Genomic DNA, 112,681 nt, shown 5'->3' on the forward strand with positions numbered 1-112,681 from the left:
GAGAACACACTGCCATCTGCCTGCTCCTCGTGGAGGCTGCCGGGCACACCAAAGCATGCGCAGCAGGAACTGCAGGCAACACAGGACTCCAGTGTCAGAGGGAAATAAGAAAGGAGCCGGGGACAAGTCTGGGATAGAGGGCATGGATAGCAAGGAGGCTTCCCACCGACGTCACTGCAGGTTTCAGCAAACAGCACAGAGCTAGGGTCAAAGCAGCAGCACCATTTCAAACAAGACCTTATTTTCTACTTGGGTCACGCCACAGGAAGGCAGGGAATATCTAAGGAAATACATGCAACTGAAGTAACTGGGAAACAGTAAGATTTCACAAATAAAACAATCAGCATTTATTGTTGTATTACAAAACACTTCATATTTTGGCAATATTTTACAGTTTATCCTTTTCCTTCTTAGGGCCTGTTGAAAAGGTATGGAGGGGGGAAGAAAAGAGGAGAATGTTGAAGTCAAGATTAAATTTCAATGTCTTGCTTAAAAAAAATCCTCCCAAACCACCCCAGTCCCTCCCACCAAAATAAAAATCTAGTTTCACTCAAATTCACTATCCAAAGAGGCCATGGGTGAAGCGGCAGGCAAAACTCACTATCAAACGCATCAAGAAGACAAACAAAACATTCACAGTGGTCTTCAGTAGGGTCTGTTGCGTTGATCATTTCTGAAATCGTTTCTGAAAGGGAAATAAAGAGTTATAAGGAAACCCTTAAGCAAACAACAAATAGTCCCTTCAGTCAAACATCTCGACACCTTTAAAAGCGCTCACACACCACACTCGACAGCAAACTGACTTGTTCTCTCCAGAAGCTCCTACCTGTAGTTCACGTCTCCATAGCACAGTTGGGCGGGCACACACAAACACACATGAACACCACTCTCTTCTCACCATCCCTATCAATTCCACAGTCTGCATGCTATGCAACCAAGCGAGGGCAAAGGAAGCACTTACCTTCCTCCCATTTTACCACCATAGCCACCCCCCCGGTCACCGCCTCTGCCACCACGCCCTCGGTATCCTCTTTCTCCACCATAGCCACCTCTCCCACGAAAATCTGGAGGGAAGCACAAACCGACACATCAGGCAGGTTTTTCAAAAAGCTGCAGAAGTCATTAACACTTCTAACACTCCAGCAGAGATGCAGTTCTCTTTACACACCTCCTGATGGACGCGAATCTTCTGGTCTGGGCTCACCACACTGGTTGCAGGAATTCCTGCGAGCGAAGTTCATGTTACCACAGCCCCTATAAAAGACAAGGATTCCCCAGACTTAGCTGCTAAGAAACTCAGAGAGCATCTCTGAAACACCACTGCCCAATTAAAATGACACTTACGGGTTAGGACAAACCCAATCACCATTTTTGGGTTCCCCACTTCTACCCTGGAAGCCCCCACCTCTTCCATATCCACCTCGTGAACCTGTAGACAAAATTATAATCAGAATAAAGGAGGGAAAGCGTCTACGACCTATACACGAGAAATATTTATTAAGGACTGTCACTGGCTTCAGAACCCAAGCGACAGACAGATTTTCAGGTGGAAAAAAGAGGAAGTGTTTAATGTAAATACAAATAATTTGTAAAAAACAAATCTCAACAGCATTGCACGTCCTGACGTTAACGTATCTGCATAGCTGAAATACACGTGCTCACAGGGACAGATTTATAACTCAGGCAGACGGGGAAAAATAAGGATAGCAAGTGGTGGCCAGAAAAATTTGCTCCACCGTGTATTTTTTATAAATTCTTTTTCAGCAATAAAAAGAAACTTGAACCATTTGAACTGCCAATGGGTAAATATAAACCCACTATGTGCATTAATAAAATTTCATCAAGATTTAACAACGTATAATATCAATCATGTATGGCCAGATTTAGTCAGAACAAAAATTTAACGCAAAAAAAAAAAAAATGTCTGGATTAATGCCAGGATGCATCTGACAAGCACAGGGACAACATAGTTCTTGTTTTCTGCATCAAAAAACAGGGACTTTTGTACCAATTGAGGTTCTTGAAGAATCATTTATCAACCTACAAAACTGCTTAAGAACTAAAATTTGTTGACAGCCACTGCACAAAGCATGTTTCCTGTAAAATGGTAATTAATATCTAGTGGACAACTGACAAAACTGTATTATGCAGAGAATCAAGGGGATGAACGTGTTTAATTAAAGGACTCAGACATCCAACTGCTGCTCAAAGTCAGTAGCATTGAATAATTTACCCTGCTCAACACCACCTGGAAACATCAGCGTATCTCAAGGCTTTGCTGTAGGAAGCAAATCCTCACTGGGAATTCACACTCACATATGTGGAACCTGCACAGTCCCAACATCATTGTTACACCATCTCTTTAAAAGCAATGCTGACACATCATCTGGAGACTTCCCAGTTCAAGAGGAAAGCATGAATTCTGCGCTATGCAAAAGAGATTACGGATTCCAGTTTACCTAACTTCATTGAATCCGTATTACTCCCTTTCATGGCAGAATCCCAAAGGCCCATACACTGGGCCAATCACTGCTTCAAAGTCCACTTCTCTTTTATAAACCAATAATAGTTAAACAGTCAAAAAACATTAATCTATGCAAATACAAGGGTTCTACAAATTTTAGTCCCCACCTCGACGTCCACCACCTCCACCTCCTCTCATGAACTCAGGCCTTCTAGTTGCAAAAGAAACTTTGATAACATTGCCATTGAATTCTTTTCCTGTGGAAAGACAGAAAGTGAGAGAAAAGGTCACTACAGCTCCCACCAACACAGCGACAAGTTCAGAAGAACAGAAGTGATTTGCACATACAGACTGAACACAAAGCTCTTAAGACACAGGGACTCTGAAGTTAAATCTCTTATTTTTGAAAACATTGGTCCAAATGTGAGATGGCAAACACTGAGGTACTTGCCAGATGCTCCATAAACCCACAGATATTTATCTTAACTTAAATGTGACCTGTAAGTTGTAATTTAACTAGACACCTAAGAACATTTAAAAGACTTCTGGCCACATTCATGGATACGTAGTTTGGATGTTGGAACTGTCTGTTCTTTATGTTCTTCCTTCAAGTCAGGCAACAGGGCTTTTGTATGATTCAACAGCCACCACGAAAACAAAATATTCCCAAGTAAGTGAAAAGCATTAGCTTTTTAACTATGAGGTCTCAGTTATTCATGGATACAAAGTTTATCACAAACAAACAGGACTGCATGTATGCCTAATATAGTCATATTTGCTCTACCCTCCTGAACAAAAGTCAATTTGCATTTTATTAGCAAAATATAGACCACCAAATAGCACGCCACACACGATCATTTCACAGCAGATGCAGAGCATGCCCTTTTGTTTCTGCCCAATATTACTAAAATTCTGTGAACACACAAGGTCCCAGGAACAGGTGCTTCCCCTGCCTCCTCGCCCCCAAGTTTACTACTACAAAGGAGTATCACTGTATTAAAGAGTATCACTGTATTTCATGCATGGAATCTGCAGAGTTTTATACCAATGTATTTCTGGGATCGGCTCTCTTCCTCCACTGAAGCCATAATTTAAAAAAGCTTGTTCTTCACTGCATATATACAAACCACTTAGCACAAGACGGCCACAACCACTGCCCAACTCTAAAAACACTACCACAACCACAATAATGTCAGTACTAACACTGCAGGAAATCCCCCCATTACTAAATGGGACACAAACACCATCTCTCATTTTGTGCAGGGATGACTGGGGTACAGCAGCAAACCCGAACGGTTTCATTACGCATTTTTGGTCTTAATCACTGGCTGCTGTTCAGTGAGGTCACTGATTTGCTTCTTCCACCACTTGTCAGATTCACACATAACCAAAAGAACAGTTACTCTCACCCACCGTCAAACCAGTCAATCGCTGCTTTAGCAGAAGGAGGGTCATCAAAAGATACCGTTGCTTCTCCCTTTGGTTTGCCAGTATCCTTATCTGTATAAAGATTTATCATAGGTTTGCCAGTCTTTTTGTTGGTCTGAAAAGAAAGGTCGTACATTTGGCATAGGAGAAATACCAGTAAAGCCAGTTCATAGCATCAACTGTAACAGCTAAGCATCATTAGAAAGAAGATTCTACAGGAACAGACACTTTTGACTGAAGAATACTGACCGGCTGTTCTCCATGAGGTAATGATGGGCCCAGTTTTTACAAAAATTGAGGTCAAGTGCAGGAAGCCTTAATTTAGAATTGCAGAAGCAGAAGAAAGCCATAGAACACAGAAGAACACTTCTTGAAGTATGAGAGTAGTACAATGGGTAGAGTGTCAGCGTTAAGGGTTATAAAGACTAAAGAAGAGATATGAACCATTCTAAATGTCACTAAAAAAGCTGCTAGTGCTGCCAGCTTACAAATGAGCTGTCATCTGGGAACCCAGATAAAAATATTGTCTACAACTGCTGGGGAGTCAGAGCGAGCACCTGCCTTGAACGATACCAGTACATTTCCCACACACTAGCTCCCCGAGTTCTCTTCTTGCCAAGGATTTCTCATTTCACATACCTTTATAATACCAATTTGTTTGAAATAGTCTGCCACTTGATCTGTTGAAACATCCTCTCCAAGTCCTTGCACGAAGATAGTGTTGTTATCAGAGTTGTCAGACTCTGAATCTACAAAACAATAAGCTACATTTACCACGCGTTTTTGTGGCAGCAACAGAAGCAACATTTTAAGCTCAGGTCTATACCGCCCAGTAGCACCCCTTAAGTACCCCTTAAATCCCAAAGACATCTTGTGTGAAAATAAAAGATGAGCAGAGAGCATAATTTTGAAGTCAACACCATCAACTTCAAAAATGCACGTGCAGCACCTTCAGATGCTGCAGCACGTCAGAGATCAAATATATTCAACAGCTGACTAGTTGTCTGCCACACACGCAACCTGTCCACGTGGCTAGGACATGCAAAACCATCAAAGGAGTACAGGTTTGAAACAACACAAGTTTAGCAGTGAAAGCAGCTGCTTAGCTCAAGCAGATTCAAAGTTCCTCAGAAAATTCTTACTTGCTGCATGAAAAGACATCCAAAAATTCACATGCACTTTAATAAAATATGTTTCTTTTAAGGAAGACAAGCTTTAGCTAAATTTATTTTGAGCCATGGGAATTGCAGCCATATCCATCTTTCTAGACACACATTTTAAAAGCAATGACCTAAGAGCTACGATCCACTCCCACCCACTGCTTGTTTTCTTACCAGCATCTGATCTCGGTCCATAATCCCTTTGACCTATGAAATGAGTTTAAAAAAAAAACAAAAAGAAAAAAAACAAAGACTATTTTTAGCAAAACATTTGCAAGTGACTTTTTTAGACACAAGAAAATATTTAAAGCATGTATGTAATGCATCTAAGATCTAAAGCATTAACCAGAGTTTTAGAGAATATTTAGATTAAAACGTTCAACAGAAGGTGTCTGTAGGACGTTAACATGTTCTTTAACTTGCAGCATGTGACAGTTGCCACACTGATGCTATGCTGGTGTTATCTTGCAAACGCTGGTTGTCAGATCACCAAGCAGTTTACCACCTTTTTTTTTTTTTTTTTTTTAAACCTCTGGTACCTTTCTAAGAAGCATTTGTAACAAAAATTAAAAAAAGAAAAGAAAAATAAAATCCGGTGAACGTCACTGTCTCCACAAATTCTTTCATGCAATTTGACAAAGTAGAGATCCAGTTCATGGCTAAAAGTTTGGCTATTAAAACTCATGAACACACCAGCCTCACCAAAAATGCTACAAAGCTTCTACTGGATAGTAACAAGATATTGGTGGCTTTTAGATTTATAAAGAATTTCCACTGAAACATTTTTGGATACTCGGCACTTACCACCGTAATTTTTGAAGCCACCACGGTCACCACCACTGCAGAGGAAAAATTGAAGAAATGATTTCTTCCTTAAGTCTCTACGTGCTGAGCCCAAGGCTCAATCTACAGTTAACTGATGACAAGTTGAGAGTTACTGTCTAGCAGCTCAAGCACCATGGCTACCTTCTCCTCACTACTCATTCATGTGCAAAGATTCAATTACACCAAAGCCAACAATCTCACAGGGGTGCACTGGAGAAGAGAAGCCCTAAAGAGTATTTTACACTAACCCATACATGACTTTGTTTTCAACACTTTCTCCCATCCCAGAAGCCAAAATGACTGCTATTAAACCCAGGGTTTTAAAACAGAAACATTATTTCCGTGAAGGTTAATGGGCTTTAATTGTAGATGTAATTGCTACTTTGGAATAATTAGTACTTTCCTAGAAGTAATATGAGCTAAAGTTAATTAACCTCCATTGCTATGCGTTTATATGCGGGGGACAAATAGCAGCATCAGCCATTCTCTGAGAAAGGGTCTGTGGGATCTACTGTGCTACCAGTGTGTGCATGTGAGCTTCAAAAGCAGAGGACGTGGAGTTTTATTTCATTCACTCTGAAACCTGTGGCACAAAATGTAGACCAAGTTAAGAGATGACACACATCAATTTTCAAAGCTTAGAAGGGGATTTTAAACAGGACGTTACACCTCCAACCACGTGCACGAAAATAAACTCTCGCTCTTTTCAATGTCATGTTTCTACTAGCAGGACTTTTCAGAACAGCATTTTTAATTGCATCCATGTAATGAACACGATATAATCAATATGCAAAGCCTTCAGGAAAAATACAACCACCGGAATTTTTTTAGAAAGTCAATAAGCACACGTCAGAAAGCTGTCTCACACTGCCAGGGACAACTGCCCCCTCGCCCTCCTCTGCACGGGGACAACTGCCACCTCAACGTTAGGCAGGTCCACCTCATGCTGCCAACCTCCACGCCGGGCAGCCGAGACCGAGCCAGGGGCAGTGTGAGGTCGAAGCCTGATGCAGAGGGCTGTCTCCGGACTCTGGAGCTACCGTGCCAGCACCAGCAGCCTCTTCACCAATGTGCTTGCGAATGAGGAGTCACTCCAGGTTTGAATTCAATCTATCCGCCAACGTCAGAGTCCAAACATGGGACACAGCACCCCAGCAAAAGGCAATGAAACAAAATTAGGGAGTAACTTCTCTGGCACGCTGGGCATCCGTTCTCTGTTACAGTAAATGCAGAGTCATGAGTGTACTGAAAGAATGGACGGGACTTAAGTTCTGCTTACTTAACACTCATGAGAGAAAATGGGTCCAAAGGGAGGGACAAAAAAGAAATTAGGTTTCAACACGTTATCAAAACTGGATTTAGAGAGATATTCTTTGACACGTGACTGACATTCTGTGACAGTACAAATAAGGACTATTAGATGCTTGTCACGACAGACTATCACACTTTATTGGCACTTTTCTTAAAATAAATGTGCGCTGCAGATTTTAAATTGCTTCTCCACAGAAAAAAAAAAAAATCTCAATGCTAGACTGCAGTGTCATTTACTCGTAAGTAATTCATTCTGCTCACTAAAGAGGTAAAATGAATGAATCCTATATGTAACATCTGAGCTGGTCTTTATTCAAGGCTGGCTGTTTTCAAGGACTGACAATAAAAACACAACAGTGATCATAAAATTTATTGTAAATACCTTTCTGCCACCTCCAATTCACTTCAGCTAAAAAAAAAACTTCATTATGACACAACAATTTTCAGCAGGATGCCTGCTTTTCTAGAATTTTAACTCAGAAATAACAAGAGTGAATATATCAACCATGGAAACATTATCAAAGTTTTCCAACCCTAGATTACGGTCCCAATTAATCAGGACAGCATGATGCAGAACATGTATGTTTTCTGATTTGAAAGCATACAGCAGCAGACACATGAATTAGAAAACCCAACAATCTAAAAACATACAGAAAACAAGTTTGTGATCAACACACCCGGGATTCTACAGGAAGTGAGCATTTTGCAACAATGCTGGGGTAAAAACGTGTGCACCACCATTCTGAGAAGCAATAGAGTTGGATATATAAAATACAAAGGAAGTCACAGTCAAATACCTAATTTCTAACTTTATGATACAGTAATTCTGCATCCCGCACTAAAAACTGCCATCCACAATTTTTAACTAGTTTTTTAATTAATGTCTGTAGAAATATGGTTTTGCCCAAGTATGCCTCAGGATGTCACCTTCTGCTTAGTCTCACAAGACCAACCCAACCAAAATCTGCATGAATTCAGTGACAGATACCTTTGATGATAGATTAATGCTTTCCTCCATTTCTAAGTCCCATTTCATACGTGATTTACAAAGCTGTAGTGTGCTACCCTCCTGACATTGCTGGGCAAAGGTACCTAAGATCCCCAGGAGGCACGTGCATATGCTGCAGCACACGAAGTCAAACACAGAAACTGGTTGCAAGCAGCTGACGCCACAGTCTCAGCTCTACTCCGCTCACTAAGACCCAAAATTCAAGTCTCAGTATCAGCAGCTGGATTAGCCCCCACAGTGCTGTCATACAACATGTGGAAAATACAACTGCAGTGTTTCACAGTCTATTGCTTTAACAGTCTTGCACACAGACCAAATAGATGGTGGCCAGGTGGAGTTTGGGGTGTTAACATCCTACGTTAGGTTCATGAACAGGTAGCTAAAATTCAGCAAGGCCACCAATAAAGATAACAAAATAAAAGAGACTGAACTGCAAGCAGCCAGATCGTGTATACGGCATCATTCATAGTGACAAAAACTTCCTGCTACAAAAGAAACACCATCAGATGTTCTTTTCTCCTCTATTCAGTCATATATTTAAACATCACCTACTTGAGTGTAAATGGAGTTCATCTGGACATTGCTTACTTCAGCTGGGAATAACTCCTTAAATCAAAGGCACAGTTACATGCAGAGCTGAACATCACAGATACAAGAAATATACTTTTAAAAAGTGATCAGATATTGGCAGAGGTAGCACTAAGAATTCAGGAACCAAATTTCAGCCTCCAACATGCATCTATGTCTCACCAAGCACGTGGGATTAAACGTAGGAATGTATTTTTAGAAACAAAAAAGGAATGCTTAGTGCACCAACAAAGTCACTGACAGATGGTCTTTTTTTTTCTGCCTAAATTTATTGCCTCTGTTCATGTTTTTCCAAAGTCTATATAAGGCTAAGCTCAAGCATATACATTACAAGTCAAAAATATTAATTTTGAACACAAACCACACTGTTGTAAAAAACATTTGCACTAAGTTGTAGTTTCTTTATATCACAATAAGCTAATTTCCACTCATAACAGCTAAAATAGCAATTAAGCTGCAGAGGTCACTTTTTTTATAGTACATCAACATCAAACCTCACGAGAGGTGGGAAAAAAATAATCTATGCTGAGCGAGGTTAGGATTCCTATGACAAATCCTACCCCAATGGCAAATCCTTTTCTAAACTGCAGCCACGTAGCTCCACCAGCATGGACTGCACGAGCAGCTTCAAAGGCAAAGCTTCTCCCATTTAATCCACAGACTCTCCAAGAAGGGCAGTGGGACAGGTCTGGCAACTGGACAGCCAGAACGGCTTTGCCAAGATGCCTGAAAACAAACCTGCTTTGTATTGCTACTGGATTTCCCACCTACACGCTCAGCCAGAACAATTCAGTCCCACAACCACAACGAGCAGTTAATTCCTTACCTTTCAGACAAGGACTCTAACAAAAAGGTGACTTACTCTACAAGGAAACTTGGAAGAGTTACTTAGGGTAAAACTCCACATTCTCAAGACCCGGTGTACCTGCTTTCTAACCAAAGGAACTCGAAGATGAGACTCTTCTACTCTGGGTTTTAAAAAAAGGAAAGATTTTGCTTCTAAGCGAAATACAAATAAGTGAGATCATCAATTTTTCAAGCTTCAGAATGAAAGGGTGGACAAATTCTACTAAAATCTCCAAAGGTGTAATTCAAGGCCATTAAAAAAAATGTGAGGAATAATTTTGAAACCCAAAGTTACTAAGATTAAAAAGTGAACATCTGATGCATAAGAGAATTATTGTTCTCTATTGTAATCGTATCAGTTAGGGAATCTGAACAGTAATTTTTCAAAAGATATTTTCTCAGTGCTGCATGACTTTGCACAGGCACAAAAGAAAAACAAGAGCTGAAAGCATTTACTACAGCACGTATTCAAGTCATTCCAGCTTTCGGAATAACAATCCACACCTTAACATTACCAACTATGTTTGTAAGTACTTGTACAAAGGTTATTCGAAGACATGAAAGCTCTCAAAATTTAAAAATGCTAATACAATTTTGCCCCAAGTATTCCAGAATAAGTTTTTGCACTTGCAGGCTGCTCTCAGACATCTAGCACGCAGGCCAAGTTTATACAGGCAAACGTGACTGGCAAAAAACCTTGCAGGAGAACTGCTGCTGCAGCCAAAGTCACTGCACGACAAGCACAGGACAGCAGCAGGCCAGGGATGATCCCTGAAAACAGGCTGCACCCACGGCCCCGCAGCACGGAGCAGACTGGGCGACACGGCTGCACGAACACCAACAGTGGGTGATGGACACAGCTGCACGAACACCAACAGTGGGTGATGGACACAGCTGCACGAACACCAACAGTGGGTGATGATGCTCGCACCGATGAACAGCAAGCTCTCCCTGCATCTAAACGCCAGCCAAGACAAAATTTTTATTACTAGCTAAGACAGAAGAGATTCATTCGCTGTGATCTATTAATTTTTTTTTTTATAATGTCAAGGAATAATATTTTGTGTGTGTGTTGATAGAACTAATTTACACGTTATTTTCTACTTGCTGGAAAAAAAAAAATCAAAGCCTCTGTTGTTACAGCAGCACACGTATCTGCGCAGACAAGATTTTTAGATAATATTATTTCCTGCTGGCTATGGAATTTTGATAATTCAGTGTTAAGCATTAAAATGTGATGGAAGTAAAAAACTGAAAACGGTAACTAGTTGCTGGAGACAGACTTGACATTCCTACACAAGCTGCTTTTAGGGGGGAAATAAAAAAAAAGAAACCCAAGGACGTAAAACCAAAAAACTACTCTGAAACCTCACATTTCCACAGAACTAAACATGACTTCCTACCTTATTAGAAGTTATTTTCCCCTTGATTATACAGTCTGTGATTTATTTTAACCTTTTACACTCTTCTAATACACATGACTTTGGTATAATATGTACGTCAGAAGCAGAATCCCTCATCATTACACAGAAAGACTGAATAAACTTATAGGACACTGTAGCTTCAGAAAAATTTCACTGCAAATGGCATCAAAGACTGCACCACTTCACAGAAGTGGACAGACTTGCTAATAAATCCCTTCCCACTTTCATCTATTTCCCCCCACTTCTCCATTCACCTCCACTCTTCTCCTTCTTTTGGCTTTCGAGCCCACTGAAGTGGTAATATCTACACTGATGTGTGAACGAAATTTTTCTTACGTTTTGGAAAAATATGGGAAGAGGCTTTATTTTCATAGACATTAATTTAACTTACTTCAGCTTGCAAAGACAGAAGTTTGTTTCAAAGTGATAAAATCTACCAAAAGGATGTTTTTTGAAGCTCACATTCATTCCTCTTATTGGAAAGGGCTCAGCTATAAAGAATTCTTTAAAACCCAGATTTTATCACAGCAATATGGAAAACCCTGATCCGCACAGAAAAGCTGATTTTTTTAAATTGTTTAGTTTTAACTGAAAATGAACTTAGAAATTATTTTGCTAGTTAGGTTTTTATTGTATAAAACCTCAAACTGTAACATAAAATAACTATTAATACGCTTTTTTAATTGTGCTCCCACACCTAATTAGAAGAAATAGGGTCCACCTACATCACCGAAACAGCAAGTCATGAAATACAACTCGGGACCACCCTAGAAGCAGGCAAACTTTAAACATGGTTTTAACATAAATACTCCAAAAAGTAACAACTCTGAACACACTGTTGGGTTATTTTATTTAAATTAGATCATTTCAGACAAGCACCACTGTATAATCGGAGCTCTTCATCTGGAGCTCTGGTAATAACCCAGAACCCTGCAGTCTGTTAAAGGACAAGTGGTGCTGACAAGCAACATTTCCAAACTTCAGCGTTCTTACTTCTCATCAGTGAGCCCTCTACACCCCAACCATCTCACAGAAGTACACAAAGGGAAGCCAACTGTGGTTGGTAAGTCTGGTAAGAAATAATTATGTCATCTGGATTCATTCAATAGGAATTAAAGCAAAGGTCCCAGTGGCTCAGACCTACGCATGGAATCATCTGCAAGCACAAAACTAAATATGCACATACATTTTCTTGACAGTAACAGGGCCTGAGGCAAAGGCAGAAGGTGTAACAGTACTGTCAGTTTTTAATATCTACCTAAAATACACTTAATCAGACTGACAGCTAAACTAATAACAAAAACTGTATTTTAATAGAAGTTTAAAACTGTAAAAAACAGTAAAGAACATGTAATGTTGTTGCTAAATTATTTCTAAATTATTTAGGATGCAGAAAGATAACTACCTGGTCAACCTTAGTGTAATGATTTGCCATTGTGAAGTCAAAATGCTTCCCTGCTATAACATTAGCTACCTTAGCTATGAATTTTATAAAACTGCCTCAATCTCTGTCTTTTGGTTTTCTTGTCATTGAAAACAAGTCTTTACAGGTTTTAAAATATCTTATTGCAAGGGATGGGCTCAGGCAGTTCTGTACTGCAACTCATGTAAATAAAACGCAGCTATGTGTAATAACAGTTAAATGCTTGGTCTCAATCTATCTGCTTTTCCTAGGCAGAACGCATTTCTGTGCAGTGCAGAAAGGTTTAATTTTAGAAACCTTCCATTTTTGGAAATCTAAATCTGAACCACATTAGGAATAGGCATATAGTAAACAAAAATTTATAAAACCAGCTAAATAATAAGAAACAAGGGCAAGGAACTGCAGGCACTGGAATGAGGTCACTTACCTATATCCAGACATATGACCTCTTCCATCCATGTCATATCCCCCTCTACCTCCTCCCTGTGACCCGCCATAGCCTCTATTATCTTCTCCATACCTACTCTTTTCACGACGATCATCTGGAGGAATGAGTAAAACAAAACAAAACATGAGTAAACTGTAGTGCAAACTGCAGTGCAGTGAAAATTCCCACCCTACTTCACCCCCCCCCGGCCAAGTCTGCCATTAAAATCTGGAAAGCATCAACTCCTAAATCTCTTACATTATCTATGCCACAAGCAGAACAAAGTTTGATTTTGTTCCAGTTATTTCCCTTGGCTTCCAGGGCCGCAGGGGACCTCAGAATGTAAACACTCTGTACCTTAATTACACTCAATTTTCCAAACATTAAACACAATCTAAACCACACTTTCCATTCTCCTTCCCTACAGCCTTCCCCGTTTGCAAAAGACATCACTGAAGACAGAACAAGGATAAAGAGTGTGGGTTGTGCCACTTGTGTGAAGTTACTGCAAAATAAGGGTTAAACTTCTGATTTCCTTCTATCTCAGAATTCATCTATGCAGCGTAAAGCTGGACCGTGAAGCGCAAAAGCTCTTTGTGACTGATCAAGACATGTCACTCTCACACAGGAAGAGGGTTCAAAATGGAAGAAAATTCCATCCAGAATTTGCAGAACTCAGGGACATGGACTCTGCAAGGTGGCCTCCAACAAATGCAAATGTGGGATCATACACCCAGTCACAGTTGGGGTTTGACCTTGGTGATTTAAGTCTGTTCTTGATGAGCTGGGAAACGCCGATAAAGAGGAAGAATGATGATAAAAAGGAAAAGGGAGTGCGAGCAGCTGGCATGGGGAGTGTGAGAAGCTGGCATTCAGCTTAGCAGATAGACATCTCTGGTATCACATCTACAGAGTCCGTGCACTAACCCGTCGCGTGCAAACGCGTTTCGGGGCCCCAACAGTTTCTCATCTCTGCATCGTGTTTTGAAAGTCATAACAAACAATACATTCCCCAGGAACATCAACACGGAAAAAGAGCTTTAACTATTCATTGAATCAGCTGCCTGTGGAAGGAAACCCACTATTTCACAGCGTTTCTGCTCAATTTTATTAGCCAATACTGAATTCAACCTGTGAATTTTACCTTGGCTGTTGTGGCTATAGCTTCCCTTCTGAGACTGGTAGGACTGCTGAGAATGGCCATACGAGCTTTGGTGCTGGTTATAGCCTGACTTTTGGTCGTAAGAGCTCTGCTGGCCATAGCCCGACTGCTGGTCATATGAGCCCTGGTGGCCATAGCCCGACTGCTGGTCATACGAGCTTGACTGCTGGTCATAAGAGTCTTGGTTTTGTCCATAGCTTGACTGCTGGTCATAAGAGCTTTGGTGCTGACCATAGTTTGACTTTTGTTCATAAGAGCCTCTTCCACTTAAAATAAACAGAATTTCTATTAATAGCTAAACATTCACAGAATAGAGAGCAAAATAACGGCTGAAAATTCATGATATTGCTAAAATTTCCTAGTCACAGTTACCTCCCAGTCATTGTTGGCATACGGATATGAAAATACTCTTATGTTTCATCTCTGTTGGGATACATCTGGCTTCCAGTAAAAGCAAGGCAGAAAACTGTATGTTACCATCGCTTCCGAGACACCCTCCGTTTCCACTGAGCAGCAGCACTGCCCCGACACATCCCAGCACAGCGCTTGCTTTCTCCCCTCTCCCCAGTGGCATGACAGTGCCTGATGGAGAGATAGCCCATGACCTGCAACCTGCCAAATCCTTCCCTACAGAACTGTGGCGAAGACACTCGCTGCTCATGTTGTATTGAGCACCTGATCCTTCCACCTAGCAAAAAAAAAACAAAACAACAACCCACCTAAAATAAAAATTTTGCTTTCACTGAATTGCAATTTATCTTTTTCGGAGCATTCTACCATTTTGCCAAGAACTTTTCTGACTCTTGTGATGTTCTCTAACCTACTTGCAGTTCTTCCCACGTCGGTGCCATCTACATATAGTATCCCACCAGCTTCTGTCAGAAACACTGACCAGTTCCACATCCAGAATACTCCAACTCAATCCAGCTACACATTCTAAGAGGGAGTCTTAACCACTCTCTGACTACTAACAACTTTACAGCAACCACAAGGACAGCCCACCCACCCCAGAACTTCCCTAGGCTACTTCAGCGTCCAAGATAGAAACAAAAGTATTTTGAAAACCTGGATGCACAAGAGAACTGTTGTTCCAGTTGGGTCATCCTTTCATAGCAATGTGTTATTTATTTATGAGAAATAAATTGCATCCAGGTAACACTGGCTGTTACTCGTACCTTTGTTTTCCCCCAGGTACTTAGTTGCAGCTTAACTGAACTATTTTTTCAGTAATTGAAATTAATCACTGCCCTCTGCCACCCTTTCTCCTCTTCCTCTTCCCTGCTTCCACCCCTTTTCCAAAAGATGAGGCACTACATTTGCCACTCTCCAGTCTCTGGCAATCTTACTTACTAGCCAAAATGGCTCAGAAAAACAAATAAAAAGGATCTAAGAGCCTACAGAAAGTTTCCACCAGCTTTTCAAAGCACTCTAAGATAAAGTCTATTAGGTCCAACCAATCTCAAAACATCCCATCTGTGTAAATACCATCTGACCTGCTCCCTCCCAGTTCTAGCCCAGATCTTACCTTTAACATAACTAATCCCAGTGGCAAAGAGACGGCCAAGATTTTTGTAAATACCTTCACTTCAAAAAAAAAGTCAGCTCTACTTTAGCCTTTCCACCAGCACCAACAAAGGAAGCATCCTTGGGAGCATCCACTATTTGCTGGTTTTCCTTCCTTCCCTCTCTTAGGACGCGACAGCTACAATTCTGTTGCCATCCTCTTCAAAGTTGCTCTAATTTAATTTCTCAGTTTCTCCTCACTTGTGATAGCCATACATGGCAAAGTTTTCCTCCAATGTCTTTTTCTCATTTTCTTGGTCAAAACTAACTTGTTGGGGAATCTATGCCTTCCTGCATTTTTTTTCCCTACTAGATGTCTAGAGTTAAAAAACCACATTATTACTTAGACCTGTGCCTTTGTACAGCTGTAATAAATGCTCAGAAAGCAAAGCAAAGCAAACCAAAACTTAACCATGTTCCTGCCAGCGTTAGGGATGTGAAAAAGACACAGTGACAGCACCTTAATCTGCTGACAGATTAAGACCTTGCTTGTTTATATTAAAATGTTTTGTAACAATAACTAAAAAAACAGAAACCAAGCACAGGTTTGCTGAAGTCCGCATCGTTTTATCAGTTTGCAAGAAAATACACAAATACCTGGACCTTGGACACAAGAATGAGGTTTACCACACGACCGTGTATTTTAAAGAGGTCACATGATACTCAATAATTAAGATTTAATGCAAGCAGTAACCTTGGCACATATACATTAAGCTTGTAAATTAGATAACAAAGGTATTCTAGCGGCCTTGCAAGTTGTTATGGGAAGTTGGGTTGTATTTTCCAACATACTTCAAAAGTATCATTAATCCTCCTGAAACTGATTTGAGTACAACATCACCCAACAAGTAAAACACATTTATAAGAGTGTGAAGTACTGAATAAGTGTGCAGCGTGCATACACACATATATTTAAGTTATTGAGGATAAAAAAAATCATGTTGTGAGAATCCTATTTAGGTGGAAAAAGAAAAGATATTTCTTAAATGGTATTTCTGAATCCTTTCCTCTTCTTTCATCACAAAAAGGCATTCCAAGTCAGATAAGAAGTTTGCAAATCTAAGAACAGCTAAGAATTTCCTTGTTAACAGCTTACTTGAAGTTAATAAAGAGTACTGTAAGCTTATACAAAAGAACGTGACTCAAACATTCTTTTTCTTCATCAAAATACTCTCCAAGTCCATTCTTCATTGTAGTCACCATCCAAAGACTTCCTAAAGTGTACCTCCCCATACAAGTTGACTTCAAAACACCTGCGTCCATCCTTCTTACATAAAGAAGTACTCTTCCCTTACTTGCTGTTCTTTCAGGCATTAAAAATGTCTTAAGAATGTGGATTTTCAGAGGTTTATCTTTTTTTTTAGCCATGATAGCAAAAAATCTGTTATAGCTTTAGTTAAGAACGCACAACCGCTACATAGTACTTCAAATAGACACTGTTGATCTCTGCTTCCTTACCCTCTAGACGACCCTTTCTGCTGCCCCTGACTGCCATAAGACTGCTGGTTGTATGAGCTCTGATTCTGATTTTCATAACTGGATTCATCATCGTATCCCTGGGAATCTTGTCCATAACCTGGAAACCAAGGAAGAAAGTTTTTAGTAAATATTCCCCTTTTAATTGCTGCCAATGAATGTAACAAGCTAGCCAAACCTGTTTGATTTTGTCCATAGTTCCCATGATAGCTTCCATAGTTCTGTCCGTAGGATGAATTGTCTCCGCTCTGCCCATAACCAGAATATCCCTGCAATTCAAAGAACGTACTCAAGTGAGTGCAACTTCCACAGCAGGTAATTACAGTGTCCCTTCTCTAGACACAACTGCAAACGGCCCAGATGTGGTCATCCAGAAACAATAATTACTACTCAAGGAACATCTGCTTTGAAAGACACGATGTTTTTTTCAACTCACCTGTCCTTGTCCATAATTCTGACTGCTCTGACTGCCGTAGGACGAATAGCTGTAAGAGAAAAACGCGTTTAGTAAATGCTCACAGTGCCCTCCATGTAAGCTGGAAAGTAAAGGTAGTTCTGGTGTTATTTTAAGGGTTTTTTTCATTCCAAAACAGGTGTTTAACCCGAGTACTGCAGTTGTACGCATAACAGAAACGCATCAATACACTAATGTTACTGCAGCTGACTGTCGGAAACCAGAGGAGCTTATTTTAATTTCTGCTCTGTTTCAAGTGTAAATTTAAAGGACAGGAAAGTTTGGCTTACTGTCATTTGACAGAAAACTTTATCATATGAAACTAAGGCATTTTAAGTTTTTCAGTCTATTCTTACAAAGTTAATTTTATTTGAATCAGCTACTGTCCATTTGGTATTTGTTGGAATATTCAACAAAAACATCATCACCAAAAAGCACACTAGGTTTATACTGTACTCACTCGGTATTCTGCCACTTTTGAAGTGGAGAACCGACAGCAGAACCATGTGCTGAAACTCACACCACACTCAGGTACAAACTCAAACTCAGGGCCACTCGCATAGAACCTCGTGGCTCTCATCAGCACAGTATTAGCCATCATTCTCAGACTTCCACCGATTAAAACACCACCCGCCCGAAAAACTTGCAGCTATATTATGAACTGGCTTTTAAATTTCACAATTACCAACAGTTATTAGAGGGTTTTAGCAAAAATTTCCCTCCAACAGAAAGATAAAAAGGAAGAATAAAATTTTACATCTGTACGGCCCATCATCTTCACCCCTGTACAGCCTTTAACTAAAATCTCGGTGAACAGCTTAAAGCACTAATATGAAAAATAGTTCTCTATATTCAGGACATTTTAAAAGTTCTTACTATTAAAAGATGTCATTCCAATTCAAACCTGCTTATTGTCTTCCCTTCAGGAATATATTTATTTCCTGTTTTATAAGACATCTTAATAAGAGTCCAGGGCAGCAAGTGTTCTGCACCTGTAACTCCAAAAACATATTGATGCTACATCATGCCCAAAGAGTCAAACATCATGCTGGGAATCCTAAACGGCCTTCTATTTTGTGGATTTAATTGCTAACAGCAAAAAAACCCCCATACATACCTCTGCTGGCCCCCAGACTGACTGTAACTTCCAGAATCTAGAAGGAGAAACAAGTCATATTGAGACCTTCCAATTAACATTTTATTCCTCTACTTACTGTAAGAGGAAGAAATTCGGGGAGAGGTGGAAAGGTTCAAGCCCACTGGATAAAGCAGCTACTTTCCCTGTGGAATGAGACAGCTTCCTCTTTATTAACAAGAAAGAAAATGCTCAGAGAACCGAAGCACAGGGTGTGGGGACGTGACACAGGTATAGCCACTTTGAACTCTCCTTCTGAAGGACCTGAATTCCATTTCCAAGGAATATTCGGGACTGCACAACCCCCTCTAATGGCCATTGAACACAGCAGCTCAATTATTCAAGTGAAGCCCAGTTACATCAGTCCTGATGAACCCCTTTTTAAGGCACCTTAAGAAAGCTCTGCCTAGCAAACGGGCAGAGCCACAGGCACAATTTGGAGTCGTAAAATCAGTGATGGAGGAACATGACATTTCCCTTCACCGATAGCTCAAACCATGCAAGAATTAATTCATTTACGCACAAGTTGTCCAGAAAGGTATTATGAACATGATTTCCAACTAATGTAAACATCAGTTATCAAGGAAATTTATTCTTGAAATACATTGGAAGAATGTGGATTTCAAAATATGACCTCGACTTTAAAAAAAAAAACAAACAAAAAATAATTCACTGAAACGGTTTGACTTGGATTTAAAGGAGAACATCTAATTTGTAAAAGTTCTCAACTTGATGAAAAACTCTGCTGCCTGCTAGCTGGAATTCAGCTGATGGGCAGCGTGCTTCGTCTTTACTGCATGAGCTTATCACACTGTTTTATCTTGTGAATTGCGCAACGATGCATTTCCTTGTCTTCTGCAAAACTGCACATTTTTCTGTGTTAAAACCTCGTGCTACACTGGGGAAAGATTCCGCTCCCCGAGCCAGCTGCACGGAACACACGTGCCTTGCTCCATCGGCCCCAGACCCTTCACAATCCGGATGGTCACGAGCAGCATCACCTCTCAGAGGTGCCCACGCGCCCCGCACTCTGCACCCTGCCGACAGACTGTCCACCTCGCTGTTCTGCACAGGAGTCGCAATTCCTCTTGGCATTTTTGCTTGAAATTCCCACCTTCTCGTCAAAAACCAAACCATTTCTTCCTTTCTCTGCCAGCCCCACGGGAACTGTCTCTCTGGTAACAGCCCTGCAATTTTCCTTTCCTTTCACATCACTCCAGGAACTTGGACAAGTCTCGTGGTGCCGTGGTCTAACAACAACTATTGAGAACTTCTCTCTTTGCGTTCCCGATGCCTGTCCTTCCCCCGCTCACTCTCTCTAACCTCTACACCTAGAGCTGATCAAAAAGCTGAAACCAAGAGTGAATTTCGATGCAGGGTAAATGTCATAAACCATAAACTACTATAATCATTTTCCAATCAAAACACACACCAAATTGCTCCAAGTCTGCTCATTCTCTCTCTCATCTGGTTGTAAATCCCGCCCTGCCAGGACTTACTCCCACACTTAAGCACAAACATATATACTTTCAAGACGAGGACATCATCTAGGCTACTCAGACGTGAAGCAGTATTTTAAATGGTAAAATACCTCCTCGAAGCAAAACAAAACATCAAATCTCATATTCTGTAAGAGTAACGTCTACCAAAAGCTGAGAGGAGATGGAATAATGTTTCATTTCACACATTCTATAAAGTGGTTTCACTCAGATGTGAAACATTCTCCTCATTTTGCACTGCTGCACAAACATTTCACTGCCTTTTCATAACAAAGAACATTAAAAAAAAAATTGCAATCAAACTTGTTTTTAACAAGATGAAGGTGTAATCTTAGATTCATAGATTTCATAGATAGATTCATAGATTTCTAGGTTGGAAAAGACCTTGTAGATCATCGAGTCCAACCATCCCTAATCCCCATTAAACCATATCCTCAAGTAGATCATCCACCCTATCTTAAACTATTTCAATTTAAATGACCACAAAGATCACTATTAAATGGGTAACCGCATGTTAAAACCACAGTTTCACTCTAAAATTTCTATGTCATTAATACTGCTAATTAAAGCAAAGAATATTAATGGTTGCATCAGAAAGAATTCTTGAGTTAGGATGTAATTAGCTAAAAATTGACAGATTACTTTCATCTCCATAGCTTCTCCCTTATGAACTGCTGGCAAACCACAAAATTTTGGAAAAAAGTTTGAAAGCAACCAGACAAGGAGCCTATAAAATATGAATACGCAGAATCAGAGAAACTTCCTTTATCAACATATTTTTCTACATCCTTTGTTGAACTGCTTAGTCTACAGATTTCTGATCGATTTATTTTGGTGGGCTCAATGGGGATAAGTCTGTAAATGTTTTTTGGAGACAATAAAGTTTATTCTGGAAATTCCTGGATATGTAGACATTTTTTATGAGTGTTTAAAATACTCATGGAAAAATTTCTTCTGAATGAAGTGGGGTATGGCAGACCAGTCACCTTGCACTGCCCAGGAAGCGTTCTCCTCTTAAGACAGAAGAATCTGTTGTAAATGTTGGAAAAGCAAAGTTCTCACCCAAAGTAATTCACACAAAGAAGCAGCATCGCTTCTGCAGTATTCTGAACCGAAAACGAACGTCGCGTTTGAGCATCACCGTAGAGTAAAACCAGAGGAGATGCTCAGGTCTGGGAAGAACGAGTTTTTTAGTTCACTGCTCAACTTTGCTCATTTAGTAGAAGTCTTCGTGGTCTAACTCACTACACAGCACCTTTGGACATGTTTTCTTCTTGCATTAACGGAGTCCTTCCACACACCCTGCTTTGCTTTCACCCTCCATCATTCATAGACATGAGCGGCTCAAGCCTAACAAAACACGGCTCACTCCGCAGAGCGCTCGCAGCCTCGGCACTCCTGCTCCCGTTCCGGGGTACACCACCTACCCACAGCTTCACGGCGTCACCCCTGCTGGGGGGACCGAAACACTTTCACTCCAACGGGATACAGAAACGGCAACAGGACGCGTTTGCAGCAGCCCCAGGAGAAGCTGGGCTGTGTCGAGCCAGCTGGGACAGTGACGTGCTGTCTCCATACTCCACCAAAGGCCTCCCATGGGAAAAGGCCTCCAACCAGGGCATTGCTGAGCCCACCCCAGCGGCTGTGAAGCTACTCCCTTCACTGCGCCCCCTCAGTGGGGGCTACCAGAGCAGAACACAGCAGATCCAGCAGGCACTGGGACACAAAGGTGGGTCCCACGCTGGGGAGCAGGGAGGGCATGTCTCATGGAGGAGGAGGGAGGAGCACGACCTGTGGGAGGGGGCGCTGACATTCCACTGGGGGTGCTGAGCCAAGGGGGGAGCACACAAACCATGCTGCGGGAGCGGTGCGACCCAAGGGCAGGTCCGTACCTCACACCGCGGGGGGACACACGACCCAAAAGGGGGGCCCGCACGGGGGAAGGGCTATGGGGCAGCAGGGGGGAGGCTGAGATCTCACAGGGGGGTACAGGACCCCCCAGGAGCCGCAAGGGGGAAGGGGATGTGACCCAAAAGCGGGCTCACATCTCACGGGGGGCCCGGGCCCAACCCGGGGTGCCGGTGACCCCCACGGGATCCCGCCCCCAGCGCCCCCGCCTCACTGCGACGCGGGGGGGGGCGTGGCCGGAGCGACCCCGCCCCCCGCCACAAAGGGGCGGGGCCTGGGCGGCCGCGCAGCGGGGTCTCTCGGGGAGGGGGCGTGGTTTGGTGGAAGGGGGCGTGGCCCGCGGGGGGCCATCAGCAGGGGCGTGGCTCCCCTCCCCCTCCCCGTGCACCGCGAGCGCGGAGCGGGCGGTAACGGGGGGTGGGGGCCGCGCCTACCCCCTACCGCGGCCGCGGCCTTTTCCCCCTGCGCCACATGGCGCCCGCCCGCCCTCCCGCGCCCACCCGCTCGGCGGCGGGAAGCAGAGCCGCCACCGAGGCGCCCTCCGCCCGCCGGGCCCGGAAGCACCTACCCGAAGCCATGGCGGCGAAGGCGGCGGCAGCCGGTAACGGGCGGAGGGAGAGGGAGGGGGGAGGAGAGAGACCGAGAGCCGCGCCGGCCGCGCGCACACTGAGCACCCGCAGCTCGCGCGGACTGCGGGGCCGGGCAGCCAATCGGCGCGCGCCGCGCCTCCCACCCGCGCGGGGGGAGACGGGCCGTACCAAAGCGCCGCGGCCGCGGGGGCGCGGGGGGCGGCGCTGTGCGGGGAGCCCGCGATCGCTCAAAAGCTGCAATTAGTTTAATTAATAAACTCCCGCGGCGCAGTCGCGGTGCCGAGGGGGAGCCGGGGCGTTCGCCGGGCTTCCCGCACCCCGCGGCGCAGGGGCCGGGGAGCAGCGGCCGCTCCGCCCCGGCCGCCCCGCTCACCTTCCCCCGCGCGGGGCGGCGGGTCGGTTCCCTCTCGGCGCCCCGGTTGTGCGGCGCCATTTGCGTGTTCCAGGCTTTCCCGAGGAGAATTCGCCGCGCTAAACTTCCCAGCAGCCGGGGGGGCGGGGAGGGGGAGTCCTTACTGCGCTTCGGGTGTGCACAGCAGGAAAAGCAGCGAGATGCTGAGATGGAGGTAAAGAAAATTCCCCAAAACCAGGTCCTAAGGAATGAAAAACCGAGTTTGCCAGGGCGTCTGGCTCGTAAAACCCCAAATGTTGACTTGGAGAATGGCTTCCTAGGAAAAGGGACCGTGATCCTGGGAGCCACATCTGTGAAATGAGACGTTGCTCCAGAAAGGAAGATGAATGAGGAACGACCTGCAGCAACACCAAAGCAGCGTTGACTATTTCATCTGATCGGTGTTTAGCAGTCATATTTCTTGTTTCAGACCAAGCTACGTTCTTGCGAGAGCTGGAGGGGGAAAGTTAGCGACAGTTTGCACGTGCGTCAGCCAGGGAGGCAGCACGGGCTGCGAGGATTTACCCTGGCTTGGTTTTCCCTAAAGGCAGTGAAGAGCGTTCTCTGATCTCAGCTCAGCGGGTCGAGCAGTTCTGCAAACAAGTTGGGCTGTTTCCTTCCCCCAGGGCATAGCAGCGGGCGGTAAATCCCACTGCCACAGCCTGAAAGAAGTTTCTGCCAAACAAGCAGTGACTAGATGGATTAATTAAAAAAAGAGGTTGAGCTCTCTCCTTGTCTTTTGGTTTCTCCTTGGAAAACTTCATCTCCTTCAGCCATGACGTCTTCTCCCATGCCACTAGCCTTCCTCTGCCACAACGTGGGCCCTCTCACAAAGGCTGACTTTGCCACATGCTGTCGGGGTCAGGGCAGATCCCAAACAACACAGAGAGCCTCTCAGTGCCTCTCATCAGTGCCAAATGGCAGTAACTGAGACAGCATGCCAAGCTCACATGTCTGTTTGCTGCTGATGGATCTGTGCTGTTCTCTGCTTTTGCTTTCAAAAAACTTGGAAGCTAGGGTGGGGAAAAGATGTCAGCCCCTCAACAATCTGCTCATCCCCCTCGGCTGGAAGAGATCCCAGCTGCTTCATACTCTTTCGCCACTCTGAAAACTCAGAGATGGTGGGGAAGATGTATTTCTTCTGAGCCTTCCAATGTAGGTGAGACCTCATGGTTCTCTCATTAGATGTGAGCCAGCAGCCAGCAACTAGGGTCTTCTCTGGAGGAGCAGATGGTGGCAGGGGAACACTTCCGCCACGTAGCTGTTCATGACAAGTGGATGCGGGTCCAAGCACCAGGAACTGGGCAAATAGGAGCCGCATCCTCTGCTCACTGCTGGGGCCTCCCTCTACCCTTGGAGCAAAGCCTCCGTTTCGGCCTGCTTTTCACTTTTTTCTTGCACGTCCCTCTCCTTACGCAGAGACTTCTCAGGGCAGGGGGCTCCCACACCGGGCACTCCTCCACCTGCCACTTCCCTTCGGGCAGTGGTGTGTTCAGGTGGCGTGTGCACAATACTGTAGACAAACAGCAAAGCTGACACCGTTTTGGGAGGTTCAGCCCCATTTGTAAAGCACTGCCATGATGTAAGAGGCCCGTCTTTGGGCAACCCCTTCATTTGTGCCAGTGTGGGTGGGCAGATGTTCCGCCCACGTCCATCTGTCGCACCTGAAGGGAAATGGTTGGCCCTTCCAAGCAGTCGGATACCGCGACAAGGGCGGATGGTGGTGTCCGGGGCCCTCCTGGCTCAGTGGGGCCTCCTGCGCTGTGGGGCAGCTGCGTGTGGCGGCGGTGGCCATGACCCGCCCTGGGCCGGGCTTCCGGGCACAGCTCGCACCTCGCCCCGGGATGTTCTTCCCTTCTGGAAAGGGGAAAAACAAGAATAATAAAAAAATTTTACAAAGGAGGGGAAAAAAACCCCGAAACCCCCTCCCGCCTGTCTCCATGGTAACGGGGGCGCCGCAGCGCCTCGCGTTGCCGCGGCAACGCTGCAGGCCTTCCGCCGGCGGCCGGAAGTGGGGCGGCGCGCGGCAGCATGGCGGCGCGCGTGCCGGCCGCCGCTGCTCTCACGTTGCTGCTGTCGCTCGGCGCCTCCGCGCCCGGGTTGCTGCGGGGCGCGCCCGCCGCCCGCTCCGCCGCCGCGCTGCGGCCCGCCGCCCTGCGCGCGGGGGAAGGTGAGCGGCGCCGCCGGGGCGGAGCGGCCGCTGCCCCTCCGCCGCCCGCCCGGCCCCTCCGCCGCCCCAGCCCCTTGCCCCACCCCCGCCGGTCCCCCATTCCGGGCCTTCCGCAGATCCCCCTTCCCCATGTCCTGCCCCGAACCCCTCGGTCGCTCCTCAGTCCCCATTTTTGGGCACTTCCCTTACGGCCCCCGCCCCTGCTGCTCCCTCCGTGCGCGCCCCTCTGAGCCTTCCGCGGCAGCCGCGCTGTGCCCCCCGCTCCCCCCTCTCTTGGCATTCCCCTGGCATCCATCTCAGCCCCCTGTATCGGGCTGCTCCCCCCGCAGCCCCCGTCTCTGGCCCTTGGCACTATGCAGAGGGGAGGTATGCTGCTAGGAGCTTGAGGGATTTGCTTCCCTCGGTCCCTCTGGTGTTCCCAGAAGGATTTTTGTCACACTTTTTAATTCCCACGTTCCCGCTTGCTCCCGTGCAGTGATTTCTTTCAGCAGTCCGGCGCTCTGAGCTGATGGGTGAACTCGGCCACCTCCTCCCGTGTCTCAGGGGGTACAGCCAGGCTGCACGGGGCTACACTCCCAGCTGCTGTTTTTCTGGCTGGACTGAGGTTGATGGGAGGGAGATGGAGAACTCTGCCCCAGTCTTCACCGAGCGCCCAGGAGAACTGCTAACCAGAGAGCCTGGGAGCACTTCTGAGGTCTGATAATGTCTAGGCTTTTTTTTTTTTTCTTGTGAGAAAAATCAGCCTTCTAGGAGTTGAAGAAGTGTTGATCTTTTGAGCAAAATTGTAGTTACAGCAACAGTCATTTTTATGTCTCTTGCCTTCTCTTTTAATGAGACTGAAATTTACTACAGACCCTGTTGCTTTTTTCCAGGCAGCTTCCCAGGAAGCAGCAAGAGTCAGTCCATATGTCTGCGATGCCCAAGACAGCACTTGTTTTACCTCTGTTTGGTTATTTATGCCTGGTTTTAAGGGCCTCTAGTTCCTTCTTTTCTACCCCAGGGTGGAAATGAATGCTGTTAATTAATCCTGCAGGCTCACTCTCCCTCTGCTCAAGCATGTCATTGTAGTGGTTTCAAACAAATGAATCGTTCCCTCTGCCTCTCTGACGTGTTGGTGTGCTCAGTTCACAGGCTGCTTACCTACATCTTTGTCTATGAAGACCTGATCTCCTTGGCCTGCGGTGCCGTTATCATCTGGTACTTTGCCGGCAGCTTTGAGAAGAACGTTGGCACTGTGAAGCACTGCTTCCTCACCCTCGCGTTTGCCATCCTCTCCGCCCTCCTGTACCTCTTACTCGGGACCATTGTCTCAAGGGTGTCAGAGGTGGAAGATGCCAAAGGATTCATGCCAGTAGCTTTTGCTACCTTGGGTGTGTCCACCACCCGCTCGCAGATGAAGAGGACTCTGATTTTCGGGGTTAGACTTCCAGTGGTGCTGGTGCCATGGCTTATGCTCTGCATAGCATGGTTTATCCCCGGCTCTTCTCTCTTGAGTAACCTCTGTGGGCTCCTCGCTGGGGAAGCCTGTATCCTTTCCCAGTGCAAAGCTCTGAACCAGAGTGGGATTGCTGCTTTGTGAGGGGGAGGATATGCTGCGGTTCTCATTGCCGAGATGTGCTGGCTTTATGGTGTTTCCTGGGCTCTTGCAGCCCTGAGGAAAAGGGTAGGGTGCAGGTAGATGAGAAGCTCAACATGAGTGGGCACCGTGCTCTGGCAGCCCAGAAAGCCAACCGTGTCCTGGGCTGCATGCAAAGAAGTGTGGCCAGCAGGTTGAGGGAGGGGATTCTGCCCCTCTGCTCTGCTCTCGTGAGAGGCCCCCCCTGCAGTGCTGCATTCAGCTCTGGGGTCCCCAACACAAGAAGGACATGGAGCTGCTGGAGCGAGTGCAGAGGAGGCCACGAAGATGATCCGAGGGCTGGAGCACCTCTGCTATGGAGACAGGCTGAGAGAGTTGGGGCTGTTCAGCCTGGAGAAGAGAAGGCTCCGGGGAGACCTTCCAGTCCCTAAAGGGGCTACAGGAAAGGTGGAGAGGGGCTTTGGACACGGGTGTGTAGTGATAGGACACGGGGCAATGGCTTTAAACTGAAAGAGGGGAGATTTAGATCAGATCTAAGGAAGAAATTTTTTACATTGAGGGTGGCGAGGCACTGGAACAGGCTGCCCAGAGAAGCTGTGGCTGCCCCATCCCTGGAAGTGTTCAAGGCCAGGTTGGATGAGGCTTTGGGCAACCTGGTGTAGTGGAGGGTTTCCCTGCCCATGGCAGGGGGGTGAAACTGGATGATCTTTGAGGTCCCTTCCCACCCAAACCGTTCTGTGATTCTATGATTAAACTCTCACCGTCTTTGCTGGCCCTCCCGACACACAGCTCTGCATTTGTTTTTCACCTCGCGCTTCCACTTCCACTGTGGCTGTATGCGTGCAGAGAACACGGAGCTGAGAAGGTCTGTGAAGACAGCGCTGGGTAGAACTGGGAGAACGCTCCACCGAAAGCGGTTTGTGGCCGGGTGGGATTGTGCATGGCTCTGTTAGAAAGGAGCGTGTTTTGTCTGCCATTCTCCTTAATGTGCTGCCAACTTCAGATGGTCTTGGCTACTGTTTCTGCTTGGATTTTCCAGAGTCGGCGGCCACTAAGCTGGACCGGGTGTTCCCTTTCAGTCTGCTAAAGAGGATTCCAGGACTGAAATATATCCCAGGGTCCTTAGCAGAGCGAAGAGCTTTCAAAAGCAGCAAGTAAGTACAGGAGTTCCTGTGAAAAATTGGGGAACTTGGGGAGGCGTTGGATCACTTTGTTGGTATCCTGGGTGTTAAGGGGAACATGCTGCCCCAGTGATGTCACACTGATGACATTACTGTGACTGATGTGTTGTCACGCATTATCTCCATCAGGTCTTTCAGTGAAAGCTAAATTGAGGTGAAAGACCTCTCATTTGCTGCAAGGGCAGTGTGTACATGTGTGAAGGTATTGCAGCTGAGCTGACATGCCAGGTTGCAGTTCTGCCCTGACATTAGGGTTTCTGGCCTTTGTTCCGGGCTGTATTGCTCCCTCAGGTGTGATCTTTATCTTTCTTTGCCCCACCTTGCCTCCCAGGAATGCTGGGAATCGAGTCCTGTCAAATCTGTGCAGCAGAGCGTTCTAAGTGAACGATGTCACTGACGAAGTTCAGTAGACCTTTCGATGCGTGTTTTCAGTGTCAAGGCAAGAGTGCTTTGCAGAAAATAAACCTTCGGGCCTGTGGCTGATGCTCAGGAATGGTTTTAAATGTATATATATTACAAGCCATGAGAACTCACTTGTATTTTAAGCTTGAAGTCCAAGTCAAATTTTTCCCTGTTCTGAGATGTCATTTCAGTTTCACAGAGGAAGGATGGTTTTCTGTTAAGGCTTAAATTCTATGTGTTGTTTAAGCCATCAGCTCACTGTAAAGCCTTCTCTGAAGTGGAAGCATTCCCAAGTGTTTGCATCTGCCCTCACCCCTGGGGAAAGCATAAAAGAAACTCTTGCCTGCAGCAGGAGTGATGCCCAGATCCATCGGGGCACTCAGCCGTGTGAGGGGTGCAGGGGAGGCCAGGCAGGTCCAGCAGCTTTGGGTTTTTGCTCCCTTCCTTCTGTGCAAGTGCTGCTTTTGGGAGGACAGGCTGTCTCGGGGCATGCTGAGCGGTGTCTGCCTCAGCCTAAGCTCTGCCCAAACCTGCTTGCTTTAGGTGAAATGACGTAAATGGGCTGTTCTGGCTCAAAGGTGTTTACATAAACATTTGATTGTCAAGCAGGGCGTGGGAAGGTGTTTCTAGGATGTTTCCATTTCTGCAGCTAAATTTGCATGTGTCTGTCTTAGAAGTTCCATATGTGCTTCTGGGGCTAAATTTTTATTATTTTAATTCTTATTCTCAAGTAAGAGCTCTTGATGGTTTGGGTTTTCTTGAGTTTTGGTTTTGTTTTTTTCTTTAATTTTCATAAGACTTAAGGCATCAACTTGCCACCGGATGGGAGACGGTTTTAGGAGGTCCAGGCTTTGGCATCATGTTTGTGTCCTCAAAGAAAACAAAAGAAAAACCAAACAAAAAACAAATCTACACCTCACATAAAAAAAAAAAATAAAAAAAATCCACGTCCAAAAACCCCAGCATGAGCCAGTCTCTTAATCTTGCTGGGAATCTGGCAGTCATGGTCTTCATGAGTATGCTCAGCACGCATGTCAGTTTTGTGCGTGGGCTGAGCAGTACTCCTGAAGTCCCAGAGGCTTTGGCTTCTGGGCAGATTGCCTCTCTCTTGATCCGTTTGATGGGATGAGTCATGCCTTCTGTTGGCAAAGGCTGTTTCTAGACCTGGCTTCTGAATGATTAATGTCATTTGTGACTCTCTCCTTCCCTTTTTGTTCTTTACCATGGACTCTTCCTCACACCAAAGGCCTTTATGGGCTTCTTGATAAACACCACTTGGCAGCTGTGACATCTCCTGATTAATAACTTAGCAGATGTGTCGTTTGGTGGAAGGCAGCGAGGACGCATACAGAAGTGTTAAAGCATGTCGCAGTTCGGCTTGCACAAAGAGACTTGGGCCAAGAGCCGCGCTCGTTCCGTGGGTGTGGAATTGGTGTGGGTTGGGAGCGGGAGCTTCTCTCCAGGGAGGCCAGTAAACCCATTTTTATTCAAGTGCTGCTTATAATAAGAGCTACTCTTGTTGTAGTGAATCTCCCTGATGGATTGCAGTGACCTTTCTGAGCACTGGTCAGCAGGAAATCTGCCCGCAGGGCACTTCCAGCGTTAATTAGGCAATGCCAGTTCTGAACACAGTGTGACTTGCTGTTTTCTTCCTGCCCAGGATTAACCCTGCGACAGGCACTTACCCCACCCAAAGCTATTACTGCTCTTCGCCTCCAGCTCTTCCTGCTTTCCAGATGCAGCACCCGAATGCCCAAAGCGAAGGGTTTCAACACAGCTGTGCTCCGGGATGTAGCCATGCTCTGGGACACGAGGGATCTCAGCACAGCCATGCTGCAGGATACAGCCTCACTTCTTCCCCCCACCAAGCCAGAGGTGCCTTCAGAGAGTGTCACGTGCAGGTCCTCGCTGGAGCCTCGCCTGGGCAGTGCTGCCAGCCGGGCGAGTTCTCCCCCCTGCAGCACATCTGCCCTACTGATCCTCAGACATCTGTGGGTGTGGACCCCCCAGCTGGGCTTCAGCAAGCAGCAGGATATCCAGCAGCCACAGCAGCTCCTGTTGCAGCTGAATTTTCGAGAGTCCAGGTGTACTGATCCTCCAGAAAGCAGGAGGGCTTTCATACTGGGGCAGGACCATTGTGTGATGCTCACACAGCAGTGCGTTGCTGACAGGTATCTGGGGGGACTGTTGGAAAGGGTTGGTAGCTCCAGTGTAGGCCATTCCCCTGCTCCCTGGCACAGGCTACTTCAATTATATTTCATTTGTAATTATTTTTTAATTTTTGATATTGCTGAGGGATGGGGACTGAATCACCTCTGAGTGCGTCTCATCCTTTTGGAGTCTTTTTTTCATCACTGTTTAGCAGCTGCCTTTTCCCACACTGCCACTAGAGTTACGGTGCATCAGCTCCCTGACTGAGGGTAGGAACCTAATTGTTGAATCCCTGGACTAATCTGGGGTTTAACCAGGCTGCAGCGATAAGGACGTGTCCTGTCTACACTGAGGCTCTTAGTCTCCTGTCTTATGATGTAGCCAAGACCCAGAAGAGGTTGAAACCTTAGTTTGTAGCTCAGTTTGAGTGGAAGAGGACAGATATCTGTTCGACTAGTGACTTCTCCACTGAGAGCAGGCCTTGAAGGGGGCTTGTTAAAAACCAGGGTTGGGGCAAGAGGACAGAATACCCTTTTCTGCCCCCCAAAACACAGCTTTAAAATGCTGAAGGGCTTTCTTAGCTGCAGTCTGTGCGTGCATCAGCATGTTGCCTTTGTTATCTGATCGCGCTGCACCGGCTCAGCCTGTGCTGCCAGTGTTTGTCGACAAGGCAGCCTCAGGTGCCTGCAAAGTGCTGGAAGACTCTTGAATGAGGGATTCCAATTGAAAGCCAACCGTGTCCTGGGCTGCATCAAAAGTGTGGCCAGCAGGTTGAGGGAGGGGATTCTGCCCCTCTGCTCTGCTCTCGTGAGAGCCCCCCTGGAATACTGCGTTCAGCTCTGGAGTCCCCAGCACAGGAAGAGGACATGGAGCTGTTGGAGCGGGCCCAGAGGAGGCCACGAAGATGATCCAAGGGCTGGAGCACCTCTGCTATGGAGACAGGCTGAGAGAGTTGGGGCTGTTCAGCCTGGAGAAGAGAAGGCTCCGGGGTGATCTTATAGCAGCCTTCCAGTACCTAAAGGGACTACAAGAACGCTGGAGAGGGGCTTTTTACAAGGACGTGTAGTGACAGGACAAGGGGCAATGGCTTTAAACTGAAAGACAGGAGATTTCAATGGGATCTAAGGAAGAAATTTTTCACTCGGAGGGTGGCAAGGCACTGGAACAGGCTGCCTAGAGAAGCTGTGGCTGCCCCATCCCTGGAAGTGTTCAAGGCCAGGTTGGATGAGGCTTTGGGCAACCTGGTGTAGTGGAAGGTGTTCCTGCCCATGGCAGGGGTTGGAACTGGATGATCTTTGAGGTCCCTTCCCACCCAAACTGTTCTGTGATTCTATGATTCCATTTGTGGAAGAAATGTACATCAATCCAAGGAGCTGGGAGGGACTTTAAAAGTGGCTTAGAAGAATTAACTGGAATGTAGCAATTCCACCGGGGGTGTTCACACTGCTCTGCTTTAAATGTCTCACCCACCAATATTAGCACAATCTCTCTCTGTTTTCTTCAGAGCTCATGGGAAGGTGAGTGGGAGAGGGGAGTTTTCAGCAAGGGATTCAGAGCAGGATGCAGTGCTCGGTGCCTGGGGCAGTAACGAAGGAGTTTGGTTGAGTTGGTGGGGCTTGAGCTTTATTTCTAGCTGTGTAGCTGCCCAGGAAGAATCTGCTGTCTCTGTGTCTGTAAATCAGCTAGGATCTCGGCTATTGCCCTTGACTCTTCGCTTAGAGCTTTGTTGGGCTCCAAAAAAACAAAAAAAGGGCTCCATGAAGCACAAAGTGCCGTTACTGCTGTTGGAGATGTTCTTGCAGTGCCTAACCTGTCCCCAGAAACTGCAATAGCCGCGGGCTCTTCGTGCTGCCACTGCGCCGGGGTCACGGGCAGCGATGGCAGCTGCGTGCTCCACAGCACCTTCCTGCCTCTTCCCTTTTTCCCTCTTCAGTGTCCGAAGAAGCCCTGTGCTGCTGCACAGCTGCTTCTCCAGCAGCCCCTCTGGGATGACCACCGCAGTTACACACGGCCTCGCAGGGGCTCGCTTGGGGGAAGACCCACGGGAATGCTGGGGACTTATCCTGGATGCACATTAGGAAGAAGCTCTGCCTGCAAAGGTGGGCACCCTGGACAGGGGCTTTCTGTGGGAAGATGCAGCAGTTTCGGAACCAGCCTGGAGCTGGTGGCCAGCTCCGTCTCATCCCTGATTGTTTCACTCCTCCATGGGGTCATAAATGAACTTGGCTTCACGGTCCTGTTCTTCCTGCTGACAGCAATCGCGTTGTTGCATGTTTGGTGTGGAGCAACAAGAGGGTAAGGTGCTTGTCTAGAACTTAAAAGCATGTTTGCAATACCAGGAAAGAAATGCTAGAGAGAACTTTGAGATGTCGATACTCTGCTCTCATTAGTGCCTTGATTTTCCTTCTTGTGAGATCTTCACCTGGAAACCTGAGAATTTTAGCACTGTTTTTTCCAGAAACGTGCAGAATGCTGATGAGGACTGATGGCAGTTGCAAATCATAGAATCATAGAATCGTTAGGGCTGGAAGGGACCTTCAAAGGTCATCTAGTCCAACCCCCCTGCAAGGAACAGGGATGTCTCCAACTAGATCAGGTTGCTCAGGGCCTCATCCAACCTGGCCTTGAACGTCTAATGTTGTATACCTCCAAATCGTAAGCTTGAAAAACAATCTGAAAGACAAACTACTATGTCTCTGGCTTTGATTCCAAGTGGGGAGCTGGAGCGTGGCCCTGCAGGTGGTGGCCGGTGCGGGGCAGGCTGCGGGCATCTGGTGGGCTCTAGCGGTGGGGCAGGCTGGTGAGGAAGGATGCGCACTGGGGAAGAGCAGTACTGCGCGTTGGAAAACGCACGTGAGCCTGGAAACTGGTTATTTTTCCTTTCCAGCTCAGTATCAGTCGATCTGGTAAGAGACTTGCTCTCCTGGCAGAGCCCTCAAAGGGATGGCGTGTTTCCAGTGAGCGGTTTCACGGCTTTACAGTGGGAAAGGAAGCCCTGGCCTGAAGTCACCGCAGCGTGGCTGCCGGCAGTGAGAACAGCCCCACGCCTGGCTGGCGTGGGGAACAAGCAGCAAACCTCCTTCCAGGAGGTAAGGCGGGCCCCTTGGCCCTGGCAGCGGGGGACGTGCCCACGTGCAAGGCAGCAGGTACCAGCCACTAACCTTTCCATGCTGGGACAAGGCAACTGCCACAGCCTTGCGGGTCAGCCCTGGGCATGGGACGTGGTGAGATGAGTACAAAACCATGGTTTGGGACAGGGATTCCTTCTGCTTCCAGCTCTTTTGTGAGCTTCTTGCTGACCTTGGCAGATCACTTGGTCTCTCTGATCTCTACAGCTTCCATCATGTCCCTGAAACTGTTCTGAGTTCAGCTGCACAACTGCCATGGTGCCTGCCTGTCACTGGCGATGTGTTGGACCTGTGCTCAGTGGCCTTCAGGGCCTCCAGATGGATGTCTGCACAGATGAGGGCTGCTTTCTAGCGAGGTCTGTTCCCTGACTTTCCTGGGGGCAGCTGTTTCACAGTGAAACGCTGTCATGTAAATCAGCCAAGGACGTTCTGCTTCTCTGGCAGTGGAGTCCAAGCAAGTCCCAGGTCCCCAGGGCTGGTGGCAAACCGACCTCCTCACCGAGGGAAGGGAAATTGCTGAGAGGGAGGGAAGGGGTTGGGATGAGACATTTGCAAATGTGTCTGAAAGCTGAAAGGAGGAATTAAATTGGTAAGAGAGGGAGGTAAAAATCATCATCTCGTGGGTTTTGGCATCTGTCTAAGCTCACAGCAACGTTACTGATCGCATGTTGCAATACCAGGTCGTTTCCTTGGAGGGGAGACAGAGAATCAAAGTTACTAAAGCAGGGGGAGGAAAAAGGAAAAAAAAAAAGAAAGGGGAAAAAAAAAAATCAATAAACCCCCAGTTCAGCCTGGGATGGCTGCCCCTGGAGAACATGCTGTCCCTGAGGGTTTGTTATTTTATGACTCTGGTGGGTTCCCAGTAAAGCTGCCACTTCTTTGAAGGTCAGGATTGCTGCAGCCCCGGGGTAGGGTGTGCAGCGACTCTGGAAAGCCTCTTGGGTTGCCCCTGCATGCCAGGGTGGCCACTGCAGGGTGATGAGATTTTTGGGGACGGGCGCTGGGAGCTGAGCTGGCTGTTCCCCGGTGCTCAGGGCAACGGTCCTGCCGTGGCATGGATGCTTCAGGAGAGCCCAGCTCCTTCCCCTCAGCTCTTCCACATCCACCGTGCTACAAGAGAGAAGGAGTCAGAGGGTACACGGGGAAGCAGAACCGACCCTGAGCTACATCACCCCCCTGGCAGGGAGCAAGCGGGGTCCTGCAGCGTGGGGAGGCCAGGCAGGAGACACCGATGCCAAAAGGAGAGTGGGTCTGTGTTTCTTTGCTTTGCTGTTGCTCATTCGTTTGGTGCAAAGCAAGTGCAGATGGTTATCCTGCACCGGGACCAGGTTAGCCATGCCAGGGCCAGGGCACTGCCAGACACACTGCCGTGGCTGCTCACTGGGTCTTGGCTTGTTTCCTGGCACCGCGGACGTTCTGCGGCCAAAAGCTCAGCCCCAGCCTGTGCTGAGGATGGAGGAGAGCGGGAGAGGTGCGAGCTCATGTGCTGGCCTCGCGGGGGGGGGGAAGAAACACGTGTGGAGGCAAAGCACCGACCGAGCAGGGCCCTGCGGGCTGGCCAGGCTGGGCTCCCCTCTCCGTCCCAGGCGGATGAGAGCCCAGCCCTGCTGGGCACAGAACGGGGTGGGCTGTGCCACGATGCCTGGCCCCGCGCACTCGGGGCTGACCCCAAACCACGGACCAGCCCTGTCCTGATGCAGGTGCCTCCCAGCTCTGTGATCCTTAACCCGCAGCCGTTCGCCCCGCGGGGGACTGTCACAGACCGCAGTCACCCTGGGGCGCTTCTGCAGGGTCGATCCCAGGGCCGGGGCGGGTGGCAGCAGTGCCTGGGCAGCCCCCCCCAAGCCCCCGAGCCCAGTGCTTGGATGCTTGGATGTCATGAAAGGGGGTATCCCAGCAGCCCTGGCCACCGCTGCCCCGGAGCCAGTGCTTTTCCAGGCAGGTCCTCTCCCTCCACCCCTCAGGTGCCTCCTGGGCTCAGCTCGGCCGGCGCAGACTTTGCACCTTCCCCGAGGGTTTTATTGACTCTGAAGCGAGTGTCAACACTGTGATAAGGGCAGGACCATGACCTCAGCCGTGCCAGCGCCTGGCAGGCCGAGGGAGGGGAACCAGCCCCGGGGTGACCCTGTGCGCCATGCCCACGTGTGGCCACGGGGCTGCTCAGTGGGGCGTCGGGCAAGCTCTGCTCCTGGCTTTGGCCAGGCTGGGCTTAGCGGAGTCACAAAAACTGAGATAGGAGAGCACCAGTCCCGCTGCGCCTGCGGGAGCGGGGGGCTGGGGTCCGGGCTGGGAAACCTCTCATGCTGGGATTGCTGAGTGTGTTTCCCCAGTGGCGGCAGCATGGGTGTTACGAGAAAGGCCCCCCCAAAACATCCGAATCATCCGGTTTGCGGCTAAATCAGGAGCGTTCGCTTGCTCTGGCCGCCAGCTAGCCTGGCGGAGCGGCTCCTCATTTCCCCGGCGCTCCCTGGCCCCACAGGGGCTCCGCTCTGGGCAGTGGCCGGGGGGGCTGAGGGGTGTCCCCCCCCCCCCGTGCACCCCGGCACCAAGTCCCGCCGCAGCTGGGGGTGCTCGGTCTGCGCGTCCCGGCTCAGACAGGGCCTGTGTCCGCAGCCGCTCTGCACCCTGACCCGAAATCCCGACCCCAGTGCGAACCCAAAGCCTGACCTTCACCTTGACCCTAGTGCTGGCCCCAACCCTGACCCCACCTTGACCCCTGATGCCCTGCTAACACCCCCCTGTCACCTCTGACCCCTACCCCCTGACCCGCACCCTTGACGGCACCACGCCCTGATCCTGACCCCTCCCCTGCACCCCCATCTTACCCCGACCTCTGGCACCCGTGACCGCTCCATGACCCCTACCTTGACCTTTGACCCCCGCGCTCCCTGTCCCTTTAAGACGCCGCAGCACCGGGCGCGGCGTGGCCGTACCAACTGCGCCGCCGCAGAGGGGGGGGCGGGCGCGCTCACAGCCCATTGGCGGGCGGCGGGGGCGGAGCGTGTCCCTCCCCGCGCGTGCGCCCGAGTGGTGCGGTCCGCCGCACGCACGGGCCGCGCCAGGGCTGCGGGCGCCGCCAGCGTCGGACGGGCCGGGGCGGTGGGTGCTGGGGGGGCCGCGGCGTGTGGGGCCGGGGGCGGCTGTCGGGGCCGGTCGGGGCCCTGTGGCTGGTGGGGGGCCGTGCCCGGGGGGTGCCCTGTGGCTGGGGGGGGCCGGGCTCGGACACCTGGGTCTTCCGTGGTGGAGAAGGGGGGGCCGGCGTCCCCTGGTAGGGGGGCTGGGGTGAGCGGGCACCTCTGTTATGGGGGACACGCTAGTGTGACTGGGAGGGCTGGGATGACTAGAGAGCCCTGTTGTGTGGGGAGACTGGTGTGACTGGGCCCCTTGTTACTGGGGGACCGGTGTGACTAGCATCTCCTGTATGGGGGGGCTGGCCCGAATGGGCCCCCTGTTATTGGGGGTGTAGGAGAGCGGCCTTATCGTGCCTGGCTGCCCAGGGGCTGTGGGGCAGGGGGGTTGCCGTGGGTCTGAGAGCCAGTGCTGGGGGCCCTTCCTGACCCCCACGCCGGCCCCTGCCGAGCCTCCTGGCAGGCCCTGGGCCAGCAGCCTGGGAGCGGGGTGCCCTGGGGTGAGGCCCACCCTGCCTCGCCTCCGCAGCGTGCCAAAGGGTGCTTTGTGCTTACCCTGTCCCAGGCCGTGGCTGCCTAAAAGCTTTCGCTGAACGTATTTTTCTGGTCCTCCTCTGCAGAATGTTGTTCCCAGAATCTAGCTGACACCTCTGCTGCACGCTGGGCTGGTTTGCTCTTGTCCCACCTATTTCTCTTTGATAAGTTTTGAGGTGTTGGAGGACTGTTTATCCCTGACTTTTCCTGATGGAATTGCTTTGGAGAGTGAAGTTATTCCCTTAGGGAATGTGCTTGTCATTAAGTAATGGAAAACTCCTTGTTTGGGAATATTGAAGCTGGAGGGGGTGAAGACACCTGGGTTGTGTTGTTGGGAATTAGTCATTGGCATGGAATTGATTCTTGGGAAGTCATCTTATTTGCCGGAGTAACCACAGCTGGTGCAGCCTGGGGCGTGCTTTGGTCTGCCAGTGTTTAGACCATGGGTTAGCTTGGGTTAGCTTCCAAAGTGTGAAAAGAAGTAGTGGTGCTTGGTGGAATTTGTATAGGGAAGAGGGATCCCTGAGGTTTTCTGCCTGATCTGAATGAGTTTAAAAAACTGAAATGGGTTTGTACTTTTACACCTCTTTTTGTAAAGCAGAAACATATATCCGGTTGGGAAGCTGGAAAAGTAGAAGAAAGGATCAAGTCTCTGTTTATAAATTCTGGAAGTTGGTGGGGACATCCCCCTGCTGTAGGGCTTTATGCTTCTTGTGGGCCATAGTGAGGAGCTGCGGGATTTAGTTTTGCTGTTGATAGCCAGCAGAGTTGTGCTTAGTGGGGTGCACTGGTGCGCGCATCCCTTTGCTAGATAAAAGGGAATGTGTTTTCTTTCAGTATTCGTGCAGTTCTCTGAGCAATCCTGGTGAGCCGTTGTGCATATGCAAAGCAAACTTGCAGATTATCTGCTGCAGATGAGGAGATGAGTGTTTCGTCAGGGAAGGGCTGGTGAGCCAGACCCCACCTGGAGAATCTGACCTTGTCCCAGTGCAGCTCTTGTTTTTCCTTCAGATGCGTTGTCTGCTGGTTGGTTGCACTGCAGCAGAGCGTGCCTGGCATAGGGCATCTGGTTTCGGAGGGTCCTCTGTTGCACGTGGACGTGATGGTGCACGAGAGCTGTATTTGCAAAACACTTTCCTGTAAAGCAGAAAGGATATTGGTGCTACAGGAAAAAAGCGTGACACAACTGAGCACTTTCTGTTAATCTGGTGTAAAAGCCGTGGAGAATAAGATGAAGAGTGGGCGGGAAGGAGGAGGTAGTGTCACGCAGCTGGCTTAATCCTTTGTTAATTACTTGTGCTTTAATTGTGACAGACTAAAACCTCTTGCTTTGTTGTCGCTTTGCCTCCTGTTCCGTCAGTAATCTCTGGGGTGGTACCTCCTGGGTAGCCAGGGTTGAGCAAGTAAGTGCCTTCTGCAACTTTTATTGTTTCTTCCAGAGCAGCTGGAGGAGTTTGACGGGGCCGTACGACCAAAACTCCTTGTCCGGAGGGAGGCTTTCCCCACTGCTCGCCACCATTGTGCTGGAGCGCGCTCCCATCGACACGTGCTTGCAGAACCGTTGGTCCAAGGTAACCTCTTTCTGGGAGCATCCGTGGGCGCTCCCAGCAAGTTGGGTGTGGGGAGGGCAGCTGGCAGTGAGAACTGGCAGGCCAGGAGCTGGGAGCCAGGCTTTCTCTACCCGGTTCATCCGCTGCAGTAGCAGCGCATGGAAGCCTATCTGGACTGAAATCTCATTTTATCTTTACTCTCTCCTTCGGCTGTTGCGACGCAGCCAAGATAACGTGTGTGCTCATTCCTGAAAGACTAGGGAACAGGCTTTCCTGCTCGGGTCTGTGCTCCTGCCATCTCCTCCCCATCCCTTTCCTCTGATATAAAAGAAAGCCACCTGGCAGTTACCTCCGCTGACACTGGACTTTGTTCTGTTTCCTGATGTGGGCTCTCGTACCAGTCGTGTTTTTAGAAGTAGAACTTGCATAAGTTGCTTTCTCAATGTGATCATTTAATCCGAGCGGTGAGATTACCTTATGCACGCTGTTGATGAGAGTGAGTCAGAGCCCTGCAGCGACAGGTGTGCCTGTGCCAAGATTGGTTTTAACAGAGTTTGAGATTTCATATATCAGAACAAATAATTACAGGCTGCTTGTAATCTCTTGTTGCTTCTCCCCAGCTGAACATTTAAGCCAATTGTGTGCTGCTGATCGTTCACCGAATCCAGAAAGAGTGAGAGAGGAGCGCTTGTATCTCTGATGGCTTCTTTAGGGCTACAAGTCCAAAGAGTGGCCGAGTTTGATCTACGGTGGCAGGTTATTGTAGGATTCTTGCTTAGTTACCAGCCACTTCTGGGCCTCCAGTCATTCCTTTGCAAGGAATAAAGTAGAGTTACTGATTAATTTTCCTTTCCGTTCTTGTTGTATGGAGTAGGAGATGAGGAGGTTCGGAGTTAAAGATGGGGTTGAATTTTTCTCTGTGGAAAATCTGGCTCTGGCAGTGCATGTGCAAGTCTGCTGAGAAGGCTTAGTAACTGCCTGCGGGAGCTGGTGGGTCCATCTTTGCAGTGCTGGCAGGTACGCTGGTCTTGCTGCAGGGTTGCTTGTGAAATGCATCTATTGACTTGCTTTCACGGGTCATTGCTACTGTCTCTGGGTTCCTGCTAACTCCAAGCTTTGGAGGAGCAAGCTGATCAAATGCCTGCAAGGATAGTTGCAAGCCCTGGTTGTGTAACAGAGCTGTATGCATAACCACCGGAGGTAAGAGGAGCAGCTGACGTTGTGAAGGAAAAGAAAAATCCTGTGTCAGGTATCTTCTGTTTAGGTTGACTGTACTGGGAGCGGGGGCGTGGAGTTGGAGAGCTGCAGTTTTTGCAAGTCAGGATCAGCCTTTCAGCCTGTGGCACCGCTTATTCCCTGACTTGTCTGTTGTCCTCTGGCCTCGTGTCCCTTTCAGCATGGAAATACCCACTTTGGGCACAGAGCCGATGTTCTGGGGTCTGCTGGTGCACACGACTGTGTGATTGCAGGGGGCTGGGCTGGGTAGTGGCCTGTATTTCACAAGTGTTCAAAAAAAAGTAAAATACAGCTCAGATAGCCTCAGCCAGAGCAGGCAGGGAGGTTCACAGGGTTACTGCACACCCTTTTCATGGGGCAGTCAGATGTGAAGCCTGGGTCTGGGACCGGGAGGACAGCTCTCTTGCTGAGTTTCCGCGTGGTGTAAGGATCATGCAGCAACACCTCCTTCCCTTACAGCAGCGCAGGAGACAGGCATGTAATGTCTGAAAAGCTCTCCTATCCTCAGAAGAAAGCTACCTTAGAAATACAGAATGTCCTGGTTCTGTACAAACAGTACTTGGTTTTCCTTAAATAAATAAGTCCCCAAACATACTGATCGGAGGTCTTTACAGTTCCTAAACCTTTGCAGGATCTATTTACCCACGTGCCTCTGATGCTGTTCCAGCTGTTAGTTTCAAAAGAAACCTCTCAAATGAGAACAGCATTAGAGGATTTTGCTGTCCACATTCTTCCTGGTGGAACAGGTCGATGTCTGTGGCTACCAACCCTGTCCATAATGCTCCCCTCCCTGCAGTGGCTGCAGGCAAAGTCACAGTTTATCACAGGAACCCTCAACAAACGCAGGCAGGGGGTAAGCAGGAGGATAGTTTTCGCTGAACTTCCACCTGTGGCAGCGTTGGGTACAACAGTTACAGAAGAGGCTGCTGAAAAAATAACCATATTCCCCTCTTGATCTGAAAAAAACATCTTCAGCAGGACCTGAAGCATGCAAAATACATGCCTGAATGGGTTGCTCCTGAGATTTTGCAGCATAGCCCTCTGAGCATTGGTTTGACTGAGTAGTGCCCTTGGTAGTTGGCAAAAGGATGGTCTAAAACTCCTGCAGTCTTGTCGCAGCTCCCAAGTAGTGGTGGTTGGGACCCCTATCCCACTTTCAAACGATGCCTGAAGCTCTGTGTGCTGATTTTTTTGCCCCTCCCTGGGAAGGGAGGCTGGGGAGCAGTGTTGGTTAGCAACAGGTTCAGTTTACCTGCTGTTCTCAGGTTTTGTTTATCCTGTAATCCTGGATGCTTGTTTTTCTGTGCTGGCTCATGTTAATGTGTGTGAAGGAAGGTTTCAGGTGCCTGAGCTGGTGAGGTGCCCCACATCGTTATTGAGAGGTCGAGAGACAGGCTTTTATCTGGTGAAAGGAAGCGTGCAAATTCGGTAATGCTGGGTTACCTTCTTTTAAGGCAACTTGGCAAGTTTGAGTTCATTTTTGTGTTGGGTAATGCTTTCAGTCCTTTGGTTCCGCGTACTGGGCTTACTGCATGGCCCCACCTTGGTGCACCCCTAGGGTAGAGTTGCTTTCTGCCTCCTAAAACCGTTCCTCTTGCTGTCGTTCTCTTGCTTTTGCAGCTGCTCTGCTGTCCTTGAATAAGAACTATTGGCCAGAAAAAAAAACGAGTGTGACAGTGGAAGCTCAAATATGCAGTATTTCAAGCTCCAGACTGACTGATGCACACTCCACATCTGTCTCGTGCCTAAAATAGAAGTTCTGCCGACGTCTGAGCCGGTGTGTCAAGGTCTGCCTAGAAGAGACCTTGCCCAGTGAGAATAATTTGTTCTGTTTCACCAAAAAAACAGCTTTGAGTTGGGGGTGTGTTTCTTACCCCTGCTCGAGGTGCAGCCCAGTCCTCTGTTTAGGCTGGGGTTTCCGATCTAAAAGTGGAAGTGCCGAGAGGCCTGTGGGGAGTCACTTTCCCAGGATTGTGTGAGAAGGAGCCTGCTGCTTTCCGCCGTTCTTCACTGCGCTGGTGGTGGTTAATGGGAAGTTGTGGGATGTGCTGGGATTTTTTTTTTTTAAATACGTGGGAAAAGTGGTACAGAAGTGCTAGGTGTAGTAAGCCTTTGTGCGCAGTGAAAGCCAGACGTTGTTGTCGTGGGTACTGGTGACAGTCAGCCCTGGCTCACCGCTCGGCATCGCCGCCATGAGCAGGGCACGCCTGTGGCTTGCCGTGTGCGGTGGCCACCCTGTTTCACCACGAGCACCAACACGTGCTCGAGCTGAGGCTGATGGGGCGAGGAAGCCATGAGGTTGCCCACCACATGCCTTCTTTCCTCAGTGCAGCCTCCAGCAGCCCAGGAACTCATCTGCAGGGTGATCCCACCCGAAGCAGGACGCCTGTGCAGACCAGACCAAGCATGGCCTCTGATCTGGCCAGGCCAACGACCTCTTACTGAGGAGAAACACCATCTCTGTGTGGCACAGCTGCAGAGAAAAGGCTAATCCAGGGGCTGTTGAAGGCAGTGTTAAAAAACCTGGATCTGAGTGCCAACTTCAGTGGTCCTCTTTTGGTTTGGAAGGGACCGCTTTTCTTGCCAGGTCTCCTTTTAGTAAAAAGGAAGGGAAAAAGAGCTAATTTGAGACTCGCCGAGGCCAGTAACTGGCACAGGCTGATGTAAACAGAATTTCTTATTCTAATCGCTTGCGTTCATACCTGAAGAGGAATGAGGGAAGATCTATTTTTGCCCCAAGGTTCTCCTGACCTCATACCACACACTAGCACGCAGGAGAGTCTTCACTGCAGTGGGATTCAGAAGAGACCTGGCGCAGGAACCTGGGCAGAAATGCCATCTACACTCCAGCCCTGCTCTCTTTGCTGCTGCCCCTTCTCTTTCCTTGTGGGATCGTGTCCGTGGGGCTCCTCTTCCTGACACATGGCAGTAACCCGCCTGTCTTGTATCTTTAGTGGGTGGAAGAAGAAAACCCTTTGCTGGTGACGAGGCTGCATTCCTCTTTGTAAGCCAGTCCCTCCCTTCTCCGCGGCCGCGTGGAGCAACGGGGGCTTGCTGCAGGTCCCTCTCGCTGCTGCTGTCTGCACGAGCTCTCAGCAAGCTTTGCAGGTGCCCTGGGAATAGGGACCTGTGAGAGGGCTGCCGAGTGGTTTTCTTTTTTCCTCCCAGGTGTTTTAGTTGGTTTTCAAGTTAGTTTCTCTTTATTTTGCTGTTGTTTCTAAAGCTCAGGCTGCAGGTGAGTGCAGTACAAAGAGAAGGAGTTTCCATTTGCTTTGGCTGCTCGTTTCCACCCTGTGTCTCCCCTCTGTCCTGAAGCTGTCTTTTGGGGCTGTGCCATGATGCCAGTGGACATAACTGATCTCTGGTTTAAAACTGTGGTTCGTTTTTTTTAAGGCTTCTTCTTGAGGCCAGTCATGTCCCTGATCCATGATGTGCCATGGTCCCATGCAGGGATGGTCAGCACAAGAGAAAGGGTGATCCATAGGACAGGCCAGGCACGTGGTGGGGAGGAGGGTCTGGTCATGGACACTCAGGTGCACCTAGGGAATTCAAGCTGGTCCCTCTGGGTGAGTGAGATGGCTGCGGGAGATCTCATGGTACTGCTGACATCCCCAGCCATGCAGAGCTTCTGGTGCTAGAAATCCTGGCAGCTGTGTTTCCGCTTCGTTCACTGATGCAATGCATGTGCTGAGTCAGTGACATGAGGGTGGTCATCATGTGGCTGCAGAGGGCAAGAAAAGTGCTCTGCCAAGTCGGCTCTGCCAGCAGTGCCCCTCTGTGCCCTTCCATGGTGTGGCTGTGCGGGGCTTTTACTGGGAGTCTGAACTGGAGAAAGCCAGCCTGAAAGAACCAGTGGCTTTTTGAGTGTTGCTGTTAGGTGTGCTGGTGACGTGCATGGATTCCCGTTTACAAGAAACCAGAAAGCATCCTTCGGTAAGCGTCCTTGCTGCATGTGAACGGGGCGGCTAGCACGGAGGAACTGGGCATTCCAGGGCTCGTGTTGGCAGTGGGATGGCATTGCCGCGAGATGCGTGGCAGCAAGCTCCTTCCTGCAGGCATGGTTTGACTTCAGACCGGCTGCCTGGTGTCCCTGCTGGCGCTTAGCTGGGACAGCCGGGACTTGGCTGCGGGCTGGGGACGGCTCGGCCGCCTGCGCCCTGCTGAGCTGCCTTTGTACGGTGCCCGGTGCCGGTCCGAGGGTCGAGCGGGTGCTGGCTGATGGCATTGCGTGCGTTTATGTCCCTCGATTCCTCCTTTGACTCGGTCATCACAGGTTTTTGAGTGCACGTATTGCAAAATAGAGCTTCTGCCTGCAGCTCCTGTGCTTATCTGCAGGTGTCCAAAGGGTGCTGCTGCTGTTCGGGGAAAACTGGCTGTTCTAGTAAGCTCAGGGGCATGGGAGGTGGGGGTGCAGCCTCTGTGCTGCCCCGTACCAGGGCATGCAGAGTCCATAGGGCACCGCGAGACTCGTGCCTATCGCCACATGGGTATGCAGGGGTTGTGGGGAGCCCTTCTGCTGTGTTCAGCTGAACTCGGTGCCTTCTTGGTGCTACAATCTGCCGGAGCCTGGGGATGGGGTTATCAGAGGTGGGAGCAGTGAGCCGCCCAGGGCTGTGCTTGGTCAGCAGTCTTCCTTCCCCTTTCCCTCTCTTGTGAGCAGGGCTGACACCACGGGTCATGATGTGCTTATGATGGCACAGGGCTTAGTCATTCATTTTGGGAGCAAGAGTCGCAGGCTGCAGTCCTGGTCTGGGACCGGGGAGCCAAATTGTCCTGAGGTACTTGAAACTCATCACAAGTTCAACTTCAGCTCATCACTACTTCAACTCAAAGAGCCAACCTACTGCCCAAATCGCCAACTGAGCTTCAGAGACAAGGCTTTTTGGTCACTATAATGCGACTCGTGGAAACATCCTTGTGTTTGGCAGAAAGGGAGGCCTCCCAGCCACGTTTCAGGACCATGATGCTGTGCCTGCCAGTTGGAGTTGGGGACTCCAGTGTGCTTTTGGGGGCATTTGCTGCACCATCTCCTAATGCTGTGTGCAACAGAGGGGGAGGAATAGATCTCTTCGGGTTGCTGACCACTTGGCTTTTAGGGCACTCCCTATCCCGTCTTGTTTGTTGTAACACTCTTTTTATTTCTATTTTAATATTTTTAATGCTATGATGTGATAGCACCTTTAGTCCACGTGGAAATCGTGGAGAATTTGAGGATGCCTGGCACTGACAGTGCTTCCAGTCTTTTGCTTGAGAGGTGCATGAGAAGCAGGAATGCAGTTTTCAATATGAGAAGGAAGCGCATCTGTTTGGCAGCATGGAGATGTGCGGAGAGGGTCCCTGGTGATTTGAAAGATTGCAAGCTGCTGTGTATCAAGCAAATTCCTGGGTTTAGAGGCTGCATTCAGGGTCTGAAAAGCTGTGCTAAAATGTAGTGTCTCTTGACTGCAATCTTTCAAAATGTTGTGACTTTTCTGCCTGACGTAGATGCCTCACATCTCAGCTGAGACTGAGTGCTTTACACCAGATACTGTGTGCATAAAGGATCTGGGAACTGGAGCCATGATTTAAAGACCAAAAAAAAAAAAAGAGAGAAAGAAAAAAGGGGAAATAGAAGTCTGTCTTATCTTGATTGAAGCTATATATAATAAACATTGGGGATAAAATAACTACCTTTGGAACTGGTGTCAGGGGTGCTTTTAGTTCTGCACCACAAATTTATTTTCTTTTCCCCTTTAACAACCTGATCTGATTCTATCAGGGTCCTTCCAGAGGCTGCAGGATTTCCAGGATAGCTAAATTCCAAGTAAGAGTCAGGTTTCTTTTCACCAGAAGCTAGAAAAGGACACGTATTTGAAAAGGAATTACTGTGAACTGGGTGAGACTGAGATAAATTGAGGAATAATCTTCCTGTGCTAGGTGAAGGGAGTTAAATAAGTAGTTCCTGAGTTATGACAACCCTTTAAAAAAAGAAGTATGAGTTCTAATTTCACATCCTTTGCCTTTCTCTTGATACATCTAAGCAAACCTTTTCCTAAGAGTGGGGAGCAGAAACAAAAACCTGTGGCTAAGATACAGGACTTGAATAACTAGATGTCCAGGACCAGATGGAGCCCAGCATCAAAATTAAAGCAGTTCCATCACTCCATCAAAGTTCTGTCACTAGAGAACGAATGTGATTCTTTCCAGGGTTGGAGGTCAGTATATAACCTTTATGCTGTGTAGACTTGTGAATGAAGAGAGGAGACCAAACCCAGGCTCTGGTCCGTACGCCAGACCCATAAGCCTCCAGAAATGGTGCTCTTCCCTCTGGCTTTTGGTGTGGGGAGTGAGCGGGTGGTCTGGCTGCTGCTGCAGCTGAGGCTTCCCCTTTGAAGTGCTGGAGAGCTGCAGTGTGGTGAAGGCCAGGAGATAGTCCAGCTTCCTCCCCCATGTCTGTCCACGTTGCGTTCCTGGGAGCTTCCTTCCTGAGGATGCCTCTTTCCAAGGCGTTGCTACTTGGAAGAGCTGACCACCTCGAGGCTTCAAAAAGCAAAACCCCTCGCAGCTGCTGCTTGCCCCCTCTGCTCTGGGAGGCCAGAATCTCTGCTGCTTTGGGCATGACAATGGACTGCTGCTGGAGAGTAGCCCTCACCTTGCTAATTAGCCCAGAAACTCATTCTCTCGCCCTGTATAAGGCAGATGGCAAATATCCATGTCTGAGCTGCATGGAGCTGGAAGGGAATTACTGTGAGGCCAGGTGTACACAGCCTGTGTGTGTTCCGCGGTGAGCTGGCTGCGGCTCACCAAAGACGTGTCCAGCTTGAAAGTCTCCTCCATGTGCAGTTTGTTACAAGGGATGCTGCTGTGCTCTGTGCAAGGAGGCTTTCCTAGGGCTTGGCTGCTGCGAGCGCTGGATTTGGTGCTCAGAAGGGAAGGGGTGCAGCTCCTGCCCAAAACCAGCTTAGCGTGATCTCCATCAGCCTTGGGTTTTTTATGTGACTTCCTCTGAGCAAAGGTTTGCCATTACCTTACGTGCCATGGGAAAGGACTTGTGAAGGCAATAAACCAGCAATGTTTTGCCCTCCACCAGCGCGTTCTCTTGGTGTCAGTTGCCAGACCTGCTCCTCGGTGATTTACTGGAACCCAACACGGAGGAGGAGGGGACCCTGCTGGGAACTGTGCACTGTTGGCAACTAAGCTCCAGTTGCGGAGGCTTTAACTTAACAGTTTAGTCTACAGTTGTACAGAAATAACATCCAGCTCTTGCTTGGCTCAGAGATCCAGTGATGGAGAGCGTGTCAGCAAGGGAGGGAGGACAAGGTGACCTGCCTGATGAAGAGGAATGGGCAATTTGCTTGTCTGCAGTTGCATCACTAACATTTTTCTTCCACCCCCCTGCTTCATGTCATCTCTGGGAACCTAATGTTCTGCAGAAGTGTTTTAGTGCCCTTTGTAGTACGGTCACTTGCCAAGTTCTCCACTGAATTAAACTTCTTGTGGAGCTGAGAGCTGGTTGTGCTGCAGAAATCCCAGGAGCCCACCCATGATCACTGCCAGGTGGCTGTGGACTCCCTACACTCCGCAGGGCTGCCTCTATAGCTGGTGGCCCGTGGCAGAGCACCGTGTGCTCTCCAGAGCTGGACTTGCCCTTGGTGGGATAACAACACGGGGTTCTTATTTGCCGAATGCATTAGCATAACCTTAAACTTGAGTCAGTTTTATTCCTTAACCCAGGCACAATTTGGAGTCCACTGCTTCTCTTTTTCCCCCTAAGAAAAGGCGTGTAGGAGCTTTTTCTCTGGCAGGCACAGGTTTGCAGAACAGCTTAACTCTCCCCTTGTGGCTCAGCCACGGGATGTCTTCTCTTTCTGGTGTCAGCCGCATGGCTCTGAGTCACTTTTCTGTGTGCAAGTTCAAATGTCCATAGTGCCCTGGGTTGGCAGGATGCCCAAGTACAAGAAGATAGTCACTTTGCCCTTATGAATCAAGTTTTGAGTTAATTATCTGTTTGCTTGGACAGAGGGTGTCCTTGCGTGTTGGGAAGATAATCTTGTGATCTGGACCAGGGTCAGAGGAGTTCAGAGCTTTGGCAGAGCAGTGGGAGGGAGGGAGCGATGGGTGGCTCCCCAGGATGAGGTCAGGGGCCATAGGCCTAGTCGGGGATGTGAGGGCTGGGTCCTCATCCTCTTGCTACCATGAACTCTGGGTATGGCCATGGGCAAGTCACAGGTCACTTAAACTTGGCCTTGGCAAGTGGAAAGGAGTAATTCAAGGAGGTGGAAGTTAAAGTGGAGAAGATAGTAGAGGGGACTGGGAAGCCAGAGGCCCAAAAAGAGGTGGATGGTAAATCAGAAGTATTCATCATTTGTGCTGCAACAACCTAACGTGGGGATGCTAACAGAAGTCCCATGCCACAGTCCTGCTCTGCGGTTTAGAAGGGCAGCAGTAGGTCGGGGGCGTTGTATCACCTTGTGGAAGGGGGGGAGAAAGCCCCAGATCTGTGGGGTCTTCCCCTGCTAACACACGAGCTCTGTGGCGAGTAAGGGCTTTAGTAGAGGCTGGCTGTTGAGTTTTGCTGGGGCCTTAGTAGGTGCCAGGTTGGGGTCCCGGGGTGGAATGGGGGGCGGCTGCTCTGATGGTGCCGGCAGAGGGAGAGCAGAAATCAGTTGTGATGGATCAGCATGGATACAGTGGGAAGGGAACAGGTTGGTGGGACAGTGGGATACCTTGGGACACAAAAGGATCTCGCAGTGTGGTGGTGTAAAGCCTCTCTTCAAAGAATTGTTGGGCTGCCTTGTGCTCCTAGGGCTAAATGTGTAGTGGAAAAGCATTCTCTGAATGGCCCTTAATGCTCTGCTGGTCTTGTGTAGCACTGTGTGACTGGTGTTCCTTTGTTTTTCCTTGCTTGCAGTGCCTCTGACTGTCATGGGCGATGCCGGCATGGGACTGAACGTCTCTCCTCCTGACAACACTGCTCAGCAGGACTCTCTCTTCAGCATGACGGATGTGTTTCTCATCTCGCTCATCACCGGGGTTTTTACTTACTGGTTCTTCTTCCGCAAGAAAAAAGGAGGAAGTCCCAGAACTCCCCAAAATGCCATCAGTGTAAGTAACAACTCAGGCAGCATGGAGTGAGTGTGGTTTTCTGTCTTGCTTTTGTCTTCGGAGGCTGTGTGGGAAGCTCAGCTGGATTCTGGGAGGTCCCCAGGTGAGTGGACTTACACCTGAAGTGCCTATCCCTCCCCTCATGTTTCTTCTGAGCTGCAGGTTCACCTTGCAAAGCAGAAATCCCCATGGAAGAGCCAGGCTGTGGTGCTGCCTTACCCCACTGCGTGGCCCAAATCAGTAATTCGCCTTTCCCGAGCACAGCAGGAAAAGGCAAGGCGGAAAAGCCCCTGGCTGTACTTCAGAACTCCTGAGGGTTGCTTTGGCTGGTCTGTGTTTTCTGATAAACGTCTTAATTGAGTGAATCTGGAGAAAGGTGGACTTGCTCTTAAGCAGATTTCCTAGCAGAAATCTTATCTGGTTTTAGCTGTGAAAAGAAGAAATAGTCTTGGGGAGCTGGAAGATAGTTCCTGGGCATGAGCTGCTTGGCAGCTCTTGTGAAACTTGCTGGACTTTGATGCCAGGTTACTGCAGCAGCAGGAGACTGGATTTGGAGAGGGAGAGGTCCTTGTTCCACCCTGTCTTCGGCAAAGGGCTTAGGTCCAGGAGCAAGCTGTGTTGGTGGAGGTCTGGGTGCATGTAGTTCTTTGTTGCATGCTGAACTTAACATCAGTTTTCTGCTGGGCTTTTTAGCTCATTCCATCTGTTTCCTTCTGGAGCATCATTAGAGGAGTAAAGAGGTTTGAAACCCGTTGCAGCAGAGACCATAGGTGCTGATGTCGTGCAATACCTTTCCCTTCAGTCTCCTGCAATATGTTCCCTTGCCTGGGTGCAGTTTGCCCCAGAGAGAAGCCCAGACTCAGCCTTAGCCCAGCTCTTTGCTTTCCAATATTAAGCCACCACGCAACAAAGGTGAATCTTCTGGCTTTGCAATACCAGCTGCAAATTCCCTGCAGGCCTCCTGAGTCCTCCGTGGTTGGTTGTGAGCCCATGCTGCGAGGAGGGGCAACGCGACAGCTGGCTGCTCGCAGTAGGGCCAGCATTTAACACACAGTTGCACCAGTGAGGCGTCCTGCATGAAGCAGGTTTCTCCCCTTGGTGCTTGGCAGGTGCTGCTCTGGCAAGAAATAGTTCTCAGTCCTTTGTTTCCAGCGTTACAGCCTGGCGTGGAAGGGCGCTGTGGCAGGACCTGTCCGTAGGCTGCTCAGATGAGATTTGGTGATAAGCCAAGGCATTTCAGCAGGACATTGATGCTTCTGTTACCCTGTGTGTAAAAGCCAAATCAAAGACAGCAAGTGGTCTTGGGTCTGTTATCTCACACCCGTGTGTCTGCCTTAGTGGGTTATGCTGCTTTCAGTTTTCAGGGCTCATCGTCGAGTGTTTGTGTTGTAATTCAGGTTGTAATTGAAACGGGGCGGGTTTGGTCTTGTTGTTTCTGCTTTGATCAGATCGTGACCCTCTCCTTGGTGGCAGAGCCCTCTGCTTGAAGGCAAGCCTGGGATGCCAGGTCTGTTGTGAAGTCTCTGGGTAATGGGAAGAGCAGCACACAGCTCAGAGCAAGCCCTAGAGCAGGCTTGGTGTTGCGGAAGGATGGAAAGTACGTTCTGTGGCTGGGAGGGGTTTAAAAGGAAGAAATGTCCCCGGCAGCAGTACCTTGTGCAGACAGGTGCATGCAAGGCTGGTAACAACCCGGCTGGCTATCTGTGCCTGCTTGGCCTTATCTTGGGAGTTTGGTTTGTTGGATCAGTCGGATGCTTTCCCTCTTGTGCCTGCGAGAGAGGGCTGTGTGTGTCTGCATGCAGCTGCCTCTGGAGATGGTAACAAGAATGGCTGCATTGCGAGGAGAGCCGAGCTGGCCAGAGAAATGGCCCTGTCAGTCTGAAATTTGATCCTGACACAGCGCAGGTGCTTCCAGTGCTCGCTGGCCTTGTGGCTGTTTCCATCCACCACCCATCACCTGCAGCTCTTCCAGAGCCGGCGGTGACCTTGCAGAGAAGTCACTGCAGAGGGGCTTGCTGACCACCCCAGGTGTGTGTTACCACCTTGTCCTGCTGCAGGACCTCAGCACGTGAGCTTCCATCCGAGACTGGCTGGAGGTTTTGGCTTTGAGCTGACTCACGGGCATATTGCCTGTGTTTCCTCTGTGGAAAACGCCTCGTGCTGCCTGCTCCGTCTACATGGGAGGCAGCAACTCCTGTTTGTAAGAGCTGTGGAAGAGCAGCACCTCCCGTCACTGAAGAGATGAGGTTGCTCAGGACCTTGTCTGACACAATTGCATTTGGAAAAGTCACAGCAAGGCAGGCGAAGAACATGAGGAGGTTTTGAAGTTGTTTTTCCCCATACATTAAGCCCGACCCTGCCGTTGCCAGCTGCAGCCCTGCTGTGGTCGCCGTAAGCTGGTCTGAAGACAGCGTGGACCCGTAAGCCAAGGCTGTGGCTGGTGGCACATTCATCCTCCGGGACGGAGACAGCAACTTCCTGCAGCTTTGCAGCTTTGTTTTATGGGACACCTCGATCTGGGAGGGAAAGGAGTGGGGTAAAGAGGCCTTGGATTTCCTTCCCTCCTGTTATCCTTGGGGTGGAGTTTCCTTTCTGATGAACAAGCAAATCGGCAAGATACAGGATCACACTGGCAGCTGCTGCCCGTGGCTGGCTAGAAGGCAAGCTGGTCTGTGGGCAAGCAGGGAAGCTGACCTGACCTGTGAAGGCAGAGAGCCCTCGGTGGGGCTGCTGTAAGAGCTGTGGAAGAGCAGCACCTCCCGTTTGAAGCAGAGAGTCTTGACCTTAAGAGGTGTTGCTGTTCTTCAGCGAGTTCTCTGCAGCTCTGCCTCAACTCACCAAACTGTCCTCAGCTGCTTTATCTGATGGTATTGGGTGGCTGTTTCTGTCACTTCGGCCCCCAACTTTGGCTCCCAGCTTCAGCCTCGGGAGACTGGAGGACGACAGTGCTGATCAGCAATTCAGACACGTCACGACGGCTGCTGCTTTAACAGGTGTGCTTGCAGCGTGGCAGAGTCTCTGAGCAGAGTCTCTGTCCTGAACACAGGGCCTGGCACCTCGGTGCCCTCCTGGGGGTTTTTTTGGGAGCCACCACTGAGCAGCACACCTCGATCAGCAGGGTCTGTGAAGGACACGCTGCCACCGCTGCCCTTGGCTGTGCAAGAACAGATGCATGGTCAGCATTCCCTGTTCTGGATGGCACCCGGGCTGGGTTCACTCTGAATGGTTCCACTGACCTGCCTGGCTTGGGAACAGTTGTGGTCTTGCCCTGAAGATGTGTCCCTGGGTTCAAGTAGTGCTCAGGTGCTTGCTGATCCCTTACCCTTGCAGCCAGGCGGAGCTGTTCTCCCTGCCGAAGCCCCCAGACAAGGGGCAGAGCCCAACCTGCGCAGTCGTTGCTTGCATGCAAGATGTCCTGAGCCTGTGTGGTGTAACACGTGTGTGGGGCAGGCTGGGATGCTGCTGTCTGAGGATCCCTTGTGTCTTGACCATTTTCAGCCTTAATTGAAACCAGCAGGGCAGCCTTCCCCACAGCCTGCTCTGCAGATGTCGTTAGGGACAGCGGCTCTCCATCGCCACGCAGCCGTGACCACCGCGCTTCCTCGCAAGGGCGTTGCTGGGGAATGCACTAATTTAGTTTTATTCTTTTTCTCCGCCTCCTCTGCATGTTTCTCAATCGCAGTTTTCTTTCCTTTCTCGTGTCCCTGCTCTGGAGTTGTGCAGACTGTCACCCTGGGGAGACGCAGGCAAGACAGCAATTGGTACTCTGGGTGTCACCCCCTCCCTTTTCCCTGTCTTTAACATTGTTAGGGGCAGAAATTGGCTTATCTCTATTCTGCAGCTATAGAGAAATCCATTCCCTGGTGCTTGTGGGGCTTCCTGTGGCAGGAACTGCTCCAACTCCTTAGCCTGATTAGCTCTCTTTGCTGCCTGCGTGTGTGTGAGAGAGAGACCGACCATCTCTAATTTAATTTAATAGGATCCTGAGGAGAACAAACTCCTTTGAGCTACCTCCGTCATGGCACTGCCATAGTTACCCGTAGCGTTGCTTACGCAGTGTCTGGAATCGTTTCATTCAGCTACAACGTAGACTTCTTTTTTTTTTTTTAAAAAAAAAAAGAATATATGTAAAAGCAGCTGTGATATAAACAGTTTCCAAGGTAACAAGGCTGGGGGAGGGTTTTGTGTCCCGTCCCCCTGCTCCATGCGGATGGGAGAGGGACGTGTGCTGCAGAGGATCCTGGGAGGTTTCATTCTCCACTCCTAATTCCTTTCTGCCACTGCTGCCAGATGTTGCAGTTTCTCAGGACTGCGCGGATCCACTCACTAACTTCCAAAGCCCCACCACGAGGATCTGAGCGGACAGGACCACTCCTGATATGACCTGTGCCGGGACCTTTTGTGCTGACTCTCTTCTCCTTAACAAAAGGCTGCCGCTTGGCTTTAATGCCCAGGAGGAGCAGAATGGAGAGGCCTGTGTGCGTGTTGCTCCAGAGCTAAGTTAGATCCGTCCCCCCACACCTCCCCTCGCAGACAGACGCGCTGCCCTGCGACTCTTTGTCTGCCTCTTCCCTGCCCCGACCATGGGCTGCGCCTACTCGGCCCCGCGAGAAGAGGCGGCCGTGGCGAGGTGAGTTGTTCTGCCCGATGGGCAGGTGGGATCACGCTGGCTCGGAGTTGTTCCTGCCACCCCAAGGGTGGGTGGAGTGGGGTGCCTCTCCCTGCTGGGGCAGGAGGAGGAAGGGGAGAGGCTCTGCTCGGAGGCAGGCTGCTCCAGAGGAGACCTTGCTGCCGGTGCTCGATGTCTTTGCAACATCCAGGCTGTGCTCTCACTTCTGGATGGACATGTGTTTTTGGGAAGAAAGCCACAGGCATGGGAGCTTCCTGAAGGAGAGATGTTCAGTCGAGACGGAGACTTTGGTATCGTTGCTGAGCTGTTGCGAACTTCCTCCCTGCTCCTTTTTCCTCCTGAAATCAAAGTGACAGAGAGCCCCTGGGAGTCGCTTGCGCTGCGGGCTCTCCCCAAGGGTGGGCAATCTGTACAAGCTAAAGACTCGCTCCGACAATGGGGTTAATCCTCTTTCTTCCACCCGTCGCTACTTCTGACTCGTAGTGGCTACCCTGAGCTGTCCAAGCTGGAAGAGCAGTTGTTGCCGAAAACGCGCTTTCTTTTCTCGGTTTTTCTGCCTGAGCAGTGAAAATGAGTGTCATTTCAGTCTTCGGTGTCTGTGCATTTTTGCAGCTCAGATTTTCAAGCCTGATGAAGCAATTTCAGAGAGCCAGACTTATTTCTTCTGTGTCTGAGCCACAGACTCTTCTCCACCACAACGCTTCAGTGCAGGGTTGCCTCCTTTGAAAACAGATGAGCTCCGTGTGCTACACCCTTTTCTTTTCCAAAGGAAGCTTGCTGAAAGGATCTGAAACTTTTTTTTCCTCTTTTAAAAGTGTTTGGTTTAGCAGTTGACCCAACAGCTATTTTAATTGGATCTCATTTGCTGAGGGCAGTAAGCCAAAGAGGTTCGTCAGCGAGCCAGAAGCTAAGTGAGAGCTGAGTCCTGTGAGCGGGCAGGGTGGCAGCTCTCCCGAGCCCCCGTCCCGGCGGTAGCACGGGCAGGGTTCTGGAGCTGCTTTCTCCAAGATGCTTGGGTATCCCTGCTCCCAACAGGGGACTAATGACAACATGGGGAGATTGCTAACTGTTGAGAAAGCGAAGTGGGGCACACGAAGCAGCTCCCTCCTGGGAGCACAGCTGCCTGGGGCAGCTTTTTTGGGTAGGGTTCACTGGCCTTCAGCGTGTGCTGTCTGGGACTGTCAGTGCTGTCAGGCCCGGTTGTGGAGCTCCTTGATACCTTTGGGTAGCAAGGGGTGCTTGAAGGCGTGCTTTACTGATCATCCCCCACCCTGCCGCTCTGTGTGTGTGTGTGTGCTCTGCAAATGTCTCAGAACATCCGCAGAGGTCCCTCCCTCTGGGCTGCAGAGTTTAGGAAACTGTTAGTGAGCTCTGCACATTCTCACATGGGCCGGAGCCAAAACCATTTGTTTTTTGCCTGGAGGCTTCTCTCTTCCCACAGGAGACCCAGCCTTGCATTCTTCCATTGTGAAAGAGAAATGGGAACGGGTCCCACGTTCCTCTGCCCTGCTACCAAAGCTCCAGTGGGGAAGACAGCAAGTGAGGTCCTGGCACTTGTCTTCCTGCCTTGAAAAGACCCCGACACTTAACCTGACTGTAGCCAGAGCCAGCTCTGCTTGTGGGGCTCCCAGGGTCCCCAGGGCTGGGTTGCTCTCACCCTGTGACACTGAAAGCCCATGCTTAGGGTAGCAAAGCTCTTCTGACTCCCTGCCTGAGATGAGGGCAGCTGTAGTGGTGTGAATGTCTGCCTTGATGTTTCCAGTGCTCCTGTGGTCTGTCCCTCTCCCGAGCTCCACGCAATAATGCAAACGCCCTCTGAGCTGGAGATCTGCGCTGGGAATGGAAACCCTGGTGTGGGAATGAGCCCCGTGGGACGTCGGTGGGCAGCGGTTGCCTTGCCAGAGGCTCTGTGGGCCTGATCAGCTGCATCTGTCTGGTCCACTGCATCTGTCTCCAGCTCTGGGACTCATGTCTGGCGTGCTGTTTGGAGGTCAGAACAGCTGGGGTTTAGCCCTGTCTGACTTCAGGCTTGGGGAGTCTGCCCTGAGGGCATGGCTCAGGACCTGTCCACCATGGAGGGAGAAGCAGGGAGCTCTCCATTCCCTTCTCTTCCACTGTGACTTGGCCTCTGAGATTTATCTGGAGACTTACTCTTGCGTCATAGCTCTGAGATCCTTGTAACCTGCTCAGCTGTGAAACCTCTGAGCAGTTGGTAGAGTAAAGGTTTCCTGATAGCCAGGGTTGAGTTCCTGAGCTCTGCCTGTGGGAGGATTTACTGATGGAGGTGAGACAGGGCGTCAGCTTTTCCTTTCTGCTCTGAGAGTCCCTGGTCCATGGCTGTGTGCAGAGAAGTCCTGCAGCCGAGCAATGGGCATCCCTGGGACAGGGTAAATAAGAGTGGTTGATGGGGAATCTCACCGCTTTGGGCAGCCTTCCCAAGATCTGATATGGTTTGAGGGCAGCTTTTCCCCATGTGCTCATTCCTGACCCTACAGAATGAACGTGCCCATCTGAAAGGAGGTTCCTCCTGTCTTTCAGAGCAGCTCCAGTGAGAGACAGCAGCTTCATTGAGAAGATGAAGAAGACGGTAAGTTTCTTGCTCTGACTATGTGGGGTGCTGGGAAGGTGGGGGAGCTTTTGTCCTTCCCAGTTTCCTCTGGAGACTGTCTGACTGTCAGCAGAGGGGACTGGTTTGGATACAGACACGTGTCTGCTGCAAAGAGCATCCAGAAGAAGGCTGTGTGGGCAGGCAGGAGTAGGTCTCAGTCTATGCCTGAGAGTTGCTCTTAGAAAACTAAAGTGATGATTTGGTGCAAAAGAAAGTGTGATACAAGATCAAAGTCAGGAGGGAAATGTCAGAGGCTTTGAAGTCATTGGCTGGCAGTCATTTATCTGCGTGGTTGGTTCCCAAACTGGCTCACTCTGGAATGGGAGTTGTTGTACACAGACCTGGCAGCTTTTGACTCTGTGCTGGACTGAAAGCAAGAGGAAGCAGAGGAAGATGCAAGGGCTGGATGTATTTTCCATTTGACTTCCAAGTAGCTGGCTTGCAGCAGAGCAGGAGCTCCGGTGCTCAGGCACTATCCCAAAGCTTAGGCAAGTCTGCTTTCTCATCCAGGGAGCTCCCTGTTTCCAGGAGTCGCGCTGCAGCCTTGAGGCTGAGGATAAATCCTGAGGGTTTATTCTTTGCTTAGGGTTTTAGTCCGACCCGAGTCACCTCTCTAAGACTGACAAGACGGTCAGTCTGACAGCTTAGCCTCGAGTTTTCTGCTGCAAACCCGGCGTAGCCCCGTACAAGTGCAGGCTCCTATTTGCCTTTAGGTTGTGGTCCAGGGCTCCTGATCCCAGGCGTTTCCTTTGTCTCTGACAAGATGCTTCCTCCATGCGTTTGCCAAATGAGTAATCACCATTTAACAGGGATTTCTTTTTCTCTCCAGGGGCGAAATATAGTGGTTTTCTATGGTTCCCAGACGGGTACAGCGGAGGAGTTTGCCAATCGCCTCGCCAAAGATGCTCATCGCTATGGCCTCCGGGGCATGGCAGCGGATCCAGAGGAGTATGACTTGGTAATTTAGCCATGAACAGCCTCAGGACAGGCAACATCCTTTAGCGTCCCCTAAAAAAAACCAACAAACTCACACCAGAAAGAGCCTGGCCAAGGGATAGGTGCCCTTTATAGTAGTGTCATTTAGGGGAGGAAAGGAAATCACATTGGCCTGAGAGATGGGCTTGGTCCTTGCCACTCTACAAATTTGGGGTGAGCTCTGCAACATGACTGAAAGAGGAAGGTAACCTGGAGTGTTTGAGAGTCGTCTGTTGGCAGCATGAAACTTGCCCCATGTTCCTTCTGCAGTCTTGCACAGAGGCATTGGCACTGTGGTGTTCTCCAGAGCGAATGACGATCCTCGTCCGTAAAGCCTTGTATGGAAATCCCATCGCTTTTCTGGTGGGGCAGAAGTATTGATTTACAGTCCAGTGAGGGTGGTTAGCTTTACTTCCCCTGATGTTTATGATGGGTTTGGCCTTTCCAAACCCCTTTTGTAATCAGCTGGTTTACATTACATGGTGCTGCTCTGCACACCAGAGGTGGCTGCATTGTACAAATGGGCTTGCCCAGTAACCACGTTGTGGGATCCTTGAGGGTTTACTCTCTTCCTTTGGTTGTAGTCGGACCTGAGTCGCCTCTCTGAGATTGACAAGTCCTTAGCTGTGTTCTGCATGGCCACTTACGGCGAGGGTGATCCCACAGATAATGCCCAAGACTTCTACGACTGGCTACAGGAGACTGACGCTGACTTGTCGGGTCTCCGATTTGCAGTAAGTGGCTCACTTCCAGTTCGTGCTGCATTTAGGCAGGAAAGTCAAAAGCCTCCAGTCTGCCTGCACATGGCTTGGGTAAAGGCACAACGGGATGTCTGTGCCTTGCACGCCTGTGTTGGATGCGGTCCCTGTTGTCGTCTTCTCCAGGCTTTGTGGACACTTGGAAACAGCTGTCTGGGGGTTTTAAATGCAGATGTCAGAGTGCTCTCTCTCCTTCCTGCATCACAAGGGTTCGCTGGTCATGTCTTGCCACAGACAGCCCAGCAGATATTGAGTACAAGGTCTGTAAATAAGTTACAGGCTGCTGCTGCTGTTCAGGAGCTAACTGAGCAGCCCTGAGCCAGATCTTCTCCCACAAATTAAATCACTCAGAGGAGCGTGTAGCTCTTCCTGTGCTGAGCTGAATAATTGGCTGAGATACAGCCACCTCACCTAAACCCCGGCCAAATTCATTAAGCAACATAATAACTGCAAATGAGCAGAAAACTCACTGCTGAAGTCAATGTTAAGCTGCTCTGTGTAAAGCAGTGAGCAAACGTTTGCTGAGCAGTTTGTGGGAGGCAAGGGACAACAGCTGGTCTCCAGGTGGTCCAGGCGTGGTCCCTCGAGGAGATGAGTTGATGCAGGCAGCTCTTGCATGTTCATCCTCTCAACATGCCTGAAGCCTGGCTCGGAGGAGGTGGTGGTGCCTACTGACCAGGCACTCTCCAGCCGTAGATTCTTACTCAAGGTCCACAAATAGCTGATGGGGAGCTGGGAGAAGTTTTGCTGGCTGGATGGGAGGAATCCAGTCTGTGTTTCTCCACACTTAATCAATGTTCCCTTCCAGGTCTTTGGGCTGGGGAACAAGACTTACGAGCACTTCAATGCCATGGGAAAGTATGTGGACAAGAGACTAGAGGAGCTTGGAGCCCAACGCATCTTTGAACTTGGGCTGGGAGATGACGATGGCAAGTGAGTAGCTTGGCTTGAAGGCTGGTCAGAACTGGCTAACGCATCATGGAACAGACCTTGGCAGGGAGTTGGCTCTATTGCTAAGACAGGAATAAACTCCATAGGACTAGCTGTGGGAGCTGACATGTCTCTGTGTGTCTGTCTGCTCCCTCTCCCACAATCAGATCCCTATACACTTAGAGCATCCTAGGGGATCCTGTGTCTGGGAAGTGCCACATCAGCTTTAAATGGCCATAGTTGTGTACTCAGGAGGCTTTGCAGCCTCCTCTGCCTTTGCCCTGCTGCAGTTCCCTTGCTAACCCAGCCTGCATGGACAAGCTCACCCATCCCTGTGGAGGAGACAAACTCCATCTCCTTGTGAACTTTGTGGTAAAACGCAGCAATTTTTCAACTTAGATGATTTTTTTTTTTTTTTTACCTCTTTATGCTCACCTGAGCACCCTGTGGGTAGCAGCTTAACCTGGGAAACTACATCAACCTGTGGCTTTGCCTCTAAGGGCTGCAAGATCTGATGAGAGGAATGTGCTGTGTGGGGGAGGCTCTGCGCCCAGAAAAATAAGCATTGCCATGGTGGAATCTGTCTCTTGGGAAGGTGACCTGATGCTTGGAGTCAGCGAAGGGAAACTGAGTTGGTTAAAGACAGAGTCTGAATAACAAAGCAGATCTGGTGAAGGGAGGGGTGGCTGGTGTAGCAACAGTTCACTTCCTCCCACACACTTACTGCTCCGAAGATGCTCTCCTGGTGATCTGTGGGCATGTGGAGGTACCAAAACTGCCTGGGTCCAAGGGCAAATGCCTTTTCCCATCGTGAAGGAGGAAGACCATAGGGGTCTCAGATGGCTTCTCTGGGAACGTCCCTTTGCTCCTCCCTTGGGCAGGGTTATTGAATCTCTGTTTTGCCCTGGCTAGCCTGGAAGAAGACTTCATCACTTGGAGAGAACAGTTCTGGCCAGCAGTGTGTGAGCACTTCGGGGTGGAGGCTACAGGAGAAGAGTCCAGGTGGGTGTGGGAGCAGGTTCTTTTGGGTGCCAGAGAGATTGACCACCTCTGACTGGTGGCTGTGCTGTCAGCCCTGACCTGCTGTCCCCTTTCCCGCGTGCTTCTTCCTCTTCCATACTTGAGAGGGCACGTGTGAAGTAAGGCGGTGAGCGAGGTTGTTTGGACTGAGCCTGTCCTGGTGCGAATTTGAACCCAGCTCTGGATTTCTGTTCTGGATGGGTGACATGATGGGTTGGATTCCTTTGTGAATGGTGTTGCTGGGTTGTGATGCTCCCAGTGAAGCTGATATTTCCTCTTGGTTTGCGCTTTCTGTGTGGTCTGCCTGCTCCCTAATGCCTCAAGAGGGGCAGAGGCCTGGAAGTGGCTTTTGTGTGAACTGCAGCAAATCCAGGTGATGGTTCCAACTGCACCTTGTGATTTCCAGTTTGACTTTTTTCTCTCCCCCTTCCTCCTCCAGCATCCGCCAGTATGAGTTGGTGGTGCACACAGACGTGAACATGAACAAAGTCTACACCGGGGAGATGGGTCGTCTCAAGAGCTACGAGAACCAGAAGCCGTAAGTGCCAGTCCACCCTGGGCGAGGTGTTCCAGGCTTTGGCTGATGGAGTCTGTCGTTTCTAACAACACGTGCTGTGTGAGCAGTGTCATTTCTGCAACGCAGCCACCTGGCAAACGTCTGCCCAAGAGGAATGGGCTCAGGTCTCCACTGGGACTCTCTGGGATTCCCCAGTTAATGAATCATTAGCCTTTGAGAAGGTGACAGCATTCACGTGCACTGTTTGGCTGGTACCTTTGCAGCATCTGTCTTGAGGTCACTCGGAGCCTTTCCTCACCCAGGGTAGCTAATGCGTGATGATTGCTTGCAGTTTTGCCTTGGGGAGCTTAGCTGTATTAATTATTTCCAACCTGAAATGTCTCTTTGAGATGTGACATTCCCTGCAGTCTGCTTTTGCATTGCTTGTTCTTAATGGAACAGAAGCTGTTGACCTCTGGGCTGTGCTTAGAAGAAAAATGATCTGTTTTCTGAGCCAGCGTGGGTGGCAGCAGGATCATGATTTGGTTTGTGCTTTGAAACATGAGCCAGGCCAGCCCTGTGCTGAAATCATGAGAACCTGCTCCGGAGGCAGAGGGAACGTGCCTGCATACAAGCAGCGCTGTGAGCCTGCAGGAGAGTAACCCAGAGGGTCTTTGTCTTTCCTTCCAGACCATTTGATGCCAAGAACCCCTTCCTGGCCCAGGTTACGGAGAACCGCAAGCTGAACGAGGGTGGAGAGCGACACCTGATGCACCTGGAGCTGGATATCTCCAATTCCAAAATCCGGTAGCTTCCCATGGGAGACTGGTCTTCTGTTTTGGCAGGAGCGGTCTGCATTAGAAGCAAAGAATGAGGATGAGGCACGGGCCTCGTCCGACACTTCAGAAGGAGACCTTGTTCTTGTAATTACTTAACACTGCCCCTCTGGGCTTCTGTGCCACACATCAGGTACCCCAGCTCTGTGCTGTGCCTGGCCGTGCCAGCTGCCTGTCTGTGCCCCTCCAGAGCTGGCTGCACATACCCGTCCTACCCGAGCAGTCCCAGCTGCAGGAGTTGTTTAGGGGTCACCCAAATGATGAGGGGGCAGATAAGCTACAAGAGAGGGGAGAGTTGGGGATGGCTCGTGCCTGGGTTTGCTTGGCTTAGAAGTACGAGCACAGGGGGATTAAAGCCCCGTTCTTAAAATCCCTCTTGCTGGCTTGAATTCCTCTGTGCGTGCTTGTGAGAAGGCCACAAATCCAGGTGACTTAACGTCAGAAAATACTGCAGAGGTTTTGAGCAGCTTTGCTTCTTGCCTGTCAGGGACCTGGCCTGTCCTTGCTGGAAGTCTGGCCTTGTTCAAGTCTCAGGCAAAACTGCTCTTATCTTGGACGTTCCCTGTAGAAGACCTGGTTTTAAAGCCATTATTCCACAATTGTCCTTTCTGCTATGACTCCTGGCTCTTCGGAGTCCGTGATCGTGAGGGCACTGTGTAGCAGCTCAGATCTCGGTGGTGTCCTACTGCCCCTTGCACCAGCCCACCTGTCTTCTAGCTGAGCATCTCAGGCTTGGGGTGGAAGAGATGCCAGTGCTGGTGTTTCATCTGCTCTCCTCTTGCTCTCATGCCAGGTATGAGTCTGGGGACCATGTGGCGGTGTACCCAGCCAATGACTCCTCTCTGGTCAATCAGATTGGCGAGATCCTGGGCACGGATCTGGATACAGTCATGTCTCTAAACAACTTGGATGGTGAGTATGGATCACCCCTGAGCATCAGCAGTTTTCCTTCAGCCATGGCCTCTGTCCTTCCCACCAGAGCAGGAGCCAGATCACCTTCGGGTCCCGTACGGCACCTCCAGGCAAACAGAGATGTCTCGTGGCTGCTCTGAATGCCGTGCCATTTTAGCAGCAGTGGCACAGAGCCCGCTTGCTGGGAGCCAGCTGAAGTGGGTCAGTTGTGAAACGCACGGGCACGGTGCACCCGTTCAACAAGAAATTATGCAACAGCACACTCCTAATGACAGAGCATCAGCCTGCCAGAGCATCCCTGTGCCACAGCAGCCCTGGAGCTCAATGGGGGCCTTCGTGTCTGAGATGCTGTTATTCAGAGCTTGGAGGAGGCACAGGCTTGGGGACTGAACTGCCAGGAGGGAGCACTTGTGCCAAGCTTTTCTTGGGCAGTGTTCCCAGCAGAGCTGGCCTCTGGCAGGAGGGAGATGGCAGCTGCTGCCCATCTCGCTCCTGAAGCGCTGCAGCCTGGCCTGAGGCGTCAGAGGTGCTGGTCCAGAAGCCCAAGAGCTGGCTCCTGGTTTCCAGAGAGCAAGCAGCTTTACTGCACCGCTGGAGCCTGTGGCCCCTCGCGTGGTGTCCCAGGCTGGGCGGCCTCACGCTGCCGTTCCTGTCCCTTATGGACCTCTTAATTTGCTGAACTGGGTGGCTCCAGGCTCGGCTGCTGGTGCTTGTCTTTGCCAAGGGGGCTCTCAGCACAGCTGCCCGTGGCTGAGGGAGACAAAGGACACTTTTTGAGGCCAGATCTAAGGAGGTGTAAGTGCGTGAGGCCGAATTGTCCATGCTGAACAGCCTCCTGCTTGGTCTGAGAGTGTGCTGGGTGCCTCTGCGCATGGATATCTCGGAGCAGGGAGCCCCATTGGGAAGCATGACGTGGGTGTTGTGTGGTGGTTTTGTGGGGTTTTTTTTTGCTGATAAACTGTCAGGCAGCACCTGTGAGACACAAATGGGCTGCTGGGAGATGTAGCTACCAGAGAGGGAGCTGCCCTGTGCTGGAGCTGGTTCATCCCTAGGGCTGCTCTCTCCTCACTAATGCCTGTTGCCCTGCTCTTGTCTCCAGCTCTCGTACACTGTATGTAGCTGCCAGCACAAAATCTCTAACATAAATGTGCGGTTGCTGATTTTTAATTTTTTTTTTCCTCTCCTCTTCTCTCCTCCAGAGGAATCCAATAAGAAACATCCCTTCCCCTGCCCCACGTCCTACCGTACAGCCCTGACATACTACCTGGACATCACCAACCCGCCCCGCACCAACGTCCTCTACGAGCTGGCCCAGTACGCCACGGACGCTGGCGAGCAGGAGCGCCTCCGCAAAATGGCATCGTCTGCTGCCGAGGGGAAGGTGGGAGCTGTGGCTTTCCCAGCAAAGCTGCAGGGTGGAACTGGGTCCAGGGGGGATCCCCAAAAAGGGATCCAGGACTGTTGGGCACCACGTGCAGAGAGCTGAGGGAGTGCTTGCCAGCATTGTAGGGAAGCCATCACGCATGTGCCGTCCTTGCCCGCAGGCTCTCTACCTCAGCTGGGTGGTGGAGGCCCGGAGGAACATCCTGGCCATCCTGCAGGACATGCCCTCGCTGCGCCCCCCCATCGACCACTTGTGTGAGCTCCTGCCCCGCCTGCAGGCCCGCTACTACTCCATCGCTTCCTCCTCCAAGGTGAGCGTGCTTCCAGCAGGGACTGAGGCTGCTGAGATTGCTTCAGCTGCAGCTCCGCAGTGCCACCATCCCTGCTCCGAGCACATGGGCAATTTGCCCTGGTGACCACAGAGGTTCATGGAATGGTTTGGGTTGGAAGGGACCTCAATGACCATCTAGTTCCAACCCCCCTGCCATGGGCAGGCACACCCTCCACTACACCAGGTTGCTCAAAGCCTCATCCAGCCTGGCCTTGAACACTTCCAGGGATAGGGCAGCCGTAGCTTCTCTGGGCAACCTGTGCCAGTGCCTCACCACCCTCAGAGGGAAGAATTTCTTCCTTAGAGCTAATGGAAATCTCCCCTCTTTCAACTGAAATCCATCACCCCTTGTCCTGTCACTACACGCCCTTGTGAAAATTCCCTTTCCAGCTTTCTGGTAGACCCCTTTAGGTACTGGAAGGCTGCTAGAAGATCTCCCCGGAGCCTTCTCTTCTCCAGTCAGATTCACTCTTTACTTTGTGCCTGAAGCCCTGAGGTTGTTGGCAGTACTGAGGGAAGCTCAGCACTCCTGTGATGAGTCAGAAACCAGACAGAAGCCCCATGCGGGGTGTGCTTGGAGGCTCGAACTGCCAGGAATGGAGTAGCTGTCCCAATGTTAATACTGGGTTAAACTTCTGCCCATCCCTGAGTGCCAGGGACTGAGCTGTGGGGTTGCCCAGGACCTCAGGTGGGGCTCCCTCTCTTGCCTGGTGCTCACATCCTTTCCCTGCAGGTTCACCCCAACGCCATCCACATCTGTGCTGTGATGGTGGAGTACGAGACCAAGACAGGACGCCTGAACAAAGGGGTGGCCACCAACTGGCTCAAGAACAAAGTGCCCAACAAGAATGGGAGCAACTCCCTGGTGCCCATGTATGTCAGGAAGTCGCAGTTCCGACTGCCCTTCAAACTCAGCACGCCTGTCATCATGATCGGACCAGGGACAGGCATAGCCCCTTTCATCGGCTTCATCCAGGAGCGGGCCTGGCTGAAGCAGCAAGGTGAGTGCCCAGGAACTTCCCTGGGGACTGGAGCTGCTGCAGAACGATGCTCTGTGGGGCCAGTCAATGCCTCCAAGGTGCAGCTGGTGTTGCTTGCATCACTGACGGGTCTAGCAAAACGCAGAGGCAGTGGAGCAGGGTGAACAGCAGCAAAGTGTTTGCCCAGCACGAGGATGCTCTGTTCTCCTTTCTTGGCCACAGAGGACAATTAGGGGCAGATAGACCTGAGCCACTTCTCTGACCTCTGCCACCATGTCTCTGAATAACCCCAGTCAAATCACTTAGAAATGAGTCTGAAGCACATGGGTGCTTCTGGGGGTCAGTCCTGAGCTTCCCCTCACAAACAGAAGCAGTGACATGTCCTGCCAGCCCAGGGGCGGCAGAGCAAAGGGCGGGTGGGGAGGGCATGGTTGGGGGCTGCGGGGCCAGCTGATGGGTGCCGTGTGACTGCAGGCAAAGAAGTGGGCGAGACGGTGCTTTATTATGGCTGCCGCCGTGAGCATGAGGACTACCTGTACCGTGAGGAGCTGGCCCGCTTCCATCAGGAGGGAGTCCTCACCCAGCTCAACGTTGCCTTCTCCAGGGACCAGGCTGAGAAGGTACCGCTCTAGTCCCCCAGCCACTCACTCACACTGCCCATCATCGCTGCCAGCTGTGGCAGTGGGGGAAGAAAAGCCCCTGAGGGCTGGAGACCCCCAGCGTGGGAGTCCCGTCGCTGCTGGGGAAGGCCCATGGCAGCCATAGGAATGCCCAGCTTCTCCACTGTCTTGTGGAGCCATGGGCATGGGCTTGGCTTCCCCACCCTCACCATGGCCTGTGGCATGGGGGTTTCTGCCCCTCTGCTCACCCTCTCCTTGTTTCCTGCCAGGTTTATGTTCAGCACTTAATGAAGAAGAACAAGGAGAGCATCTGGAAGATGGTTAATGAGGGGAACGCTCATATCTACGTGTGCGGGTAAGTCCGGTGGCAGGGAAGGGACTTTGGGAAAACGTTCCTATTCTCAGGAAAGTAAGTGTGACTCAGTTGCCCCACTTGTGCGTGACAAGCCCTGGGAGGGTTACACTGTCCTTGTTCTGGAGGAGGGTGGGAGTGAGCCAACGGGCCGCGTTTGGGTGCTCGGGGGTGATCGGGCTGATGCGTTACCGCCTTGCTCATGGTCGTCTTCCTTCCAGCGACGCTCGCAACATGGCCCGGGACGTGCAGAACACCTTCTACGAGATCGTGGCTGAGTTGGGGGACATGAGCCAGCCCCAGGCCGTGGACTATGTAAAGAAACTGATGACGAAGGGCCGGTACTCCTTGGATGTCTGGAGCTAAAAGTGGGGCTGGCGGGGCTGGGGAGAGAACGGGTGCCCAGGTGTGGGCCCGTGGGAGGTGGAAAGTGCCTGTTTGCCCACTGCTGCTGCGGGTGACAGCGTCGTCCACGGCCCACAGCTACCCCAGTGTCACTCCCAACCCCTCCTGGGCTGCAGCAGGCCCCCAGGGTGGGCTGTGTACCCTGGGGGCAGAAGGGGTTGAGAGGGGCAGGGGGGTAGCTCAGGCTGTTGTCCAGGAGCCGTAGTGCCCCTGGTACCCTAGGGAGCACCTCATGGCACCTGCGTTTGCCTTGAGGTCAGGGACACAGCTGATGTGGGGCAGGAGGGATGGATGGTACCAGGGGAGCTCTGGGGTCCTTCCCTGAACATGAGTGTTGCCTTATCCCCTGGGGCTGGAGTCCCCCTGGCCTGCCAGCACGGGCAGCCTGGGCACAGCAGAGGGGTGGAGGAGCTGGCAGCCACCTGTGCTGCAGGTTTGGTGTGAGGGCACAGCATGGGGCAGTACTCTGCCCTCGCCTCCCTCCCACCCTGTTGGGCCATCTCCAGACTAGAGACGTGGGGCTGGCAGCCAGCTCTGGGCACAGAGCTGCCCCATGCCACCAGGACCCCGCAGGCACCCCGCGCCTTTCTCCCACTGCCCGCCTTTGCTCCAGCACACAGCAGGGAGGGGATGGCTCCTCTCCCCTCTGGAAGAGACCCAGCCTTGAGGGAAAGGGGTCTTGGCCCACAGGGGCCTTACTTGCTCCCTGGGCTCCTGCAGCTGGCAGCTCCTCTGTGCCCAGCCCCTCCCTCCTGCTGTGTCCGGTCATTTTTTAAATACTGTTTTTATTTTAGCATCTTTGTGATTTAATCATGGGGGAAAAAAAAGACTTTCAAGCTGTCCAATGACTGTAAATTATTTAAATACATTTGCCATTGGAATAAAAATCCTGTTTCTGTAGTTTGCTTCCAGCCCTCTTGCTGCTCAGCCAGAGGGAAGAGGGAGGTGGAGGAATGATGGGGGGAAACATGGGTTTAGGCTGAGCTGGAGCTGGGGGCAGCCCCTGCCCTGGGGTGCTGTGCCAGCAGCAGGGGGTGGATGGCTCTGGGCTGAAGCACAGCTGTGCTACACGTGCTGTTTGGTTCCCAACACTTGAGGAATTTCTGGCAGCAGTACAGGGCTTCTCTTCCCCTGGTCCGCAGGGACCCAGAAGTGCTGCTGGGCCCCGCTTTGGGCAGCCAAAGCTCTGGCCACAGCCCGTGGCATTGGGGCTGTGGCCGGGGGTTGCTGCAGGAGGGAGCTGGCAGCACTGCCCTCCCATCCCCATCACACCAGGCAGCCGGAGATGGTTTTTCTCTCCTCCTGAGACCTTGTGTCAGGGGACCACTGCCAGGTGAGCCAAACCAGCAGAGAGTGGAAGCTGTTCTGAGACCACCCTGGCAACTCGAGGCAGCACCTTCCCTTTATTTTCCCATGTGCATCCTCCGGAGGTGCTGCCTGCGCAGCTCCAGCATGAAGCCTGGTTCGGGCTCAGGGTGCTCCCACCCCAGCCCCCTCCACCTGGGAGGCACGGGAGGAACCAGGTACGACACATCCCAGCACCCAGCCTGTGTGCACGGCTTCCAGCTGCCCTGGAAATCCAAGGGGGCTGCTGGGGCAGCCAGGGAAGCACTTGCTTGCAGCCGATGGGATGTGGGGGGCTCTTTCCCTCTGCCTTCCACACCCCGGGCTGCCCCGGCTCTGCAGGGCTCGGGAGAGAAGGCCTCATGCCTTGCCCACCCTAGGAGCTGGCATGAGGCACCCATCAGCCCCATGCCCTGCCTTGTCCCAGGGAGCTGATGCAAGCTGGGCAACCCCCTGCCTGCAGCGGGGTGGGGGCACTAGCAGAGCTGGGCTCAACCCAGGAGAACCATCCCAGAAAATGTCTTCAAGGCAAAGGGAAGGGGAGCAGCTGCCGCGGGCACCCTGCTTTCCTGGAGGAGGATGGCACCCAGGAGGGGGGTTGCGGGGTGCTCCTGCCTCCTGGCGAGCAACTCGGTCACGGATCCAGCACGGCAGTGAACACATGGTCTATTTGCGAGCAGGCCCCAAGCTCTGTCCCACACCCCGGCTTCCAAGGAACGGCGTGAGACACCAGAGTCCGGACGGCATCGAGGAGGTGGGAATGGGAGGTGGAGCCGGCGGCAAGAAACAGTCCTGGGCCCCATGCTGCCCCCCGCTTCAATTCCGCTTGGTGTCTTTGTTCTTGTTCTGAAACTTCTGGTGGACAACGCGGAGTGTGGTGAAGAAGTTCCCCAGGAAGAGGATGAAGAAGGGCAGGCCGCACATGAGGACCTGCGGAGCCGCAGAGGTGCAGGTCAGCAGGAGGGACCTGCCTGGGGCATCGCCCTCCCCAGGGCAGCTGCCCCACAGCCCCCTTACCTGCCACTCCTTGCATTCCGGGTGCTGGATCATGCGGAAGAGGGTGATGGCGTTGTAGAGCTGCCAGAACTGCAGGAGAACGGAGGCTTAGGGGAGCTTCTGCCTTCAGAGGCTCAACCCCATCCAGATGCTCATCCAGCCCCTTCCTCTGGCACAAGCCCCGCGTGTGCGGCCAGCCTGCCCCCCCTGCACGCAGCGAAACCCGTCCAGACAACTCATCCCAGAGACCCCAGCTGGGACATTGCCCCCTTTCTTGCCACCTTCTGGAGCCCAGCAGCCAGGAGGAAGCCTCGGACCAGCCTATTGCTTTTGGCTGCTGGCCTGAACAGCCTAAGAACGGGACCTTAGGGAGCTGAAGCTCCGAAGGGTTTTGGAAGGGTCCTCGGAGCCAAGGCCTCGGCTGTATTTTGCACATGGCAAAATATTCTGCGCTTGGCAGAACTACCAGCAGCCCCCAGGCCCTGCCCATCTCGCAGCCGAGTCGGGGAGGTGGGCGCTTTGGTGGAAACGAAAAGGCTCAGCTTTTGCTCAAAGCGTTTCCCTGCCCTGGCACCCGTTACCGCGTGGCTGCGGCAGCCTGCGGGGACCCGTGCCATGTCCAGGCTGCCCAGCGCGGCCGGGAATACGGCACGGTGCGCTCCCGCCTGAGGCTCCGGCCTCCCGCAAGGATCGGTGCGTGCTCACCTGCCCGAAGAAGAGGAAGGGAAGCAGGAACGTGAGGCCTCTCCACATCCAGGACTGGAAGCCCTCTGCAAAGGATGAAGGTTTGCACGGGAACCCGAGAACACATGGCGCTGGGGCACCGGACAGAGCCCAGCTCCGGGGGTCGTGGGCAGGGAGGTTTAGTGGCCACCCTGTGCCTGGCTGAGAAGGTCCTGCTGGGCTAACGCAGCCTCACCACAGGTGCTGGTACTCGCAGGGAGGGCTGTGGCAGGGCTTCCTAGCCCTGGGCCAACATGGACCTCTGGAGGAAGCTGCTCTGGTAGAGCTGCCCTTGCCCACAGCTGCTGTCCCTCAGCCCGAGCTCTCAGTGCCATGGGGGCCAGGGAGGTGGCAGCCTTGCAGGTACATGGGGCATTGGAGGGATGTTTTGTGTCTGTAGCAGCTTCCTGGGAGATGCTGGGATGCCAGGAGCCACATCGGCTGCCACCTCGCATGCCAAGGGAGCCAGCTGTGGGCTGGTGGCCCCAGGGGAGCAGGAGAGGGGGGGCACATCCAGCCTACAGGATGCTGCCGGCTCATGGAGATGCTGCTCTTAGAGCTTTGGCTTCATTTGTAGCTTTTACCGTTTCTGCCGCTGGTAAGGCACAGCCAAACTAACCTCAAACCAAAAACGTCGGCAACCACAGCTCCCAGTTAACCAGGCACCGGTCCGGTGCTGGGAGGGAGGCTGCTAGCAGCCACCAGCCCCGCAACAGTGGCAATGGCAGGTCCAGTTGGACTGGGACAACCAGCAAGGGAAGATCTTGGCTTACCCACAGTCAGATCCATGTTGTGCCTCTCACCCAGTGCTCGCAGCCGGTACAAACACCCGCTCTGATAGTAGTACTGGAGGAACTGCACAAAGCCTGCAAGGAGAACGTGGCTGCACTCAACAGGTGCCCACCCATCGTCCCCTGGCCCCAGCATCAGCTCTGAGATGTCTCTGCGCATCCCAGTGCCAGGACGGTGGAGCACAGGACAGAGGCCAAGGGAAAACCCAGGTGAGGCAAGAGCCGTGAGCCGCTACAGCCAGGTGCCCGTGTGCCACAGAGCTGGGCAGCTGCGGTCCCGGCCCCCTGGCCCAGCACACATGGCAGCACTTACTCTGGTACATGGAGAAGGAGAGGAACTGGTTCCTGAACATCTGGTACATGAGCCCATCCGGCCTGCGGAGAGATGGTGCTGCTGGGGGACGTGGGGCTGGGAGGAGACACAGCCAGCCCTGCCTGCGCCAGCCGGGCTGAGGGCACCGCAGCCCTGCCCAGCTCCCACCAGCATGGGGACGCCTCGACACAGGCACCGTGTCGCGACACCTCGTGTGTCCCCACCCAGGGACCCTGCCTGCCGCACAGAGGTGCCCGTGGCTGCACCTGCAGGTGCTCGGGGATGGTGAGGAACACGTGGAGTTGACTGTTAGACCACAACGCCCAGAGCAGGACGATGGCCATGGGTTCGGGCAGCGAAGGGCCCTTCACCTGCGCTGGCCACAGCCGAGACGGAGGGACGCAGACTCACCATGTCAGCATGACACCTGAGAGGAAGGTGGAGACGTAGTGATGGAAAACCCACCAGCCTTTGATCCTGGAAGGCAGAGACAGAGAAGAGGCATCAGGTCTTGAGCATGAATTGAGACCCAAACACGCACCAGGAGAGCAGCACCAGCTGCCCTCCCGCTCCCAGGGCAAGGCGAGGAGCAGGGCCGGTTACGAAACGGCTGTGTGTGGAGCAGGACCCAGTGCTGCTCCACCTTTCCGCACCGCCTCCACGCGGGGAGTTCCTCCTACCTCGCTCCTACAGCTCATTGCCAGGGTTTGCCACACGCCCTGAGTAGGAGGGAGCTGAGCCCTTGGGAAGCAGGGAGCTACGCGGTGGGTCCCAACTCCCCAGCCTTGCAGAGAAGGACCCGCTTGCTGCACACTCCTCTCCCCCCTGCCCTCCCCGAGCTCCTGAGGGACTCACTTGGATCCATTGTTGATCAAGATGCTCTCCCGGATGGTGAGGGTGCAGTAGTACCACACCAGGAGGAAGTTAAAGACGGCATCTGTCACCCTGGTGTGAAACAAAGTGGGGCGATGGGGTCACAGGCACCAAGAGCCACCGCTGCAGGACGCCCACCCACCCTGCGGGCAGGGAGACCTGCTTTTCGCCACCCACCGTGGCCACAGCTGGATGGCAGCAGCCACAAAAGCCACCCCACCCCCAGGGCAGTAGCCAGATCCTTTGTCAGGATCTCCTGTTCAGTTCTGGACCTTTCAGGATGGGAGAGGAGGACACAGGGGCCCTGGCAGGAGATCTCTGCCTGGCATCCAAGCCAGACTCACCTGGAGTTGAGGAGGAACCGACAGGAGAAGGACACGATGAGTAAGATGATGGTGAGGTAGAGCTTGAACTTCTCATACTCATCTTTATATGCGAACCTGTGAGGAAGCACAAGGACTGGCTTGGAGGAAGGTGGCTGCTGGAATTCTGTCCTCGCATCCCACCTGGCTGATAAAAGTGACATTCCATGTCTCCTCTGAGACATGCTCAGGAAAAAACCTCGTCCCCTGGGTGCTTCTGAGAGGAGAGCACACGAGGCTGCTTCCACACAGGTGAGACAGCTTCAAGTCACCCCCCAACCATGCCAACCTGGTGGGTGGCCCAGAGGGCTCTGGGAAGCCGGGCAGGTTGGCATCTGCTCAGCTCTTCAAGAGGGAGCCTGGGGAACTGAGAGGTGGGCACGGGCTCCTGGCTGGGCACCACTGGCAGTAGTGTCCCAGTGTGTGGGGGGCTCTCGTACACCAAACCAGGCCATTGGCGTTTCCCCAAGGGAAGAGGAGGGGGCTCGCCCGTGGCTGCACGAGTCCGCCTCTCCTGGAAGTCCCTAACACGGGGGAAACCCGGACACAGCTTTGGTGGAACATCCTGTTCCGCTGGTCAGAGCTAACGGTCCGTCCTAGCCCGGTGGTAGGAGCGTAAGGGGGAGCCGGGGATTCGGCTGATTCTGGGAAAGGAAGGGAATCTGCACCAGGTGGGCCAAGGCAGCCGCCTGGCCGCACGTGCCGCAGCTCAGCCCGGGAGGACGAGTCATTTCCCGGTGGCACGGGGATCCCGAGCCAGGCAAAGCACCGGGCAGCGGAGACGAGAGGGCGTACTTGGCCTGCTTGCTGAGCAGCGTGACGTTCACGTTCCCGAGCACCAGACTCAGGTACAACCTGGGGAGAGAGCAGAGGCGTTAGGGCAGGAGCTGGCAGTGCTGCCGCCGAGGCCAGGCAGGGCCGTCCCCTCCCGTGCCACCGCGGGGCCGGGAACGAGCCCCCAGCTGTTCTCCCCTCGCAGCTGCCAGGCGGTGTGACTGGCACAAACGCTCTGGCGTCTCCTCCCAAGGGCAGGGGACAGGCGGCCGAGCACACACCCCACCTCCCGCGGGCACCGGGGTGTTCGCCGGGGCTCCCCGCCAGGCATGGCTGCCGTTCAAGGGCGGGTGAAGGCCATGAGTGGGCAGAGGAGCGAGGGAGGACGAGGGCAGCGCCGCAGAGGCTCAGCTGGGCTCCTGCCCGGGTGTCCTGCGGGGAGCCCAAGCGGGCCAGGTGGCTGTGGCACTGGAGCAGGGTGACAGCAGGGTGGTGCCCGGCAGTGTTACAGCTGCAGGGAGGCGGAGGGAGGACCCGATGGTTCATCCTCTTACCCGTTCTTCTTTGGCAGATAGGCCTCCATCTCAAAGAAAACATTCTGCCTCTCTTTTATTAGGCTCTGGGTCTCTTGGATGGACTCCTCCTGGTCAGGACTCGCGTGGGCTTTGCATCTGGGGAGGAAAGACAGGCGCTGAGGTCGGGATAGCCTCCGGAACCCCATCGGCACGCGCTGGCACTTGGTACAGGACTCTCAGGCAAGGACACCCCAAGGACAGAGAAGACAGACTGGAGGCAAGTCCACGACTCCATCTGCGGGGTGAGCTCCTCTGTCACGCTGGGAATGTTGCTCGAGAAAAGGAAGCAGGAATGAGAGCGAGGTGAGGCCAGGCGGGTCTTCTCCTCAGGGAAGGATGGAGCAAGCTTCATGCGGGACGGGGGACAGTCCAAGTTACCTGCAAAGCCCTTGAAAGCTCTGAACTGCAAACAAGGCTCAAATCGGGGCAGAGGAAGGGGAAACTGAGGAAGATCTGCCTGGGTGGGTCCAGACCTCTGCAGCTATCAGCGAGGCTGCAGTAACGTTTGTATTGGAGACAGAGCCCTGAGATGGGTTCAACAGCCCCACCCATGCTGCTCTCCCCTCCCATCCCACCCTGCGCCGTCGCAGGACACCAACTTACTTTTTGAGGGACAATGACAACTCCTTCAGCCGTTTCTTCTGCCGTGAGATGGAGCTGGAGATCCCATCCTGGAGCTTGGTTAGCTCCTCAAGTTTCTGCTTGTACAGCTTGTGATTATCCTGGGAAGAGGAGACCAGGATGCATTACAGCTGCCTGTCCTTGGATCCCTGGGGGGGCATCTGCGGGGGCATCTGTTAAAAATCGTCTCTAACTTCACGGGCACAGCAGGCTGGGTGAGACAAGAGGTGGCTGCAGGTGGCCAGGCATGTCTGGGGACAGACTGCAGCTGTCCCTGCTTCTGTGGGGACAGAAGCAGCCGCTGGGGACGTCCATCCCCAGTCCCAAGGAAGTTATCTACAGGTGGAGGCACATCCCTGCGGCACAGCCTGGTCCTGCCTTTGCACATGGGGGTGTCCAGCCCCCCTGTGAAACTCCAGCCGGAAACACAGTCTCGCTCTGGGGATGCCCCTGTGGTTGGGAAGCCATGGACTGTGGCACAGGGGATAGGAAAGACTCGGGGAAAAAGCACTGCTGGGCTGGGACTGCAACCGAGGGCCACAGCCACCCAGGAGTGGTGGCTTTGGCTGCAGGGACGGGAGGAGAGGCTGCCTCTGCCTGGAGGGTTGTGTGGTGCCTGGCACTGCTCCGACTCGTGGCTCTGGGGCTCCGTTCCCGAGCATCCCCCGGGAAGCTGGAAGGAAACTGTCACTGAGCCGGACAAAGAGGCCGGACTTGAGCAGGGCTGCAGCCAAGTGCCCGGCTCCGCGTGCGGCGGTAACCCAACCGCACCTGGGTAAGGCCAGATGCCGTTCTTCGCTATATTTAGAAAGGAAAGGAGAGGGCACGCTGGATCAATGCTCCTCCTTGTCCAGGTCAGCTGGGAAACAGCCTCACCTCGACCACGGGCAGCCTGAACGTCACCTCCACCGGGGAATTAAACCCTTGGACTAGACCTTGACGCACGCATATTGTACCTTCCGTAGCTCTTATCGAGCACTTTATCAGCAGATCTCAGAGCTCTTCCCAAAGGAGAAAGGTGAAACTGAGACACAGAGGAGGGAAAGAACTCGTTCTCCCTCCGGTGCCAAGCAGCAGCAGGGTGGGATAGATCCCAGATAGCCCTGGGCCCCCCTGCAGTGATTTATGTCTCAGACCTCTCGCGGGACGTTCCCTGCTCGACCATGGAGCTTTCCTGCTCCAACTTGCAGTTACCTCCCCCTCTTGCTCTGGAGTTAACTGGGAGCAAGTGGCTTTTGTGAGAGCTCCTGTAGCTGTGCCGCTGTCCCAGCACCATGCTCGGAGACAGCCTGGAGCCACCCCAGGAGAGGGTTTCCAAAGGAAAGGCTGGCACTGCGCAGCTGCACGCAGGGCTCCAAGCGGGTGACCCGGGACATCCACGCAACCCCTATGGAGCAAGAGGAGGTTTCTCAAAGGCTCCCTTGCCCCAGATCTGGGCACAGCTGGGACGTGTCTGCAACAACATCCGCTTTGCCCCGCTCCTGGGGGGGAAGGAGGGGGAAAGGGAACTGGTGCAGATGCAGCGTGTGATCCGAACCGCAGCAGGAGATGGTTGGCCAACCTTTTCCCTGCGTGACCCCTGGCTGAGCTGAACCCTGCCCACTCCTTCCCCAGCAGCGAGTGCCCTGGGGATTACATAAAGCAGGTAGAAACATCTCTGATACCAGTCAGCTTCCCAGCCCCGGTGGGGGACGGGGCACCAGAGGGAGGGTGCCCGGTGTCGAGGGGAGGCAGGCTGGCAGGACAAGGCACCTGGCTGCAGCGTGATCGGATCTGCCCTTGCAAGTTTGGCTTTGGGTTTGCTGGAGCCGGGCTTAGAGGAGCGATGAAGAGTGCGGAACAGCATCTGCACACCTCATTCCCGGCCGTGCCATGCCAGGCAGTGCCAGTCCCTGCTCCTAGCCTTTGAAAACTTGGAGATCTCGCGTCTCTGTGCCACGTCCATCACAGGCTGGATGACTCGACTGGTCCAGCCCTGGAAAGCCCCGGCTCTTGCCAACCGCCCCTGCCCAGGCGAGGCTCCTCGGCGCAGCCTGGCACCCCCTGCCCTGCTCGGAAACCCTCTGCCCAGAAGCACAAGGGCTCGTTTGACTCGCGACCGCGGGCTGTGGCAGGAGCAGACCGGGAAAAGCGACCGCGACCCAAGGAGGGAGACCCCGGCACCCGCCAAGGATGCTGCCGGGCACCGTCCCCTCTGCCCCCGGGCACAGTGACCCCGGGGCGCCCCGGCTCCGCGCCCCCCGCCCAACTGCCGCCCCGGCGGAGGTTAACGATCGCTCGGCGCTGCGGGGACGAGGCGAGCCCCGACGAACCGCGGACCGGTCCCTCCGCGCCCGGCCCCGAGCGGCGGCCGAGGTCAGCGGCTCCGGGCGCGGGGTGCCCCGGGGAGCGGCCCGGGCCGGGCGGTACCTGGATGCGCTGGTAGCCGTCCTGCAGCTCCTCCCACTCCCGCAGGCACTCGGCGGCCGAGGCGCCGCCGGCCATGACGGCGATGGCGGAGGGCGAGCGGCCGCGGCTCGCGGGGCGGTGCTGGACGGCACTGGGCGGTGCGGGGCGGTACTGGCGGTGCGGGGCGGTACTGGCGGTGCTGGGCGGCCGCCGCTTCCCCGCCCGCTTCCGGACACGCCCCTCCGGGGGCGGAGCCATTTTCCATCCTGGATTTCCCGCTGGGATCAGGCGGGACGGTGAAACGCCCCGCGGGGCGCTCGGGGGTCGCGCAGCTCGGCGGGCCGCGCCGCTGCCAGCCCGCGCCGTTCCTGCGGTACGTTCCCGGCGGAACGGGAACGGCACCGGCTGGCTGGCTCCGGCCCTGCCCCCGCGCTCGGATTATAAACCGGGGGGGCTGATGTCAAACGAAAATCCCAGTAAATCCTTGGCACGGAGTGTTAGGAAAGCCCAGGAGCGTTTTCCATCACGTTTCATTTGGTGGTGTCAATGCGAAGAATTCCCTGGGCAGTAGGAGAGAGGAGGCCGGCGCCGAGTTCAGGTTTCACGGAACGGGATCCATGCTTCCAAGCCACCAGCCATGCCAAGAGCTCAGGCGGTTGGATTAAAAGGTGGCAAGGGGGAAGCGTGTGCTTAGGCAACCCAGGCGGCGCCCATGGCTGCGGGCAGCTGAGATGGCACAGGCAGGGCAGAGGGACTTCTGAAACGGGGAAATTCTGCCGCCCCCTCTCCGGGCTGGGAGTGGGCACAGTCAAACTCTAAATTTACCATCCCGGGTTATGGATCGATGAACCTTTCCAGAGATAGCCCTAATGAATTCCCCGGATAAGGAGCATGCCCAACAACATGGTTATAATCCCCTTCACTTAAATGAGACGAGCAGCACAGAATGGGCCACATCCTGCAGGACTTGCCCTCCTCAGACTGCCACCTTCTACAGCTCAGATCAGTTCCCCTCATGCCCCCAAAACTTGATCCCAAATAATACTGAGCTAAAGATGAAAGCTTTTCTGTTACATTAAGATCTTTTTTCCAAACAGAGTTCACATAACTTTCTACCCACGCGGACAGGGAAGAACCTTTCCCTGCTGGGTGTCCTCTTTGCCACCTGTCAGTAATTTGGTTCAGAGATGTCTGTGATCGTGGTCCCGTAGATTCGGGTCTCCCAGTCCGAGAGCTGTTTCACAAAGCCCCGGTGTGGTCTCATGTTCGCTTTGCATTTCAGAACGTAGTCCCAAGCTCTCTGTAAACAGAAGGAAAGCAAAGTGTTAGGAATAGGACAGATAGGAGCTGCCTCACGTTCACGAGCCCTGGTCCTCATGGGGAACTTCAACCACCCTGATATCTGTTGGAAGGACAACACAGCAGGGCATAGGCAATCCAGGAGGTTCCTGGAATGCATGGATGATAACTTCCTTCTCCAGGTGGTAGAGGAACCAACGAGGAGAGGTGCTTTGCTGGACCTTGTTCTCACCGACAATGAAGGGCTGGTGGGGAACGTGACGCTCAAGGACAGCCTTGGCTGCAGCGAACATGAAATGGTGGAATTCAAGATACTTAGAGAAGCAAGGAGGGCACATAGCAGGCTCACTACCCTGGATTTCAGGAGAGCAGACTTTGGCCTCTTCAGGGATCTCCTTGCTAGATACAATGGGATGAGGCCTTGCAGGGAAGAGGGGCCCAAGAAAGCTGGTTAATATTCAAGGATCACCTCCTCCAAGCTCAGGAGTGGTGGATCCCAACAAAGAGAAAGTCAGGTAGGAACACCAGGAGGCCTGCATGGATGAACAAGGAGCTCCTGGACCAACCTGGGCACAAAAAGAAGGCCTACAGAGGGTGGAAGCAAGGACAGGTAGCCTGGGAAGAATACAGAGAAATTGTCCGAGCAACCAGAGATCATGTTACGAAAGCCAAAGCCCTGATAGAGTTAAATCTGGCCAGGGACATCAAGGGCAACATGAAAAACTTCTATAGATATGTCAGTGATAAAAAGAGATGTAGGGAAAATGTCGGCCCTCTCCGGAAGGAAACAGGGGACCTGGCTACCTGGGATATGGAGAAGGCTGAGGTTCTCAATGACTTCTTTGCCTCAGTCTTCACTGGCAAGAGCTCCAGCTGCACAACCCAAGTCCCAGCAGGCAAAGGCAGGGACTGTGAGAATGAAGAACCGCCCACTGTAGGAGAAGATTGGACTGGATGATCTCTAAGGTCTTTTCCAACCTAGAAATCTATGAATCTATGAAAGATCAGGTCCGAGACCATCTTAAGAACCTGAAGGTGAACAAGTCCATGGGACCAGATGAGGTGCATCTGCGGGTCCTGAGGGAACTGGCAGATGAAGTTGCTAAGCCACTATCCATCATATTTCAGAAGTCGTGGCAATCTGGTGAAGTTCCCAATGACTGGAAAAGGGGAAACATAGCCCCCATCTTTAAAAAGAGGAAAAAAGAAGACCCAGGGAATTACAGGCCAGTCAGTCTCACTTCTGTGCCCGGCAAGATCATGGAGCAGATCCTCCTGGCGACTATGCTAAGGCACATGGAAAATAAGGAGGTGATTGGTGACAGCCAACATGGCTTCACTAAGGGCAAATCCTGCCTGACTAATCTGGTGGCCTTCTATGATGAGGTTACAGCATTGATGGATAGGGGAAGAGCAACTGACATTGTCTACCTGGACTTATCCAAAGCATTTGATACTGTCCCACACGACATCCTTGTCTCTAAACTGGAAAGACATGGTTTTGATGGATGGACCACTCTGTGGATAAGGAATTGGTTGGATGATCGCTCTCAAAGAGTTGTGGTCAATGGTTCAATGTCCACGTGGAGGCCAGTGACGAGTGATGTTCCTCAGGGGTCGGTACTGGGGCCAGTGCTATTTAACATCTTTGTTGGAGACATGGACAGTGGGATCGAGTGCACCCTCAGCAAGTTTGCAGATGACACCAAGCTGTGTGGTATTGTGGACACGCTGGAGGGAAGGGATGCCATCCAGAGGGACCTGGACAGGCTGGAGAGGTGGGCCTGTGAGAACCTCATGAAGTTCAAGAAGGCCAAGTGCAAGGTCCTGCACGTGGGTCGGGGCAATCCCAAGCACAAGTACAGGCTGGGCGGAGAATGGATTGAGAGCAGCCCTGAGGAGAAGGACTTGGGCGTGCTGAGGGATGAGATGCTCAACATGAGCTGGTACCGTGCACTGGCAGCCCAGAAAGCCAACCATGTCCTGGGCTGCATCCAAAGCAGCGTGGGCAGCAGGTCGAGGGAAGTGATTCTGCCCCTCTACTCTGCTCTCGTGAGACCCCACCTAGAATACTGTGTTCAGCTCTGGAGTCCCCAACGTAAGAAGGACATGGAGCTGCTGGAACGAGTCCAGAGGAGGGCCACGAAGATGATTTGAGGGCTGGAGCACCTCTGCTATGGAGACAGGCTGAGAGAGTTGGGGCTGTTCAGCCTGGAGAAGAGAAGGCTCCGGGGTGATCTTATAGAAGCTTTCCAGTACCTAAAGGGGCTACAGGAAAGCTGGAGAGGGACTTTTTACAGGGGCGTGTAGTGACAGGACAAGGGGCAATGGATTTAAACTGAAAGAGGGGAGATTTAGATTAGATATAAGGAAGAAATTTTTTACATTGAGGGTGGTGAGGCACTGGAACAGGTTGCCCAGAGAAGCTGTGGCTGCCCCATCCCTGGCAGTGTTCAAGGCCAGGTTGGATGAGGCTTTGAGCAACCTGGTGTAGTGGAGGGTTTCCCTGCCCATGGCAGGGGGGTGGGAATTAGATGATCTTTGAGGTCCCTTCCAACCCAAACCATTCTATGATTCTATGAATTTGAACTGAAAGTGAATCTTGGGAATTTACACGAAGCAGCGCCACTTGGGAACGACACAGCTTTGTATTTACCCTGTGTTGGACGGCAAAAACCTGCAGGTAAGACTTTGGTTACCAAAGCAGGGACAGGCTGGATCCAGATGTGAACTTCAGAGATGTCATCTTCATACTCTGCTCTCCTGGATGCAAGGACAGCTCAGGCTGCTTTCACCACCTGGCAGGTGTCTTGCATTATTTTACACCAATGACGTCCTGGATTTTCTACCCTAAAATGCTGTTTCTTCCATGGATGATAAGCAAAGCAGTGAAGTATCAGCTATTCACAGATAAACAACAAAGGTTATCATGTTTCTGGATTGGTGTGACCTGATGTGGCAGAGCAGCTATGACACTCCAGTTATCCTCCTGCATTAATTACAGCCGTCCTAATTATTTGTGACTTCCAAGTAATCAGCTAGGAACCCTGCTACACACAGAGCAGATCCACCAGCTGCATCCTTGGGTCAGTGGTGCTCATCTTCCCACTTTTAAAAGAGACTGCGTTCCACACTCGGAGGATTGCTTAAGCGTAACAAGACCAAAGGTTAGAAGATAGTGCTCCATTGGTTTGTTTTTCTAATCTCAGTGATTCTGCAGGCTTCGAGGCCGATCTTCCAATATTTACTTCTCCGGGCTCACTGTGTGGATGCCTCTAGTTCCCCTGAACTCAACAGATCTACTCACGTATCGATTACTAACAGCCCCCAACTAAGGGGCCGCGCGTCCCAAACCTGCCTTTCCTTTGCAATATCCGTGTCTTTCGAAGCTTTCAGAGATCTTTGCCTAGATTGGGGGAAGGATCACACAGGAATCTGTTGCATTGCTTTCGTCTGCAAGACACAAACTCGTCTGCCAGGGTAATCCCCCAGGAAAGCTTTGCCTTGCCAACAGTGGGCAAGCACCGCCCAGGCCAGCCGCAGCATGCCACTGCCGTGCCAACATTTTCTTCTTCTTTTTTTTGGCACTTCGTCATAACGCTGAGACCAACCTGTTGATACCAACCGAGAGGAATTGCAACGATCAGTGTTTGACTTTTGCACGGCCGTTGCAAGCAGCGCCGGTGTTTTAGCATGCGAGGGAACAGTTATCAGTGGGCAGGAGGAATCACACCCAGTGTTAGTAGCAGAGACGAACCAGTGTCTGCAGCCCGGTTGGCACGCTCAACCTGAAATTACCCGTTGGCACACAGCGCTGGTAAGAGATTACCTCTTATGTCGCAAATGTTTGCGCAGAATCAATGCAATGATTAGATAGAGGCGCAGCCTCAGTGAAGCTTGGATCGATCCTTTCAAGCTCCCAAAGGAGGAAACACATCCCAAACAAAGCCAAGATTCTGAAGGAGACGCCTTTCATTTGCCCTGGGAACTAGCCTGCTCTGTGCTAAGCAGGCACCATGAGATGGTGCCCACAGCAGCATGATGCCCACGTGCTGCATGCGAATGGAAAAGGGCCTGGCAGGGGGGGAGAGGCCGCCAGGCTCTTGCACAGCCGGGTCACTCTCAGACGTCATTCGTGATTTTCCTTACGTCATCCAGAGCTACGGAACAGAGCGTACTGGCCACTTAACCTGTACACCCCTCCTGCACTGGGATTATCCCGCTCCAGAGCTCTCTAACGTACTACCTGTGGGAGGGGATTGCTTCTGGAGAAAGAAAATAGGATTTTGGAAAAAGCTGGTGCTGCTGAGCCCAGTGGTAAATCAGAGCCCTGCAAGCACTGGGTTCTGAATTGCTGGTATTAAGAGACGGGATTAACTCCAGTAGCTTCCAGATACTGCCCTTCTCAGATCCAGGAGAGCAGAAATGCTGAGTTCTGTAACCGCAGCTTTGTTTTTATGGCCCCGTAGTTAAGTAGGGAAATTCAGGAACATCACAGGTGCCAGGATAAGGACTCACAGAGCCAAAATCACACCTGAGCCATCTCCGTAACGGTATAAAGAAGATGCAATCTCATCCCATGTAACCTGTTACATTAGCAGGTGGATAGTGTGCATGAAAGCACAGATAACGTCTTCCTCATTACTACAGCAATGAGGCTTCAGAAACAGAAACTGCAGACCCAGCCCGTGTCTGCGGGAAGCATGGCAGTGATGTACCTTCAGGGAAAACTGGCAGGAATGCATGAGATAGGCCATGGTTACTGCGCTGCTCCGGCTTATCCCCAGGCTGGAGAAGACCAGCACCGCTCCACGATCCAGCTGAGCGTCTGTGTAAAGAAATGCCAATCACAAATTAGTGATCTGGGAAATGAAGCTTCCAATTGCACAATCAAGCTGTAATTCAGTGCCAGCCGACAGGCTAGCAGCCTGAGTGACAGGAACCCTCACGAACCCTGACGGCAGCAGATGGGCACTGCCAGCTACAGTTTCTGTAAGCTGGCAGTGCCTTTCTTAAAAATCCACTGAGTTAAAACGTGGCTTTGAAGACCAGAACCAAATGACAATGACCAGACAATGCTTCATTACAGATCAGTGTCACCTTTACATTAGATAACTGAAGAAAGGTGGCCTACCATGAGCAATCAGCATCACATCACTTACTCAAACTCCTCTGAGAAAGGTTTAGAGGTGTTGAAATTTCTGAAAAACACAAGTCTAACTGTATTCATCTGAAGTGGGAGAAATCAGCTCTCAAACTGGAGGGGACTTAGACTTCAAATCCCATACCCCTCCGTAGGGATGACGAGGAGGAAGCATGCACATGCCAGCACGGGCGCCGACTTTATGATGTTTTTATGATGGGTTCTTTGCAGTGAAAATCGCTAAGATCAGCAAACTCATTTCCTACAAAAGCCAAGCCCACTTGGCTTTAACAGGATGCTGTCACTCACTCCTAACCACATCACCTCTGCTAACTATGCCTGAAAGAGTCTATATTTTATTAATAACCTTTTGAATTCTTTCCCTCCCTCTCCAGAGCAGACAGCACGACATGGTTTTGAAACATGGGCAACTGAACTCTAGAATTCATAGGGCAAAACCTCTTCTTTTACTGCTGTCAAGAGGTTGTGGAGTTTTGTGGTTTTTTTCTTCGAGGTCTAACCCAAAGTTTTCTGACTTATTTCTATCATGAGATACTAGTTCTGTTCTAAGACCTGAGCAGAAACAGCCTCACTCCAACATGCACCTGGCATGAGGATATCCATGCTCTTCTGAGAGTATGTGGAGAGCTTTTAGTGTTCACCCATAACTGTTCCAGTTGAAGTAATCTCCTCTAGACTGTCAGGTAAATAGTTAGACTATCAAGTAAACAGCGCTACAGCTAATAAACTCTTATAATCTGTTTTCGAAACTTGCACAAATTGTTGTGAAAAAGACACTTTCTTCTCAAATACTAGTGGGAAAAAAAGCCTGGGGCAAAATGAAAGGCGAGTAAGTGGATTTCGATATTTGGGTTTCAATGCACGGAAATAATGACGTTCCGTTCAGGACTAAATTTTAAAAACTATATCCTTAAATATTGTTTCCTTGTTTCTTTGTTTGTCTCCAGCTGTCATTTCTTATTTCGTACTTGGATTAAAAAGTCTGTGGGGATGGGGTGGTCTTTTGCTTCTGGGTCTGTCCAACACTCGGCTCAGCAGGGCCTGCAGTGGGTGTTATTTCACAAGTGTGATAGAAGGTAAGGACACGGGCGGATGCCATGGCAGGATGGAGCTGCAGGAGCTACGTCTGCTGTGCTGCTGCAGGCACTGAGCTGAGGAGTATGTTCTTTCTCGCCCTCACTGATGTAATCAGCTGAAGGCAGGTTTATGCTGTCCAACCTGAAGATCTTCCTAGGCCCTATGGTGGGTCTGCACTGAAAATCACAAAGATCAGCAGTCTTGTGGTAAGTTCTCCAATGCGTGTCACACTCTCGTTCAAACAAAGCTCTGGTGGTTGAAGATTTGGGCTGCTAATAGTCCAAGGGTTGTATTTAAGAACAAAAGAATAGGAGGGAATCCTGTGAAGCCCTGGTAGGCATCCTATAGCAAAGCCTTCTCACATCTAGCAGAAAGCTCACTATTATCAAAGTGAGGTATTCTTTAAAGAGTAGGAACATCAGAGTGAGATGCCCTGTAAAATCTCCTCTCTGTCCCTCAGGCTGGTTTGTAAGGCAGTGCCTATCCATTAGGGTGTGGGCTTGCTTGGGAGTACACTGATTTTGAAAGATTACGACCCTCTTGTCTGAGCTTCCTGTTGGAGTGAATTGCAGCCACTCCCATCTAATATCGCAGAGTGAGCAAGGTCTCAGGAATTCCGGATTAGGAACAGCTCACCTATGAAATGACAAATGGTGGCAAAGGTAGACAAAAGATCCGCTTCAAGTGAATCTGGAACAGATATATGGAGGTATTTGCTGCCTTCTGCAAACCTGGAAAAAAAGCACACAGCGTGACATGGACCAGAGAAGCAGCTTTGAAAAAATGTGTTTGTTGGACGCAAGCTGATAATGTTGTTTGCTGTTACATGTGTGAGTTTTTCATCATCGTCATCATTAACATTATGATAAGAGATTTGTTATGATAAGACAGTGAGGTGCTTGTAATACAGAACCAGTTTAATTACTGATTTTCCATTCCACACGGTATCAGCATCGATGTCTTAACTTAACCTACAGCTTCCTTTTTCTGGGGCCTAAATGAAAACAGATGAGCTGAAAGCAAGAGCGCCTTCACAGCGTGCACGTTGGCAGTTTTGTGAACAAAGCCCCCCAGTTCACTTCACACAGTTTTCTGTGACAGCATCCTCCTCCTTCCTCAAGCTCAGAGAACTCAACTCAGAGAACTAATGGAGCAAAACTTTGGTGAGGAATTTCTGAACTGTGAAAGCACGTCATGCAGAGGGCATGGGAAGACTGCTCACGGCAGAGAGACCTTTGAACATTTTCCTCTGGAGCCAAAAGCATGAGAAATGTCTGCTGGTACACATGCACTGGGGTAGGTAACTGGATTTGTTACTTAGTTTTGGTCACCACCTTGAGAAATGCCGCTGGATTTTTCACTGTGTGAAATGGCATTTCCAGCGTGGACTACAGATCACGCACAATGGTCATGGGCAGAAGTAGGTAAGGAAGACCAACACCACCAAACATCATCGATTTAGCATTTACACTGACGTGTTTGTAAGATTTTGCTCTGAAAGCTATTCAGAGATGTAAGTTCTTCCCGAAGGACGGTGGTATGCGATCGACTTGAAATGCCAAGGGCCTCCTAGTCCTCCTCTCACCCCATCCACCCATGCCATGGCAGAGGGCTGCAGGACTGCATGGCTGCTGTGCTAACTCTGCAGTCAGAAAAAAGAGCATGAAACAGGCCTTGAATCTGCAGAGTTTTCCTCCCACCAGAGGTTTCCTTGGACGCTCACAGGCACTGACTCCTCTACGAATGGGCTCTGGTGCTGGGCCACCTCACTTTTTTCACAGGCGCAGACACGGGTGAGGGCACACCTCGAACGATTTAACTTACAGTGTGGCAGGCTCTTCAGAGACGTTGACTTGTGCTTTGATCTTCAGATCTCTCTGAATCCGTTGGTCACAGGCCTGCTTGAAATTGCCCATATATAACTTTGCAGGCAGTATTTCTACAGGGTATGGCTGGAAGTTGTCTAGTTCCTGCCGGAGAGAAACCATAGGCTCAGTTTAGAGACTGGATTTGCTCCAGTTAGCTTGGTAAATTCTTAAACAGAAGCCATGTGGAGAATTGAACACAGACAGTCAACAGCCCATGACACATTCTAGTGTAATGATTCATTTAATCACCTGGGCTTGCTGTATATTGAAGTCTTTGCTAGATTTAGCGAGAATAATTAACAGCGGCGCTGCCATTGTGGCATGACTCGGAACAAATCCTAACTCAACTGGAGGCGGCGTATATTCTTGACGTTGTCTGGAGGGACTGCAGCGTTACAGACTCTATCTGATGTTCTCCCCACTTACTTTTGCAAGGCTAAATGAAATCATCTGCCACCTGCAGAGCTGCAGGTGCCCCAGAGTGGCACAACAAGAATCCGCAGCTGCTTTCGGTGTCGGCAGCGTGAAGGCTGAGAACAGAAATACACAAGTAGCCGACAGTGCCTCTGCATCCCTCACTGATACCTGGCTGATGCTACAGCAGAACAAACCAGCAGCTGAACAATTTAAACCAGCAGAGAACAGCAGCTCAAGCTGAGAGGCCAGGAGGTGCTTTGTGTGCAGTTGAATCTGACGGGGAAGTTCAGCAGTTTTCTTCCCTTCACAAAGAAGCACAAAGTGAACTGATTTTCTCTCTGGCACTGTAGCATCCCACAGGTTAGCACCATGTCATGGGTGATTTCGTGTGACCCAGAAGTGAACAGGAACAGCAGAAACAAAAGACACGTTGCAATGAGATGCTCTCTGCTGTCCAGTGCCCTCTAAATCTGCCCTGCCTCAGGTCCTGTCCTCGATGTGAAAAAAAGGGTAACTGATTCTCCTAAGCTAAACAGATCAATGTTTGTAGGGGAAACCAAACAATTAGGATACCAGTGTTCCAGTGGATGGCTGTTTTCTTTCTGCGCCTGTTGAAACAAAGCAGCAGGACTTGCTTTGTGATTCTTCCTGGTGAAAATGGGGAACAGACATGGAACACACTGCGGCTTGACAGTAATTGTACTTCTGCCTGAAAACATGCACTGCGTAACATCCCAGATAACCATGTGTCAGACAGGAATCTGCTTCTTTTCATCATTTGCTACTGTTTGTTTAGTTATCTGTACTCTCCAGTTAGGCCAGTTTCAGGGTTATCAGAGAAACCTTCCCAGTTTGTTTTCATGAGCTTTCTTTCACGCAATAGAAGAAGGATAAAAAAGGCAAAGTGTGGCTGTAAAAGAATTAGTGGTGAGACTCAGGGCAAGCACAGTAATTCAAATTACATTTAATGCCTTTGTTTGAAATTACTCTGATACCAGGTTTGCAACACCATTTAAATTGAATTCCTTTGGCATCATCAGAATATGAATGCTAATGTCTTCTACTTGCAAACTAGTGTCATCTCACCTGAGGCATCCACAGTATCTTCTGAGTCCTCAGAAAATGATAGCGAGCTGAAAAGCACTTGTATCCTCCCCGCAGGACGAGCACGGGATGGCGAGTGAAGTGCTCTAAGCTCCTGGCATGCCGGACCGCCGTGCCTTCCTCAGCATCTAATGAGACCAAAAAGGTACCTGCCAGGGCAGGTTTGGAGTGCCACCCTCAGCACTGGGGCCAAACCTGGCGTGCTGACACCGACAGCACACTGCGTTTCATCTAACGGGCCACACAAAGCCTTGTTAGAGCTAGGCTGACTAACTGCTGCTGCAGGTCAGTAACAAGGCATGCTGCTTTTCACTTCTCGGCCTCTCATTCCTCTCCTGGTTTCTTTTGTAGATGTAGATAAAGGTTTATTGTCCTCCCCATTGTTCTTTGGGAAATGCTTTTAATAAGTTCCCGTAACAAGGAAGTATTATTACTTTAAATCTAATAATCTTGGTTTTGTGGAGGCCCTTTTCTTTAGTCTGCTTTAGGCAAAGGGGGAGGTGTCTTGAATAAATTCTTCACAAGTGTTTTAAACACTCCCCTCAGTGAAGCAAATTATGTGAGATGGCTGCTCCCCCTCCTTCTCCCGAGGGATCCATCCTGCTTGCCTCTAGCTATGTCTGCTTTAGAAACAGATCAGCACAATGGAAACCTACTTCTGATTCTTCACACCTTCCCTTGCTACTGTCTCAGCACTGAGCATTTATGAACATGCTTCTTTATTCATTCACCTTACACTCCAGGATCTTTTTCTTTAAAAAATGATGTAAACGTTTGCTAAAACTACAGTAGCCTTTCTAAAGCTGATAGGAGCCAAACAAACATACAGAAGTAGTTCTGCATACAGCAGAACTCCTGGCCAAAGGATGCGTGAAAGCTAAACCTTTCCATGGTTCAAAGAAGACTGAACAATTACATGGACAAGTTTCCAGCTCTTCACAGTTCTTGGTGAACTCCATCAAATCACCACCCCATCAAAGCTAAGTCTTTTTAAATTCAATAATGTGACAGCCTTTTGTAACCCTCAAAGAAGGAAGTACTCGCTCTGTGAACATACAGAACGTGAGTCAGTGTTTTCAGTCTCTGGAGAAGCGCTGCTCCCTAAAAGGCAACCACTGAACAAGCCCAATCTCAGCAAAATGTGGAAAAAAAATCTATTGCTCACACACTACAAGGAACTTCAGAGGGATCGGTCCACAGATAGGAAACCAGACCTGCCAGGAAGCTTCGGAATAAAATCTGGATTTTCGAAGCCTAAGGTCATATGCAACACAGTGAAAAAACAGAGGCATAGCACAGATTTTAGTCTTTCAGATAAAACTGGGTAAATTTGCATCTCTTCCAATAAAATTAAATGAGGCATGGGAAGCTTATCTATCCCGTAGTGAGGTCTTGACCGACACGGGTCACAGGTACCTTTTTCTTTCTCCTCTTCCTCATAGTCACAGCAATCCAAAGAGCTGGTCTCACGGTCATACACCACGCAGTATCTGACGCATCCCAACTCCTTGGAATCTGGTACCAGATACTCCCCTGTAGGACTCTACCAAAATCACAGAGGAATTCTATCAGGAGCACAGCTCCACACTTTTCTTGTGGCATCAACGCTACTGACATCTTGGAGGTGAGTTTGGGGCTACGTCTGTACTTGACTCTGAAAGAATTCAGGAATGACGCAAACTACGCCGGATTGCTTCATCAGACGCAGCGGTAAAGATGCCAGCACTGTTCTTTGTGAGACAAGTCTACAATTTGTTAGTTCTTGTGCAATATTTCTCCTGATACACGGCTCCTGTGTGCCAATCCTTTGGGCTACTGAAGCCACCTTTGCTTTGTGACAGAACGCATCCCCCCGGTGGCAGGAATGGAGCGTGGCTGGAAGAGGCAGAGGAGAGATGGGGACAATTCCCGTGGGTTGTAGGCCAATTCTGTCTTACTGCTCAACCCAGGGATGGTTCACACAAATGGTCATCCCTCCCTCACCTGTTCAATCCTGCGTGCTGTAATAACATGGCTCTCATCATACTCACGCTGAGTACGGGCGTCTGAAAAAAACAACCAAGACAGAGCAATTGGCTTATTTGACGCTTTTAAGGTAGAATCCTGTTCCTAATTCCGTCAGTGGGAATTCGGGCACTGGCATCAACCAGGGAAAGTGATCCAGTTTCTTGGAACTGAAACTTTCTGACGTGGCTATAACAACCCCAGTCCCGACGTGAGTCTCTGTGTGACACCAAGTGATGCCACCAGCTTTAGTCCTGACCCTGGCGCGGTGCCACAGCGTCCGCAGCGCCAGTCCCCTGCCCCACGGTGAACGCTGGCCCCACCGGCTGGGCCTGCTCTGACCTCCCGGCGGCCAGCACCTCCGCCTCCGTGCCATGGAGACGGGCACAGAGGCACCGGAGAGACCCCAGCCCCGCGCCCGAACTAGCTGGCTCTCCCGCCAAAACATTTAACAATGTCGCGATATCTGGCACCCTTTTTTTTGATGGATTGCCACTGTGCGAACGCTTATCGGCAGTCTTTGCGCGGTGGCGGAGACATCTTGTCCACCTCTAAAGCCTCCGGGAGCACCAGGGCAGAGCGCATCCCTGGGACGGAGCGGAGCCGGCGGAGCTGGACGCGATGGGCGCCACAGCAGTGCTGGCTCACGGCACCCGCAGCGGGACGGGGCAGAGGCCCCGCAGCACGGCCCCGGTGACCACAGGGGGCCCCGGAGCCCCGGGCCCGCTCCCGCGGGCTCACCCAGCAGGCACAGGTAGGCGGGCTCCGCCAGCCGGGGGCCCCGCCGGTGCTGGTTGAGGATGTTGTAGAGGTGGCGGGGCTCGCAGAGCGCCACCCCCGCCATCCCGCGCCCGCCGGAGCTGCCGGTACAGCGCGCCCGGGCACGTTGCCGCGGCAACGGCGGCGCGCGGCGCCGCGGCACCTAGGTCTCGCGAGACTTCCTGCGGCGGCGGGCGGCCCCGCGCAGGCGCCGCGCCGTGGAGGTCGTTGGAGTCACGGAGCCGCCGCCATGCTGTCCCGCCTCGCGCGTCCCGCCGCTGCCCTCCGTCGGGGCCTCGCCACCTCCGCCCAGGTACGGCACGGCACGGCGCGGCGCGGGGCCCGCCGCCGCTCGGGGCCGGGGTCGAGCGCAGGCCCTTTGTGAGGGGGCGGGGGGGCAGCTGGGCCGCCGGTGCCCTCGGCCCCGGCCCTCCCGTGTGCGGCGGGGAGGGGCTGGGGGTGTCTGGGGCCGCCGGTATCAGCGCTCGGTCGGTGGGGAGGGGCGGTGGGGCGCGGGGAGGGGGCGAGGGGCACAGCTCGGGGCGGGGGCTCGGCTCCGGGGGCGCTGGGCCGGTGCCGTGTCTGCCCGGTAAAGCCTCCGCGCTGCTGGGCATCGCCCCGCGGCTGCCGGCCGAGGAGCGCCCGCCTTTCCCCGGGCGGCCGAGAGCTGCCGGGCCCGACCCGTCAGCCGCGGGTGAGCCGCTCGTCGTGGCGGTGGGTCACGGGCGGTGTGCCGGTTCGCCGCTCCTTTCCTGCCCTGGAAGCGGTGTAGGAGTTGGGGCGGCGGGGGGCGACAGGAACCCTTAACGTGCCGGAGACCATCACCGTGACTGCTGGCACCGGGGAACACCGCTGCTGCGTGCCGGGCACGCACGGACCGGCCGCTCTTCTCATGGAAATATGCCAAAATAATTGTCGTAGCCGTAAGGATGCGCTCTGCAAGAGAGGTTTGTGTAATGATTTAGAGAGGAGTTAAGTTTATTAGCGATGAGATTTGGGCCTGATGGTATCAGAGTAATCTGAAATGTGGGGTACGGCAGTGACCATTGCCAGACTGTGGTTTCCCTTGGAGAGTTTTATGCTAAATTACGTGTGTTGCAGTGGCAACTGAGCTGAGCTTAGGCTCATCAAGCTTCTGGGTCGGTTATTTCTTGTAATAGCATAATAATTAAGCAGTTGATGAGGGGACTTGGAGCTATTGGGGCTTTATCTGGTAAGATTGTGACAGAGAATGTCCTTATCAGTGGTAATTGTATTACCACGTCTCTGCAGTAGCCTCTGGTTTGCCAGCTCTTTGGCAGATCGTTGGGTTTTAAGATTGTTCTGGACTTTGAAAGTAACTTTCCTCTTATCTAATGACACTTTCTCTACAAAGAGGAGTGCAAGAGTTTTTGAGAGAAGTAACTTTGTTCCAGTGAGCACGTTAAAGTAAAACTGGTCCACCAGGACAGCAAAGCAGGAGTTCATTTTACATGCCACGTCTCAGCCACGCTTGGTGAAAGCCTCAAATTGTCACTTCATTTTCTCAGGGCTAAATCTTGAGGCAGCTGCAGGTACTATTTTGGATTTATTTCAGGAATACACATTTTCTTCACGTACATACCGTGGTTATTATGTTTCTTGTAGTCCATTAAATATATTGATTTGCCAAGTGGGAAGGAATGTTTTTTTGATGCTGTCAATGAAAACTAGTAAAACTGCAAACCGGATTTTGCCTTAAGTCAGACCTGGGCCCGTGGTGTAGCAGGTGTTAGTCTCAGGCAGACGTTTCCATCTGAAGAGAGGCGATCCTTTTGCTTACTCTGGCTAGCCTTGCTTCCCAGTTAAGCTTCAGACCGCAAAAGATCATTTTCCTCTAACTGTTCGCCGATGACACCAAGCTGTGTGGTGCCGTCGACACGCTGGAAGGGAGGGATGCCATCCAGAGGGACCTCGACAGGCTGGAGAGGTGGGCCCGTACCAACCTCATGAAGTTTAACCAGGCCAAGTGCAAGGTCCTACATCTGGGTCGTGGCAATCCCAGGCACAAATACAGACTGGACGGAGAATGGATCGAGAGCAGCCCTGAGGAGAAGGACTTGGGAGTACTGGTGGACGAGAAGCTCAATATGAGCCGGCAATGTGCTCTTGCGGCCCAGAAGGCCAACCGCGTCCTGGGCTGCATCAAGAGGAGCGTGGCCAGCAGGTCAAGGGAGGTGATTCTCCCCCTCTACTCTGCCCTCGTGAGACCTCACTTGGAGTATTGCGTCCAGTTCTAGAGTCCTCAACATAAGAAGGACATGGACCAGTTGGAGAGGGTCCAGAGGAGGGCCACGAAGATGATAAGAGGGCTGGAGCACCTTTCCTATGAGGACAGGCTGAAAGAGTTGGGGCTGTTCAGCCTGGAGAAGAGGAGGCTCCGGGGTGACCTTATAGCGGTCTTCCAGTACCTCAAGGGGGCCTACAAGAAAGATGGGGAGAGGCTGTTCAGGAGGGCCTGTTGTGATAGGACAAGGGGTAATGGTTTTAAAATAGAGGGAGGTAGATTCAGGTTGGATATTAGGAAAAAATTTTTTACCATGAGAGTTGTAGAACACTGGAACAGGTTGCCCAGAGAGGTGGTGGATGCTCCATCCCTGGAGACGTTCAAGGCCCGGTTGGATGAGGCCCTGAGCAACCTGATCTAGTTGGAGATATCCCTGTTCCTTGCAGAGGGGTTGGACTAGATGACCTTTGAAGGTCCCTTCCAGCCCTAACGATTCTATGATTCTAACTGGTCCTACCAATAGGCCTCAAAGAACTTTGGGAGGCTGTTGTGATGATTGCTTTCTGTGGGTGTAGGCAACCAAGTTTGTGTAGCGCTTAATGAAAAAAGTGAGAAATAGGACTAAAAGTAAAGAAAGGGTGGTGAGATCCCCAAGGTCACTGCTGCAGTAGCTACCAGAACATCTCTACAATGTGTTTGTCACCTTTTTTCCTCAGAACCATGCCAAGGTAGCGGTGCTGGGCGCCTCGGGAGGCATTGGCCAGCCCCTCTCCCTTCTCCTGAAGAACAGCCCACTGGTGAGCAGGCTCACCCTTTACGACATCGCTCACACTCCGGGCGTTGCAGCTGACCTCAGCCACATCGAGACCAGAGCGAATGTGAAAGGTACTGCGAGCTGCTGGGAATGGTCTGTGCTCCAGAGGGTTCCTCTTGGGTGTCATCTTGGAGATGCCCGTTGCTGTGCTTGTGAAGGGGAATCTTCTCATGATCCTGAAGCCTAGTATCAATTTAAGTAGCTTTTTCTCTGGCTGCGTGTGACTGTGTAAGGTTTAGCTGATTAGATTGATGTGTGTGGAGATGAGAATGGTCTGTGGTTGCACTGTTGAAGGGGAATTTGCAGTAACTGGCAGGAAACGTTCAGTAAAATCATCTCAGAAAAAAGCCTGAGTGTTGAATTTGAAAGTTTGACTGCAAGTAGACAATGCTTCCGGGGTGTCTACATGAATTCTGCTTGCTTCTTTTCTGAAGGGACAGCTGTCCAGTTCTGATGAAATCAAAACTTAATCTGCTGATCTTCATTTTATTTGAAGATCAGCAAGAGGTTACGTTGACTTGAATGTGTGTGTCTGCAGTTCTCTGGGGGCACTGGCTGTAGTGCCAAGCTACGGTTTTTGGAGAGTCAGTGCGCATAACGGGAGGAACTGGGGGGTTTTGAAACAGATGAATGTGAAGTTCCTGCGACTCTCGTTCCGTAAGTCTGAATTGAAGACTAAATTAAAAAAGGAATTGGGTACCTCTGGGTGTAATTTTGTACTTCAAAGTGTCAGATATTTAATAACTGGCGAAAATGTAATGCCTGATGTCTTCCGTTTCAGGCTTCCTGGGCCCTGAGCAGTTGCCAGAATGTTTGAAGGGCTGTGATGTTGTAGTTATTCCTGCCGGAGTCCCTAGAAAACCAGGTATGTTCTTTTTGTTCAAGAGAGCACTGTTACTCAAATAGAGCTGTGTCTGGTGCTTTGCAGTGCCCTCAGCGTTGGCCTGGGGTGGAAGTAGTCTGTTAATGACGCTGACCTCGAGCGTGTTGTGGTATCAAGCACCTCGTTTTGCCTCTGTCTTAGACTGACCTTGGTAAAATAGAGAGAAACATCCATTTCTGGAGTTCCCCTGTATGGGTGAGGTGCAAAGGCTTTTCCTGCAAGTGATCTTGAATCTCCCTTAGTGTTTCTTGCCCAGAGCAATACTCTAGTTAAAAAAACTCATTCTTTGTTTCATTTCTCAGCAGAATAGAGATAATCCGTTTGTTTTGCCTTAATTGCATGATAACTTCTCAGAGCATCTCTGAATGAATGCTGTTAAGCCTTCCTAGAATGTCTCTGTCCTGTTCCATTTCTGCTCTCTTTTTCAATATCCTGTTGAGAACGTAACAAAATTCCAGACTTCAATGCCTCCCTCTTCCTAATTCTTCGTTTTTCATGGTTAAAGTAGTTGCTGCCACAGAAATGCGAGGTTGCACTTATGCCAATAGCAATATTTTGCGCAGAGCAGTTGGCGTTCAAACCGTAGCTGTGGAGGTGAGTTCGAGGAGGGAGGACAGCTCGTCTAAGGAGCAGTTACCCTGCTCTGAGCACCAGTGGTGTGGGTCAGCGTGGTCACACCGTACTGTAGGCTGCCTAGATGAAATCCGTTCTGACAATTGGCAGCTGGGCTGGTGGCTCCTCAAAGGGCAGTGAGAGGAGTTACGTTTGGCACCAGTTTCTTACTGCAGCTGGAGGGTTTTCTCTGGATATATGAAACCAGAAGCTGATGTATGTCTGTCCAGAGCAGAGTATTGGTTTTTGATGGGGTTGCTTGCCCGTTAAGGAGCAGGCTGTGGATAACCTGGCATACTGTGCTGGTGTGTTCTAGGCATGACCCGTGATGACCTGTTCAACACCAATGCTAGCATTGTGGCTACTCTGACGTCTGCCTGCGCAAAGCACTGTCCAGAAGCCATGATCTGTATTATTTCGAACCCGGTAAGCATTTTCTGGAGACCTTGAAAATGTAAGAGAGGGCTGGGGGGAAAATCCAGACTGAGAATACGGGAGTATTCTGAGTTCCTGTTAGGTTTGACCAGTATCTTCAAGGTCTGCAGGGTATTTACAGAAAAGAGCTAAAAGCCTGGTGTTACTAAGCCGTTTTTCTTGGGCTATATTTAAGTCTGAGGAAACTGTGATGTAAAAGTGTTTGATATCTCGGTGTCTGTGTGACTGTGGTTGTAATACATGCTGGTGTGTTAGCTGGAACAGAAGTCTTAGCTCACTAAGGGAGGAGATTTTGTCATGTGAACGGGAAGATTTATTGTCTTAATGGTTATTTAAAATGGATTGGTTATATTCCAGCCTGACTGTAAATTGCTCTTCAATTTAGGAATGAAATTAATTGGCTACAGTTGACTTCAAGTTGAAAGTATGCTTCGAGTTATTTACTGACCTGTTCAGTTCATGCATTGGACTCATTATTATACTGATTTTAATGAATGCTTGCCTGTTCTTGCTTATAGGTAAATTCAACCATCCCCATAACTTCAGAAGTCTTCAAGAAGCATGGCGTGTATAATCCCAACAGAATCTTCGGCGTTACAACGCTGGACATTGTCAGAGCCAATACTTTTGTGGCTGAACTGAAGGTGGGTCATAGTAACTGCTGCTGGGGGAGGGATACAGCGTGTTTTGGCCATCAGATCTACCAAAAATGCTTTTAAAATCACTGCACAGAGCCAAAGGAGCTCAGATTTCTGTGGAGCTAGAGGCAAAGGTGATTCCCTCTTCGCATTCTCTAGGGGAGCCTGGGGATAGAGTTTCTTGCAAAATGTGGTTCAAGAGACTTTGACCTTTCCATTTGATGGCTGTGCCCTGTGAGCGAGCTACATTTTCGCCCTAATTCTGTGGGTGTTTTCATCCTCTTGGTGCATTGGGGGAGGGGGCTGAACTGTAGCATGTGTTTGCAAGTCAAACTGTGTGTGCTGTGTGTTACAGGAGATTCTGCAAAGTATCAGGAGGTGCAGCAGGTCACTACTCAATAGCCCTGGTGGACCTTGTACTTGTGCTGCTATTTATCTGAACTGGCATTGATAGTATCCTGTAACTGTCTAAATTTATCGGAGCAGCCTGGAGTTCAGCTCTGTAGATGGGGCTTTGTCCCTGGAGCAGCTGCCTCTGAAAGTCATGCCTTGTGCAGCACTGGGTTAGGATGTGTGTCCATACCCAGGGCAGAAAATGAAGCATGGTGGTTTTAAGTGTTTTTCTTGTCTGTGTGCTTCAGAAGCTGGAAAGTTTCATGTTTCCCTTAGGGCTTAGATCCAGCTCGAGTAAGCGTTCCGGTTATTGGTGGCCATGCTGGGAAGACTATCATCCCTCTGATCTCTCAGGTAAGTCATAGTGTGGTGTTAACACTGTGGTATTCCTCATCAGGACGTTAGAGCTGATGTAAAGTGCCTTTATGAGGCATGTAACATGCTAAGATACAGCAGAGACAGGCTCCCCTGCTCTTGCAGCTGCTTTTCTGAAATGAGATGTAAGATACTAGAGAGAGGTGAGCTGAATCTCATCTCCTCTGGGTGCTTTAGATATTTCCAGCCTTTCTCCTCTAAAGGAGTTTGGGAATAAGAACTGAGGTGTGATGTCTTGGCACTGTTTATTTTGGGTTTTATTTTTTGTGACGGGTATTTCATGATATGACTACCTTGCTTCAGCAGGAAAATGAAACTGATTTTGTCATGGTGGACTAGAAACCCCACTTCAACATGCAGCATTGATATGAGGAGGCATAGCTCAAGCTGCATGGGGACACCTGCTTCACTAATGACTGGTGGTCAGGGAGAGGCTTCCTTCGTGCATGGAAGCCAGAATGAAATGCAGTCATAAAGCAGCAGCTTCTCGAGGAGATGGCTAGGGTATGGCCGCGGAGCAATCTGCAAGAAAGAGGGAAAAAGCTTTGCTCTAAGTGGAGAATAAAGTGTCCTTCACAGAAGGATGTTCTTAGAGAATAAGAGCAAGAGACTTGGAGCGGCTGAGTGCTGAGAGGGTGCCCTCGTTGGACAGTTGGGACAGTGACAGCTGTGCTTGGCGTGCTTGCGTCGCTGTATGTGAAGGTTCAGATGCTGCTGGCAGACTGGATCCTTCATAACACTCTTGGCTTCCATAGTGCCACAGTGACCCGTGTATTTACAAGACAGCTTTTTGAAATTCCTAAGGCCTGTCACATGCTTGGAGGGCATCCGTCTAGTGCAAAGGACTACTCAGTAGCTGGTAACCATGGCAAGCCCTGGTTTTGCTCACAGACAAGCCACAGCTGGACAGCAAGCTAGGCATGGCTAGGTTTCTGCTACAGTCCATGCAGTAACTCGATGAATACTTGCAGCTGGTAAGTTTGTCACACAATCTGTGAGCTGGGGTAGCTGATTTTCCCAGTTGAGAACTGTTGGTAACAACTGTAATGGTACAAAAAGCATTGTTTGGATGGCCTTGTGCTGAATCTGGAGGGGTCCTGGTATTTGATAGTGACTTCTTTTTTCCAATCCAGTGCACACCAAAAGTGGACTTTCCTCAAGATCAACTGGAAAAGCTTACAGGGAGAATTCAAGAAGCTGGCACTGAAGTTGTCAAAGCTAAAGCAGGAGCAGGTTGGTTCTTGACTTCCAAGTAATTCTTGTTGGCCAGCTGAAGGGACGCAGTCCTCTTCACTTGGGTCTTATTTACAGCTATGGTGCAGAGTTATGAACTGATTACAAACCTAGCTGCTCCGCCACTGCCTCAACTGTGGTACTAGAAGCAGCTCAGTATGTGGATAAGGCTAAACATTAACAGATCTCCTGCCATGTGTGGTTTGAAAAAGAATCTTCTCTGGCAGTTTAAGCTGTTTCTGTAAATCCAGTCAACTACATAGGTGTAGCTGGCCAAGAGCTGCTGCTTTATCGAACTGGCTGTGAGCTTCAAGTCAGCAACACTGCAGCTCTGTCAACGTGGAAGCCTTTGATGGTAAAGAAAGTACCAGATTTCAATGTGATCTGTTCTAAAAGTGATGTAACTTTCACAGGATCTGCCACCTTGTCCATGGCCTATGCTGGCGCTCGATTTGTTTTCTCGCTGGTGGATGCAATGAACGGCAAGGAAGGGGTTACTGAGTGTGCCTTTGTTCGGTCAGAAGAGACGGAGAGTCCCTACTTCTCTACACCTCTGCTGCTGGGAGTACGTACTTTAAATGATGGGGCTTATACACAGCAGCCACTGCTTTAGTGTGGTGTTTTACTGGGTGATTTCAGTTCAGTCTAACGCCGGGTGTCGCTGATGTTAGCAGCTGAGGGCACCTTTAGGAGTTCTGAAGTGTTTGGGTGTTGTACGCAGGCATATGCCTCATGCTCGACAGGGATGATGCTGCTTTCATCTGCTCTTAGGCTGCAGGTCGCTGGGTACCAGAGGTTCAGACTTGTCTGAAGAGGTCATGCCTGCCCCAAGTCGGTGCCTGTTCATCAAGGGCTTTCATGTATTAACCACAGTCAGCAATCCGGTCTCCTCAGCTTGATCCACTACAAGCAAATCCCTCAAACCAAGGCACATGGGGAACAGCAGCATGGATTAGGATTAAGAGATTGCTTTCAGGACCTCTACTGAACTCTGAAGGAAGCGTTCCTTTTGTCACTTACCCTGTGGGTGGAGTGAAAAGCAAGGATGCTGCAGCCCTGGCACGGCTGCTGGGATGCAAAGGATGGCGTATGCTGTCTTAGGCGCTAGCTGGTGAGGGAATAGGAGTAGAGGGATGTTAAGGGGGAAGGGTTTGGATGTAGGTATGAGATCTGGAAAACCTAGGAGCGCAACTCAGAAGCAGTTTCAGATTGCAAGCCAGTGGCAAGTGGGGAGCATATGGCAGAAGAGAGAAACTCTCTTGCCAGACGGTGGGTTTGAAGTTAGGAAGAGGCATGAAGGAGCAGTTGGTGTCAGTCTTCTCTTGAAGGAGCTGAGGGGCCAGCTTCGAGTTTCCCACCCCAGTGTGAAGAGTGAATGAGAAGTTTGCGAAGGCTGGAGAAGTTGCTACAGATAAGAGGCTTCCAAGCCTTGCTAGGAAGCACGAGGTTGTCAGACTGGAGATGACGGGGGTCCCAGACTGGGTCGCCGTCTGAGCTGGGTAATAATCAGAGCTGTTCAGTTACTCTAGGCCATTCAATGAATGGTAATCCTTAAATCCTCTTTCCCTCAGAAAAATGGCATTGAGAAGAACCTAGGTATTGGCAAGATCTCCCCCTTTGAAGAGAAGATGGTTGCTGAGGCCATGTCTGAGCTGAAGGCTTCTATTAAGAAAGGAGAGGAATTTGCGAAGAACTTCAAGTGAAGAGTTGCTGATGGAGAGGAATTCCAACTTCCTTAATTTATTAAGGCATCATGTCACTTTACGACTTCCGATTCAAAGCTCGTGCTTTGGGTGAAGTCTGTCTGTATTAGCTTAATGATTGTTGCCAGTGCAGAGTCTAATCATCAATAAAACAGCCTTGTTTTTTCAGCGTACCATCTGGAATTGTCCTGACGTGCTTGTCTTTTGAAGGTAGAAGCTGATCTCTGAGAGGTTGTCCATGAAATCGCCTCTTAAAGTGGGTGAACCCATTACTCTCCACTCTGCTGCTTGGGTTTTGGCTTGGGCTTCTTGTTCGGCGCAGCTGCTGGGAAACCAGGTGTGATCACAGAAGCTCGAGATGGGGTGGAAAGGCCTGCAAAAGGGAAAACTGAGTGATTAGAGAAGTGTTTTTTCAGGAGGTGGCGTTACCTCCGTTTGTTGCCGTGTGTTGCCTTAAATCCTGTAAGTCATTTGATTGTACAAGAGTGCAGTGGTTGAAACGTCAAGTCCTGCTTTAAGAAAATAATTAAAGTGCCAAGAGTGACTTCTTTCTAGTTAGGAGCAAAAGTCTTGATTTAGCATCTACATAAATTTCTTTTACGTTCATCTTCTTGTGAGTATAAAAATAAACATCTGCAGGAAAATGGTGCTGACGAGTTCCGTTGCTGACTCTTTGAAGGTAAGCTCTAATGAAGGAAGCTACTAATTAGCTCGTGCTCCGTGGGTGCTTACCCCGTTGCTTTGCATGGCTCTAATCCACGTAGGTTGAGTTCTAAGTTGAACAGACTTGATTTTGATGAAGGACACGCCAGAGCCCAGCAGCTCTGGAGGAACTGAGGGCAGTGTTGGTTTGAGTGAAGTGTAGAAGGGTCTCTTAAGGAAAAGACTTGAGGGTAGTAGGTGTGTTTGGTCACTAGTTTTTTTTTTTTTCTCCCTTTTCATGTCTTCCAGCTCTTCTGAGCTATCTGAACTTTTTAAATTTCAATTAGTTCGTCATTCTGAACCGGAAAACACAGTAGTGAGACTATTGAAGATGCCTTGAGAATAAAGTTTTGGCTCTCTCCCTGCCCTGTGGAACACGTAGGCCCAGAGAGCACAGCAAGAGCAGGTCTTGTCACTCCTCTGCAGAACTTGGGTGTATTAAAGCTTGTTTTCTGTACACGAGCAGTAACGCAATAGGAGCGTCAGCAGTCATTACTCAGCAGGCTTGGAACAGAGGTGTTATTAGGTGGTATTAATAGAATTAAGGAATTAAAGATCATGTTGGAGGGGAGCAGGGGAGGATGTGGGAACTGGGAGACAGAGGAGGAGTGGCCAGACCTGGCAAATACGGCACGAACTCTTCCAAGCAGTGAACGGACAGCGTGTAGCCGGCTGCTGTGGCGGGTTGCCGGGCACAGGGGTCAGCAGTTCCGTACCCAGGAGCGGGCAGCACGGGTGATTTAGGAGCAGGGTGTGTACCCATCTGCCCGAGCTAGGGCTCTGCACCCCGATGTGTGTGCCCGGGCGGTCTGGGGAGCTGTGCCATGAAGCTGCCGAGGTGATGGCTGCAGGGAAAGCCTTGCTGTGCAGTCGGGAGGGAAACAACTTGCCCGTTGTTGTGGTCCTGCTGTCCTAAATATGGCAGGCAGGGCAGGTTTCTGAGGGGGAGAGGTTTAGAACTCGAGGTTCTTAGTGTGGCTTAAGTTTTCCATCTTTCTCTTGTGTTAGCAGTCCAAATGCAGCGAAGTCTGGGGGAGTTGCATGGACAGGCAGAAAGCTTTACTTAGACCAGGAGACACTCGGGGACAGGATGCGGAAGTGGAGCTGAGGTGGAAGACGATTATTTCCCAGCACCTGCTGACTCAGATTCTTCAGGGTCTCCTTCAAATCCCCTTAATGATAACCATGTCAATGCCCTCTCTGCACTGTTTGTTTTTTGGGTTTGTTTCCGCCCCTCAATCCCATGTCTTGTGCTTGGAGTTGCAGCCGTTCCCTGTGGCTGGAAATGCGCTTTTAGTTTGGGAAGGGAAACGAGGCAGCCTTCGTGTGGCTTTCTGCGGTGAAGGACCGGGAGGATGTTAGATGAAGGTGAGAAACGAACTTGAGTCGGCATCCTCTGCTTGGCCAAATGTGCTGTCCCCCTGGCCAAGCACTGCTGTGGTGGGTATCTTTGTCGCTGTGAAGACCGAAGATGGTTTGCAGAGGTAAGTGTGGGACATCCCACTCCTTTTCTCTCTGAACAGATTCCCCAGAGGAGGAAAGGAACCGGGCTGGACCCCTCTTCGGGAGAAGCAGGAATTAGCTGGGTGTATCTAGATAAGCTGACTGTTTCTTTGCCTTGAAAGTTGTTTCCTGGGGCTGCCTCTCCGAGACACACAACCTTCATCCTCTGTCCTGGGAGCTGCTGCAGTGGGGGTGCCTCGTGGAGTCATGGCACCGGCTCCGATGCTGGCAGCCTTTGGTTTTACCTCCCGTGGAGGTGAGTGGCCAGGCTGCTGTGAGTGGGTCCCAGGGGAGGTGAAAAACCTGTCCTGCTCGGAGCTCTTAGGTGTCATCCTGTTCGCTGAGCAGACTTCTGTCTCGGTGGGCTTTCAGCATCCAACACCTTCCATTGCAGTGTCGATGGTCTTTAAGCATCTGACATCTTCCATTGTGGAGTCTGTGCCTCTTCCTCAGGCAGCTCAGCTCCGTGCTGGAGTCTGGATGGCAAGATACAGAGGAAATGAGTATTAAGAGCAATAAATAAAGATACTCCAGATGGCCAAATGTCAGATCACTTGATCCCACCTGCTACTCCTGTGCTGCAGGAGAGGAGGAAACGAGGAGAAAAGTGAACGGTGACCGTTATGCCTTGGGTCCTTCATCACAATTGGCCTCGATGTCCCAGGGGGGCTTCAGGTGGGACGACCGCAGGATGAGGGTGTGGGCTGGCAGCCATGTGTCCCTCATTCCTAGGAAAACTCTTTTCCCTCCCTGGCTCTGTTGAAGGGCCGATGCTTCGGGGCGGGGGTACAGACTTGCCACCCCTGAGCCCCATCTCACCCTGGGAGGGCTCTGGGCGGTGGGAGCCGGGTGATGGCAGCAGCTGCTTGCCTTTGGATAGGGCTGGTACCCCAGTGGCAGGAGCTGCTTGCCTTTGAATAGGGCTGGTAGCCCCGTGGCAGGCGTGGCTGAGCCTGGGGACAGGCACTGGCCTTTCCGTGATATTTAGGAGAAGCAGGGAAACAACAGGAAGGCAGTTGCAGTGTCTGCCTTGCCAAAGCTGGCTGCTTTCCCGGCTCCGGGAAAGGAGCAAAACTGGAGGGGCTGGAGGTACCTTGGAAAGATGCTGGTGTCCCCTGCCCATCACTGCTGCTCAGCCTTGGTTTGCCGGAGCTGGTGGTTCACGGCAGGTTTTGTGTGGCTGATCCCCGTTGGGAAGCTTCGTGCTTTGTTCAGCAGGTGTCAGCAAGTTCCTCGCCAGCTGGCAGAGCCAGCTCCTGCTTGGGATCTGGCATCCCATGGCATGCACCCTGTGGTGCACTGGTTGCTGCTCATGGGCAGGGTGAGCCCTGGCAAGGTTGTGAAACCTGCCTGTGGGGAAGCAGCCTGGGCTTTGTGCAGAGCATCCTCTGCCCAGGGAAAGGTGGGTGAACAGGGAAAGGAGAAGGGGAAGCGCAGCCTGAGGCGGGTTGGGGGCACGGGCAGGTGTCCGGGTGGCCAGCTCAGCTCCCCCCTTCCCTCGCAGGGCAATGGCGAGAGGTTTTAATGTGAGCAGGAGGATGAGAAAACATCTGATGGGCGATTTTGGCTTTGCAGAGGCCTCTCCTCTCCCCCTCCCCGCTCCCCTGGCACCGTTAAATCACCACCTTTGCGTTCACCGCTCTTGATTTCCTAAAAGCCCGTGAGCTCTCGCTTCCCTGGTGGGTGCCTCGAAGCAGATCTGGAGCGTGGTGCTGAGCCGGGAGGGTTTGTTTGCATTTACAGGGAGACGTGCTAATAACGGAGAGCAAAGGGACTGCTCTTTTCCCGGCTGCGGGAACAGATGGCTGGATAACGCAGTGCCATTAATATGCAGGGGCTCCTGCCGGGACGGGGATTTGAGTGCCTGTTAGGAGAGGTCAGAGCACCCGAGCTGAGCTCTGCCGCTGCTCTGCCCGGCCCTGGCACCTGCTGCCTGCGGGGGGGTCCTTGGGGACCCTGGGACAGATCGGGTGGTGCCATGGAGGAGGTGGTGGCAACTGGTCATGGGAAAAAACGCAGCGAGGGACCCCACTCTCGCACTGGGTGATGGTCTGCAAGGGCAGCCCTTTGGGTTTGTAAAAGCAAAGGCTGGCTCCAGGGGTGAACTTGAAGGTCCTTCCAGGCTGGAAGGGGTCCGGTGGCTCGTTCTTTTCCTCCTGTACTCGTTTCTTCTCTGAGTCAGGAGGTGCCAAAGGAAAGCAGCAAGCGGCAGCTCCTGAATGAGCCGAGGGAGGCGGGTGCCAGGATGTGGGGTCTCTTCGCCATGGCACAGCATGGGTGCAAAATGCTTCCCAGGGCTTCAAAGAGCGGCCAGACAAATTCTCAGGGACGAAAAAGTCCCTGCAGAGGGCTGGGAGGCTTCGGGAGCCCTGGGGCAGCAGGAGAAGACCCAGCACCAAGCAGGGCCGCATGGCCACGGGGTCGAGGCTGAATCGACGGGAGCCTCTAGCCACTGGGCCACGATCGAAGGGTGCAAGGTCGCCCCGGGGCTGTTCAGATGCCCGATCCCGGTCACATCCCGGGCTCTTACAGGAGAAGGGTGTCCTGGGGCCGTTGGCTGGCGTTCCCTTCCTCCCCACCCTCTGGGCTCTGGCAGGTTTGCGGAGCACCAGGAAGGGCCGCGCCGGGCTTGGATCAGGCGCTGCGGCCGGTGCCGTGCCGGCAGCGTTCCCGGCCGCCCTTTCTTCTGCGGCAGGACGCGGCTGGCAGAGATGTCGGACCTCAGTGCGAATCCTTGCAATTAGGCCCGTTCTGCTGCCTGCCTCCTTTGATCTCCTTTAATTATTTATCGCCTCCTTTTTTTTCCCCTCTGTTTCTTTCAAGTGATTATTTTTTTCCTCCCCCCCGCCAGCCACGGCTGGCTCTGCCTGTTTGCTTGCAATTACCGTCCCTTCTCCCAGTCCTTCCATCTCTCCCCTTTTGTTCTCCACCGGATCATCCTTTCGTGCTGCTCTCCCACCTGCACCCCGCAGCTGCTTTTTTTTGCTGCTTTTCTCCATTTTTCTCACCTGCATGGCTGTTGCCTTTCTCCAGCCTGTTCCAGGCGTGGTTTTGGCTGTGTTTACCGCTCCGACCGGGATCCTGCACCCCGGCCTGGACTAGATCTCCCATTGCCATTCTCCCAGGCTATTGCCCGATGTTCCTCCCCCTGCAAAGCCCTGGCTCCTGGCAGCATCCAGCCAAACCTGGGGAGCCCTGTGGGGCTGCTGCCCCCCATACCAGAGTGTGCCCCCCCCCCGCTGTTTTTTGCTGCTGCGGGGGGGCCTGACCGCATCCCCCCCATCCTCTTTGTTTCCCAGGGCCTGATGTATTATTCAGTGCTGCGGCTGCGGCGGGTGTTGCAGCCATAACTGGTGTGGAGGGCACGGGCTCGCCCTGGGGATGCTGGATTTTCCCTGTCACGGGCTGTTTTCCCACTCCAGCCTTAAACCAGGAGAGACCTTGACCATGCAGGAGGCTTCTCCTTGGGAGGTGACGTCTGCTTGTGCCCTGGGAGGACACAACAGGGACAAAGGCAGGAGCAGGGGGAGGTGGCAGCAGCCCTGGGGATGCTCTGCGGGCTGCACCGCAGCTCCCCGTCCCAGCCCTGCTGCTTGGCCAGAGTTTAATAGAGCTGGTCCAAGGCATGGCCAAAGTCCCTTGTTTATGTAGTCCCTACAATAACAGGCTGGAGAGGCTGCAGCCTGCACTCAGCCTCTGCAGGGACGGAGAATGGCTTGAGAGCAGCCCTAAGGAAAAGGACTTGGGAGTGCTGGGGGATGAGAAGCTCACCATGAGCCGGCACCGTGCGCTGGCAGCCCAGAGAGCCAACCGTGTCCTGGGCTGCATCCAAAGCAGCGGGGCCAGCAGGGCGAGGGAGGGGATTCTGCCCCTCTGCTCTCCTGAGACCCCACCTAGAATACTGCATTCAGCTCTGGGATCCCCGACACAGGAAGGAAATGGAGCTGCTGGAGAGAGTCCAGAGGAGGCCACGAAGATGATCCGAGGGCTGGAGCACCTCTGCTATGGAGACAGGCTGAGAGAGTTGGGGCTGTTCAGCCTGGAGAAGAGAAGGCTCCGGGGAGACCTTCCAGCACCTTCCAGTACCTAAAGGGGCTACAAGAAAGCTGGAGAGGGACATTTTACAAGGGCGTGTAGTGATGGGACACGGGGCAATGGCTTTAAACTGAAAGAGGGGAGATTTAGATGGGATCTAAGGAAGAAATTCTTCCCTCTGAGGGTGGTGAGGCACTGGCACAGGCTGCCCAGAGAAGCTGTGGCTGCCCCATCCCTGGCAGTGTTCAAGGCCAGGTTGGATGAGGCTTTGGGCAACCTGGTGTAGTGGAGGGTTTCCCTGCCCATGGCAGGGGGGTTGGAACTGAATGATCTTTGAGGTCCCTTCCCACCCAAACCATTCTGTGATTTTATGAGAGGCTGCCCTGGAGCTGGGGGGAAGCAGTGGGAAATGGAGGGGGGGTTGCTGCTTGAGCGTGTGCACTGTGTTTGTGTGTGCATGTGCACATGTCCATGCCAAGGCAGCCCTGCCATGGGAGGACACGGCCATCTTGCACCCCGTGGTGGCTCTGGGTGGTGCATGGCTGGCGCTGGCATGGAGCAGCTCTCTGGGAAGTCTCTGGGTCCCCAGGGCAAGTGTCTCCATTTGTTGATGCAAATATTGAGCAACATGGTTTAGGGACCCTGATAGTGCAGGGTGAATGGTTGGACTCGATGATCTTGAAGGTCTCTTCCAACCAGACAATTCTATGATTCCAGCCTGGGCTGCCCCTAAAAGTCCCCATTAGACCCCAGCTCTGGCTCCCCATCCCCACCCCCAGTGCAGCTCCCTCCCCAGTTCCCCTGCCCTGAGACCAAACCCACCGTGGAGTGACACCGGGTGCCTTCGTTAACTCTCCACTCAGAAACAAGCAGCCCAGTTAAGGAGGAAGCCACAGCCACAGCTCAGGGTGTGTTGCCTGCACAGTGCAAGGGAAACTGAGGCACGGGGTGGGTGGCACCAGGGGGACCGGGCATCCCCAGCCAGGCACACGTGGTGTCCCCGGTGGAGCAGCCGGGGTGGTTTGGGCAGCCCAAGCCCTGCCCTGAGCACAGTGTGGGGTTTCGGGGGGATTTGGGGGGGTTGGGTACCCTGTTCCCTGCCACGGCAGCACAGCTCGGCCCAGGGTGGTTTTGGGGGAGCTGAGGGTGGCCCCGATCATCATAGGGCTGGTTCAGTGCCGCCGCAGGGGCTTCGTCTCTCTTTGCGGGGGTTTCAAGGCACCTTCTTGTGTCGCAGTCACCTCACTGCATCTCGAGTCAGCTCGCCTCCCGCACACCACCGGCCTAACTGGGACCAGAGCTGGTGGCACTGGTTGTACTGGGAGCTTTGCCACCAGGTTCACCAGTTCCTGGCCTGCAAGGAGGGCAAGTGCTCGGCAGCGCTGGAGGAAATGAGAATTAATTATGGGCTTGTTAACGCCAGCTCACCACCAGTGCCACAGCGCTGGGTGATATCCCCAGTGGGGACCTGGTGTGTCCCGCATCGCCCCAACACCCCCAGCCAGCCTGAATCCCACCGGGATGGGGGTGCCCAGGCTGTGCTGGTGAATCAGCTGGGAACTGGGAGGGGTGGGTAGGGCTGGGCTGGTGCTGGGGGTGAGGTGGGGTCTGGGGGTGAGAAGGTAAGGGGCTGAGGTGGGATACAGGGTGGGATATGGGATGGAATGGGATATAGGATGAGATACGGGATGGGATACAAGGTGGGATACAGGGTGGGGTATGGGATGGGATATAGGATGAGATATGGGATGGGATATAGGATGAGATACGGGATGGGATACAGAATGGGATATAGGATGAGATACGGGATGGGATACAGAATGGGATACAGGGTGGGATATGGGATGGGATATAGGATGAGATATGGGATGGGATACAGAATGGGATACAGGGTGGGATACAGGTTGGGATATAGGATGGGATGGGATACAGGATGAGATACAGGGTGGGATACAGGTTGGAATGGGATACAGGGTGGGATATGGGATGGGAAGAGATACAGGGTGGGATGTGGGATGGGATGGGATACAGGGTGGGATATGGGACAGGGGCTTTCTGGCAGTTGCATCCCCCAGGCGTGGGCAGCTTGACTGGGGCAGGGGCGTCAGTGGCTGGTGTTTGGCACTGTACCCCAAAGTGACACTCCGGGGACCGGGAGGAGTGGGGGAGTGGGCTGTCGGGGGGGTTTGGGGGCGCAGGTGGATGTCGAGCTGTGGGAAGGAAGGTGGAGGGGCACTGGGGAGAGTTACGACGGGACGGGGGGCAGGCGGCTGTATTATGGGATGGGCGGTGCGGGGCGGCTGGTGCGGGTGCCCCGGGGGGGCGGGCGGGTGCCGGGGCGCCCTCCGGCCGGCAGGGGGCGCTGTGCGGGGCGGCGGCGCGCTGGCGCGGCGGGCGGCTCTGTGTCGCGGAGCTGTCCAGCACTTCAGCAGGGGCCGCGCGGGCCGCGCCGGGAGCCGCGCCGGGAGCCGGGCCGGGCCGGGCCGGGCCGAGCGGGGCCCAGCGGGGCGGCGCGGGCGGCGGCAGCGGCTCCGGGCCGGGCCAGGCCCGGCGGGGCGGCGGCGGGAGGTGAGGCGGGGCGCGGCCGGGCCCGGGCCTGGCCGGCACCGGGCGGCGCGGGGGGGAGGCGGGCGGGGCCCCGAGGGAGGGGGGAGAGGGTGTCCGAGGGGCAGTGGGACCCCCTGGGCACGGGCCGGGGTGCTGAGAGCTCCAGGGGCTGGGGACCCCCGGGGCTGGGGACCCCCGGGGGGGTTATGGTGCTCCTCGGGGGGCAGGGGGGGCTGAGGACCCCAAAGGGATGGGGATGGGGGGGATTATGGTGCTCCTCGGGGGGCAGGGAACTGGGGTCCCCAAAGGGATGCAGATGGTAGGGCTGAACAAGGGGTGTTGGGGATGGGGTACTGGGTGGTGGGGGTGTCCCCGGGATTTGATGCTCCTGGGGGTGCAGATGGGGCGAGGAGCCTGGAGGTGAGATGCTTTGTGGGGCGCGGGGGGTCCCTCCGGGGCTGTGGATGTTCGGGTGCTCCCTGGTGCGGGGGAGCTGGCTGGGGGGCACCCTGCGTCCCTCTCGCTCATGCTGTGGGGGGACAGGGGCAGCAAGTGACCCCCCAGCAGCGGGTTTTCGGCTCCCACTGCGGGACTGGGAAGGACGGGGTGACGATGAGCCCCCAGCAAACGCTGGAGCCGTGTGGGGTGCAGGTGGGACACGAGACCAGGGTGACGGCCCCAAAGCAGAGGCTCGGCCATGCTGACCCCCAGGCTGTGCCGGGGGGGCACTCTGAGGCTCCAGGTTTGGCTGGTGAGATTTCAAACCCTGCGGGTGTTGTGTGGGGGAAGGAGAGGGCCAAGGCTTGGCAGCCAGGGCAGCCTGTGTGGCAGCTTGCTGGCTTGTCTTTTGGGAGAGTTTTGTGCTTCTCCTTCCCAGGTTTTGGGAAGTTTGTCCCCAGGGGCGGCCAGTCTGTGCCATCTAGGGGGCTGGTGGCGAGGGTTGGGCCATGGCTAGAGGGGGAGCAGGTGGGTTTCAGGGGATGTGGGTTCATTCGTCTCCTCCGGAGCAGAGGAGATTTCACACTGTGAATGTTTCTTGGCTTGTCTGTGCGTCTGCTGCTGCAGGGGGTCGCTTGGGGGCTGCCAGCATTTGGGGGTGTCTCGGGTTGGTGGCAAACGCTGAGGATCATCTCATAGGGTTCAGACGGTCATGCCCTGGTTGGTCTCGCTGCCCTGGCATGTGGGTTCATCTCTGGCAGGAGAGAACCCCGCAATGTGGGGAGATTTTGGGGACAGGAGCGTGTGGTGCTTGTGTCCAAGCACACAACATCCTCACTCCATCCCCACTCTGCCAGCGCGGCATCACATGATGCCACCTCCTGCCTCCCACCTGCCCCCATCCTGCCAACACGTGCACGGAGAGATGGGGGCTTTTGGAGCCAGAAGTTGGGCAGCTTTTTGGGGAGCCCCCGGTCCTCGTAGGCTTTGCCAGGCAGGCAGAGGGGCGCAGGGCTCTTGGTTTGTTTTGTCCCTGGTGCCAAGGAAATGGTGCTTCCTTCCCCGGGCAAAGGATCTCTTGCCCCAGGGGCTGGATCCGGCTGTGGTGGACACATGGCAGTGGGTCTTGGGAGCTGCTGGAGGGGGGAGTGGAGGGCACCCACCCCATGTCTCTGGGCAGGGGGTGCCTGTGGGGTACAGGTCACCCCATGGGTTAGGTCCTAGCTGCTAGGGGTCTGCCAGCTGGGGGGGGTCCCCAATCCCAAAGCCCTTCCTCCTCCTTTTCCCAGCTTCCGTTTTCCCCGGCCAGGTGGCCCATGGCTTATATAATGTGCTCAAACCCCGGAATAGCTCCTCCCGTTACACAACCACCCAGCCATGGAGGAGGGGGGGGGTGATATCCTTGGCTGGACGCTCCGCCTGTGCCGGCCACGACCTCCCCGGACCTGCAGCACTTGACCCGAGGGGTCATTCACCAGGATTGTGTCCCCATCGGGGAAGGTGGCCCCATTGTGACAGTCATCCTCTCCTGCTCCTCTAACTGCTCAAAACCGGCTTTTCTCGTTATTATTCCCCCCCCCCAGAGGTGGTGCTGGGTCACGGGGTTGCCTGTGCCTCCTCCTGACTCCTTGCCCAGCAAAGCGAATGGCCCTAAGGATGCAAAACCTGGGGGGTGGCTGTTCCCCCTGCTCCATCCTCACCTACAGACACCGTTATTTAAGCACCTCTGAGTTGGGGAAGGTCTGGCAGGGCAGAGCCCAGCCTGTGGGGCTGCCTGCAGGTCCTTTGGCTGCCAGCGAGCAGCTGCTGGTGGCCACGGTGGCCCCAAGGGGTTGAGAGGTGCATGGCTTGGGGGCTGCAGGGCTGGGGGGGTCCCACAGGGATACCCATCGCCTGGATGTGCTGCCTCTCCGCTCAGCATGGGGGGGGTTGCTGCCATCACTCGGACGCGTTTCTCCTCCTTTCCCTCACCTCTTGCTCGGGAATGGGATCACTGCAGGGATCGCAGGGGTCCCCTGGGGATGGTGCCCATCATGGTGTGATCCCCTGGGGATGGTCCCCATCATGGTGTGACCCTCTTCCCGTCAGCTCTCCTCCAGCCGGAGCTGGGAACGGGGCTTGCTCGGCCTTCCGCAGCAGCAGTACGGGGGGTTCAGGCTGGGGGGGCTCTGGGGACAGCAGCAAAGTGAAACTCCTCACCCTCCATTGGGCCCTTTCCTCCAGAGCATCTCCCAGGGGAGCTGATGGATCCCCGCTGCCCGCACCCCTGTGCGGTGCCCGTCCGGCGGGGGGGATCGGTCCCCACCCCTGGCTCCCCCATCCTTACATCCCCAAGCCAGGAAAGAACCTGGTTGCTTAGCAACTGTTTAGCTTCTCCACCAGCCGCCTCATCTGTTTAAAAAATACATAAATACCCGCATGTAGGTATGCACAAGCAGCAGCGAGCCCTCGCCCAGTGACCCCCTCCCCAGCCAGCATCCGTCTATTCCTTCCTAATCGCTTTAAAGTCTGCAAGGTGTCAAATTTTGGTCGGGCAGCTGGAGAAGAGGGTGCTCTGGGCTGGAGGAAATAGGGCTGGGGGGCTGGGACGGGTGTAACCAGCCCCTTCCTGCTGCCCCTTCCCGCGGGCAGCAGCCCTGCGGGCTCTGGACTGGGAGGCAGCGCTGGCAGCCCCACGCCAGCTACGCTTTTAAAGCCGGATTTGCTTTTTTATTTTTTTTTCCCCTCCTTCTTGGAGGTCTGACTCATGGTTTTTGGCACTCGGGGGCTGGTGGAAAGCAGCTCTGGAGAAGGTCGGCCCAATTAACGGCAGCAACCCCAGACTTCTCCTTGTAATTCTGGCCAGGTGTTAGTGGAGGCCGGCTGCCGTGCCACGATGTTCTGGCATTTTTAGTCACTAAAAAAGCCCCTTTCCCAGCCATCCCCACAGAACAGGCAGGGAGCAGCCCGGGATGGGGCTGTAACCACTTCGGGGACAGGGTTGTGATTTTGGTTGGTGGTGGCGTGCCCTGGTGAGACCCTGGCAGGTAGGGGAACCATGGGGCACCACTCCTCTCACCCTCCCCAGTGGGGCTGGAGGGTCCCCACCCTCAGCTGGGCCATCCCCTGCTTGTTGGGACTGAGCTCTGGCACGCTCAGTGCACGAGCGGTCCAAGGAGCCGCCATCCCGGGCTCACCGCCTGCATCCCGTGCCCGCATCCCCGGCACGCGGGCGCTCGCCCTCGCCTTGGCTGGTGCAGCTGGATGTGGCGAGAATTAATTGAGCACCGGCCGGAGGCGGCTCTAATTAGTGCCGAGGCAGGGGGGAGGATGCCCGGGCACCGCTGCTGCCTTTCCCCGCCGAGGGGGAGATGCCGGGAGAGCATCCAGGCACTGCCAGCCCCCTGCTGCCATCCCTGCTCCCACCGGGAAAGCGGCTTCATCCGCATTACGGCGCGGCAGGGCCCTGCGGTGACAGCGGGCAGGAGTGACGGGCAGCTGCCTCCAGCACAGCCCTGTGCCTGGGCTGCTGTGGGCACGGCCAGGGAGCCGAGCGTGGGGGGATTGGAGCAGAGTCCGCTGGGAAAAGGTTTGTTTTCTGGGCTGGAAAATAAAAGGACAAAGGCAGTTTGGGTGAAATAACACTTTTTTGGAGCTCTTTTTCCTTATTTTCTTCTTTCCCTTTGGGCTGGAGCTTCCAAACCCCTGAGATTTCCTTCAAAGCCCAGACTGGACAGCCCCAGGCTGGGACACGGGGACGGCCCCACCAGGCTCCCGGGGGTCCCAGCCCACAGGGAGGGAGCTCGATTCAAAGCTTGGCTGGAAACCAGCAGCCCCAAAGGCCAGCAGGATGATGAGGCTTGTCCTTGCACCCCGAGCCGGGGGCGTCTGTCCTGCCTGTGTGTCAGGGGCACAGTGTGGTGTGTCTGTCCATCTGTCTGTCCTGGCCTCTACTGGAATGGCAACACTGGTGCCCGGGTCCTGCACACCTGGGGTGTGATTTGGCGTGATTGGGAAGGGAGGGAGGGACGGGCTGGTCCCTGTGCTGGGGGCAAAGCGTGGGATGGGGATGAGGTGGGATGGAGATGGAGATGATGGAGATGGAGATGGAGATGGAGATGGAGATGATGGAGATGGAGATGGAGATGATGGAGATGGAGATGGAGGATGGAGGATGGAGATGGAGGATGGAGAATGGAGATGGAGATGGAGATGGAGATGGAGGATGAAAGGTG

General features: G+C 52.1%; 6 protein-coding genes across 9 annotated transcripts; 3 read left to right on the forward strand and 3 right to left on the reverse strand.

Moving 5' to 3' along the window:
* Positions 1-318: 318 nt before the first annotated feature.
* Positions 319-22,711, reverse strand: TAF15 (TATA-box binding protein associated factor 15). Its single transcript, XM_086624425.1, has 16 exons — positions 22,671-22,711; positions 18,678-18,714; positions 17,543-17,591; positions 17,285-17,375; positions 17,089-17,206; positions 14,050-14,333; positions 12,906-13,020; positions 5,857-5,891; positions 5,227-5,259; positions 4,532-4,641; positions 3,878-4,007; positions 2,632-2,721; positions 1,345-1,429; positions 1,169-1,254; positions 962-1,064; positions 319-685 (listed from the first exon to the last, which is right to left on the reverse strand). Exons 1-16 carry the CDS (start codon positions 22,678-22,680, stop codon positions 646-648), a joined length of 1,416 nt encoding a protein of 471 aa, XP_086480551.1. The 5' UTR covers positions 22,681-22,711; the 3' UTR covers positions 319-645.
* A 2,403-nt stretch (positions 22,712-25,114) lies between these two features.
* On the forward strand, positions 25,115-30,593 carry RHBDD2 (rhomboid domain containing 2). The gene is made up of 4 exons (XM_086624754.1): positions 25,115-25,253; positions 26,378-26,779; positions 27,833-27,983; positions 30,073-30,593. Exons 1-4 carry the CDS (start codon positions 25,115-25,117, stop codon positions 30,503-30,505), a joined length of 1,125 nt encoding a protein of 374 aa, XP_086480880.1. The 3' UTR covers positions 30,506-30,593.
* A 6,180-nt stretch (positions 30,594-36,773) lies between these two features.
* POR (cytochrome p450 oxidoreductase) lies at positions 36,774-67,293 on the forward strand. The gene is given in 18 exon segments (XM_086624740.1): positions 36,774-36,790; positions 38,798-38,924; positions 49,030-49,181; positions 49,183-49,223; positions 56,392-56,440; positions 57,291-57,419; positions 58,021-58,170; positions 59,003-59,127; positions 60,037-60,126; positions 60,584-60,682; positions 61,331-61,447; positions 62,270-62,388; positions 63,588-63,769; positions 63,933-64,082; positions 64,836-65,103; positions 65,557-65,702; positions 65,972-66,057; positions 66,276-67,293. Coding segments are annotated over 16 exon segments (2,034 nt in total). The 5' UTR covers positions 36,774-36,790; positions 38,798-38,924; positions 49,030-49,043; the 3' UTR covers positions 66,421-67,293.
* A 1,306-nt stretch (positions 67,294-68,599) lies between these two features.
* On the reverse strand, positions 68,600-76,315 carry TMEM120A (transmembrane protein 120A). Its single transcript, XM_086624634.1, has 12 exons — positions 76,241-76,315; positions 73,814-73,932; positions 73,190-73,306; positions 72,657-72,716; positions 71,844-71,939; positions 71,482-71,571; positions 71,038-71,103; positions 70,627-70,688; positions 70,296-70,388; positions 69,505-69,569; positions 68,821-68,889; positions 68,600-68,733 (listed from the first exon to the last, which is right to left on the reverse strand). The coding sequence occupies exons 1-12, from the start codon at positions 76,313-76,315 to the stop codon at positions 68,620-68,622; spliced, it is 1,026 nt and encodes a 341-aa protein (XP_086480760.1). The 3' UTR covers positions 68,600-68,619.
* A 1,072-nt stretch (positions 76,316-77,387) lies between these two features.
* Positions 77,388-89,996, reverse strand: STYXL1 (serine/threonine/tyrosine interacting like 1). Of its 3 annotated transcripts, none has more exons than XM_086624765.1 (9): positions 89,894-89,996; positions 89,132-89,193; positions 88,565-88,691; positions 88,193-88,249; positions 87,131-87,276; positions 85,584-85,729; positions 84,396-84,490; positions 82,237-82,346; positions 77,388-77,519 (listed from the first exon to the last, which is right to left on the reverse strand). In XM_086624765.1, the coding sequence occupies exons 1-9, from the start codon at positions 89,994-89,996 to the stop codon at positions 77,388-77,390; spliced, it is 978 nt and encodes a 325-aa protein (XP_086480891.1). The 3 variants fall into 3 exon arrangements, with proteins under 3 accessions (XP_086480891.1, XP_086480890.1, XP_086480892.1); XM_086624764.1 differs by having other exon boundaries at positions 88,559-88,691; XM_086624766.1 differs by lacking the exon at positions 88,193-88,249.
* Positions 89,997-90,161: 165 nt separating this feature from the next.
* MDH2 (malate dehydrogenase 2) lies at positions 90,162-99,420 on the forward strand. Of its 2 annotated transcripts, XM_086624454.1 has the most exons (9): positions 90,162-90,224; positions 92,873-93,041; positions 93,752-93,835; positions 94,782-94,891; positions 95,419-95,544; positions 96,208-96,285; positions 97,440-97,539; positions 97,953-98,104; positions 99,111-99,420. In XM_086624454.1, the coding sequence occupies exons 1-9, from the start codon at positions 90,162-90,164 to the stop codon at positions 99,240-99,242; spliced, it is 1,014 nt and encodes a 337-aa protein (XP_086480580.1). In that variant the 3' UTR covers positions 99,243-99,420. The 2 variants fall into 2 exon arrangements, with proteins under 2 accessions (XP_086480580.1, XP_086480581.1); XM_086624455.1 differs by lacking the exon at positions 95,419-95,544.
* The last annotated feature ends 13,261 nt before the right edge of the window (positions 99,421-112,681 follow it).

This window comes from Tauraco erythrolophus, chromosome 21 (assembly GCF_009769465.1).
Source record: "Tauraco erythrolophus isolate bTauEry1 chromosome 21, bTauEry1.pri, whole genome shotgun sequence".
In the NCBI taxonomy this organism is placed as follows: domain Eukaryota; kingdom Metazoa; phylum Chordata; class Aves; order Musophagiformes; family Musophagidae; genus Tauraco; species Tauraco erythrolophus.

What these genes read in the sequence shown, in the direction of transcription:
- STYXL1 (XM_086624764.1), bottom strand. Translation starts at nt 89,996, where the DNA reads ATGGCGGGGGTGGCGCTCTGCGAGCCCCGCCACCTCTACAACATCCTC. An exon ending in CAGCACGCAGGATTGAACAG is followed by an intron (nt 88,692 to 89,131) that starts GTGAGGGAGGGA and finishes TGATTTTGGTAG; the next exon opens with AGTCCTACAGGGGAGTATCT. An exon ending in TCTGAAGAGCCTGCCACACT is followed by an intron (nt 84,491 to 85,583) that starts GTAAGTTAAATC and finishes CTTTTTTTCCAG; the next exon opens with GTTTGCAGAAGGCAGCAAAT.
- TMEM120A (XM_086624634.1), bottom strand. Translation starts at nt 76,315, where the DNA reads ATGGCCGGCGGCGCCTCGGCCGCCGAGTGCCTGCGGGAGTGGGAGGAG. An exon ending in TTGTCATTGTCCCTCAAAAA is followed by an intron (nt 73,307 to 73,813) that starts GTAAGTTGGTGT and finishes TTTCCTCCCCAG; the next exon opens with ATGCAAAGCCCACGCGAGTC. An exon ending in CCTTCCTCTTCTTCGGGCAG is followed by an intron (nt 68,890 to 69,504) that starts GTGAGCACGCAC and finishes GTTCTCCTGCAG; the next exon opens with TTCTGGCAGCTCTACAACGC.
- MDH2 (XM_086624454.1), top strand. Translation starts at nt 90,162, where the DNA reads ATGCTGTCCCGCCTCGCGCGTCCCGCCGCTGCCCTCCGTCGGGGCCTC. An exon ending in GCCTCGCCACCTCCGCCCAG is followed by an intron (nt 90,225 to 92,872) that starts GTACGGCACGGC and finishes TTTTTTCCTCAG; the next exon opens with AACCATGCCAAGGTAGCGGT. An exon ending in CTACACCTCTGCTGCTGGGA is followed by an intron (nt 98,105 to 99,110) that starts GTACGTACTTTA and finishes TCTTTCCCTCAG; the next exon opens with AAAAATGGCATTGAGAAGAA.
- RHBDD2 (XM_086624754.1), top strand. Translation starts at nt 25,115, where the DNA reads ATGGCGGCGCGCGTGCCGGCCGCCGCTGCTCTCACGTTGCTGCTGTCG. An exon ending in CGCCCTGCGCGCGGGGGAAG is followed by an intron (nt 25,254 to 26,377) that starts GTGAGCGGCGCC and finishes TGGTGTGCTCAG; the next exon opens with TTCACAGGCTGCTTACCTAC. An exon ending in AGAGCTTTCAAAAGCAGCAA is followed by an intron (nt 27,984 to 30,072) that starts GTAAGTACAGGA and finishes CTTCCTGCCCAG; the next exon opens with GATTAACCCTGCGACAGGCA.
- TAF15 (XM_086624425.1), bottom strand. An exon ending in CTATGGACAAAATCAAACAG is followed by an intron (nt 17,207 to 17,284) that starts GTTTGGCTAGCT and finishes CTTGGTTTCCAG; the next exon opens with GTTATGGACAAGATTCCCAG. An exon ending in AGCGATTGACTGGTTTGACG is followed by an intron (nt 2,722 to 3,877) that starts GTGGGTGAGAGT and finishes GTCTTTCCACAG; the next exon opens with GAAAAGAATTCAATGGCAAT.